This window comes from Diadema antillarum, unplaced genomic scaffold (genome assembly GCF_040938485.1).
Source record: "Diadema antillarum isolate AM-2024a unplaced genomic scaffold, OU_Dant_1.0 seq00000993_RagTag, whole genome shotgun sequence".
Taxonomy (NCBI): Eukaryota; Metazoa; Echinodermata; class Echinoidea; order Diadematoida; family Diadematidae; genus Diadema; species Diadema antillarum.
The window spans coordinates 374349-490000 of NW_027271831.1; the positions used below are offsets into that span (position 1 = coordinate 374349).

The 115652-nt window shown below is 39.2% G+C and overlaps 3 protein-coding genes across 3 annotated transcripts; 1 reads left to right on the plus strand and 2 right to left on the minus strand.

The window, feature by feature from the left end:
- Nucleotides 1-11435: 11435 nt before the first annotated feature.
- On the minus strand, nt 11436-22605 carry LOC139742271 (eukaryotic translation initiation factor 2D-like). Its single transcript, XM_071652850.1, has 14 exons — nt 22514-22605; nt 21362-21510; nt 20542-20732; nt 19806-19889; nt 19026-19224; nt 18242-18570; nt 17452-17569; nt 16708-16857; nt 15960-16127; nt 15369-15458; nt 14702-14794; nt 13431-13563; nt 12357-12531; nt 11436-11512 (listed from the first exon to the last, which is right to left on the minus strand). The coding sequence occupies exons 2-14, from the start codon at nt 21415-21417 to the stop codon at nt 11442-11444; spliced, it is 1857 nt and encodes a 618-aa protein (XP_071508951.1). The 5' UTR covers nt 21418-21510; nt 22514-22605; the 3' UTR covers nt 11436-11441.
- Nucleotides 22606-23226: 621 nt separating this feature from the next.
- Nucleotides 23227-62245, plus strand: LOC139742272 (nipped-B-like protein A). The gene is made up of 45 exons (XM_071652851.1): nt 23227-23366; nt 26558-26642; nt 27035-27203; nt 28029-28144; nt 29635-29763; nt 30080-30220; nt 31006-31130; nt 31767-32547; nt 33672-34055; nt 34537-34611; nt 35335-35427; nt 35910-36016; nt 36695-36778; nt 37062-37296; nt 37812-37966; nt 38686-38766; nt 39120-39220; nt 39734-39866; nt 40553-40638; nt 41203-41332; nt 41808-41951; nt 42545-42673; nt 43414-43682; nt 44262-44364; nt 45001-45099; nt 45527-45673; nt 46121-46255; nt 46828-46980; nt 47765-48013; nt 48556-48696; nt 49187-49280; nt 49993-50150; nt 50457-50654; nt 52805-52871; nt 53377-53431; nt 53807-53942; nt 54670-54777; nt 56213-56413; nt 57033-57179; nt 57669-57789; nt 58364-58478; nt 58980-59154; nt 59996-60091; nt 60676-60903; nt 62117-62245. The coding sequence occupies exons 2-45, from the start codon at nt 26579-26581 to the stop codon at nt 62243-62245; spliced, it is 6786 nt and encodes a 2261-aa protein (XP_071508952.1). The 5' UTR covers nt 23227-23366; nt 26558-26578.
- Nucleotides 62246-71135: 8890 nt separating this feature from the next.
- On the minus strand, nt 71136-81402 carry LOC139742279 (carbonic anhydrase 14-like). The gene is made up of 7 exons (XM_071652858.1): nt 81387-81402; nt 77322-77492; nt 76686-76831; nt 74463-74552; nt 73475-73538; nt 72126-72286; nt 71136-71276 (listed from the first exon to the last, which is right to left on the minus strand). The coding sequence occupies exons 2-7, from the start codon at nt 77470-77472 to the stop codon at nt 71136-71138; spliced, it is 753 nt and encodes a 250-aa protein (XP_071508959.1). The 5' UTR covers nt 77473-77492; nt 81387-81402.
- Between the last annotated feature and the right edge of the window lie 34250 nt (nt 81403-115652).

Genomic DNA, 115652 nt, shown 5'->3' on the forward strand with positions numbered 1-115652 from the left:
TGCATGTTTTCTTCTTTTGTTCTGCTTCCTTGAGCGCTCAGACATGCATTCTTTAATAGGTTACAGCTCGTTATTCCGAAGGTTCGTTATTCCGAAGGCTCTTTATTCCTAAGATTCGTTATTCCGAAGGTTCATTGTTCCGAATTTCATTTTCGGATTAACCGATCTTCGGAATAACGAACCTTCGGAATAACGCCACAAATTTTCGGATTAACGAACCCTTTTTCATTTTCGGATTAATGAACCTCTAGGTATAGGGAATTTGCGTGTTTCGGATTAACGACCCTTCGGAACAACGAACCTTCGGAATAGCGAACCTTCGGAATAACGAACAGCACCCCTTTAATATATGAGAAGCTAATTATGACAACATCCTTGTTCATTGTGATTTGTTATGTTCTTTATCCCAATCAATATAAATTCTGAATCTCTGTACCCATTATGATAAATGTATAGCTGATATTAAAAAATGCAAACGTCTATAAATCATCTGGAGGTCTCATTTCAAAGGTCTGCCTCATAATGATAAAAGAAATGTAAAAATGTCCACATCAGTTTGTGCATGTGCAGACCCACCAGTTAGCCGACGGTAAAACACAAACAAACAAACGAAAAATCTGCCCCTGTTTGTCATTGCTTGTATTGCCAATGAGTCAAGTATGAATAGGCTTAAATCCTATGAATCCAGATCTCAAAGATGATTTGACCACCATTTTTGACTCCCTTTATCTGGACTCCACTGCTGATTGGACGTTGGTCCATGAGAACATCGTTTTAAACACGCTACATTTACAAATACAAATCAATGCACCTTTCGGTACTTTAGAAGATGTACATTACAAAACAGAACTAAAGCTTCTTCTTTTTTTCGTCAGATATACACGAATGCCAAAATTTAGCAAACCTAGGAGATGGAACATTTCCCTCAAACATCCTCTTGGATCCTACTTAGTAGTGTTTTCTAGATCTTTCCACAGTGACCCCCCCCCCCCCATACAACAAACATCATACACGTACACGATACTTACAATGTATTTGATATTATAAGAATCACTTTCTTACCTGTATAGAGATACTAGAGATTCTACAAATATCTCAAAGCACGTCACACTGACGTCCTGGAGCATGTGTTGTGTTGTACGATTTTGAAGTTGCCAGCATGCAGAGCTACGGAATAGAAACTTAAAGGGGCATTCCGGACGATTTTCATAATTTCACATCATGTAGTACATAAATCAACAGCTTCACGTATAGATTTGTAGAATTTATTGTGGTTCTTGAGCAGAGAAACAGTACTTTCAAAAACCTTAAACAAATTACACTGAACAAAGATGATGACATAGGAGCCTCACATATCTCAGAAAAGTAGCAGTGTCATTCCATTACAATACCGCATGCTTGCAAGCTCACCTGTGTGTAATCTATGCATGCCTTCTTCTTTTGTGCTGCTTCCTTGAGCCACATCTCATGCATTCTTATGGTGAGGCTGCCATGTCATCATCCTTGTTCACTGCAATTTGTTATAAACTTCGAAAACATTCTTATTTTTCATCCCAATCATTATAAATCCTCAAACTCTGTACCCAGTATAACTAATTTATATATGTTCAAATGTAAAAATTTGAAAATCATCCGGAGGTCTCCTTTAAGGAACCAATGCCGATCATGCCGGTGGGGTAAGATAAGCCAACATGGTACACCTATAAGCAGCAGTGGCACTCGTGCTCTCCTGCAAGCTAGCTGAATCAGTCTTTTGTACGTATCTCCAGTACCAACAACAGCAGTTGAAAATAAAATTCAAAGCATGCAGGGTATTGCACGATATATTGAACAAATATACCTCGTTTAACAGTAAGCTTCCGGGTATGTTTGGTGTGTTTCTGTTTCTCTACGACACAACTCCTGACGATACATTCTATACATTGGGATTGTCAATAAGCCAATCAGTAAACCCCCATCCCATATCGGCCACTCCCTTTTAAAGGAGACCTCCGGATGGTTTTCAGACTTTTACATTCGAACAACTGTAAATTAGTTTTACTAAGTACAGAGTTTCAGAATTTATTGTGATTGGGATGAGGAATAAGAATGTTTTTAAAATTCATAACAAATTGCACTGAACAAGGATATGACATAAGCAGCCTCACCATAAGAATGCTTGAGTTGGGGCTCAAAGAAGCAGAACAAAAGAAGGAGGCATGCACAGATTCTACACAGATGAACTTGTTATTGTAATGGAATGACATTGCTACATTTCTGAAATAATACGTGAGCCTCCTATGCCATCAACATTGTTGAGTGTAATTTGAGGTTTGTCAGAGTATTGGTTTCTCTGCCCAAGGGCCACAATAAATTCTATACATTTATACATAATAGCTGTCGATTTATGTACACATGATGTGAAACTATGAAAACCATCTGGAATGCCCCTTTAATGAACTCCACCGCTGATTGGACATGGGAAAACATTGTTATGTTTGGACGCATTACATTGTTATACAAATACAAATCAACGCACTTGTGGTTTTCCCCAGTATGCATAGTATACTACTACGTGTATACAGAAAACAAAGTACATGTATGTACAAGGCATGCAATTAAACTTGTTTTTCGACAGATAGGCCCTATGCCGAAATATCATATGTGACCCTGCGGAATCACAAAACCAACAAAAAGTCTCCAGACATGGATTTTTAGTTAAGGGCAGATATTGAAAGAGCAGATTCTAAGTTTTAAAATGATGTATAACTCAATTCAAATGGACTCTCCCAACCTATTTAATTATTGGAAAGAAAGCACACACTCTGGAAAGGTGTGAACTGAGAAAAGAGGCTCTAAAGTAAAGGGTCTATTCAAGCGCTTAATCTTTCCAAACCATGCTGGCTGTGCGATGAATGGGACAAAAAACAGGATGTAAACCACTGTAGCAACAACAATGAAGGGATTATTAGATTAAGCTGAAATTAAGCATGCTGAATTAACCCATTCTGTCCATAATAAATACCAACTTTCAAAGCGGTTTGTTTGGTGTGTTTCTGTTTCTCTATACGACACAACTCCTGACGATACATTCTATACATTGGGATTGTCAATAAGCCAATTAGTAAACCCCCATCCCATATCGGCCACTCCCTTTTAAAGGAGACCTCCGGATGATTTTCAGACTTTTACATTCGAACAACTGTAAATTAGTTTTACTAAGTACAGAGTTTCAGAATTTATTGTGATTGGGATGAGGAATAAGAATGTTTTTAAAATTCATAACAAATTGCACTGAACAAGGATAATGACATAAGCAGCCTCACCATAACAATGTATGAGTTGGGGCTCAAGGAAGCAGAACAAAAGAAGAAGGCATGCACATATTCTATACAGATGAACTTTTTATTGTAATGGAATGACATTGCTACATTTCTGAAATAATATGTGAGTCTCCTATGCCATCAACATTGTTGAGTGTAATTTGAGGTTTTTCAGAGTATTGGTTTCTCTGCCCAACGGCCACAATAAATTCTATACATTAATACATATAGCTGTCGATTTATGTACACATGATGTGAAACTATGAAAATCATCTGGAATGCCCCTTTAATGAACTCCACCGCTGATTGGACATGGGAAAACATTGTTATGTTTGGACGCATTACATTGTTATACAAATACAAATCAACGCACTTGTGGTTTTCCCCAGTATGCATAGTATACTACTACGTGTATACAGAAAACAAAGTACATGTATGTACAAGGCATGCAATTAAACTTGTTTTTCGACAGATAGGCCCTATGCCGAAATATCATATGTGACCCTGAATCACAAAACCAACAAAAAGTCTCCAGACATGGATTTTTAGTTAAGGGCAGATATTGAAAGAGCAGATTCTAAGTTTTAAAATGATGTACAACTCAATTCAAATGGACTCTCCCAACCTATTTAATTATTGGAAAGAAAGCACACACTCTGGAAAGGTGTGAACTGAGAAAAGAGGCTCTAAAGTAAAGGGTCTATTCAAGCGCTTAATCTTTCCAAGCCATGCTGGCTGTGCGATGAATGGGACAAAAAACAGGATGTAAACCACTGTAGCAACAACAATGAAGGGATTATTAGATTAAGCTGAAATTAAGCATGCTGAATTAACCCATTCTGTCCATAATAAATACCAACTTTCAAAGCGGTTTGTTTGGTGTGTTTCTGTTTCTCTACAACACAACTCCTGACGATAATTGGGATTGTCAATAAGCCAATCAGTAAACCCCCATCCCATATCGGCCACTCCCTTTTAAAGGAGACCTCCGGATGATTTTCAGACTTTTACATTCGAACAACTGTAAATTAGTTTTACTAAGTACAGAGTTTCAGAATTTATTGTGATTGGGATGAGGAATAAGAATGTTTTTAAAATTCATAACAAATTGCACTGAACAAGGATAATGACATAAGCAGTCTCATCATAAGAATGCTTTAGTTGGGGCTCAAGGAAGCAGAACAAAAGAAGAAGGCATGCACAGATTCTATACAGGTGAATTTGTTGTTGTAATGGAATAACACTGCTACATTTCTGAAATAATATGTGAGCCTCCTGTGCCATCAACATTGTTGAGTGTAATTTTGTTTGAGGTTTTTCAGAGTATTGGTTTCTCTGCCCAAGGGCCACAATAAATTCTACACATTAATACATATAGCTCTCGATTTATGTACACATGATGTGAAATTATGAAAATCATCTGGAATGCCCCACCGCTGATTGGACATGGGAAAAACATTGTTATGTTTGGACGCATTACATTGTTATACAAATACAAATAAACGCACATTGGGTTTTCCCCAGTATGCATAGTATACTACTACGTGTATACAGTAAACAAAGTACATTATGTACAAGGCATGCAATAAAACTTGTTTTTCGACAGATAGGCCCTATGCCGAAAAATATACTTCTAATAAACAAATGATGTGACACTCGCTCCGACATGCTCCTGGATCCTGAATCAGATCGATAGTGGTGTTTTACACTAAAATATCTCTAGAGCAGTTTTTGGAAGTCAAGAACATCCAGCGACATCCGTTGAATACCGTGTTGACAGAGCAATCCGGAATGGTCCGTGTGGCTGCCGTGAAGGTCTGTGTGGCTGCATGATGGAACGATCGTCTAGGCGCCGTGAATATCCTTGGCAATCCGTGACTTTTTTTTTTCAACATCAAGGACCATCAGGGATCATCAAGGCATCTACACAGACCTACACGGCAGCCACACGGCAACTACACGGACCATCACGTTCAAACACGGTATTACAGGGATGAACACAGATCTACACGTAGGCGGGACGTCCCTACTGAACGAGTCGAAAGAACACTGATGAATATCCAACAGCTCGCTTCTTATGGCAGATTTTCATCTGCCGGCATGTATAATTGCCGGGTTGGTCCGGCATGGTCCGGGGAGGTCCGTGTAAGCGCCGCGATGCCGTGCTGATCCGGCCTCATCCGTGTAGCTGCCGTGTTGATATCGTGTGTACAGTCATCAACGCTCGTCGATGCTCCATCCGGGCAAAACTATCCCGGAAAGTCCCCGGATCATCGCTGGCATGATCCAGGGATCGCGGTGTAGATCCTAGTTTATGTGACCGGGCCTTTACTTTAATACTTATATACTCACTTACTTACTTAATTACTTACCTAATGACACTAGGAATTCTAGAATTTCCCTTCGTGGGACACTCTTTCCTCATGAACGAAAGTGCGAGGCGTATTTAAGACTCCAACCCCGCCAGGTTTGTGGAAACTTCGTGCGACTGAAATATGTTTATATTTGTTCAATAGTCAAGCATAATTATGTCACACTGCACGTCTAAGAAGAGCGTAATGTTCTGTTGTACGATTCTGACTGTGCACCAACGTTGCCAGAATTGGCATATGATTATGCTTTCTGACTTTTATAATACTTTGACCGCACTAACTGCTATATAGTACTATGGTGGGCATAATTTTACTGTGTTTAGCCAAATATTCTAGAATGATTAAGATGAAAACTATATAATTTCTTCACGAGCTCCAATTAATTTCTCTTCTCTTTCTCTCTTAATTCTTTTCAAAATTTCGTGCAGTTTTGTGTTTTCTTTCAGATGCCAAATGCCAGCATCTTGAAGGAAGTGGGGAATCCCACACCCGTTCGCTCGATAACGTCCAACCTGCTGCATATAGCACTCTGTTATCGCTCTCCGCTTGGCTTCCTCTCTTCGACGTTAGTTCATCATGTATAATTATGCACATATCTGTGTGGGACATGGGGCTCACGGGGGGCTCAGTCATTGTAACGACCCTTCGAATTGAATGTACAGAGTGACGTCACACGAACGATTTGATTGCTAAATAGCCACTACCAGGCGAGCGCTTCATGAAGCATTTCGTCCGACAAGTTTTCGGACCAATTTGCTCTCAGCCAATCAGATGCAAGAATTTCAATAGCTTGTAACAGTTTGTCAGAAAAATATCCGACCAAAACGCTTCATGAAATGCCCCCCATAGAGTGCCAAACCTTACAACCAACATTGTATTCTGAGCGCAGAAAAAGGTTTTTTTCTTTTTTTTTTTAATGGAAAATACAGTATTCTTAACTTTCCTTCAACGACAATTAGTGAAAACATTATTTTTCATGAAGCCTGCAATATTTTTGGTAAAAAGGTGAAAATACTGCACAAAAGAAGCAGTCGGCATTCTGCGCTACCATTTTGCTAGGAAATTTGTCGCTCCTGCAAACCAATCAATAACATTTATTTCCAATTCAGTTCAAATAAGTTTATTTCATTTTCTACTTCAACAAAACACAATACACGAAAATTGCTTGAAAATGATCTTGATTACACACACACACACATAAAAAAATGACTGTACGACCATTTAGTGAAATTAGAGGTAACACATAGTTTAAAACAAAAACTTGTTTCATTATCCATGCTCTGAGAGGGAACAAAAATGAAAGGGTCCACTGAAAACAGAGCTCGTACCGTGGACAACTCGGTTTTTATGACATTTGCTCCGCTAAAACGATCCATCGGCATTCGAAAATTGCGGCAAATGCTCCGAGAATTGCTCCGCCGACGTTTCGCTCCACGGAAACTTGCTCCGCAAACTATTGTTCCGAAGACAATTGCTCCGCAGACATAAAATGTTCCACCGACATAATGCTCCGCCGACAATTGCAAATATCGTATATTTTCCAAAAAAGAAAAACGTAAGACATCTCCTGTATTGTCATTCAACTTGTCCTCGATGACAGCGAGAGTAATGTGCAAGCTAATGCAGATGTGAAAGCAATGCGGGATATGACGCACGTCGCAGCGCCCCCCCCCCCCCCCCCGCCCTCGAGTAGCAATGAAGCTGAAAGTAAGCTGAAGCATCTGAAGAGTCAATTCAAGAATTGAAGAAGAATTAGCCCGAATTTTTTTTCCGAGCTAATTCGACAGCTGAGCATGCGCAAACAGCGTCGGGAATATACCAGTAAAGCGTGCGCTTTCGGGTCACACACGCTAGGCATGATGGGATGCATCGCGCTAATTTCCTGAGGCGTTTTCACATTATCAAATAGCGCGCTAGTTCGCAAATTATCCCGCTATGTTAGAAATTTCCCGAGTTGGACTCGAGAAATTTTCTCGATCAGAGCGATACAATTAGCATGCTAATTTGTGTTCACATTATCAAATAGCGCGCTATTTCGTGATCGGGTTAATTTCCCAAGTCAGAAAATAGCGTGCTATTTCGAAACATCGGGCTGGTGTGAAAACGCCTGTTTCCGGAAATGAAACATCCATAAATTCTAATACATTTCGAAACGGCCTAACGGTAAAAGGCAAGTCTTTATGCTAACTATCAAATGAACCTGTCCTCGGGAAAGCAGCCAGTTGACTGGCGCAGAGCGAATATTATTCTTCTATATCTAAGAATGGTTCGAAAAACGAGCAAAGTAGGCCCTAACTGCTTGAGATTGCATGGAGTCGACTTGTTAATCACAGTTTGACAGAGAATATTTTGCGCGACGGTCAGTATGGTTTCCGTTAAAAGCGGTCATGTTCGAAACATTGATAGAAGCTGTCATGTTCGACACATTGATAGAAGCTATTCACTAATTGGACAAGTGCAAACGAACTCTGGCTCTCAAATGGACATCATCTTCTTAGATTTCGCTAAGGTATTCGACAGAGTTTTCGTAAAATTTCCGCAGTCTTTTAGAAACGAAATTAAAAAGATACGGTATAATGAATAGTAAACTCCACTTTGAACATTGTTGAAATGGATCTTGAATTTTCTTGAACATAGAACATTGTGCAGAGGGTTGTGCTTAGTGGGGAACGTGCCGATTGGGTGAACGTGAAAAGTGGTCTCCCACAAGGAACTATCCTTTACGGACACATTTTGTTTTCATGTATTGATTGGGCGAATTAGGGATGATATTACATGTACATCGAATAGTTGTATTCGTCTTTATGCAGACGATTGTATTGTGTGCAGGCGTGTTAATTCACTTAAAAACTGTGATGATTTAGAAGGGTCGAGATCTTGATTCTTTGAGTAAATGATCGAAGACATGGTACATGTACCTTGATTTCAATTTTAAGAAAATACAAATTGTAGGCCTATAATGTAAGATAATGAGAATATCATGGAAAATCATTTATCAATTATGATTACACTCTTTATTGACAGAAATTGTGTCTATTGTGAACGGAGACTAAAAAGTGTAGGCATAATAATAAATAAAACATTTTATAGGAATGATCATTCAAATTATGTACGTGTTCTAATGGAGTAAAGTAATTTGGTGTTATAAAAAGATTTTGTTTTTCATTGCCCCTAACATGCTTGAAGGTATGTATAATGCATTTATTATGTCATTTACTAATCTATTACGAGTTCATTGTACACGTACAACTCGACTAGGGTCAAGGTTAAACATTAGAGTCCACTTGCTACAAATTTCCACGATTGGATGCATGTAAGTCCCAGATAAACCATGTCTACATGTAGCTCACTGTAAAAGCCTCCACACTTTTTCCCCATTCCCTCTGCAGAATTCAGTACACCAATTCTTTCACTTTATTTCTTAATATTTGGATTTCTTTCTTGTCTTCAAACACACACACACACATACAAACACACACGCACTCTCTCTCTCTGATTTTTAAAGGAAACCAAAGCACATATATAAATGTGGATTGAATGAAAGCAGCAACATTAGTAGAACACATTGGTGAAATTTCAAGGAAAATTGGACAATCGATTCAAAAGTTAAGATAGCCAAGGTGTCAAATCACAAAAACATCTTGTGACTATGACTGTGACCTCCTCCTTACCAAAAATATCTGTAAGCAAAAATGTCAACTTTTAATTTGTGATGCCATCATGTACCAAAAAAAAAAAGAGAAAAAGGAGAATTTCACATTTTATTTTTCATGAAAAGTATGCATTCCATCGATTTGTTACTAATCGATGTTAAGGGTAATATCATTCCCCCAGTGCTCTTTCACTATGGTAGAAAAGTGAAAATACAATGTACATTAAACATGTATGTCAATTTTTTTCATATTTTCCTTTATACTGTTGTCCACAAAAACGTCGTGAAGTGTGGAAGCCTCCTTATCCAGCGATGACAGTACCGAAACTTTAAATATTCACAAGTTTTGAACTGACTGTCCAATCTTCCTCAAACCCTCAGTGATGTGTTCTACTAATACAATTGTACTTATGCTTTCACTCAATCTAAATCAATTTCAGTTTCCTTTCATATTAGCAGCTGATATGATAAGCAAGAAGAGGTTAACACATGAAATAAAGATTTATAATCTTTTGGAGATTTTTTCTTATTTCTTTGATGTACATTTACATTGGAGAAATTCTGTCATAAAACAAGCACATGCACAAAGTTATTCATCAGCATCAAAGTGATGTACATGCAGCAGTGAGTGGGGCAGCAGCCAGACTCAGTCAGCAGTGGATCTACTTTGCAATCAGGCTGCATTGGCAGGGGCAGATCCAGGAATTTTGTAAACGGGGAGGTGCCTTTACAAAATTAAAGGGGAGCGCACGCCCCCCCCCCCCCCCCAATTTTTTTTATTTCTTTTAACAAAAAATAAAGAGGGGGTTGGCACCCAATGAGCCCCCCTCCAGATCCGCCACTGTTTGGTTTTAGTCCAGAGATTCTGTTAAGGAGTATTGTGCATAATCATGTAATATCCATCAGATAGGACGAGTAATAGAGACTGCTTGTGTCAAAGAGTCACAATATAAGCACCTAAAACTCCAATTGCACTTCTAACAAAATATCAGCAAAGGGTATCAACCACACACATTGTTTCATTCCAGAAGAACAGGAGGAAAAAAAGCAGTTGATAAATTGGTTGCAAATATGTTCTTCGGGGAAGATGTCAAAGTTGCATAAACATTGCAAGCAACACAAGGTATGCCACAGATTCAGTAGTATGCTGCAATGCCTCCATGGGATAGTGGAATGAAACAAACCCTTTGCACCAAGGTATGGTGGCCTGCAATAGATGCCTAGGTCAACAAAATGGTTGGAGAATGCAAGGCATGCCTGGTCAATATAATAATACTGATAATGATAATAATGATAGCTACTTTTTAAATACAGCATTTCAGACCATTTCAATGTTCTTTACAGACTATCATTACCCCAGTCACTGGATACATTATCTCAAACCAGCACTGACAGTGTTCACTCTCCACTCCCTGGGGAGCATTCCAGCCAGTCGCAGCCATTTTACAGGTGCGCACATGCTAGTCAGCCAACATAAACATTCTCATTCTACTGGGTACCCGTTTATACCCCTGGGTAGAGAGCAGCAATGCGGACAAAGTGCCTTGCTGAAGGGCAAATGTGTCTGGCCTCACAAAGGCTCAAGCCCACGAACCCATACCACGCTCATGTAATTCAGAGACGAGCGCTCCTATCCACTTGGCCACACTATCCATGCCCCTCTCCTCTGGCAGCTACTTACCCTTCACAGGTGTCCCCTTCTCCATAGCATTGTATGCATATTAATCTGAACAAGTGGACTGCAAAAGCATACATAAATAGATTCCTTAAAATTTTTTCCATAACTTTAAGCCGTCACTTTATAGGAAAGGATCAAATTTTATCTGGTAAATGTTACACTGCAAAGAGACGTTAACCACTGCGACATCTCTAGATCTTCCACATGATCTGTCAGTACGAGTTGTATTGCCTTAAATTCTACTCTAGCCAAGCTGCTGTATTTCATCTAAAATATAAGGAAGAGGATTACAAAAATAAGTCTTTCCTACAACAGCACCCGATTGTCATTTGCTACTGTTGAGACATGATCACATACAGGATCGCCGATATGACTTGAGGACTAGTGGAGACTCGCAATTAAATGATCTTTGAAGTATTCATGGCTGATGGCTGATATCATCTTTTGCCCTTGCCCTTTGGAGCTTGCTGCAGACCTTCAATATACCTTCTGGGAATCTTGTAATGACCTGAGGGACCAAATCAAATATAAAAAGCATAGACACAGGCATGTAAATTATGAGACAGATGTTGACAATGCCATGGAGGCTACTAAAATTTCTTCTGCCTCTACATGATTAACTAAAAGCTGGAAGAAAGAGATGGAATGAATAATAACAGTAGGTAGAAGCACTTAGGAAGTGCAAACTTTGGCAAAGGCTATAGGGTCACTAGTACAAAAGATCTGTGCAAGCTGTACAGATCCTGGAACCACTGTACAATTCAGATCACCACCAAAAATTACTCATCTGTTCTTTTTTACCATAATGAACCTATCTAGAAATTTCCATCAGACCCACTCAATACTTTTCCAGCAATATTGTCAACAAATAAACAAACATGAAACAAATGGTGGCAAAACATAACCGCCTTGGTGGAGTTATTAATATGACATCTGTAAAGCAAATAATCATACTAGGAGAACAAGGGAAGTTTAAGTTACACACAAATTTATACACATCAAGTAACACTTGGATGCTTTTAAAAACACCCGAGTACCACAAGTCTGGAATCTAACTTAAACTGACATAAGTCAGAGAAAGCGAAAGAAACAATACATTCTAATCGTAGGATGAATATTGTGATAACTTTAGAGGGTAAACCGGAATGAATGCGTGTGACAGATCAGGAGAATTTTGCTGGTGAAGAAAACAAATGCATCAAGTATTTGAACTGACAAACCACAGTCACATCTACCTCAATTACACACAGTCATAGCCCTGCCAGCTCCCAAACCTTGACCCTCCTTCCAAATCCCAGAAATACAAAAACAACAATGACGACCAAATATTTGTCAAAGTAATTTTCACAAACCTGTTAAGAACTTTTCAAGAAACTTGATTTGGTTGCCCTGTACAGTGACCCGTAGTCCCTCCTTGGCATTTGGACTTTCCCCTACCGAAGTGCTGGCTGCCACACTGATCTGCAGGTGGTGGGCAAAGTCCTTCGGATCCAGGTTGAACTGCTCTAGATTGTTGATTATTGTTATCTGTATTGACAAGAGAAATAGACAGATGGATAGACAGACAGACAGACAGACAGATAGATAGATAGATAGATGGATAGATAGATAGATAGATAGATACATACATACATACATACATACATACATATATAGATAGATAGATGGATAGATACATAGACAGAAGACAGACAGATATAACAAATAGACAGGACAGATATAAATTTAGATAGAAAAATACATACGTACATACACACATAGATTGGTTGATAGATTGGATAGATTGACAGATATGTGGGTAGATAGAGAGAAAGAGAGAGGTAACTGTGTGCTTCAGGTATTATTATGATTGCAAGTCAGTGGCTTTGCCTTTACATTTGGGGGGGGGGGGAATGTAACCACATAAAACCTTCTCAATTCAGCATTCATGCATCAAAATCATGAAGGTTCCTAGAACAAATTTCAAGGAGATAACCTTCATTTACTGTAAAACATGATATATTCGCGGCACAAAAATTTCGTGAATTGGAGCCGACTGCCTTTCTCGCATCATGAAATTTTCGCAAGAACTTTCGCGTGCCTTCTAATTTCGCAAATATTGCCGCTAGCAAAATTCGCGAAATTAAAATGCACGCGAACATTCCTCGTTTTACAGCAGTTTGAATCTCTGTGGGTAATTCTTGCTCCCAAACCAGGAAAGTTTCCAGATTCTTTAGATTAAGAAGAGATAAATAAGTTTCAGGAAGCCTTCTGCACAATCACAAACTCTGGTATTGCAAACACAAACTTGTTTTGATTCCATTGCATGTGAGAGTAAGCCAGCACATGAAAAGCAGGAAACATTATCAGTTTTCTAAATCAGCAATTGCTCATTGCGACATGACCATGATGGCAACAATTATCTGCTACATTCCAAGATGCCTCACCCATTTGTTGCCAGCTTTGCGCTCCACTTTCAGTTTAATGGGTTGGACCTGCCCCTTGTGGATACGGAGCTTGCTGCTGGTTGGCAGACCGGGGTAAACAATCTGGTATCCTGAGTTCATCTTGTGAAGGCATCTGCATGTAGGATGATATATGGATGCAGTTGTAACTGTCCATGTCCTAAATGACTAACCTGATTTCTTCCCCAATAAGGGTGTCTCATAATGTTGCTCACTGCACACTGTTGTTTCTTAACCCTAACTTAACCTGGGCTATTTAGCAAGCTTGAATTCTGGGGGGGATTATGGCCCCCCCTTCAGATCTCTGCCGTTGATCGCCGCAAAATTTTGCATGAACATAAAGCCGGATGTAATCTACAAGACTGTTGAGTTAAATTTTCAAAAAAATTGCATTTTCTATTTTAAATTAATTATGCAAATATATGCAAAAACATCATTTTCATCTGTACTTGCTTATAAAAGCTTATGGAATGCTGATTTTTGGTGTAAATATTCATAGTGACATTCCGAACATTTGTGCGTAGAAAAAAAAATTCAGTATCAAAATCAATGTCTTATTTTCTTTATTGTTTTATCATTTTTTATGTATTTCTTTGTTTTTTCGACTTTTTGTGTTGTTTTTTTCAGCAGAATTTGTCATACACATCTTTAGAAGCATAATTATACTAAAATGAATTTATTTCAGTCATTAAATTAAAAATATGAATCTTTATATGAATTAATCGAAAAAACACAATTTGTATTGACTTTGTACACAAAATCACGTTTTTGAGCAATTTTGGGGTTAACGAAAATTTTTTGAAGGGGCGTGGCTTCGGAACGGTATGTCCGGGCGTGACAAATTTGGTCTCAAAAGTTGCGCGAGACTTGAAAGTAAAAAGTCAGCTAGCGGCGCGGTCAAAAAATTTTGCGGGGTGGAATGGTCCCGGAATTCATCGAGGGGGGGGGGGGGGGGGAGGGCCATTATGCCTCCCCCCCCCAGGTAAGTTAGGGTAAAAAACTCGGAGAGAGACTCTTGGGAGAGATTCTTGCTCAACCATGCAAAATTTTGTCAAGTTTGCAAAAAGGATCTACGACCTACAAAGAGGCAAATTGAGCCATACGAGAGATGCTGGATATTTCAATCTCATCATTGTTACATTAAAACTCAAAGGATGCCTGCCATTAAAAGGCAATCACTTCCACTTTCTCACAGGAATTACTTTTGAGAAAGGAAAACTCACAGAAGCCAGTCAATGAAACAATGCTCTTACCTCGTGAATAACTGATCCCACTTCAGGTGAGAGACACTCCCCTCTGACTTGTTGATGACAGCATCATGGAGGATTGGATCCAGGGTGACTCGACTGGGGAGCAAGTCAAAATATGAGCATTTCACTCAAATGGCAGTACTCTTGAGATTGGTATTGGCAAAACCAGGGCACTGACAAATGATTAAGCAATATGAGAATAATTTGGGAAAGTAGATAGTCAGCTAAAGAGCTTTAACAATGGCATATTAATTACTAAAAAAGAAAACAAAATATTTGTTGAACACTGTGACTTGTCATATGATACTCATTTGTTGCTTGCATGCTCACGTACAAATTACACACTTTCCAGAAAGTATGATCACACCATCTTCTGAGACAAAGCGAAGCCCATTCCTTCACCTTACACAGTATGATTCATATCTTTCAGAGTAAAGAAGCACTAATTAAGCAAGAGACATCAAAGTAATATGATCGAGCAAGCTCTTTTGGAAGCACTCATGTGGTGAAAGTTTCCATTAGTTTCAAGAGTTCACTCTAAACCAATCTTATATGGACTACCAGGTAGCAAAAGAAGTAGTTCAGAGCAACAAAATTTAAAGTACAATTCTTTCATGTATGCAAGCAAACATATTGCTGTTTCTTACCCAACTTGACATATCCAACTAACCTATAATCCCCTTGGTCAACCAGACTTTCATTCTTGACGTAGGCCGTCACTGCATTCCGCACCTCCTCCTTGGTCATCCAAGTACCCTTCCTGGCACATCAGCCATACCAAAAGAAATATGAAGAGAAGAGATTACAGACTGCCTACTATCTTCTGGTTGCTACTACAAAGTTCTTCCTCAGAATTGCAACACATTCTTGTTGGCTTCCTGAGCTGCACACACAAACACACAACACGTATGTGGACATATGCCATATAGCCTAAATTCATTTATATGAATTGATCTAATCTCAAATCAAAGATATAATACAATTGACGTGTGACAACAAAAGTAAAAACAAAGTCTGACATTAATATCCTGTTCAGGTTTGAATAATGGTAATTATTCTGCTCACATATTACATATCATCATTTCCTCCTGTCCCCACAACACGAAAGAGAGGGGTGATGATTAATATGATAAAGACATCACTAGAACAATGTTTTGAAGTATGTGGGAAGTGAGGAAACAAAAGTCCACTTCTGAATGGGTGGTGTTTTCTTCAGAACCCACTACATGACCAGAGGCCAAAGACAGCAGTGCAGACTCACTGAAATCCACTGGACTGAAGTACAGGTGCTACGTTTGGAGTGACGCAGTAGAATGTCCGGAACTCTGGCGGTCCTTCCGGTGCCTTGCTGCCTACCGTCTGCTCCGTGGACGCCGCAGCCGCTTCTTGACTCTCATTCGAGTTGTCGGGAGGCACAAATGATCTGATACTGTTTGGAGTGATTGCAATGTTAGCAAGCCAGGGAAATTAATCCAAGTACTTGAAACATTCTTTCAATACACACAACTTGCATGACCAAATTGTTTCAGCTGAAAGACAGGAATCACTGACATACATTACATGTTGATAGCTTTGAGGATGTATCTGACTGTCACAACAAATTACTGTGCATTTGTGCAAGATGTTCAGTTCTGCATTATGACGAGCCTGCTTCTGCCACGAGGCAGGTATCCTCTTGCGTACCAAAGCTGAAGTGTTTTGAAGATTGTTTAGCGGGCAAATACAAACGTTCCTGTTTATTTACACATCGCATTTGATAGCATCAGCACATACCAGGAAGGGTTGTGACTCTAAATGGTAATAGTATGACAGTATGTAGTGTCTGCTAGCATAACTTCTCTAAGTATATAAAATAATTCCATTAAGAATAATGGTATCTTAAAATCAAAGCCAAAATAGGCAGAAGTTCATGCCACCATCAATCAAAGGCTGAGCTACCCATTTGTAAATCTGTTTCAGGTCTATTCTGCAAACATATATCTGGTGAAACAAGACACAAAGAGACTCACTCATCATGGTCTTTGTAAATGGCAGTGACGTTGTCCACACCCTTTTTGGCCTCCTTCACCTCTAGGAGTCTCCTGTCCTGCATGGCCTCGAGAAACTTGGACAGCTTCTTGTAGCTGGATTTCTTGATGTCCAGCGATTTGCCCTCTGGACTGACAGAGTTTGGAAAGAAATGGACTTTGTGAAGAATTTTTTCAAAGTGGAGACATTTTAATTCTTTTGCACAGGGCCAATTCCAGTGAACATAACTTGTTTAAAATTTCATGTATAGGAGTGTGTTTTTTTGCACATAATTTGATATTTCCAGAAATATTGAATTGTTGTTTTTTTTTTGTGACAGCCCAGTGCTGCATGAAATTTGTAAGATTCTATACAGTGAAAGGCTCATTTTACAGTAACAGTAACATCCACCACCACACAAACATTCTTCACACGCTTCCTCAAATAAAGGTTCTTTTAGGATCATCACTTCATTATAACAACAGTAATGCCCAAACAATTTTTTTCTCCTGTGTTAACAACATTTTGTCACCCTCTTGTTTTGATAGTCATATACATCTCATCAACCACATCAGCCCTGAATTTAAAATCATGTCAAAACCGTCTTTCTTTGTCTTTGCACTTAACCTACTTTTCACATTGTGACCTTTATTCATAATGCCACACATCTCCACAATCATTGATATTCACTCTCTCTAACATCATATTTATGCCATTTGTAACAAAATGAGAGGTATGCTACTCACCAGCATGGCAAGATATAGTTCCGGTAGAAAGTGCTGGTAAGCAGGGGCAAGTCTGATGGCTTCACTTTCTTCTTCAAGCTGTGTAAGAGACACTGGTATAAGAGCTGGTCCATGATGTCTGAATGTAGGTGGGTAAACAATGAAAGGGATACCAAGTCAGATAATTCACACCTCATTTATCCTGCCCAATATGCAATTTCCTACAAATGCACATGAGTAACTGTCATCTTCATTTTGTTGAGAATAGTAGGCCTAACTGCTCTAAACAGACAATCAAACAAACATACAAACAAATATACCCCAAAACGTCACGCACAAGAAGATGCTTCCACTGCTAAAGATGCTAAATGAATATGACAACATAATTGAGTGTTGGCCCTGAAAGTACAAACAACTAACATAGAGAAATTGATAATGTGAGGATTAGGAAAAAGTTAACTTACAATTGACAAAAACAAATTCATCAATACTAAACCCAAAGGACAACATTAATCATCTCCAGTTTCATCTGCCTCTGCCCCCAAGACACATGTACCACATATAAATAACATTCAACAGCACAGTGAAAAATACTGTTTAATGCTCAGCCACTTCCATGTGGTATTTATCATATTTATTTTCATATTCTGTCTCCAATGAATCGGTATGTCCCCATGGTAACACATAGTCATGTCCTGCAGAATAACAGTTGGAGAGATGCCCTCATCTGGGAGATGAGCCTAATACAGCTCAAACCTGATACAGCCTTCATTGAGTGAAACATTTGTGGATAAATTCACACACCACTCACCAGCTGGAGACAGCCCATAGTCCTCCTCCTCCTCTTCTTCCTCTCCTTGGGCCCCTTCATCATATCCTCCGACGGCTCCATCACCGGGATCTAATGACATGGAAGACATCTCCTCAGCCACGCCATCTCCGCTTTCTCCAGTCCTTGTGTTTTCTCCACAATCTGCTCCATTTTTCTCTGCATCCTCCGCCGTAATTTTCTGCTCGCTTTCTGCCTGATTGTCCCCTCCTACAGTTCTATCTGTATCACTTTCATCATTCATCTCTGCTCCGGACTGGCTGTTGACTTTTGGATCAATCTGTGGAGGTATTGACTTATTGCCAGCTTCCCTGTGGAGAGGAAATGTACATCCACAGTGTAATTTCAATCTTCTCCCCTCATAGATTTCGGAAACTAATCATCAATGAATACAGATCACCGAATTCCCCAATCAGTGGTGGATCCAGAGGGGCGCGCACAGGGCGCGTGCCCCCTTCATTTTTTTTTAAACAAAGGAAATATAAAAAAATGGAGGGGGACACGTGCCCCCCCCCCCCCCCCCCCTTTACAGAATTCCTGGATCCGCCCCTAGCTAATCCCTCTTGTGTCACTATGGCTTTCCAGTTGTACTGAGGCACATTGCTACACTGGAGTGGGTGGCTTGCTATCTCTACAACTATGTCAAGTTTGGATAGATTACTGAGTGCTGATTAAAAAGCTTGGCGAGCTAGGCATACCATGGTGGTGTCTGGGCACATACAGATTCAAAGGCAGTGAATAGTAGAGACACGACAAAGATACAGACCACAGATGATCTCCCAGGGAGTGTATTGTGAGGAGTCCTTTTCCCTTCATTGCACTTGCCACCATGTCAGAGGAGGATAGGGCTGCAGTTCCAATGGCAACCGGTGCAAGGTTACCCATCATATTCACACCACACAGCTGTGATTTTTCAACTCGTGGGAGGCCCTCTGGTGGTACGACAACTCCAGGCAGCATCAGATCTAAAGACGCAATGGGACAGTTCATGCTTGTAATATATTTGTCCTATTCACTTGATTCACAATTTGACTTACAAATATATGCACAACCCAGGTGTTTCTGGTCAAAAAGACACTTGCAGTGCATGGTATCATTTGCCTAATTTCTAAACAGAAACACATCACATACAAAATGTATTTTATGGGTTGTCCTGTCAAATAGTTTCCCCAATACTTCTTGCATATTTGCATCACTTGTATATGGTTTCATAACATTAAGAGCTCTTGTTGAGTTTCTTCTACAGTCCTCATGATACATATTTGTGCAAATGTGCTGGTCTTTTAAATCATTGCATGATACTAACAAAGAAAATGTGAACAAAGAAAATGTGATATCCAAAGAACAAGGCAAAAAGAAATGCCTAACTACACAAAAACACAATATCGCCTGTTTCTGGCGAGAAATCCCCTCCTGCTGTAACTTCACAATTTTTATAGTAATGTAGCACTCGTATCAAGAATGAAAGTCCATGAACAATTCTGGGAGCACTGGCAGCTACATCAACTACATGTATGACAGCACAAGAAGACAGTATATTAATTACCTGCTCCTCCTCTCAGTTTCTCCAAGACAGGTGGCCATGTAGTGAAGCAGGGTAAGAGATTTGGACACTTCCACAGTGTGTAGACTATCAGCAATGGGGGTAAAAAAGAAAGGAATTATGATAAAGTTTCATTTTCATTGAGTCTTCAGGTTAATATGAAATGAGGTACGAATCTGCCCATTCACAAAGGGCTGCAAAAATACACAAAGTAAAGGGAGCAAACCATAAACTGTTTCAACTTTCTTCTTCCTGTACTCTCAAAAGACTTCGTATCTGTTTATTACTGTTATCGGAGGATAACGAGGAGGAAGCTACAGATAAGAATTTGCATTTCATTTCGAGGTGACGATGTTCTCGTGATATACAGTTAATTCATTATTCTCTGTGAATTGAGGATGGAATACAGAGGTAGAATGGTAATGAACAACTTGTATAGGTAACTGAGGAACATATTATTTCACAACAAACTGGACGTAAAAGGAATATCGGTCAAGTTGATTTCATTTATTGATATAAATTCAGAGATAAAAGATATTATGCAGACTCACACGAGATGTAACCGTCATGTATTATTATGTATCGATTGATTATTTCTTTCTGTTTTACAGGGCTCTTTTCCCTGCTTCAATATTGATCAGCACTTACAAATAACACCACTGCATGATTGTAGCACCCACGACATTACTGTACTGGTGCACGATATTGCAAATCTGAATGAGTCAGAGCAGAACTTCACCTGTTGGATAGAGAAATCTCTCGCTCTCAAAGAATGCTGGGATACCTTCCACAACATACACCACCACGTGGTCTTCCCCATGAGTCTGAATCTTCATGGCTGTTACAGCTGCCTTGTTCGGGAGGACCAGCTCTACCTGCTCCGATGTGATCTCAGCAAACTGCTGCAGGACAGAGCTCTTCAGTTTTCGCCTATGTGAACCACATCAAAAGATTACATCACATTGCACTCACACATGGGTGAACCCCGATAGCACCATCTCCATGGATCAAAAACTCTGTGATCTAACATGGTCCAGGGTACAAGCATAAGAAAGGCTACCACTTTTTCCAGAACATAACCCACTGAGGACAGACTGATTTTGCTACAACACGCATTTCCCATAGACACCTGCCTAAGTATACTCGGGACTCATCCTAAATGGGTTCATCAGCTTGCAGTCTCTGAGGGTCAGATTATCATAAATCACATTTCAAGGAGTAATGATTGGAATGCACAGATTTTTGTTTTTTGTTTTTGTTTTTTACTAAGTGAGATTCAGAGAATCAACTGTTTTTATTAAGGCAAAAACCACAAATGAAAAATGTCCACTATTTGTCATCAAAAAAGATTCTAGTTGATTAAGATTCTTGGGAAGGTGGCGATTCTGATGGTCCATTTTTGTGAGATGTTTTGACGCTGGTGGGTAACACGTTCCTCAGAGAGTGACCAATAGTTGGGGGGGGGGGGGAGTGTCATTTAGATGTAGGCCTATCTAATTTGAAAGTATAATTGAACAGATTTTTTTCTTTTTTATTTGTATCTTTTTCCTTTTACTTACTTGTCAGAGTTCTTCATGGCTGTGTTAGTTTTGACATGGAAGGGCTTCTTGAACATGCTGATGCTTTTGTCAGAATGATTTCCAGATGATATAAAATTGGAGGAGACACTGTTCACACTCCACAGTCAATCAAACCTCCTGGATTCAATCTAAGATGGAGGAGAGTCAACGATACCAAATTTCAGTACATGTACAATGAGATCTCCAAAGGACTTCACATAAGAATGCATCATGAAAACAACATTTACATGAAAACAATAAAATTTCTATGTGGACAGCATATTTATGTCTTCAGCCCAGGCCATTCACATCAAGTTATTTATGATGGTTATGACATTTATACAATAGAATCTACCTCTCACATTTTTTACTTCCAAGTACTGACACTCCTAGTCCTACTGTATAAACAGTGTAGAGCCAGTGTTTAACCTATGGCGCCCCCCCCCCCCCATGAGAAAATTATAATTTTTTTCTACGAATCTCTTTGTTTTTTTAATTAACTGCAGCGTGTAGGACGTTCTTCTTTCGAGAGCTTTCATTACCCGCAGAGCAGCAGCGACCCCAGCACGTACTGAGTACTAGTATTACATTTACTGGTTACACTACAGCGCGCCGCGCCGGGGTGATTCTTTCATGAAGAAAAACGCTAATGTGAATACTAATGTTGTGGAAACATACGGGCCAAACATACTTCCTGCGCCTGCCTGCCCCCCCTTTTTTATTTTGGCCTTTTAATCTTTTTATACTGTATCTAACATTAGAACTGTGCGTGGTTGTGATTATGATGAGTTGACAGCTCGATAACTACAGTACAACCGCGCAGCATCAGCAGTTGACCGACATTCGCAAGTAGAACCACATTTCTAATAAATTCAGCGAAAAACTTCTCATTTGATTTATAATAATGACATTTGCTGGGACCAGGCTGGGTCAGTAAGCAAAAAACTGACTCAGCAAATGTCATTATTATAAATGAGAAGTTTTTCGCGAAATTAGACATACTTGTCGGTCAACATCAGCAGCAGCAGAGCAGAGCTAACTAGCTACATTACATAATATTATGTCATAAGCTAACGTTACAGCTACACTGATCCACACTCACAGTCTACAGACAGCTGACTGAAGAGCTAGCGGCCAGCGGGACGTACAGACCTTGTGAGCCGATGCCACTGGGCTGGGGCACGATAAACCAAATATCCCGTAGTAGCACTCGTGCTCTCCTGCCGGCCAGCTGTCAGTCTTTTCGCATCTCCGGCACGAACGACTGCTGTTGAAATCATTCAAAGTCAGGTAGTAGGCCCAACACGAGGTAAGCGATTAGTCTATATTTTTAGAATTTAGTTACGAATCCTGTCTGTCATTTATTCGTAGAAAGTATTTCAAGACACCTAACTACTCGTACCGCGAAAGTGAAAGCAGCAAAACTCGTGTACATATGGTGGCGGACGGACGCACGCGCGGGCGGGGCAAGAAAAGGGTACGCAAACATCGAATTGATGCCATATCACTGACGGCCGCGCGCTGAAGATATCAGAGCACCGCTCCGACGTGCGCACGTGCAAAGGCAACCGTGTAAACTTTGACCTCTATAATGAATGGCATTTGTGCAATGCATAATGGCAGACGATGCTGTCGGAAGTAGAAATGATAGACATCGCCATTTTGAATATTCCTACATACGAGGTAAAATGTAGTTACCAAAAAATATAATATGTCTGTATCTAATACAAGTACATTAATGTGGGGAGTATGTGTTTTTTGTTTCACTAATGGTTGGGATAGATAGCGTGATCCCAGTAACCCAGAATTTGATGTAAATCTGTGCTCTCGGTGTGGCGCATTACTATTGCACTGTCAGTGTCAATGATATTATCATCTGGTGATGCGGTTTTGTTGTTTTGGCGCGTCTAGTCATGACTAAATTTTCGCGAAACCGGTAGATTTATGATTCAAACACTGGCCTTTTTCATTCTTCCATGAAAACCCATGGTTCCTTGAAACATATGTAAGTTCTCTTTCCTCTGTTTATGATATTTGTGCCTTAATTTAATGTTTTAAATTTACTGTTTTTGTGCGATGCTCCATGCTAAATATTTATCGTAGCAGCGAACAGCAGCGCTTGTAATACACCTGTCTACGGACACATGATAGACGCCTGCCCCGACGTGCTGGACGAAAGGCACGTAAAGGTGATGGGCCATGCGATGAGGTGGAGATTGGAATCGGGTGGATCACATCTGTAGATTGCCCAAAGAATAACCTGATGTGGGAAAATGCACGGAGTGTAACGCCATATTGTCTCATGTGGTATTCAAGCAGTGTAGAATGTTCTTGTTACCAATTGAATTGATGTTTGTGAGTGAATGTTGCATGCAATTTTCAATTGCATTGACCATTGTGATTGGCAAATTGACATTTTGCACTGCCACCACCACTGCCAACTGGAATGATTGATGGAAGATGAATGACATGACTGTATGTGTTGGCTAGTGCTACAAATAAAATTCTAATGACTTCTCAATATTTTGTTCCCATGGCCATCAAGTGCAGGCTGCACGACACTAAAGGTTTACCCTTGCTTTTAGTTTACCACCAGTCCATTCTAACGTTACAGTCTGCAGATCTGTGTCATGTCCGTGGGCAGCAAAAATAGTGTGTAGCAGTTGAGTTAGAGCTGAGGTTCTACTTGGAGTTGTAACGTTAGAATAAAAAACCACCAGTTTTTGATGTGAGCGTTTTTTTAACGTTGGCCTTAAGCTTTTCTGCAACTAAAATAATACTTACACAATCATACAACAACAATGTGTGTTAGTCTCTAACGTTAGATTATTTATATACCCAAAGCAATGGAATCCCATTTTCTTTGCTCAATTTTCCACTAGAAACTCTCGACAGTCTAGTCTCTAATTTTAGTCTAAATTAGGCCTTACTTTCATCTCATTGTTGATTTTGTTGAATTGTTCTAAAAGTCATGGAATCTATTATCATCAGATCACAGAATTTCACGAAATCCTAATATAGAATCTAGGTCTAACGTTATGCCTTACCTTGATAATCCACCAGAATCTGTCCGGCCTGGCCAGAATTCAGCCACACACCTTCTACAAATTGCAATGTAGATGTTTATGTGCATATGCGTTCAATGTCAATACACGTAGCGTAGCTAGAAGCCCGCTGAAAAATGCGCTGCAAAATACCTTGTTAGTGCAGTGTTGCATCAGGGACATTGCAGCGCCCGCACATTGGTGTCTAATCCCAGCGAATTGGCACTTCCATTCAACTCCTGTAGAACTCTACATTATTTTTAGTCACTGCATCCGGCACGTACGGAGATATTGTTTTTATCTTTTTTTTTCTTTTCCTTTTTTTTTTTTTGGATATCATCATGCTCTGAGCTTGCAATACACTGTACGTAAAAAATCTCCCAACATAACGGCGTATTTCTCGATTTTTAGCATTTTTTTTTTTTGACAAACCTGATTCTTGGCATTGGACTATTTCTCACGCACTTTGGAAGACTTGCTCCGATTTTGCATTCTTGATGGCAAAATTTTGGATTTTGGATGGATTTTTGGTGGGGACTAAGAGGGACTTTCCTGTTGTGAACAACAGTGCCAGTATATACAAATCTGTATGTGAAAGGATGTGATAAAGCGTCCTGGTCTTACCTTCCCCTGCCAGGATGCTCGTGAAGCCCTTACTCTCAGCCCGAAATGCTCAAGAGGGGGGCTGTTCAATTTCTCATCCATCTCACATCTGATATATAAATCGTTGCAAGCTTGCATAGTGATTTGTTTGTTACACATGTTCACTCTCAATGATGAAAAGAAGAAAAAATTCTGTCAGTGCTTTTTGAGAAAATGGAGTTTTAATCAAGCGGTGTGTAGCAACCCACTGGAGCATGGGCGCCAGCAGATTTGCTCAATACAGGGCAGCTGCACCTACATGTATCAGCCTGATCCGATTCAAAATTTTCTGTGCTTCTTTTTGCGGCTCTTACCTCTTCACACCCAAATCAGCTCTATGAAACTGAAGTCTGATATCAATTTACAAATATTCATGAAGAGAAAAATAAAATCAGAACTTAATCTGATGTTGTGCATGTTCTTCAAAGTAGTATTCCACACTAATGCAGTGGAGTATGTGGGCACACAAATTTGTCAGCAAACTATTCAGTAATCACTTTGCAGGTATTACAGGTACACTTTGTTTATAAATTCTGCCATCCATCAGCCTTTGGGGGCTTTTCTTGCAATCATCTCACAACATCCAACACAGACAGCACACAAGGTGTGGGATTTTCAGAGCGAGCTTGCACATGCACAGGAGGATTCAGTACATAGCGTTTTATCTCAGGCCAGTCTCCAAGAGACTCCAGCTGGCATTGCTACAGAGTGTACATGGGGTCATAAACATATACATGTAGACCTTCAGTTGGAATAGTATTAGTAGCAAGACTTATGGCAAGACTTCCGTATGGGATTGAGATGACGTACTGCATCTCTGCGTAAGCTAAAAGGGTATGGTAGTAGTGTAAAGTGTCATGGAAAATTTAGTTTGGGGGGGGGGGGGACATGAAGATTTTTTCATGTTGCATTTTTTTCTTTTCCTTTTTTTTTTTTGGTAGATGCAGCTATTAACCCCCCCCCCCCTATGCTAAATACTGGTTAGTGATAGGGTTACAGTAAAGATTAGGGTTAGGTTTAGGGTTAGAGTACAGATTAGGGTTAGGTTTAGGGTTAGAGTTTGGGTTGGGGTTAGGATTAGGTTCAAGACTAGGGTTAGGATCAGGGGAAGGGTCAGGGGAAGGATCTGGGGTAATTGTCCAGGGGGTAATTGCCCTAGACCCAATCTGTGTTGTCACGGCACTTGATGCTATGATGTTCTGAATGTTTTATTCTGCCTTTGCTACGTCATTTCCCTTATCTTATCCTGTGCCTGAATAAAGAGGCTGTCACCTTCATTATGCAATTAATGGTCATGGCAGCTATTCTGCATCATTTGTAGTTGTGGGTGTTTTTGTGTGTGTGTGTGTGTGTGTTTTTTTTTTTTTTGATAACTCTTGCAGAATACAAGCTGGGGCGCCAGAAGTTGGTGTCTGCTAGTGTCACTGATGAGCAGCATTCGTTTATGCTGCACAAAAGTGAATGTCTGTATTTAGTTTGGTGCATTGTTGTCTTCTTTTTTGTTTCACAGCTGTAAATTTCCATCGGCAGAATGAATGGAGAAGTGCCAAGTGTTCCCATTACCACCTTAGCTGGAATAACAAGTCTCACTGACTGTAAGTACAAATTACTTTATTAATAATCATAAATAATAAAATTGCTCATGTGTTGTATGACAATTTCTCACTTGAAGCATCACATGTCATTATACCACAGAGCTTGTAGCAAATACTGGTTCAAGTTTACTTTCTATTCCTTTTTTCTTTTTTTCTTTTTTGATTGAATGGTATATAGTCTTGCAGGAAAAATGAGTATCAAGTAGTTTAACATCTATTTTAGAACCACAAATTTATAATCTTTTCCAAGTGTAGTAGATGTGTATGTTCATGACCACTTGTCATTTAGACTTTCGTGTTTTGTTTGTTTGTTGCTGTTTTTTGGGGGGAACTACGTCGATGCAAAGAATGTCACAGGCAACATGATCTTCAATATTTCCTTTATATTCCAGTGTTGACTGAGCTACCCCTGCCTTCACCCCTGCCAAGTGCACTGAACAGCAAGGGGCTCTTGTATACCCCTCACATAGCGGAAGAGGCCCAGAGACTCCTTGGACGTCAGGATGAGAACCTGATTCCACAGCTCCTGCACGTCCTCACTAAAACCAACACTGACCACATGTGAGTCTTTATGGCACAGATTATTTCTGTCCTTACAACTTCCTTAGAAATTGCAAGCAGTTCAGATTATTTGGTTCTTCAAGCATCAGTGGTAAACTTGTGAAACAAAGAGTAAATAATTGGCATGATTGTAACTGTTCCTTAGAAAGGATAATGGGATTTTCTTACACTAGTTTTAGAGATGTTTTAGAATCTATTGTTTTATGCTTTGTGTCTCTTATCTCACCTACACTAAAATGTACAAATATTGACGAAGGCAGTTGCAGATATTGCCCATTCAGTGTGAAGTTGTAACAGCCCCAAAAACATGGGGCAAAACTTACTTGTTCATACTTACCGGCGTTAAAGTTACCTTGTGTGTTTGATTTATTGCCATGCAATGATAAATTTTAAGTGTGATATCAATCATCATTGTCCAATGATACACCAACATTTTTAGCCAAGTTATATAAGAATCCACATTGTTTTATGATGTTTTGACCTTTACTCAAACTTTACCTTTGGTTTACAGTTTGTACGTTTGCTTACATAAATAAAAACTTTTATATTTGTAGTTCATAATAGGTCATATAGAACTTCATTGGTGATAAGATATATGAAGGTCACATGTTGACTCCGAACTAGTCATGAGATTAGTCCAGCAAGGAAAAAATGAATGCAAATATCTGACATCAATTGAAGTGTATTTCCAGAACCATCCCAGTGGGTACATGGTAACATCCAGTGAGCTACTGAAATAATTGCTGCCTGCTCTCTCCCAGCTGCCCCCACTACATACAAATGATAATTGATGCATCTTGTATCACACTATGATTTGTATTGCAGAGAGCTGAAGGACAAAACAACCAGCAATGAAATAGAAGGGGAGGTTCCTGCACTTCTCCAAGCCCTGCTCAACAGAAATCCAAACGTCTTCAAGTCCAGGCTTGAACAGATAAGTGGTGAGTGAGAAGCCAAGCAATGTATTGGTGTCTGTATGAAGTTCCCCTTACTAAAGTGATTTGAACTGCTGCGTAATTTGAAAGCAGACATGTAATGATAGGCCAATGACTGTGTGGAGGATTGTATGGCTCAAATTAAACTGAATGCTATGTCAGCCCTTGTCACAATCTACCTGTTTTAAAATGTTGCAAACAGTGCACTGCTGGAGATGATGCCTATGCCTGATTCTTTTTATGGAGCTTAATATCAATATTTCAAGGGCACAATGAAATTAATGCATGCCTAAACTACAAACTTCTGCCACTATCTTACCAAGATTACTTAGTTAAAAATCTTTCCCTATTTCTCCTATATAATCATCAGACATTGTTATTGGTTTTACCATTTTGTTGCATGGATGCTCAAAGTTTTTAGATTGTTACAATGTTCATGGAAATGAAATGTGTGTTTGGAGAGTGAAACAATTGGCAATGTTGTTAATTATGTTGTGGGGTAGGGTACATTGTAGTGCATTTTTTAGGGGATGCTACATCACAATAGGCACTTTTCGATTTGCACGTTGAGCCAGGCGTCACCGTGGGTTGACGCAATTTTTACGTACTGCACACGCATGAGTGTCAACCCTCGGCTCATCACCCAAATTTCAGACGCGTTCACCCCGGTTATCACTGTCCACCCAATTCACTTGCACCGCGCTCAAGCCGCCTTATCTATGATGTCACACTCCTATCGCGATAGACGAAAATCGTGCGAAAGAGCACAATGACTCTAGGGAAATCCGTGCTCAGTTCACCTGTTTTCCTATTTCTTTCGAGAGAATATTGATATTCTAATTACATGAAAGCTTTTGATCTTGGTACGTCACAGCAGCAGCGCTGACATACAAACTACAGCCTCTGGTACCTACTTTATTTGCCCGCTTTCACTGTTCCGCAATTTGCAACTGCATACCATAGTCCCACGCAGGCATTTACACGTAATGCTGTACACAATCACATCTTGTGCTTGGCCTGGTGCAGCGCATTTACCTTGTAGTCTTACCATGCATCATGTTTCAAAACCCACATAATTCATGCCAGGATACTTATTCGGCATCTAGTCAAAGACAAAATAAATATTGCAAGTAAAAAAAAAGTTACAAACTCCGCATATATACACCCAAGGCACAGGTTGCCTCCTGCACATGCCACGAGACGTGACGCCCGAAAGCGAAATGTTTTTTAGCAGCGGGTCAACGTACAGACGTGATACCTTGATGTACGCTTGCGCTCGGCGTCACAACCTTCTTGTTCACCCAATCGAAAACTCCCTAATAAGACGCAGTGAACAATAATGATAGTAACAAAGATGATAATGGTAATGAAAATGATGATTACGACGTATTTTATTTTTTATTTTTTATTTTTTTCTATTTCAATCCTGTGTGAAAATCACCATGCTTTTTTTAATGCTTTGTTTATTAACATCATCATTTCATATATTTCCTTAGCTGGAGGTGGGGCTGGACAACACAGTGCATTCTCCTCCAGAGGACCAAGCAATTCCCTTTCTCCATCAGCTGGTGGTAGTCATGGCAACCAACATCAGTTCCAGCAGCCTGGTTCTGCCTCTTCACAAGGTAACAACAATATTGGGCAATTCCTCCAGGTTGTCAGAGCATGATAACTCTATATGTCTGTGTGTACACAGACATATAGGTGTGTCATGGTGTGGATGATTGGGAGTTTAGTGGAATGATTTTCATAAATTCCTACGATTGTGATCCATGACATTTTACATAACTAGCAGAATTAACAATACCATGAGTTGGTGTTTAATAAACTTGGGCCCTTATAGTTCTCTACTGAAGATTTGTGTTTGCATTTGTTCTCTTCTGAAGATTTGTGTTTGCATCATTTATATATTTACTTATTTGTTTCCCCCCTCTCCTTCAGGTTCTGGTCAAGCCCCTCTCAATGGCTATGCAGCCAATCAGTTCTCACCTGCACCTGCCAGTAGCCCAATGTTCCCTGCCACCCCACCCTCTGTTGGGACCCCAAACTCCCAGAACAGATCCCAGAGGTCGCCTTCACGAGGTATGAGAAAAGCTTCCATTTTTGTCTCGCTGTTGACAGAGAGAATCAAGGTTTAAGTTAATGCATAACATTGTATGTTTGCTTATTCATCTAATATTAGGCAACCCTATGAATGACGAGTATATCCCTGATCTTTGTACCGTACATCCTAGAGGTATGATGTCTGTTTTTACCAGAGATTTCAAGCCTAATATGCTAGAAGTAACACCCATTTGCAAAAGCCATACAACATGATTTTGTTCTCATAAAAGTGGTATTCTTTTTATAAATGCAGGCACTATACTTGGGCCTGGTTCTTTTTTGCATAATCGTTAATCTAATGCTGTGATTTATGCATCTATTTTCCTTTGAAAGGTATAGCATCAAATAATTACTCTCCTAGTTTGCCTGTGTTTCTTCTTTTTCCATTGTACAGCGGTTTACTATTATGGTAACTTTGTTACACATGGATTCATCTTGTGATTTCACACAATGTGTATTCGTACGAAAACAGTGAGATTTTCCTGATTATCAGTTCAAACACAAAAACTGTATGCCACTATGTAGTCAAAACAGGTACATGGTGTGTATGATGTTGGGGGAAACAAAAGCTCCTCATAGCTTGATGCTCTTAACCTGTTGAGGATGTGCTGATTTTGGTATAACATGTATTTCTCATTGGCATGTGCAAGAGTATACTTGGGACTAGTCTTCAACTGGTTAATGAAAGGGATGTGTTTGCCTATTCCTCTCTGCCTTGTTCTCATTAAGTATATGGCTTCTGTTCTCATATGCATATTTCCCAGCTCCGGCCACTGCTACTCGTGAAGATGAAAGGCAGGCTCTCAACTCTAACCATCAAAACGAGAACTCGGAGAGAAGAGGGCGTTCCACCCGGTCACATTCTGGATCATCTGAAATCAATCATATGGTGAGATCTTTTGCTCGTTTCTGTTTTGTTTTAATTTTTGTTGTGTTTTGCCTTCCAGTATGGTATATATTTTTTTCTTTTCATCAAATTCTTTCTGTAAAACCATTATCTGTTTCAGTACATACAATGGAGTTTTATTTCATCCACTATATACCCTTGACCCCCTCCTTTCTGCAGTATCTGAGCTCCCTTTTTTTTTGGTACTTTGTACCATTAGATTGGAAAGAGAATGTATTATTTATTATAACTGTGCTAGTATGACTGATCCCATCACACACAAGAACTAGTATATAAGCGAGTTGTTCAAAGCCTGTCAGCTTCAATGAGAGCTTCTGCTTTTTGTGATTAGTTATTGAACAGTAAGTCTAATAGAAGTTTTATCCCACCTATGCATTCTGCTGCTGCAGCAGTCCAAGTCATTTATAAATGCAGTAATGTGATAGAATTGTTAACTACAATGTATTTTATGCCTCCGCCATGAAGTGGTGTCGGAGGCATTATTTTTTTCAGTTCTTTTGTAGGGGCAGTCATTTTATGGTGTTCACAAGAGATGAAGCATGTCATGCTGTAAATGTTATTACATGAGAGGAGTGCCATGTAGGTAACAGGTGATTGCTTTCTCTATCTCATATCTAGAATTCCAATAACCAGCCGGAGACACCTGCTGAGGCTCAAGGGGAATCATCGGGCGTACCAGAATCTGACAGTGCAGACACCTCCAGGTCCCGCCTCTCGTCAAAGCGGAAAAAGAGATCGAGACACAGGGAAGAAAAGGGAGATAAGGAGGGGTCAAAAGTAAGCTACAACATCATTCAATCACCCACTGGGCCAACACAGTCTGGATTGCCCAAACTCACCCTGAAAATTGCGCGGAAACCTGTGACTTCACCGAAGGCCAGCGAGAGTGAGCCTTCCACGAGCGGGGAGCAGTCCAAGCCTCCGAGCGTGGAGCCCTCGAAGCCTACCAGCGCCGAGCAGTCACAGCAGCAGAATGCGGACGTGAAAGTAGAAGTGCCTGACCAAAGATTACAGCCCGAACAACCAGTCAATGTGCAACAGCAAAGTGTGATACGTCACCAAAGTTCCAAGGAAACCCGAACTGAACAAAGGGTGGTGGAAACGAACAGGACACAAACAGACAAGGGGGAGGTGGCAGCGAGTCAGCAGCAAGTGGAAAAAACTGACAGTAGTGCTGCCGCACAGAGGAAGAGCGTATTAAGACTTAGGAACGATTCCCATTCTGACGTGCCGAAGACACTTGAACCAGAGAAAAGTGATATTTCAAAGCAGCAAGAGGATGCAGCCATCGCAAAAAAGGATGTGGAAAATAGTTCACAAGCAGACACTGGTGAAACCCCTATGCAAACAGAGAGTGCTCCTGTGCAGGAGCAGGATAAGAGTGAACCCATGGAAGAAGGTAGGAAGGCAGAGCTTTCACACTCCTTGCTGTAATTCTATTTAATTTTATTATTAGAATTATATTTTATTGTCTCAATTTCAGCATTTTACAGCCCCACTCATGTTGCAATGACTACTCATTAAAGTATGATATTGTAGAAGATTTATAATCACCCCCTTCAAGTTGGCTAGAAGATGCCTGCAAATGCATTTAAAAAGTAGAATCAGAAGTCTTAGAACAGTTTATTTTGTCTTTTTTTTAAGGCAGAAAGTGTGTCACTCCTAAATGCTACAAGTGCCACATTGAAATTTCATTGGAATTCCTTGGTGTGTTATGTGTCGATTGTAGTATCATAAAACTTATAATTATTCCATTGGCAAAGAAATTAGTTGGTGTTCTCCCTGGCAGAGAAGCCACAGAGCCATCTGTGAGTTTGAAGACATGAAGGGAATAGAGTGCATTATGTATCTGAGCCTTTTTATTCAGCTGAGGGGATCTATTGTATCCAGTATGGCAGTGAATATCATGATAGTTAACTCTGTGTGCCATGTTGTAAGCCCCGTGTGTGCCACATTATTATGAGACGATATTATGTGAGCAGTTTTTGAAAACATTCCTTTTTCAAAGCCATGTAATTTTTCATAGAGGCAATCATGCTAGAAATGCTGTACAGCATACTTAAAGAGAAACTTACAGCCTTTGCTGTGATATAAATTCCCTGATAAAGCTATGGCTATGACGCTTTCAATGTACTGTGGCATACCGCGAGTTATCGATCAGCTAGAACTTGGTTGTATGTTTTAGCAAAATATACCAAGTTGAAAGCTGTTAAACTGAATCAGGCATGCAAACGTGGCACACAGATTTAGAGGACCATATCATATGGATATTGGATATTGTGCAATTGTGAAAATAACTGTTATACTGAATTTTTGACAAGAGCACAACATATTCCATTCTTATCTAGTAGAGTTTATGTCTGTAAAACCTGACAGTGTCTGTATGTGTCTGAAGCTACCTAGATTATGTAATGATTAAAAGTGTTGTCTCTTGCTTTTAAGCTACAATCAAAATGAATATGATACTACAGCACAAGTTTGAATTGTTTCCTGACACTCGCAAGTGACTCGTATACCTTCTAGGTTTGGCAGAGCCCTCAGAACGAGAGCGGGCAAAAGCAGCCAAACCCCGGGTGGTTCTCACCAAACTACCATCCACATCGTTCGTGGACGACGAGCTGACGCCCATGAAGCCAGATGGAAGGGGAAGAAAGCGGGGGAGGGGGTCAGTCAACTACTGTGAGCTTTCCCCCAGCAACAGTCCCCGTCCCCAAAGCTCCACAGCCAACCACGAGAATGACTGGGCACCTGCCGCTTCATCAACCGCCACATCAGCTGGGAGGTCACCGTCGCACTCACGGATGAAGGCTCCATCCCCTGTCCCCAGCGAATCTGAGGAAGCCGCACCCATCTTCATCGAAAGAGATGATAATGAAGAAGAGGAGGACAAAAAGAAGTCTGAGGAACGTGAGTAATCGACCAGCAAACCCATCAAAATATGTCTATCTGATTTGTTGAATGCAACAAAGTCATAAGCACAGTGGATGGCCCCTGATGAAGGACATCAGAATCTGCAAATTTTTCCGATCAGTTCCTGCAAGATAGTTTTTATTTTTAAACAGTGTAGTTATCTGTGTTCAGAATCCCCCTCCAAGTGTTTAAAATATCATAGATTGATCTGATGGCTGTCATTGCTGAATAATGTGCCACTACTTCTATGCGTTCTTTGAAAAGCCAATGAAACAAAGATATGTTCTATGTTCTGCCTTGCTATAAAGAAAGCATGCAGTGTCAAGCATCAGTAAATCCACACGATACAGTGATACTGGTCATGCATGTTCTTCTTATATTCAGTTCAGCTATTATTCATTTTGTTCCATCTTCGTAGGAAAGAATATGTTGTCCTGCCTTTTAAATTAAGATTGCGCATCTGTAATTTCATTGATAGGGCCTGCCAAGAGAACTCGACGGGAGGAGAGACAAACAAAGAAGAAAAAGGGCATGTCTGATGCAGACCATGATGGTGAGTGAAAAAATCTTATAATTCTTTGTTCTTTTAATTCAAAACAGCAAACAAGCAGATGTTATGTGTTAGATTTTAGACGAGTTAGAGCTGTCTTCAGATGCTGCACACATATTATTTTTGTTGTGTGTGTGTGTGTGTGTTTCCATGTGTTTTTAGGAATAAATGCTTGTAAATTGAATACAGTTGAACCTCTCTTATCTGGCCTCCCTTTATCCGGATCTCTCTATTATACGGATGCAATCTCGCCGTGATTCTTTTTTTTAATAATTAAGGGAGGAAAGGGGGATTCCCAATTCCTTGAGAACTCCTACACAAACACACATGAATTACATATTACTTCCAACATGGTTAACATGCATCACATCAAATTTCCTTTCAAATTCTTGCAAACACGAACCTCTATTTTGGGGTCTGTTTATACTGAGTGTAACAATGAAAAGGTTGCAGTATACACATTACTACATGTGGTACTACAATGGGCTACATCAGTACATGTGTATGTATATGTACATAAAGCATTGAGTCTCCCGTATCCGGCCAAATCCCTTATCCGGATGAGCCCCGGTCCCGACTTGTCCGGAAACAAGAGGTTCAACTGTATTTTAATTAGGACAAAGTTGTGTATGTGTTCTGTTCATTCTGTTTCGCAATTTGTAATAAATAAAGATAAGGGACCCAGCAGTCATCTCCTTTCATTGATGTGGTCTTTTCCTCGTATAGAATTGATGGAGTCGGCAACATTCAAGAGATTCAACACTGCCATGGATACAGTCTTTGAGAATTCAGAAGACATGGATGTGGCTGTTGACACAGGTATGTTGTGTATGCTAAAAATTTTTAATGCAAGTTTGTCATTGAGTGTGTGTAGGTTCATGTATATGTGTGTCTGTGTCTTTATGTTGGCTTTCCCTTTCTCACAAAAAAGGTCAACTGCTGCTATTTCCATGTATGTAATACAAGATATGAGAGGTTTTTACCTGAAATGGGTACAGCATAGCATGACTAACAATTTTCTCAGGGCATAGAGATACGATAAGAAATAAGTAGATATGGAATGGACTGAAAGCCAACATAGGGAAATAGGAACTGGTCATGTTGGGAATCAGTGGAACTGGAGACACACAGAAAAACAGATTGATAAGCAAAGAAAAAGGGAGCGAGTATGGGGAATAGAAATCATGTGCAAATAAAGTGAGCATATTACAAAAGAAATTCACTTGTAGATCCATGTGACTTCTCTTATCTTACACTAGTCATGTGTTTTGTGTCGTGTGTCTGTTTTTTCTTGTATCCAGGGGATGAGGAGGAGGAGTATGCCCCGGACTCTCTCATCACCAAACCTCTCTTGGGAGACATCGTCGGTGAAGCAGCCAAATTGAAATCCATGGGTGTCATGAACCAGGTGAGCTTGAATGCAAGTTTGTCAAGTCTTTCCAACTCTGCAGGAGGCTTCCGGAAAGATTACTGTGTACGCCATATATTTGGCGAGTCTGAATTTTCGCGAATAGAGACTTCCCGGTGATTTCGCAAGTGGTTAAATTCACAATCGTGGAGTCCTTTACTGAACGGAGAAGTGTATACGTGTACATCCCATTCATATCGGGATCAGAGTCAATATTTTTGTGTATCTTTAATTTTGCAAATTGCAGCTGACTCGCAAAATTCGCGAAAATAAAAACCTCGTGAAATATTCAGCGTATACGTTAAATGTCTTTCACATCCTCCCACAAATATAGAAAAGCTGCCGTAATTTGGGAATCAATATTGCCAATTGAGATGCATGCAACATACAAGTATCTCCCTGATAGCATGTGAGATTCTCCCTGATACTGATGCTTAAATGTGGGCAGTCCTGTTGACAACATAGGAGATATCACTTGTTTTCTTTAATATTGGATGATTTCCACTATTGACCAATGGGGGGGGGGGATATCAACAAAATAAATAGGACGGTACAATAAGTACCATACTGAGGCTATGTTGTGGCTTCAAGATGTTTTTGTCAGGATCTGTTTGATTATCTTTGTTTTGTCTGTTGGGATCTGTTTGATTTTCTGTGTTTTGTCTAACTCTCCCCTAGATTAAAGTGGATAGACTGGTGAGATTGCTCAACATTTTGGAAAGGAACATCAGAGATGGAACAAAGCTGAATCCAAATGATCAGGTTAGTACGAGTCACCTCAATTGTATTTGTAATGACATACAGTGAAAATAGATAGAGCTCGTTCACTAGATAGCCAAACAAAGTGTTTTCATAGGCAGTTGAATGTCTTGTGATGTCAATGCAATACCATATATTGTGCATATTAGGAAATGTGACAACTGACATTTTGTACAACCGAGTGTATTAAAAGTACGATAATAGATGTTGTATTTGGGCGATTGTCATGTATCTTTAACATGGCTGTCATGGTTTCTGCTACCATTTCTTGCCAACCTGTCATTAGGATGAGGAGAACCCCAGAGAGCAGCGTCTCTGGCGTGAGCTGACCATAGAGCGGGTCACAAGGTCAGTGGATGCGTCCCTAGCTGCCCTGTACATCATGACATCGGAGGACATGCCGAAGGAAGTCTTCATCGAAGACGTCATCGACAGGGTGTCGCAGCTGGCCAAGTTCCAACTCACAAACACCATCTACCCCGAGTTTGACCCTGTGTACAGAGTCAACCCCAAACAGAAGGGTAGGTTTGTTGACAAAAACAAGAATATCTTTTTATTTGTTTCATTCAAAACATGCCATATTTTGTTGCCTAATGTGTGATAATGCATGATTATCTCTAGCCCGCTTCTTTGCATTCATTTTAGAGTTAGAAATGGAAGCATATTATTGGGTTTGATATTCTCGCAATCATTAATGACTTAATTCATTTGTGTTCTTGTGGTAACAATTTCTGTTTGCCTTTACCATGATTTGTATTGCGGGAGGCATCATTTTGTTGATGGGGCCACATGGATTATATGGATTGCTTTGTAAAAGCCCTGTACAAAGTATTTGGTAGCAGCTGTGCAGTGCATTCTCCTGTAAACTTTCCACAAAGAAATAGTATTTTGTGAAATCACAGCCTAGGAGCATGCAATAAGTTCACTCTCTGGAATAAAACAGGTGCATCTCACAAGAAAATAAATGTAAACATGATGGGTTGTAGAGTGCATGTGAAATAAGCTTGTGAATGTTTTTTTTTTTCCCTCAATGCAGATGCGATTGCGACGCACACCAAGCTGAAGCGTGCCCGAGCTGGTGGGGTCAAGGAGAAGTCCATACTCACCCTGTACAACAAGCTCTGTGAACTTGTCTCGAATCTTGCCCAACTCCTTGACATTCAGATGCTGACAGATTCAACAGTCCTCTTGGTAAGCAATCAGCCTGACATTTTTGACTTGATTGTGATCCTTGCTTGTTATTACTTTTCTTACCAGTTAAAAATTGAAAGTAATTGAAAAGAGAAGAGTTGGAATATTTGCCATATTGCATTTACAAAGAAATCAATTCATACACAATCCTTTATGTCTCTTAAGGTCAAATGTGCTGTATTTGAGTTTGACTAAAACTTGTAAATACTAAGTAAGTTAGATAAAGGGATGAACAGATGTGAAAAAACACTGAAAAAAATTGTTTTGGTAATGCCAGATCATTACTGTAGATGACAGAATTATGTTAATTTGTAGATTTCAAAGAGTTGTTTTGATGCAGCCATGTGTCATGCAAGATGGAGAAGGAGAAGAGAAAAATGAGAGGAGGGGGAAAGAAGGTAGCCGAGAAAGAAATAGATTAAGAAACAATAACAGGATCACATGATGGAAGTGAGAAAAAAAAAGAGTATAAAGGCTAGGCAAATGAAGTTATGCATTAGCATATACTGGCAAATGTCTTGCTAAAAAAGATTTATATGAAGGTCTAGTTCAATTTCTGTGCAGAGCTGTAATAAAGATAAAGTGGCCTTGTCGACCTTTGTATGTTTTGTGTCCTCACTGGAATAATGGTTTTTACGACCCTGCTTCATGATAGTCCAGTGCTAATGCCTCATATCAGTGCTATTTCATGAGAGAAAACAATTACTTTCCCTTTACAGATTTCATCCATGGGTACTGCACCTTTCTTTGTGGAGAACGTCAGTGAACTTCAACTGAATGCTCTGAAATTGATTGCTGCTGTAAGTAAACTGTGCTACATTTTTCATTTGTAGTATGTTGCCTTAGTATGTAGTCTTACCTTGTGTTGTTTAGAGTGAAGAAAAGTTATTTCTGTAAGATGTTAATTTGTCAGAAAATGTTTGTGTGACTGCACCATTTCCTGTTACTCTTTGATATTCAACTGATTGCTGATTTGAGAATTGAGATATGTACGACATGTGATGGATTGACTGTTATTACACTCTTTTCATATTATCACAAGTCATGATATGCATAAATTGATTTTTTGTTCTATTTTTTTTTTCACTTATGCTGTGCATTTCTTTGAAAAGTGCATTGTCAGTTCACTCGTTTCTGTTTCTTTTTCTTGCAGGTTTTCTCCCGATATGAGAAGCACAGACAACTCATTCTTGAAGACATTTTTGCATCTCTTGCCAGACTTCCATCGAGTAAAAAGAATCTCAGAAATTTCAGGTAGGTGACTACAAGAAAACATTGACCAGAATCATGAACACAATTATTCTAGTGATTAGCTGTATTGGTGTAAATCTTGCTCAGTCAGGAAGGTATGTTCTGTTTTGCTAATTTACTCTACATTTGTGCAGCTTTGGGCAAGTGATTGTGTAAACTAAAAGTAAATGTGAAAGAAGGTGAGTTGTTGCACACAATCTCTTTATTGAATTTATTCATCATGGCCTCTTTAGGTATATGGTCAGGGGTCAGTTTCATGAAGTCATTACATAAAAGTCTTAACATCAATCTCAAAATTGCTAATGTCGCTCATATGTAGCTATATCAGACATTCAAATCTATCTCATGAAGTCTCTCATAAATGATTCTTATGAGCAAAAAGTCCTAACACTTTCATGAAACCCATGGAGATTAGCATCAGAAGATTTGCTGTACTCAAACAGAGTTGGTAAATCAGTGAATTTTGAATGAAGAGCTTTTCTTTCAGTGGTCTTTCTTCGTTTGTTCCCCACCCAGGTTGAACAACAAGACAAACATTCAGATGGTGACCGCGCTCGTCTTACAACTCATCCAGGGCGTGGTCGTGCTCCCCGGCGATGATGGAGACAGAGGGAAGGAGGAGTACGACGATGTGGATGATGATTCAAAAGTAGGCTCTCAATTCAGTATTCATGTTTTTAGGAAGTTTGAAGTTACCTTACTAAGCTTTTTACCCGAGGCAGTCCAAAGGCAAAAGGCTAAAATGAATTCTGGCCCGAGTGTTTTTGACATATTTTCATTGGATTACTGTTTGTATGTACATATTTTTCTGTGATTGTTGTGTAAATTGCCCTTTGAAATTAAGTGAGATAGATATGTGTGTATTTAAGTATATATTTCAAAGGATTGGTGGGAGTCATTGTAGGATTAAAGCAGAATTCAGATCATGGCAATGCTGGGTCACGGGGATTGTCATTTTATATGAAATTAGTGAAATTGAATGAGCACATCAGTATGATTTTGAGCAAAATCTAGTAAATGTTGGTCAAAGTTTAGTGCCGCAAAGTCATTGTAAACTACCTCCTGTTAGAAAAGTTGAAGTGGCTGTGGAAGTCATACGGTGATGATGCTTGAATTCATGAATGATTTCATACACATGTAAGCATGTTCTTGATGATAGGAAGAAAATTGCTTGCTTTGTGAAAGCTTGTATAAGACCATGTTGTCTTTGATACTGTAGGACTCCTACCTGTGAAAGTTGACTTGCATTAATATGCTGTAAATATTGTTGTGACTCAGATTTTAAGTCCCCTCATTCCTTATCATTTATTGTTCTTCATTTCATTGCCTCAACAGCAAACAGACAAAGGTGTGCTAATCGTCAATGCGTATGAGACAGCGGTGAGAACAGGGCAGAACTTTCTTTCGGTGTTTCTAAAGAAGTAAGTAAAACATTATTTAGTTCTTTATGCTCCTCTCTTCATTGAAACTATCAGATAATGCACAGTAACAAATAACTATTAGGATGGAATAGGATGTTCACTCTGCATTGTGTGATTTGAGCAAAAGGAATTTCTATGATACTGGATTTAGCCTTTTGTAACAAAGAAAATCCCAACAAATCTCATTGGACTTTCATGGGAGCAATAAAGATATCGAACTATTATTTTTTGTCTGTCAAAAGTAAATTGTTCGAGAACAGTTTGTTTCATCAGTTAATTAAAGTGGATTTTGAATTTGCTATATTATTTGACCATAGCTTGGAACTGAAATGCACATGTCTGAAAAGATTGCTGTGAAGAGTATCATGTTACAGTACCTGACACACTTCTGCACTCTTCACGTATAAGTGTTTGTGCATATATCCTTCTTAACTGCCTCTCTTTTTCTCCCTCTCTCATCTCTCTGTGTCTTTTGATATGTTGATCTGTAAAGAACTGGATATACAAAGCGATAGCTGGACGGATTAACAACTTATATTTGATTCTTTACTTGTGTGTCTCCAGGTGTGTGAGCAAAGACGAGGAGGACTACAGACCCCTCTTTGAGAACTTTGTGCAGGACTTACTGTCTGCTGTCAACAAACCAGAATGGCCTGCTGCAGAACTCTTGCTCAGCCTCCTGGGAAGGTTGCTGGTTAGTAGATCTCTTCATCAGTTTCCTGCTCTGCCATGAAGTATAATCTGGTGTTGCTGAAGGGGAAATGTATTCAAGTGCTTGTATTTCCTGCAATTCTTCCTGTTCTGAATCCCAATCTGTGTGTACTAAGCTGTAATGTATCTCATCCATAATTATGTGAATGATCGGGCATTCTGAGAAATTGAGTTTTGCTTTTAAAGAAATGGTCAATAAATTAGTATAACTTAAGTTAACCAATTGTCATCCCTAAAAAAGTTTTCACATGTAACCATATGGCTTTGTTTCCTTGTGCTTCATTTCACTCAAAGTTCTATAGTTTTGTTTGTTATTTTATTTGCTCTTTATGAAAAAGAAAATGTAGTTTGCTAACAGATGAATTTTCTTCAGGCGTGGCCATTATCGTTCCTGTGATGTATCAATGTATCCAGTTCATGTAAGAAAACAATCTGTTGTTTGATCGTGTGTTGTATAGATGCATCAATTCAGCAATCGCCAGAATGAGATGTCCATGAGGGTGTCCTCTCTGGAGTACCTTGGCCAGGTGGCCAGCAGACTGAGGAAAGACGCCATCTCTAGTGTCATGGATGAGGAGAGACTTAACACCATTGTCAGAGAGGTGAGGCACCAGTCTTATTCCGTGGCTTCACCCTTTTCGTGCCAGGGACTTTGGGACGGTGTGTGAAGGCTATGGGGTTTCCTGTGCCAGTTGCCATGCAAAGCACACAAAGGGTTCATAAACATTTGCTTTATATGCACGGTTAACAGAAATGATAATAATCTGATTTTTGTCACGTACATCTTTCAGTAAAGCTAGAAACGGCTCAGACAAGTTTTCAATGGATTAGCACTTAAAACCAGGTGTCATGTTACAGTGCACTTTATGGAATGCCAGTTCTGTATGCACTTGCTACAGCCAGGTACTCTGTTCTTTTATGTCAGCTATCACTGCATTGGTGATATATCTGTTGTATTGCATCATTCTGAAAATCTGGTACAAAAATTATGGTTTATGGAAGAGCTCTGAGCTGTGAGAAATCTTGAGAGTGACTACAAACTGAGTGATGTAGTCAACCTGTGCAATCATCACAAGATCAGTGTGTGTAGAGAAAATTTACCTTGATCCTCAGGTTCTCTATTAAAACGAGGGATAATGCAAAACGTACAATGAGAGATGTAAGTTGTATGTATGTTATATTTATTTTGATGCAGATGAGAGGTGGGCGGGATTCACCTGTTGGTGATGGGAAGCCTTGCAACAGTCTGGACTATGTCATGAATCTACAACAAGCCATGGTTGATTATCTGAGCTACAACAGTCGCAATGACCCAGCTATCCTGGTAAGTCGTGGGCGATCCCAGTTAACAGTGAATATATGTGATTTCTGGTTTTTTAATCCACTCTGCCAAGTGCCCCCCCCCCCCCCCATGTTCTTTTATAAACAAGGAATAAATCAAAAGGTAGTGATTATAGGTTTCTCATATGAGCGTATGATTTATATCAGCTGCAGGAAGTTTTGTCGGTCAGCCCATAAGTAGCATTGTGGTGTCCAATATAGAATTGTTAGTACATCAGAATATGTGAGGTATTGAATGAGTTAAGCTGTGGCATTAAGGTGACTCCTTACTTAATGCTTTCTATTACACCAAGTCCCTGCAGTAATTATGTTCTGAATTCAATGCATTTCTCTTTCCTGTGAGAACTCCAGAATAAAATGCTTGATGCCTATAATGAGGTAAACACTGTGATGGATTTTTAGAGGATTTGAAAATATTAGTATTAGAGGATTTGAGACAATTGTATATCATTTTTCGTCACTACTTGTTGCCCATGTGCTGTAAGATAGACCTGGGCCCTGTTTTATGAAGAGTTAAAATTGATTATAAAGTTGATTTCAACTGTAAGTCTTTGGCAATCTGTGTGGTAAGGAAATTTAAAATTGATTTTATCTTTTGATGAAACGGGGCCCAATCATGATGTATATAATTTATCTCTCACACCCCTTGAACTGACTCCATGTGTGTGTGTGTGTGTGCCACTTTGCGTTTCATTCACCTGTCTCTCTTTGACTACCATTCAGTTTGCAAGGCAGTTCTTCCTGGCCCAGTGGTATCGGGACACCAATGCCGAGGTGGAGCAGGTGATGAAGGCCCCACAGTCCAAGAAGAAGACGACCAAGAAGGACAGCGACGACGAGGACAGCGAAGAGGAAGACGACAGCGAGGAGGAGGAAGAGGAGAAGGAGAAGGACACGGATGCCAAGACGGCGGAGATCCTCCGGGCGGCAGAGAGGAGGAAAGGTTTCCTCCTCAAGACGGTCAGGGTGAGAAGACCAGCAGGTGCTATACGGTGAGTCTGAGAATGCACTTTCCCATGTGTACCATCTGTCTTGTTTGTGCATGTTTGCAGATTGGAATACCTTCTTATCTGTCAGACCTATTTATGGAAAGGTACTAACTTCTGAAGATTAAACAAGATAATAAAAAATTTATTTGATAGATACCCATGAGAATTTGTAGTCCCCATTTCTGTCTGCTTATGTATCCATGAATGAAATAAAAACCACAAATAAACAACACCTTTGTATTGCAGATTACCTGTTATTTGGTTCTGTGCTTTTGGATGCCCTCATTGTGGAAAATTGTAGTTGCTAACCATATGTATATGAATTTATCTCATAATTGCTTTCTGCTTGAATATGATGTACCACAGGAGAAAGATTAAATCTGTCGAAAGATTAAAATAATTTCGTTCACTATTGTAATGATATTGGAGCATCCTTGTGAAGCATTGTTCAATGATCTCTTGATCGTAAATCTAAAATCTTAAAGAGGAGCGTGATTTCTATCAGGAAGACATTATGCATATTTACTGTAGTGCATAAGTTTAACTTCTCACTTTTTGCCTGCTTCCTCTTTCCTCCTACAGGAAAGGCAAGAACATCATGACGTATGAGAGTGCTGCCTTTGTTGTTAGGTATCTAGCATCAAGAAGACCTTTCTCCCAGAGCTTCGATATCTACCTTACACAGGTACGTGATTCTCAGTCAGTCTTTCTTGCTCTTCTGCGACTTCAGTGGCAAGGTTGTAAATGTATTTGTTCAGAGCAAAATGAAGTTGTATTTACCATCAAAGCAACTTGACCACTGTGAAATACAGGAAAGGAATACATTATTGCTCTATAGATTTTACGTGTGGGGACATTTAAACATCTGAATACCTGCAAGAGTGGATATATGAATTTGTGTAAATGTTTTCCTTGAGTATTCAACAACCAGAGTAGGGTGTGGTGGCTGTGCCACCATATGCAAGTATAGATTTCAGATTCAAGGCCCACTGGATTCACTCTTCCTAGGTTGAAGGTCAATCCCCAATGCAGCAGTGATAGCAGTGAAACAAATGTGTGATGTGAAAATGTGGCAAACTATTGTAGATGGGAGGTGGAATGTCTTCAATTGGAAGACTTATCTGAGATGTCTTGGTTCATTGCACTGTTCCAATCTGTTAAATCGATTGTTTTACCCCACATTTTGCCAAAAGTAGTTCATTTTTTTTATCATTATTATTCAGTTATGTAATTGGCTTAGCTTAGGATGATGCTATTTCATCACGTTGCGTAGTATTCATGGAAATGACATTTTAATTCCAATTCATGTCTTCATTTTCAGATACTAAGGGTTTTGAATGAAACTGCCGTAGCAGTAAGAACGAGAGCTATGAAGTGCCTGTCACAAGTTGTCGCAGCAGATCCAAATGTACTTGCAAGGGTAAGTTTGTCATGCACCATTTCTCATTTTAGCCGATAGTTGTATCCTTTGAGTGATGATTAATGCAGAAAGTGTATGTCTTTGCTTTTCATTTCAGAGATCACTTAATTAGAATGGGTCCCAACACAATCGGGGACTGTTAGTGTAATATGTTGTATGTGAAAATGCCTTGCCCATTTCCTTATTTGGGAGTTTCTAGTTATTTGGCATTTTCTTTCCTTTTGTTACAGCTTCTTTCTGTTTCCAGCAATTCTCCAAAGTCAATATGTGAAGCATTTTTAACATCTCTCACTTGATCAATGTCCAGAGAATCGTTTACATGTTTATGATTTCAAAAAGTAGTTAATGGTAGTGTATACAGTGTTATCATCAAAGTAGTGCTCTCTTTGTGTTGACATTGCATTTTTGTTCTTTGTTTCTAACACAGAGTGATGTTCAGAAGACAGTGCACTGTCGTTTCATGGACCAGTCGACTAGTGTGAGGGAGGCAGCGGTGGAGCTGGTGGGAAGATTTGTCTTGATGCAGCCAGAGCTCACAGATCAGTACTATGACATGCTCATCGAGAGAATACTGGTGAGTAGGAGTCTGCTGTCACATGGTCCCTTTACAGAAATAGAGAGTTTGTTAGTATTGTATACCTCATGCCAGAAAAGGAAGTTATCCTTGAAAGTGGTTTTGATGCTACTGCCATTTCTGTTTTACAAGTCGTTGGTCCAATATTAAACATGTACATAGCCTCCTGCAGTAGTGAGATATGTGTAGGGTTGTTGTTTTGTTTTGTTTTTACCCTTCTAGACAGAGGGCCCCTCTTTCACATGCTTTTGAAAATAAAACTTTCTGAAGTCCATTGCTGACGTTTTTCAAGTAGGATTCTATTTTATTACAGCTTAGAACCCCTTCATTTGTGAAAAAAATAAAGATTTCTTGTACTTGTACATATCTGGCATTATCTGCAAACGTAATGTTCAGTCTGATGTTATTGCTATATTTGATTTTCTGGTGGTGCTTGCCTTCCTTCAGGACACGGGAATCAGCGTGCGGAAACGGGTGATCAAGACTCTCAGGGATATTTGCATCGATCAACCCGAGTTCTCCAAGATTCCTGAAATCTGCGTGAAGATCATCAGGCGAGTCAACGATGAGGAAGGAATCAAGGTAAAAAGCATTCCACTAAGGGGCTTTACATTTCCTCAGTGTCGACTTGGATACCTGGATGTATTTTATGTGATGTATGTCAACATTTCTTGAAGGCAGATGTACAACACTCATCCTTGGTGCCTTTTACTGAGGAAAAAAGAGGGTTATATACAAGCTGTACTTACCTATATGCCAGACAATTTACCCTGAAATGTACAAAATCATTTCTAGAACTTCAGTTATACTGCTTCTTTTGTATGTACTATTATCTGTAGTTATGTACAGTAACTTCTCGGTTACTTGTAGATTCTATTTCCTCACAGAGTTTACCTCATCATGCTCAGCACTGTTTCCCATTGACTCCAGGAGATAACTTGAGTACGTCTCTTAATGTGATTTGAGTAGAATAATGACATTTGTATCCAATGAGACATAAAAGTATTAAAAGCACATCGCTAGATTGTCAAATATTGAGTAGTACGGTTGATTCTTTTTTTGAAACACTTGAAACCCATTCCCATATTTTTCACCCCTCAAAGCTTGGTCAATCCTCAAAACTTTGGACTGTGTTCCTTTCTCTTTCAATACAGAAACTAGTGAATGAAACCTTTCAGAAAATGTGGTTTACCCCGCTGCCAACGAACAACACCAATCTCCTCCTGAAGAGGGCACTAAACATCATTGAAGTGGTAACAGCAAGCAAAGACACAGGCTATGACTGGCTGGAACAGCTTCTTACCAATGTGAGTATTTACTTCAATAATAGAGTATGTTGATATGTAAGATTAAATAAAGAAAGTACATTTTTGTCAGAGATAAAGTCTATGTCATTTCTGTGATGTAGAGATTTCCTTGGTAAGGTGGAGTACTTGAGGAAGGTAAGCTTTGTAGTAATCGTGTCAGAATTACCAGTGGCTGATTGCCTTCAAATTGAAGACAAACCTCACAGTGACAGCCTGAGATGTTAGGGTAACTGAATTCAACTTTGTTGATGCATCCTAATGACCATAAGTCGTAGAGAGGGGGAGGGCAGAATTCTTCCTGAATGCAACATGGAATCAGTGAAATCGACTCATGACAAATTACCCTACATTAAACAAAAAAACCTCAATAGTTCAGTGTTTTTTTGTAGTAGTCATGACAAATTTATGTGTACGCAGCACAATTTATCAATCAATCGCAATAAAAACAACTCCACGTAAGAATCATTGATTTGAATAAATGTTGTACCCGCTGCTGTAAGGGATTAAATTATCACTGGCTATCGGGCTGAAGCTCTGTAGTCAAGTGGATATGATGCATGTCTTGCAATCAGGAGGTCTCTGGTTCAAGTTCAACTAGAGTATGTATGCCCATGATTTTTCTATCATAGCTGCCTTAAAAAATACTAATTAATCAGTGTTTATTTATGGCAGTTTGTCAGTCAGTTGCAATAAAAAAACAACCCAACACAAGAATCCATTATTTGAACAAGTGAAATCAGCTATAATGCCATGTCCAACCTGTTCTCTCCTAACCCGTGTGCAGCTGCTAAAGGGGGAGGAGTCGGCGGCCTACAAGCCAGTGCAGAAGGCGTGTGTCCAGGTGACGGACTGCCTGGTGGAGCATGTACTGAGGCTGGAGAAGAGCGCCGCCGATGGCTCCGAGGAGGGCAAGGCCAACAGCAAGCGGCTTGTCTCCTGCCTCCAGACCCTCTATCTCTTCAGCAAGGTCAAGCCCATGCTGATGGTGGCCCATGCCACCACCCTCCAACCCTACCTCAGCACCAAATGTGCAGTGAGTACTCTACTACGCCTTGCTCATCAACTCATGTACCAGTCAGTCTAATTATTGCAAATGCAACTTAGTGGTATCAAAATGATTCATGTAATGTCTACTATCTTATTTCATTAACTATCAAATAAATTTATATGCCAATTGATACTGGCATTTCTAAGCACATTGATGCAAAACTGAACAATTGAATTGAAATGCAAGAAATGATTATAAACTGAAAAGTTGAATAGAATCTCAAACATTGTGATGTGTGTATAACACAGAGAACAAATTGTGATTGATTGAATAAGTAAGATTTGAGCATTGATTTTAAATTGTCTACACTTTGAGCATCTTGAATCTAAGAGAGGAGCTTGTTTCAAAGAATTGGAGCACTAAATATCATACCACAGTAATTCTAATACCACATTAATATCATACTGTTGTCAACAGCATACTGCAGTATACCTAATTTCTGTGTGTAAGACTCAGAAGTAAATGAAGGTGTCTTTTATCATTACCACCATCACTGACACCAATTCCCTCTATCATCAATGCGGCAGACCCAAGGCGACTACATGGTGATTTACAATGTGGCCAGGATCTTAGAGATGACGGTACCCTTGATGGATCACCCCAGTGAGGTCTTTCTGGCCAGCCTGGAGGAAGATATGATGAGGCTCATCCTCAAACACGGGCAGATGGTGAGGCAGCAAAGTCAAACATCCTTGATTTCATTTGAGAGGACTTGACATGACTTGACATGAGCTGACACAACTTCACTGGTCTTGACTAAGGATGATTTGACTCTATTTGACTGGATATTACTTTTTACTTGATTTGACACAACTTGTCTCAATGCAATTCTCAAGACATGATAGAAATGAATATGAAAATGTGAACCTAAAGGTCTGACAAGCTCTTGTAACCAAGTGAGGAGTGATGTTATAGAAAAAGGCTGAGGTAATGAGGAAAGCTTTATAATGCATATTTGCCATGCTGAAGTTATATTTATGAAAATAATAGTAACCAGTTGCCACAAGCAATTATTTATACTTCCAAGATTTGTAATCACTTTCTCATGTCACTCTGCCATCATGTGTTTGTATTTCATAGGTGAAAGAATAGTTTGACTGCCATGCCCATGTAATAATCATCAGTATTTGTGTTCTTGTAATGACCTTTTCTTATCAGGTGCTTCAAAGTTGTGTGAGCTGTCTAGGGGCCATTGTCAACAAGGTCACGCACAACTACAGACTAGTCAGAGATTGCTTTCAGAAGTACTTTTGTGAGTAGCAGATAAAATTTTTTATTAGCTCCACTGCTTTTCTGCATGAGAATAATTTGATATATGCTAAGGTGGGAGAGTATTCAGCAAATACATTATTTTTTTTCTTTTTGAAAGTACATCATTGCTATCATGTTACTTCAAAATGCAAGGGATTGTGACAGCTAAAAAAGAATGTAAGCTGTACTGGAAAATGGATCCTCACAATTTCACACTCGGCAGCTGTTCTCATTGTACGTAAATAGTCCAGTCTTTGTAGGGGGGAAAATGCACAGCTTTATGTTCTTATTTTGGTGAAATGATGAAGTACAAGAGATTTAGACAGATCCCTACTTTTGCAAAGTTTACTGCCATTTGTCCAATTTCATTAAGCTTCAAGTTTAGCAGCTTCCCCATTGTCAATGAATATTGTTAATTGATTCCTTTAGTGTATTGAGTATTTTGATTAGTATAAGAATGTAGTTGTTAATAGGTTGTCATAGTTGTCAAATATAGAGATTCAGCACAGAAGTTACTGTCAGGATTTTCTTTTAGGGGTATGTTTGATGGAAAAGTTCCCAGCTGGTCATGTGAGATAATGAGTTGGCATATTCGAGCTCTGATTGCTTTCAGTGTGACTTCATTTTTGTATTCACACTTGAGATATTTACTAGTCCATGGTCCCAGACCTTCTGAAGAAAATTTTACTTTACCCATCCATTCCCCCCTGCAGCAATCCTGGCTAAGATGAAGGCAGAACAGGACCCCCACACAGACAGTCCCATCAGCAAGAACAAGCCGGTCCTCCTCCGGTCTCTCTTCACCGTCGGCCTCTTCTGCAAGCACTTTGACTTCGATGCCGGTAGCAAGCATGGGAAATCCTCCCCCAAGGTGTGTGCATTTTTGTTGTTGTGTTGTTGTTGCTGCTGTTGCTGTTGCTGTTGCTGTTGTTGTTGTTGGTGGTGGTGGTGGTGGCGTTGTCGTCGTCGTCATCGTCGTGGTTGTTGTTGATGTTTTTAACTAAGGTGTTGCCTTAGTGAAACAGTTCCTTACTTTTGAGGACTGATTGATGCCCAAAATTGTCCCTAAGTTAAGTTGATTTGAACTTATGATTGATTTTAATTCTCAATGAAACGACCCCAATGAGTTCATTCTAAGCTGACATTCCATCATATTTTCTTCTCTTGCCCCCTACAGGTCCCTGTGAGAGACAGGGTGTTTGATGTCTTGCTCTACTTCTGCAACCGAGATGATGAGGACATCAAGTTGAAAGCGCTGAGCGGCCTGGGCTTTCTGTGCAATCGCCACGCCAGCTTCATGCTGACCCCGGAGGTCAAGGACCTCTACTGGCATACTCTGCAGGAGCCGACCATTTCTACCAAGCAGCTCTGTTTGGTATGTTTTAGAAGATAAATCTTTCTCCACAGATTGACTCTTCACCAAGTGAAATGTGCGAAGAAAACAAAAAAAGTGAATAAATAAATGAAAATAGAAATAAAGAATCTATATATCATAAACATTTACCCAGTGCTTTCAGGTTTATCTGTTCATAAAATGAATTTTATTGTTTTAACCATTTTCATGTCAGACTGCTGCAGTCATAGAGACCATCAAGCAATACTAGTAGGTTTCTTGATATCTGTAAGAAGTAGAGTTCATTTCATTTCATTTATTTGGCAAAATATAAAACAATATACAACTTGCAGGTCATTGAGTAGGTCTTTTCATGACCTGACACGTAATGGCTGCTGTTTGTCTGGTACTTGGTGGTGTGCTGGAACTAGACATCATGAATAGAGCACATGCAATTCGTAGCGATAGAATGGTGGGGCTAATCAACTGGTAAGTGGTATAGTACGAGCCAGTCCATGTTACGATGCAAGTAGCCAACGTGTAAAGTCAACATGTAGGACTAATAATGATAATAAACTATTTTTATACAGCGCAAATTACATTCAAGTCTCTAAGTGCTTTTAGAAATGAAAAAAGACAGATACATGACAGTATAAGAACACACTAAAGAAGAAAATTACATATATATCAACCTAAAACACATCATTAACCAATTTACAGAACAATAACAGTTACTTTACAAACAAATGAGACTTCAATAAAGACTTGAACTGATCTAATGAGGAACATTCTCTGGTATTACTGGGGAACTGATTCCAAAGTTGAGGTATTGAAAATTGAAAAGATCTTTGACCATAATGACTTAGTTACTACATTGAACGGTTTTAACAATTGTTTGGTGCTTGAGCGAAGTTGTCTGGAAGGTTGATATTCCTGGAGGAGGTGTTGCAAATAATGAGGAGCTAACTGGTGTTGACATTTATATGCAAGAATAAGTAACTTATAAACTAACCTATCTTTGACTGACAACCAGTGCAACGTGTGTAATGTTGAAGAAATAGAGTCATATGTGTGAGTTCGGGTAACCAATCTTGCAGCTGAATTTTGAATTCGCTGCAGTCTACCTAACATTGAATCTGACAAACCATATAAGGCAGAAGTATTCATCATCAACATAGTCACCTCAATATTTGAGATCCTTGGCGACTCCATTCAGCAGCAAACTCGATATTAGTTCTTCATTCTCTAAGTTGCGCTGCGCCAGACGGTCAAGAGTAGACTGCCTCCTGATGTCAACAGTCCTCCAAGAGCTGATATTTGGTCTAATTTTTTACCTCCGGCATCCAACTAGTTACGTTGGGCAAATAGCGCCCTCAGATCTTGTTTGGGACTTGTTTGTCGTTTAGCGTTGATGTCACAGTAGGATCAAACGAAAAAGCTCTATGGACGGGGCTGGACATCACAGGAATCTCATCTGTCTTTGAAGTTGCGGAAACTGATCTTCTGCTGGTTTCAGATTCCTTGTCTACTACAAAGAGACTCTTCTTGCACTTGACAACGGGAGGAACTTGGACTTGTTTGTCGTTTAGCGTTGATGTCACAGTAGGATCAAAAGGAACAGATCCATGGACGGGGCTGGACATCACAGGAATCTCATCTGTCTTTGAAGTTGTGGAAAGTGATCTTCTGCTGGTTTCAGATTCCTTGTCTACTACAAAGAGACTCTTCTTGCACTTGACAACAGGAGGAACTGGGACTTGTTTGTCGTTTAGCGTTGATGTCACAGTAGGATCAAAAGAAACAGATCCATGGCCAGGGCTGGACATCACAGGAATCTCTTCTGTCTTTGAAGTTGTGGAAAGTGATCTTCTGCTGGTTTCAGATTCCTTGTCTACTACAAAGAGACTCTTCTTGCACTTGACAACAGGAGGAACTGGGACTTGTTTGTCGTTTGGTGTTGATGTCACAGTAGGATCAAAAGAAACAGATCCATGAAAAATGTATGGAATGTGTTATTCTCAATTACTGAAGAAATGATTAGTGGTTAACAATGCATCAGTCAGATTGTTGTTATAAATCCCCATTGATATTTTGTGACATTTGGGAAATGTGCTTCAAATTACCAAATCAAATTTATTTGGTGAGTAATTTTTGAAATTATTTTCTCTGTCTTTCTTTGCCTTTTTTGGCAGGTGCTGAGAAATCTCCACTTATACCTTGTAGAAGAGGATGAGAGAATGAGGCAAGCTGATGCAGAATGTAAGTATGCCAGGGTTTCCTCACTTAATTACAAGTAAAGGCTGTAAATGACTATCCAGAATTTCAGTATTAAATCAGTTTGAGTGTAACTGACCAATATTTGCAAGTGTCCTTACTTCCTTGGCTGGAATCTGCTGGGAAGAGAACAAGGCCACCTTTACTACACAGGCAAAGAAACAAGAGCACACCTTTCAAATCCTGTACACTAGTGTTCTCTGTGCAATTGTACCCCTGGAAGATGAGTCTCTGAAGTCAAAACACTTCTGAGGATTTTTTTTGTTCGTTTGTTTTAATTGGATTTCCTTTTCAAGACTTTTGCAAAAGGAAGAACCATTCCTTTGCTTGGATGCTCAGTGGCTGTCTGAGTTGTTTTCCTGTGGAGAGTCTTGAGAATAATTGCTCTTTGATTCAATCTGCTTTCATATGTTTCAGGTTGAGAAAACTCCATCAGTTTTTCAAGCCATGAATTCTTACCATTGTATGTATACTTTCTTTTTCTGTATAGGGAAGGCACATGCAAAGGAAGAGGACCTCAAAGAAATGGGAGATGTACAGTCAGGGTAAGAAATCTGGTGGTGTGTTTGATATTTGAAGAGAAACTAGCAAGACTTTAGTAAGCATATATGAATGAGATGAGTAAACTGGACACAAGACATTATTCCAAGAGTTCTAGCAGAGTACTTCTTCTTCTTAAAACATAATGCTCTCTTCGGGCTTTTTGGTAAAAAAAGAAAAACAGTCATGATAATGATAGTAATATTTTAGACAGTTGGGAAGTCTTTAATGCAGTATTAACTGCAGTTTACAAGAAAAAAATTTATCCATCTTATGGTCAAGCTATCAAGATTCCTACTATCTGGCAGAGTAAGGCATAACAAAAAGCTTCAGTAATGTATGCTTTACCACCTTCCTCCTGCCCTCCTCCTCGTTCACAGGATGAGCAGCTCTGTGATGCAGATGTACCTGAAGCAGACCATGGAGTGTATGATGCACAAGTCATCCATGGTGCGGATGACGGCGCTACAGGTCATCACCCTCACTCTGGGCCAGGGTCTCGTCCATCCGGTGCAGGTAGGCTGGCTCCTTCTTTTCCCTCCGTTGACTATGCCTCTCAGCTCATTTCCCTCGCTCTCTTTGGGATGGAGCTTAATACCCAGAAGGCTTCTCAAGATTTGCACATTTCTTCTGATTGAGTTACATTTGTTTGTGTTTTGATTGTCGTTTATGTGAGAACTTCATCATACTTGCAGATTATATTTCATCAGTATTTATGTCGTTCCAAATCATTATTCAGCTGAAAAACCTTTGCTGTGAATTTAACACTTGCATATCATGGATTGGAAGTTACTAAAAATTTTCAGGTAAACTTTCCACATCTCACGTAAAATATAAATCTGTATTATTTTGATCTTATCATATTGCAATATTTATGTGATGGTAAGTCACAGAGCTTTAAACAGTTGAGAAATGAGATACAAAGAACCAACACTCTGTATGTTGATATTGTTGTATTTGTTTCCAATTTAAAAGTTGCTCATGTATTTACATGTATAGACATATAATATTTGTCCTGTACAACAGCATCTGCAACTTTTGTCATAGATTAGGTTCTGGGGGGGGGGGGGGGGGAATAGAGAGAGAGAGAGAAAAGAAAACCGAGAACATGGCAAGAACAAACAAAAAAAGAAAAGAAAAAAAGCCAGAAGATATTCACACAGCCTACATCTTGGTTGCTGAGAAACATTTCCAGTGTATGAGCCATTTAGTTCATGGTGCACCTTCCTTTGTGTGATCACAGTGTGTGCCGTACCTAGTGGCCATGGGCAGTGACTCGGAGTCAGCCATCAGGGTGAAAGCAGACCAGCAGCTGACGGATATTGAGAGCAGGTATCCTGGCTTCATTCAGGTGAGTACTCCATTCCCTTCTCTCATAGAGAGCTGCCTGAAACTTGTAACTACAGTCCAACCAGGAGAGCTGCCATGTCTCCTTGTAACTAAAGTCAAACCTGTCTATTGCAGCCACCAAAGGGAGATGAAAAAAAGCCATTATAGACAGGTGGAGGCTCCTGACAAGGCCTTCAACATGGCTTGGGGGGAATTATTTGTTTTCTCTTGAGGGGAAATTATTTGTAGTGGCTGTATGAGGCAGGTGGCCACTAGACAGGTGGCCCCTAAGGCAGGTTTGACTGTATTTTGTCACATGCTGACAAAATGAGATGTGTGTAACACACAAGTATCTCGCGGATAGCTTTGTAGAATCTTCCTGATTTGATGTCTGAATTTTGGCTGGCTTGCTAATAACACTTCACTTCATAATACAGTACAAATACATGCCATAACGTAACAGTAGAAGAGAGAGAGAAAAAAAAAGAAGAAGGGGGGGTCGATATGGACATGATTTATTTATGACTTTGTATGATTTATTCCTGCTATCAAACAAAATGAGATATCAAATAAGTAATTCATTTCATGGCATTTTTTCTTAATGGGTGTCTTGTCCTTGGTAGAAATGAGCTGCCATTTTCAATTCACCTACCTGCAAGAAGTTCTCTGGTATCATTGTGTGATGCATGGTGGCAAGGTTGTTTTACAGGAACCCAGCAACAAGCCACTCTTATATATGTATTATTGAATGGTCATCAAGGCTGTCTTGTGGGGGCGCTGTGGCATAGTGGATAAGACTCCCGACTCCTAATTGGAGTACCCGAGTTCGATTCCCGCCCAGTGCTTATATCCTTTGACAAGATGTTGTTACCCACTATGTCCCTCTTGACCCAGGTGTGTAAGTGGGTACCTAGCAACGCTGGGGTAATAATAATGGCAGGGCCCTCTGGTAGAGCAGTGGCAACACTGAAGAGGCTACCCTGGATAAATAAGACATTATTATTATTATTATTATATTGTCAGGGATGATTGGGACTTTTCAATTACCAGTAAAGTGGAAATTTTCATGCAAAAATTATTTTTCAAGCGCAGCTATCAAAGATAAAATCATTGGAAGTAACGCCTATCCTTGTGTAGCTTTAAACTCAGAAGCTAAAAAGAAATAATTGTTGCATTATTTATTTCACTCTTTTTTTCCCCCCACTTTGAAGTGGATTTGATTCGAAACCAGATGTATGGAGCAGAATAATAAGACAAACCCACACCGTGTGTCTGGTAGTAAGCAATAGCAGCAAGTTTGAGGCTAATAAAGCAGAATGGTCATGTCACTCCCACTCCCACTCTAAGGGAGACAGCATATGTTTTGAAAAAAAGAAATGATCAAGAAATGGTTGTGCATGTTGAGATGAATTTTTGACAGTTGACGACTTCCATTTCTTGTCAACGGTTTAACGTAGATGAAGGCTCTGGCGGGCATCAAGATGGCTTTCAGGCTGCAGCTACTGCTGAAAGAGGAGCAGGTCTTTATCCGGGGGATGAGGGAGCGGGACAACCACCACTACGCCCTCTGTAGTCACCTCTACTCCATGATCCGCTCCAACCGGGCCCAGCGGAGGGGCTTCCTCATCAGCCTCCTCAATTTGTTTGATGAGCACACGGTAAGTCCAGCAGAAAGTCATAAAAAATAAAGCACCCACACAAAAAAATTACACACACACACACACACACACATGCAAACATAGATGCACATACAAAACAGAGAAGATGATTATTTCCTGCTGTGGTAATGTCACTTTCAAATTGCATACAGCACTATACAAAGGCTAGGCTTCAATGTGTACACACATTAGCTTGCAAAAATTTTCAATTTTACTGTTACTCTCCGTGAACAAGATCATGAGCACAATCTGTATAATGATACAGATCAGGCTGTTTGAATAGAATGGGTAACTCATTAAATGATTTGCTTGCAGCGTATGTGAAGGAGCATTTCTCATATTCATTCTAGCAAGAATTACCAGCGGCAAAAGTGGTCTGAAATTGGTACTCGAGCGGATGCAAGCATCCACACGAAAGGGAGCATAGAAGTGAAATACGGATCACTCGTCTTTTTAATGCCTCTGCCCTGAAGGGTGCCAGAGGCAGTACTTAGATTTGAATGCAACTCTGGCTCTGTGTACTCATAATGTGCAGTTGTGTAAATACATAGTTCACCCTTGAATAGTCTACAGCATAATGCCTTTCTAATGTTCTCCACCCTGACTGTCTTTCTTGCAGAAGAGTGACCTTAACCTGCTGGTGTTCATCGCCGACAACCTGTCAGCGTTTCCCTACCAAGTACAGGACGAGGCGCTCTTCATCATGCACCACATAGAAATCACTGTCTCTGTATCAGGGGCAAATCTACTACAGTCTTTCAAAGAGGTTAGTGGTCACATTTCTCTCTTGTACATCTGAAGCGTGTCGTTTGTGGGTTTTGTTCTCACAAACACATTATTTTTCTCTGGATGTGTATATGGATGGGGGCGCTGTGGCATAGTGGATAAGACTTCCGACTCCCGAACGGAGGACCGTGAGTTCGAATCCCGCCCAGTGCTTACATCCTTGGACAAGATGTTTTTACCCACAATGTCCCTCTCGACCCAGTTGTATAAATAGGTACCTGGCGACGCTAGGGTAATAATAATAATAGCAGGGCCCTCTGGTAGAGCAGTGGCAACACTGAAGAGGCTACCCTGGGTAAATAAGACCTTATTATTATTATTATTATTATTATTGCCGTGTTCCACAATCCCAGAAATATAGAACTGTGGTATTTTACATGTGTGTGTATATGAGCAGATTCCTGGAATAGAAAGCAAATCCTTGACACAAAATGTTGATATTTTACCCCCTCTTTTTTTTTCTTCCCAGAGTTTTATCCCTAAGCATTCCTCCAGACCTCCCTCGAGGGACTCGGAGAGTTCGGACGCAAAGCGGCCGACAGCATCCTACTTTGACGAAGACGACGAAGAGGATGCTGAAAGCCTCATTGGTGAGTGGAACCTAATGTTAACCTCTCACTAGGAGCCTGTGAACATTTTGGTCCTGTGTTATCAACATTCTGCTGGAGATTGAACAATGATAGTTTCTGCCTTTGTGTCGTAAATCATTGACTCTAACATCAGGGGGGCATTTCATGAAGTGTTTTGTCAGATATTTCTTCTGACAAACTGTTCATAAGCTTCTGAAATCCTTGCATCTGATTGGCTGAGAGCAAATTTGTCAGAAAAATAGATGATGTTTCTATGAACACCTGCAGTTGTCAATCTATTTCTGCAACTCCTCAATTTTAGCAACCCTTGATCATTCATGAGTTCTCCCTTTAATGTTTGAGTCAATGCACGAAGCAGGAACTTTAATAGTTTATTGACAAAAAAAAAAACCAACAACAGCAACCCAAAACGATCTGACATGTATGTGAGATCTAAGAATAACAATTCAACATTTACTTGAAGACTCAGGTGCTTTAGTATTTAACAGTTAAAGTGCTTATTCACAGAGGTAAGAGAAGTCTTGTAAGCCAAGGTTTTCAATGTGGTATCCCACTACCTGTCTCACCCCTCCAGCGAGGATCCCAGAAGAACCAACCCAGCTACTTCACTGCTGCGTAGCATCTCAGGCCTGCATCATGCTCCTGGTACTCAAGCAACACCTCAAGGACCTCTACGGATTCAGGGACAAGTAAGTTTATTTAGGGGAATGGAGGCATACAAGTCAGGTGGTAAACTTAGGAGTGATGGGATATGACATGAAGTAACAAATGGAAAATTCAAAACCCTGGAGCAAATTGATGGCAGTGTGCCGAAACAGTCAAATTAATGATCTTGATTGACGAGTGCATGTCTTCATCATTGCTTGTCATTAGAAGAATTGTTCAATAGTCACTTTGATTTTTTTTTTTTCGTGACTCTGAAGTCAGACAGTAAATTTGAGGATGATAGGATATGACATGAAGTGGCAAATGGTAAATTCAGTATACAGGAGCAAATTGATGGCAGTGTGTATACAATGCAGTCAAATTAATAATCTTGATTGACGTTTACATGTCTTCATCATTGCTTGTCATTAGAAGAATTGTTCCATAGTCACTTTGATTTTTTTTTTTTTTTTCATGTAAGTCAGGCAGTAAATTTAAGGATGATTTGACCTTCCTGACTCTTTGTGATTTGTGTTTGCCAACAGCACGATCCACAGATACTCACCCCAGGAAGCAGCCAAGGTGTATGACAAGTCTGTCAACAGGAAGTCCCTGGTCCATTTCAACCCTGCAAGAGCCCTGGACCTCCTGAAAACAGGCCAGCCCAAGCCACCACTCAATGAGCAAGAGAAGAAAGACATCGTGGATGAGTACTTAGATGTAAGTGTGTGTGTATGTGTGTTCATTGGGGGGGGGGGGGGGAGGGGGAGGGGGAGGGGGAGGGGGGAGGGGGAGGGGGAGGGGGAGGGGGGAGGGGGAGGGGGGAGGGGGAGGGGGGAGGGGGAGGGGGGAGGGGGAGGGGGGAGGGGGTAGAGTACGGAAGTGATGATGTCACAGTCTTTTGCTATGTCCTAGTTTGGAGCCAGGTGCATGCATAAACACTCGGGCCTGGTGAGGATGTTTAGAACAAGCTACCATGGTGATGAATGGCTATGACATCACACATTGGTGTTGAAGCAATGCTGTCAGTATTGGTAGTAACTGTTTACAAGCCCCCTAGAGTGCTGTTTCTCTTTGAAACATATTGAGAAGTGTAGGAGTCAGGACTTGGTTTGCATAGGGCGACAGAGAGGAGATATGCAGTTGCTGCGATGAGTGTAACCCATGTCCACTTAAACATCGATAAGTTTCATTTGCATCCAGTTGCCTGGCTTAACACTTACAAAATTGTGCATTCTAAATATCAAAAAGAAAAATACAATAAATTGAGGATAGGTATTATGGCGGATATCTATAGAAAGCAGATGCTTGTTACAAAGGTTTCTTAATGTCACATTATACTATTTCAAGCTCAGTCTTCTAAAAGCCATCTTCAGATTTCTCATTTAGAACATGGAGGTGACTATCAAAGGATAAATTCAGGATATGGGAATGTAAATTATGACTTTTCAATGACAGCAGTTGATTATCTTGAAAATTCATTTTGTAAAGCTGTGAATTGCAAAGGACTGCCTGTTGGGTGATCATTGTGTAACTCTATTGCATTGTGTATCACATTTAGTTCAAGCAGCTGATGGAGTTGATGGACGATGACGATGAAGAGGAGGAAGGGGAGGCTGGCAAGCAGAAGTCTGGACCAAACACTCCAGCAAAACAGGTAAAATCATATTTCACTGATTCGTCAGAAAATTTATTTTATGAAATAAGAGTATATTTGATGTGAATCAAAGTTTGGAGCAGATGGTGAGTTCATGCTTTTTCTTATAATGACACCCTTTGCGGTCATGTGGTGAAAATGCAAAGGAAAGGAACGGAAATGAAAGTCAATGATATACCCAATTATCATAAAGTTGAATTATTTTGATTAATAAGAGGTGAAATTGATTTAATTTACTCTATACACAAAGGTAAATATTCTAATCGGGCTTTCGCAGTATTCACTGTAAGCCAGGAATGTTTGCATGCATTCATATTTCGCGAATTTTGCGAGAGCCAAGATTTACAAAATTAAAATGCAGGCAAAAGTTCTTGTCTCCACTATATGCATTGAATGCCAGTGACAATTCACAAAAATTTCATCGCGCATGAAAGGCCGTCGGCTCCAATTTGTAAAAATTGAATGCCAAGAATATTTCTTGCTTTACAGTAGTTTACCTAGTGTGTTCAGCTGTCGGAATACTAGCTGGAAAGTGCAAGTCCCTTGTATTGATGGATGTAATGTTTGATGTCTCTGTGTGATAGGACGGTGAGACAAAGGAAGAGGAGGAGAAGGAAGGAGCAAACCATACAGGAGGAGGAGGAGGTGGTGGAGCTGGAGGAGGTGGATCGAGTCCAGCCGCAGCGAGAAAGACTCCCGAGCCGCCGGTATCATCAGGTAGAGGCAGACCATCCAGGAAGCAGTCCGTCGTCGAGGAGGAATCTTCAGACGAGGACAGCTCACCAGCTCCATCGCCTGCCCCAGTCGCAAAGGTGAGTTCCTCAACTCTAAACATTAAAGCCCCGGTAGCATGGGGGAAACGAGGCTAGTGAGATTGAATTCGCTGCCCACCACGGGCATTTGAAAACCACAAGTGGCACCCATTAGCCATATATCAGCGAATATGTGCGTCAAAGCACACGCTCATCAGTAACAGTCAACACAAGTGGAGATTCTTCAGCTGTGTGTGTACTTACATAGAGATCAGTGATAAAACTGTACAAGATTCGTTATGGGGATTCTTGAATATATCCGAACGAGGCCCACCCTCCCATTCCATGAATCCAGACGCTATGGGGTCTTAAAGAACTGCAATGGGATATTTTCTACAGGATTGCCCTGTTACTTTCCAGCCTGCTTTAATCTATCTATCTCAACAGTTTCTTGGTATCACTTCTCTACACTATTCACCCATCCCAGCAGTTTGCAGGGACAAGTAGGGTATGTGAGAACTTGTTCAACTTAGTGGCAAGATTTTCTGAAGTGATGCATGTGTTTGTTTGAAAATACTGGTGCAATACTGCAACAGCATTGGGTTAATGGTATCTTGAATATGAAAGAATTCTTGATGATTTAACCCTAACTAGGCTGGCTATTAGGTAGATGATAGGGGGTGGGGGGGGGGGGATGGGGGGTGGGGGGGGGGCGGGCCTCCAGATCTCGGCCGTCGACCGACTTTCAGCGATCGTGACGAAAATTGGCACATACATTGCCTATGATGTAATCTAAAGTACCATGAAGTTAATTTTTTCAAAAATTCTCATTTACACTAAATTATGCTAATTTATGGATAATGATGCAATGAAATCAGACAATTTGGTATAAATCACTAAAATAAAGCTCAAAACAGGCACATTTTTTGTGTAAATATTCTTTTTAGTGTCCTTAGCAAATGTAAGAGAAAATAATTGCGCAATCAGAAAGAATTTCCTAAGTATTTTATTGTTTTGTGAATTTCTAATGTATTTCCTTGTTTTTTCGACTTTATGTTTTTCTTTTTTTTTTCGATGAAATTTGCCTCGGAGGGCCCCCCCCCCACCTCCCCCCCCCCCCCCCCCCCCCCGGCCTAGTTAGGGTAAAGGTCAATGATTCGGATAAGATTCACAATAGGTATTTCCAGAATTGTTTTTGAATCCTGGTTACCAGTACCTGTACATACCACCACTACTAGTCTTTACTCATCTACTGTGATGTTTTCACCTCCAGTCAAGAGGCAGACCAGCCAGGACGCCTGCAAGGAGTCGGAGTCGGCAGGGCAGGGGTGGCGGTAGCGGCAGCAAACGAGGGCGACCACAGAAGAAGCGGCGGAAGAAGATATCCTTTACCAGCTTTTAGCTTGCTACATACACCCAAACTTGGTAGTGCAGTCTCCCCTGACTCATCCATCTCCACCTAATGCTGAAAACAAACATAGTGGCTTGTGCCATGTATGAAACTGGCATACACAAACCCATGACCTGTGTATGTCTTTGAGGTTAGAATTTGATTATAGATGAATTTGGAACCTGCCTCTACTCTTTTCCCCACATTTGGTGCTTTCATCTATGGGCTAAGCATTCAGTATGCTCAGAAGAGAATGATGTTTTAATCTGTGGGCTAACCATGTGCCTAGTATGCTCAAAAGAGGATGAATTCAAACTGTGATTCGATTTTGGGGCACTGATCGTTTTTAGCTCTTGATGAAATTAACTATGGTCGTCAAAGCATATAATTCAACCAGAGAATGTCACGAAAGTGTGACATTCAGCACGACTATAAATTTCTCTCTCCACAAATGCTACAGTAATTGACACACCAGAAGAACTGTGTACATATTGACTGTCTCGCTACACAACAGCATGAAGTAAAAGGCAAAAATAAAATGAACCAAGAAAAAATTCATGATTTTGTCAAACAATGCTCTCTACCCTCCTTCATACAAAATCCAAAAGTCTCTCAAGTCACTCCATTTCCCAGTTTTTAGCATTTGTTTTTGTTTTGGGGTTTTTTCTGTTAGTTTTTTTTTTATTGCTTGTATATGATTTGTCAGTAAAGAGCAGTATGTCTTAATATTTGTTGCATCAACTACAACATGACGTCCAAGTTTCCTCCACCTATTCTAGATCCAGATGCACAGACATGAAAAACTGTAAGCCTAACTGCACTTTAGCAAACTGATATTATTCAGACGAATTATGGAACTAGCTGCTTATTCTCTTCATCATGTCATGTACAAGCGCTATTATTGGGATGTTTTCATCCGTCGTGGTTTTTTTTTTGTCGTTTAGTATGCATTTATGAAAATTCTAGATACAAAACAAAACAAAAGTGAATATGATGAAAGGATTGCTAAAGTATTTCCCATGGGATGTCCGAAAGGAGAGGTTGCATGCAAGAAAAAAAGAAGAAGAAAGAAATGAATAAAAAGATGGATAAATGCTTTGTTAATCATAGATGGTAAAGAGAGCTGTTATCAAGAATCCCATAGCATTTCCTTGACTCCCCAGCACTATGTCTCCTCTAGTGAGGATGAAGACGACAACGAGGAAGAAGATTCAGAAGACCCCGACTGGTAGGCGATGGTGACCTGGTGGTCTCTCCAGCGATCACCTGCCTTTTCCCCAGAGGACATCCCACCATTGACACTCCCTCATGGAGAGGGAGGAGAGACGGGAACAAGCGCGATGATGGTTTGAAGTCAGAGGTGTCCATTCTTGTCGGCAGGTGGAGATGAGGATGACGCCTCCAGGGGCTGAGAGGTGACGCGGTGGAGGGGGACAAATTGCTAAACAATGCAAGAGCAGCTGCAGCTATGTCCCTCACCTTGTGTGGCAAGTGGAAACGCAAGCCTATCTCGGGTCTGATGCGACTTGCTCGGAGATTCACATCCCGTCACCCGTATATCTTTGAGGTCTAGACCAAAGAGGTAACATCTCGTGGGAGAGGGGGGTTGGATGAGAAGTGTTTGTCTGAGCTGCGAAATGGGTTTCAACAAAACAAGAACCAGTCATTCAGGACAGGACTGGATGTTATCTCTTTTGTGGCAAGACAGTAAGAGGAATGCCGAAATGGATTCTGTAACTTAGTTACAGGCTCTTTCCCCAGATGTACTGAGCAGTGCTGTAAAGCCAGACTACTTTGATATGCTATCAAGATGCTTACTGCCCACTCAAGCTTCAATCCCATGTGACACCATAAAAGGTGAAAATGAAGTCTTAAGGTTGTTTCATTTTGTTATTTCTAACTTTCTGTATTATGATTTTCTCTGTGCTCTGTTCCTGTCTCTTATTTGCATATTTTATGAGAAAGCAAATATGCCCCAAGCAATAAAGAGTTTTGTAGGGTCTCCACAAAAATATTGCTTGAAGTATTACAGGGAGAGAGAAAAAAAAGACACCTTTCACTTTGTTTTGTATGCCTGATGAACACACTGTGTAGTTTTCCATTTGACCACTTTTGCACTTCATGATATGTGCCTGTGTAGAAGATGCTGTGTAGTTTTCCGAGTTCAAATTCACACAAAAAAAAGTCAAAACAATTAAGATTGTTTTATTTGCATCTGTAGTAAAAAGGAAATGTGTGAACCCAATGGAAAAATTCTGTTGTAATGTTTGCTTATTTGTATTTATGGTTGTGTGTCACACTTGCAAACTGTGGTAAGGCGTAAGCAGAGAGTGAATTTAGTCATTCTCTTTTGAAGTGGTCTGCCAGGAATTGAAAGTGCGTAGATAGTACTAATGATATTACAAAATCAGTTGATTTTTCCTCCATTGAAATCTAAAGGATTAATGAAACGTGAATACCAACATCTTGCAGTTTACCTCGTCAGTGGGGTGACCTGCAATTGCTGGTGTTAATGTAGAGATACATGATGTGTAGTATTGATGGTACATCTCAACAAGCCACGTCTTGCCCGATTTCATTGGTGTGGCCCATCATCATGCACCAGGTCTGCTGGTTTAGTGTTCTTAGAGAGAGAGACCAAGAAAATACAGACTGATTCTTTTGTCGGTCGTATATTTAGCATATGCTTTATCTCATTGTTCCCTGTTAAGTCCTGGAAGTTGGAACACTGAGCCAGATGTCAAAATACACCTACACTGGCCAGAGGTAGCAACTAAGTTATTTGTGTGCAAATTTCAGTATTTCAGTCGACATTTTAGGCATAGCCAACAACATATCACCGATCTGTCGGTGTATTTTGTAGCTTCAGGCCATTTCACCAGTGCCTTGTTGCACACCGATGTTACCAACAATATTGTTTGCCTTTTGCTGATTATTTTTCCGTCAATTTCTTGTTGAAGCCACAAAGTTTGCGCAGAGAAAATGTTAACTTGCTGTATGTGCACGAAGATTGTGTGTGCTGCAAACAGAAATTTAAGATCTCAGTCCAGTTTTGTCCTGCCCCATTGTGGTCCATTTAGCTAAAAGATGTTCATTAACATTTCCCCAGCTGTGGCATAGACTGATAAAATATGGGATAATTTCTAGGAAGATCTTTTTTATTTGCCAAGGTTTAGAGGTCATGTGACACAAACATAACATTATATAATAGAAGTGGAATGATTGTCATTCTGTTTTTGGTATGGGTAAATCGTGAATTTGCAGTTTTTCTATGGTAAATGAAAAAGGACCACATGCAGAAGAACACGTATGCTAGTCATCCCTTCATCTGACACAAATTGGTATACACATTTACCGAGTAAAATTTTGCTAGAGAAAATGTCCACCTTGATTATTGTAAGCTTTATCCTCTCACAGCAAGTGTGGAGGGAAAAGAGAACATGTCCTGTTGGAAACCCACAATAACCATCCTGATGGTCTTATTTTTTGCTCTTTACCCATTGATTAATATGGTTTGACATGTCTGATTCATGAACTGAGAGTCATTAAGAATGAAATTCCTGTAATTTGTTCCCATCACCCTCTTTTTGTAATTTTCTACACTATGTTGCAGTTGTAAAGTGGTTCTAGCTTCCAGTAATGTGATTATGATAATATCTGTCTCAAGGAGTTTATTGCCCTGACACGAAGCGATGTAGAGGTATCAGCATGTGTTTCATAGTTTTAAGCATTTACAAGAAATTCAATTTATTTATTACGTTTATTATGCTGTCATTTTGATTACATGGTGCTTTCCAATTTGCTCAGAACATTCCTGATATTCTCCCATAGACCAATTGTAGAATTATCGTCTTTACTTTTTGCCCTTGTTCTTTAGAAAGCACTAGTGCTGTATCGATCAAAAGCGTGCACTGCGCACCTATTCTTTTCTCGTAGCTCTGTGATTAAAAGCTTTTTGCAGATATTGAAGTGTCATTTTCACTCATTTGACCAGGCAGCCTCCAACACTGAAGTAGGTACAAATGGCCGTTTATGTCTATTCCCTGGTGAATACAGGAGTTTTGTAGGACAATCAGGAATTGCGAGTACTATTATACTGTTGAAGTTGAAGTCATGAAAGGGTTGTGATGGTTAATACATGTATATGATTTCCTTTTTGTTTGGCAATTTTACTTGCACTTTTCAATTGTAAGTGCATATTGGTCACTAGTTGAAAAACAGCTTATCGAGTGCACGTTGACAGCTGCCACTACATCCACAATTAATCTAGCTGCAAAGGCAGTTGGTGCAATGATTTTGGTATCTGTTGCAGTCGAGCAACTGGATTTAACAGGCATTAGTTTCAACTTCTGCTGACATTAATTGTCACAATGGTTGGTGAAGCTATGTTACAAATGAGAACTGTACATTTGGGAAGTAATGCTGCTCGCTGTAGGCAGATATGGTGCATTAATAGAAGCGGCAGAAGATGCTGAGATTGTGTGTTGTACAGATGGACGTACATAACTGTATTGGTCGGAGGACAGCTGTCAAGAACTAAATATTTATATCCATCTTCATCCAAACTGGAAACAAAAATGCTGGGAATGTGTTAGGTGAAGGCAGGCTTTGTTTCTTTTCTTTTTTTCTTTCATTGGTGTGGTAACACAGAAGCCATTATTCACATTTTGTGCTTATGGCGCGAAAGTTTTTTCAAAAACAGATTGCACTCTCTTCAATATCCAAGCCAAGGTGGTGTCTTCGTACATTTATCTATGTCTGGATTATGGTTAATTCTGTAGTTTAGACCCTGTCTTTTTCTTTTTCTTTTCTATTTCCCCCCTTTTGTGGTTGGTAATCTGCTGTAGGATGGTAGCAGTGATTGTGTTACATTCCAGTGTACTAACAGTGTAGTTTACCCTCCTTTGCAAACCCCTCCGATTTCTTTAAATCTTGTCTGAAGATGGCGACCTAAGCAGAGGTTTATGATGGATAACCTTCCAGTGGTTGAATAAGTAAGAAATGAGAAGAATTGTTGTGATCATAGTATATGGTTCTCCCCAAACTTCATATGTGTTGAAGCAACCTCAAACTTTCACACAAATGCACATACTAGTAACATTGCTAGACAAAGAATCATCTTCATTTTGGATGGCAAGTTTGATGAGGTTCAGTTCCCTTTGTTTTATCCTTTTATAAAATGCATTGCTAAAAGCTTGTTGAAGAGTTTGTAATTTACTAGTGACTCCAGGGTCATGTGCATATGCACTTCAGAACTAATGGCCTGTGTGTTACACGAACAGGTCGTCTTGCTGATGAGCACATAGTACTACTCTTAACCCAACATTTATTGCGAGCTTCTCAAATTCACTTCACATGCCAGGCTCAAAGAAGGGAGAAAGAGCCGATTGAATAATGATGATAACTATCACATGGTGCTTTCAAGAAACACCTTGATGGTCTGTTTCTCTCTGCTGGTTGTCAGTTCCTAGCAACTTAGCACGGTTTGTGCAGAGTGACAGAAAATAGTATCAGTAGCTTGCCTTCAGCACGTAACATACAGGTTGAATGCTTTGCAAAGCTTTCCCCCATTAATCTTCACGGACCTTTGTCTATCCATTATGCTTACCTATTTGCTTTTGTTTTGTTGTGGGTTTTTTTTTTTTGGGGGGGGGGGGGGGGTGGTGGTGGAGGTGGGGGGTTTTAGAGGAGGGGTCTAGCGAGTACCAACTGTTGGTGAATGTGTTCATCTTGGAAAGTTTACATCAAGAAGCCTGTCCTTTCCCTGAATGACGGTAAAGACAAATTCAGTTTAAGTCAATAGGGAGAGATGGCAGCAGTGGTCTTTGTGCATTCTTCGAGAAGTCCATCGGCATAAAAAAAATAAAACACTCTGCCAAACCAATCTTTTGATAGGCCGTTGATATATGTTGATGAGTGTTAACTTTGTAACATACGTGTAAAGACACCTTGTAAAAAGGAGAGTTAAAATTGTACAAATTGGGATCTATTTGTGACTGAAGTTAAAATCTATGTGCTATCCATTAAAAATAAAAGTTTGATTTCTTTTTTATCAACTGTGCCAAGTTTGGGGTATTTATTGGAGAACACATGATTTTTTAACATGTCAATTCTGAATCTTTGCTCTGTAAATACATATAAATGCTGTACATAACACTACTGAAAGTTTTGTAGTACTTCCAAGTTAATAATTTTGTTCTTTTTTCACTGTCTGTAATAAAAAAAAATGTTTAAAAAGTTAATTTTGTTGTAGTTACACTGAAGAGGGAGAATTCAGTCAAATGTTATTAAAAAAGCATGTTATTTACGTGTTACTAAAATACCACATATACCATGTTCCCTTCACTTTATTGCTGTGGTGAGAGTTGTATAGAGGTTGTCAATGTAACTTTATACAAAAGAGCTCTGTGGATGGATTCTTTAAGGGCCCTGCTGCTGGAAACTATGTGGAAACATTTTTGTTTTTGTTTTTGTTTTTTGTTTTGTTTTTATTTTGTTTTTATTTTGTTTTTGTTTTTGTTTTTGTTTTTGTTTTTTTTTTGGGGGGGGGATCAAATGCAGGTCCCCTATATAAATCATACGGAAGTTTTCCTTTAGTCTTAACTCAAGTTTCTTGCAACAGGGCTGACATCAATACACAGACACACTACATTACATCTGTATCCATTTACATGTATGTATGTGTATATGTATAATGTATATGTATACGTATACGTATACATATACATATATGTATACGTATACGTATACGTATACATATATGTATATGTATGTGTATACTAGTATATGTATATGTATATGTGTATATATATGTATGTATATGTACATATATATATACTAGTATATGTATATGTATATGTATATGTATATGTATATGTATATGTGTATATATATGTATGTATATGTACATGTATATATACCTGTGTAGGGATACAGTGTATATGTAAATAGTAAATACACATGTACAGTCAGTAGATGGATAGATATGATATTACGCACACACATATGCACACACACACACATCTGGAATGATGCTTTTTCAAAGTGCAGAGAAAGAAATGTATTGTATGAAATGCTTCAATCACTCACAGATGAACTACGATCAATCTCACAGAGCAGGTAGGAGCATTTCAGTTGACGAGGATTAATGTCTTGCTGTAAACACATTTTTAACAAAGACAATTTATTGAATTCAAACAATGTGCAGTCACATGATCAACTGAAACTAACTCTAAGCAACCTCATGAATTAGTAATATATTGAAGGAAAGTTATTTTTCTCAGCTTATCTTGTGCTGAAATGTTTAAGTTTAGGACACAAATATGTTAATTTTGTAAGTGTAGCGTAGCATAAGACACTGATAGGGGAATGAAACTCAGTTATATGTGTGGATTGAGTGAATGCGGCAATATTATCTGACTATATCAGTGAAAGTTTGACGAAAAATGAGACAATCCATTCCAAAAGTTATGCATTCTCAAAGTTTTGGTGCAGCCATCGTTGCATGGGAAAGCTACTGCAACTGTTCGTGACGTCACACATTTAAAATGACAAACTAGTAAAGGAAACATTCAAGACTTTCGCAAAATTACATTTTTTTTTAAAATGAAATTTGCACATTCCTTTAACTTGTGACTGACATATGCCAAGGCTGATATTATTCCCATTGCTTTGTAAAAGAGGTATAGTTAGGTGCTCTTTCATTATGCTAGAAAAGTGAAAATACATCTGCATATTGAATTATCTGTATTCAAATGCATTTTTTTTTTTATTACCGTCAGTAAATGACGTCACAAAATGTTGCATTCTCATGCAGCGATGGTAGCACCGAAACTTTGAAAATCAGTCATTTTGTGAAGGAATTGTCCTATTTCCCTCAAACTTCACTAATTATGCTCTACTAATGTTGCTGCATTCACTCAATCCACATAATAAGAGTTTCTTTCTCCAAGCACATGTTACGAGTTGCGCATGCAAGTGATACGGTGAATTTCTGGATTGTATGTATGCTTCTTTCTTTCTTTTCATTCTCCACAGGGTTAAATAAGAGACTCCTAAAGCTTGTCTGAGGTTTACTGGAGGCTTCCCCAACATAGCAATGTCCTTTGCATTTCAAAGTAAATTTCCACCAAAGAAAAAACAAACCGAACATGGCGCGCTAGATAAACGTCTTGATGTGGATTAAAAATTATCCATGAATTTTAAGACAACAGAAAAACTGGTGGTCTGCTTCGTGATAACCGATGAAGCGTCTAACTTCGTTAGTGCAATTTAATTTCCGCTGAAAATCATCCTAGAGGGTCAATATTCCAGGCAAACTGTTCCAAATGTAGTGAAATAGATTTGTCTCTTTTCCCGTCGATTGTGGTCAGCGTTGTCTTATATCGGTATACATATTCCTCCCTTGGGACTCTGGTAACAGTTTCTCTCAGCGCTATAACAAGGCTGTCTGATTCGATTGGATGGGTGCAGTCCAGTGGCTGTCAAAGGTTCAAGGAACTTTCCTGTTTTTGTTTTTGTTTTTCTTCTCGATGGAGGCGAAGAGAATTGACACGTCCAGCGAATATTGACCTGCATAACTTCCATTTTCAACCTCCTTTTTACACTTGATCTCAAGTGATGTCTGGGTATATCAAGACTTGATAAAGCGCATCTTCATTCATCAATTTGAATAAAGCGCATCTTTGTTGTGACAAATCGCATCGTCCGAATGAGATCGGCGCAGTTAATTATTTAGTGTGCCCGCCCATGTAGAAAGTTCCATCATTTTGTGTATATATCTTTGATGCAGATTCTTGCTGGGTCAGGAGCCGCAAGTCTTGTCCAGTAACATTGCGCCAGTCACGAAGGGAGGTAACCCATTTTTCCCGCGATTCACAATGCCGGGAATAACGGAGGCGCATCAAAATCCGTTCCTGTACACGCGGCGACCATTGAGCTGCTGCGGCGGTCTGAAGTTGTCACTGAGAGGCCGGGGTCTCTGGCGTCTGTTGTACAGATAGGAAGGACGGGTTGTCTCATACAGACGACGAAGTGCCGATAACTATAAAGGAAAGTTGGGGGGGGGGGGGGCAGGGTGAAAAAATAGAAACACAAATATAGGACTACGTGATGGAATATGTATTTATGCATGCATGCATGATTATATGAACTTGAAATTTAGGCCCATATACTTCTTTTCTTGCAGGCCCTTCATTATAGGCCTGTATCAAAATCCTCCGAGGACAGCTTTTGTGATGATAAAACCAGGGAAGTGTCACCTCCCTGATAAAACCAAACTTAAGCTGCTTTGGTGCAGTGGATAAAACCACGGGCACTCAACTGTGACATCCCTGATTCGAATATCTGTCTGCAGTGACTGTGCATGCCCCTAAGCAATTGCTGTAGTCCTTAGGAGGGGACTTCGTGAGATCATTCGGTCCGGTGGTTGTTTCACAGGTATTCAGGGTGATGTTCGTTATTCCTTAGATTCGTTAATCCGAAAATGACATGAGGTTCGTCATTCCGAGATATACCCCGACAATTGAAATGTGTAGATGTTCGTTAATCCGAAAATGTAATGGGGTTCATTAATCCGAACATTTTGTGGCATTATTCCAAAGGTTCGCTCATCCGAAAATGAAACAAAGTTCGTTAATCCTTATTTCGTTTTCAGATTAGCAAACCTTCGGAATAACTAACCTTTCTTCATCTTCGGATCAACGGATCTTTGGAATAACGAACCTTATTTTATTTTCAGATTCAAATTAACATACCTTTAGAATAATGAACCTTATTTCATTTTCGGAATGACGCATTTACGGGATAACGATGCTCACTGTGTCTTCCAGTAAATTTCACACGCGAGATTTTACTCTACTTCTCGTCTAAGTGTATCTTACTATAAATGTACCTGGTTTCGGGATATGGTGATTGGTTCTTGAAAGACAGTCCACGTGACCACTTCGTTACAAGGGGGTGTGGTCAGAGATCCGGCGTAGCGGTAGAACCTGTCGGTATTTCTCGGCAGCAGATCGGCAACCGAAATGGGTTGGCTCATAGGAGTCGCCTCATCTGCGCCAAGATCAAGATCAAGATAGCACATAAAGTAAAATAACTTATTACAGAGCATATCTCTTATCAATTGCTTATGCATTGTATGGTGACTGATAGATCATAAAGATAACACTGAATGTCCTTGGCAAGCCGCTGTGAGAAGGCAAGCAAAACAGGAGAGGCCAAAAATAATTGGGTTATTCATTAGTCGTGTTGCCAAACTCTGGCAGAGTTACAATCCCTATCGTCCCCTTCTCTTACCTGGCAAGATGCACCCCCCCCCCCGTGTTTTTCTTTTGAGACATACCTGGAGCGCTCGGGTTTGTTGGTTATAATATATCGTTGGCACAATACTCTCGGGTCAGGACAATGCACGGAAGACCATTGTTTCTCGCCGGTAAAGACAGGTAACTTCTCTAAGTACCAGATTTGTTGAAGTTCTCATACTCATCAATACAATAGTATGACATACAGCTTGCATAATTTATAGTACACATAAAAACAGAAAACTTCAAAGAAAATGACTAGAAAAAGAAAACATGAATAACTTGATAATTGGAACAGCAGAGGCTGTGGCTTATTCTTCGCTTACAAATTAAGAACGATGACTCAACCCTAATCTAATTATTACAGTGGGACTTCTTATGTGTTTTATTGATAATTTATGATCACTATATTGAGAGGACATCATCCAGTCTAAATGAAACATGGGTGACTTTTGATTCTTCAGGGCTTTTTGGACATAGGAAACCTGCAATTCATGTTGTATCTGGAACATTATAAGAATAATACCAAAGGTCATTTTTCTGTTCTGGTTTCACCTAACGTTCCTCTTCCTCTTCTCTCTAATCCCTTCTTCTACTCCTCATTCATATTTCAGTCCAGTAAAGTACTGTATATCCATTTGCCTATCAATTAGGGTTCAAATTTGAAATGCAAATTTTTGATCGAATTAGTCCCTTCAACCAGTGGTTGGTATAGTCATGATTCATGGGATTCGTAAGCTATCTAGAAATCATAACGCCGTCTACATGACGACCCGAGATCGTCATGTTCGATATGTATATCGTTTAAAATCGGTGCACGTGGATTCTATTGCTATGTTAAACTCTGTGTTATTTTTCCACTGGCACTATCATCTAATTATAGCTTTGATAGAAAGAGTGTATGATATTTTTTTTCCACAATTCGGGTGGTATGCCAAACCTTTGAACTGTACATCCGGTAAGCGATTGACGATCTCGTCGAATGCTTTGTTCTGTTCTCCAATCTAGAAAAGAACAAAACGAACAGCGAATCTTAAGCATAGCATTTATTTATTTTTATTACTTTTTTTTTGGGGGGGGGGGTGGGTGGGGGTGGGGGAGGGGGAGGGTTACAACTTCACGTACAACATAATATGCAGTTCTTATGTTCCAGTGGGTGTATGGTAAGACCTAATCAAGAATGTCTACAACAGATTGTACAAACATAGCTACCTTGTTTATTTGTTTATTCTATTCTTTTGTATGATAAATTATTCATAAAAAAAATCAGGGTGTCTCCAAACTTAGATGAATTATGTTGTGAAGGAGATCCGTTATATTTTGTTATGCTTTCAAGTATATTCATCTGTATCCCTGCCCCCTCTCTCTCCCAGTGAGTGTGTATGTGTGTGTGTCTGTGTATGTATGTATGTATGTATGTATGTATGTATTTATGGTATATTTGGATAATTGTGTTATGTTATATGTGTTAGCATTGTGTATCATATATATATATATATATATATATATATATATATATATAAATATATATATATGTATATGTATGTATATATATATATATATATATATATATATATATATAACAGTAGGTCAATATAAACTCCGTTGGAGACGTAAATTTGACGAATTTTTTAAAATTTGTCAAATTTACGTCTGCAACGGAGTTTATATTGACCTACTGTTGTGAATCTATACTTTCTTAGGACTCCGAGCAGAAACTATTTATTGCTGTTATTCATATATGTATATATATATATATATATATATATATATATATATATATATATGGTGCGAGAGCAACGTCCGCCTCAAGTCTAATTTCTTTCACTATGAATATAGATTTATTATTATTATTTTTTTTAACGATTACACTGAATAGACTGATGACACTTTTTACCGTTGTGACCATGGTGGAGCTTAATTCTTACCTCCATGAGAACAGCGAGTACGGCCAGCCCGCCCGGGGTGTGAATGGTTCTATCCCTCGACATGGACACGTCGTGGTGTACAATATGCATCTATCAAGGATCATTCAAAAGCACAGTTTGATTTGATTAGCAATAAGTCAGTCAAAAATCTTATTGGTTTTTTTTTCGTTAGTATGCTTGATGTGTTTATTTTATTTCTTCTCGACCCTTATCAGCTTTCTTGTGAGCGCACTCATGCTTTGATTTTCAATTTGTATTCATTTATCAAAATAATGTTCTCTTTGTTATTAGTTCAATTGCTTATTTTTTTATTTATTATCAACCGTTCATTTCAGAGTTCATTCATAGAACTTTTTTATGTCCATTGATATGTCCCTGGATTCTTTTTATTACAAATTCATCAATTTATGTATTAATTTCACGCCTCTTTTCCTCCCCTTTTGCAATGCGAGAGGCCAATCCTAGCGCTGACTTTTCTCTCCCTCTCTCTCTCCCTCTCTCTCTCTCTCTTGGTCTGTTTATTCCATGGTAGCAATAACGAAGTAACAAATATAACAGGCTCAGACATATGTGTCAGATGGATTTCGCTAAGGAATGAATAGGGACGATAGTATGCATTCAATCAAGTTGATATGTGTACATAACCCAAAACCATAGGTCTAAGTCGTTTCTACGAATACAGAGTAGACAGTGGGAAAAAAAACACCCAAACAAACTCTGTAACGAACTTGCAGTGCGGTATCTAAAAGCGTCATTCTTGTTGGCGAACGTATGATATAACGTACACCCAGAAAGTGTACGTGCAATTAAATCGCTCCACTCTTTCCCCTGCTCTTTTTTTAAATTTGAAGTGAACATGTGTTTATCGTTTTTCTTTCTCTGCCTTCTTGTACCCCAAGTTGCCATGAACCAGAGATACTCGTGATGTCACAATGGAGGACAAATTTGTTCGGAATGCGGCGTGCAAACCGTGAAGCTCCACTGCTAGTCACGTTTTCCCGACGTACGACGCCATCAACCTTTCACAAAATGTTGACACAGCGGGAATATGACATTGTGCAGTAGCCTTCTTCCTACTCTTCGAACATACACACACACACACACACACACACACACTCTCTCTCTCTCTCTCTCTCCACTTTTCTTCTCTCTCCCTGCCATTTCCTTTATCTCTTCATTGTTTTCAATCGATCTTTATGCTTTCATCTTCTTATTAGTGTATATAATCGATCCAACTCTTACGCCGTGCAAGTCGTTACGTGTAATTACTCAATGATTAACACACGAGAAGACCGCAGAAGGAAAATTTTAGAAGTATTGGGGATTAAAGAGGGCAGATCAACACTGTGATCGTTTTTACTCCTTTGATATTAATATTGACTTAAAAGGTGGGAAAATGCTTTTGACCCGGTCTAATAGATTGCAAGTGTGCAATCCTTAGAGGAGGGGTACGGTTAAAAAAAAAACAAAAACAAAAACAAAAAAAAACATAAAACATATATACCAGTCTAGTTTATGCCTACTTGCAATTTGCATTCGCAGAAGGAAGGTCTATTGGATACAAATATTTTCTCACTTTGATTTTTTTTCGATTGTTTGGCTAATATTTCTTCGCTTGCTTTAAATAGGGAGAACCATGCATGAAGACTATTTTACGGTGCCCTGTTAATTTCCATAGAAGAACTTGTCATTGTTTGAGTAAACCAACGAGCAAAATAATCTAACCCCCTTTAGAAAATATACGGAGGGAAAATCTAACGCGATCTCGGCAGTAAGATAGATGGTTGTTTGTATTTCCATAGCATCATCACTCAGTGACTATCACAGGCACGAGTGTCTGTGATGTTATTTATCTATTCTTTCAAGTACTTTCAACTCAGATTATTTTTGAAACATACTTCCTATTTGATTATCTACTTATCTAAAGATGTATTCAAGGAGTTATTCATTCAGACAGAGATCTGGCTGTGCGTTGATTAATCAAAATCCATTAATATTTGCGCTTTATATTAGTGACTACCTGTGTACACGTCAAACATGAAATTCAATTTAAAAAAAATATGAAATGATTTTCGAATCGTAACGGAAGAAGTTAGATAAAGTGTTTCTGTTCACATGTAACATTTTTCACGGTCTGTCTTACACAAATCAAATGGCGCCCTTCTCACTTAAGAAAGAAGAAAAAAAATCCTCCTTATTTACAGTGCCCGCCGAAGAACTAACCTCTGCCGGATATTTCCTGCGGTCGAGTACATGTTCAGAACCCCGGCTGTCAGAGCGCCCCCAGTGGAAATGAATTTGATCGGCGACGTACACACTCGGTAAACCGCCGCCGTGCAGCGTGTAGTTTCCTTCCAGCAATAGTCCCACTGATATTTGAATGACAATAGATATTAACGTCACGCTCACAATATCACCACGTATAGATATAGTACAAGAGTTTGAATGCAAAGACAGATAAATGCGGTGTTCACAAAATAGAGAAAACTAAATCTTTTCGTGAATACTGCACTCGTATAACAAGAAACATTTTTGAAGATTACATGTACACTGTATTCCATTATTTTTCAGCAGCTCCAGTCCCAAACTTTGACATTCTGCTTGTTTTGCACATACTTATATAACAGTAACATACATTAAACATTGATTCAAGACGTTCAGGTCTCAGTATAAACGCACGTATATCACACGTATATAATCACAAAGGAAAATATTCTTCTCTGAATAACGAAATAGCGTAAATGATTACCGTCCGGGGAGTCAATAACTCAAAAGCATATTCAAACGATCAATATTCATAGCATATTACTATGTACAACATCATTATTCTTGCATCCCAGGATTCCCAGACGCACTCACCCGTGTGTCCAATGTTAGCGAGGGTCATTTTCCTTCCCGCCCTTTCGCTGTACCCAGCGAGTTGCAGCATTCCCAATTCTTGTCTCTCTGTCGCTGTAGTCTGGATGCTGATGGGCGACTGGTGCGTTCCCGCGCATTGGTAGGGGAACATCGACGCCCATTTTGCTGGACCTATCAATATACACCAAAAACGCCGATATCACTCGTAATGTACGATTGCATGCAGGGTTCGACATTTATTAGTGATGCCCCCCGGTGGCCTGGGACCGTTAAAAATAATATGTCGGGCCACCAGATTTTTAGGTGATCCGAGTATCCTCTCGGATCACCTTCTGTATCTGTACGGATTCTTTCTTCTTCTTCTTTCTTTATTTCTCCCCAAAAGTTGTGCAGAGGTTAGCTCAGAAAGTGCTATGCCTATCAAGTCCAAACTTAAACCATGTATGTATCGTGTCCCAAAGACGACAGATCTAGTAAAATCATAGTGATCAGTCGACCGTGACGTCACTATGACGTCATTATATGAAAACACATTCTCAATCATATCTCATTAATGGAATGAAATTTTTCAATGAAATTTACGTCACATATATTTCAAGTCAAGCGCATTCTACTCATATTCTCAAAATTCAGCTATACCTTAAAACGTGCGCGTACGCGCGCGTTGAAATATTTGTATGCTCCAATCGAGCTCAAAATTTTTTTTGCACACGTTTCAGACCATTTGGAGCATTTTTTGAAAAATTGAAAAATCGGACGGACGCGTACGCGCGCGCGCATATACGCACGCACAACTCATATGCAATAGAAATTTCCCGTTATTTTACACTTATCGGATGCCTGAAATGTCAAGGCATATTTCTACCAAGTTTCAAGTCAATCCGACTCAATATGACGTCATGCGGGCCCGTCAAAGTTGAAATTCCGCGCGCGCGTCAATGGCGATATACAGTGCAACTATGCCAAAAAACCGCCAATTTTACTCGTCAGGATGGACGGTGACCCCCCATTGTCTTTACATATTCTGAAAGCTGATGAGTTGTACATGTAATTTCATGGGTTGGCGATGCTGAAAAAATGATGAAAAGATATCAAATTTCTTAACAAAGTAAAAAAAGTAAATTTTCAAAATGACGTCATCAAATTTCAAGTTCATTCGAGCGTATCTCACTAATCCTTCGCCAATTTTCACCGAGATTTCAGTATGTTGTAGCTTATTCAATGTTCTTTCAAAAATGTATAACAAAATGTTGATTGGATGACGTCATTACCTCGTAAAAATGGATTAAAAGTCATCTTGTCAAATTTGACCAGTTTACGTGTTATCTCTATGGGAGTGCAGTTTTTCTGGAAATGTAAATTGACATGACTATCTTTATCGAGCACTAGCTCACTTACACTGCGGTGAATTTCTCCCAGATCTTAATATGTCGTAGCTGAGACTTTAGGCTATCGTAAGTGTGTCCTCCATTTTTTCATACGATGTCGGGATCACGTTAAAAAACTTGGTTGAAATTAAAGCTTATCTTCGATGTATTGAGATGTTTCTTTCTTTCTGCAACTTTCTTTGCAATAACTCAAGAAAAATAGCCTCTATCACCCCCAAATTTTGCACATGTTTAGTTAATGTCACGTACATTATTTCATAAAATAACAACTACTTGATCGGACACCATCTTGGGTATGTAAATTAGGGTCAAAGGTCATAAATGTTTCATCCTGTATCTTAGTGAATACATGTCCTATCTCTCCCATATTTTGCACACGCAAATACCATGTTACAAGAATCATTTTACAAAAGAACCACTTTTTACTCAGATGCCATCATGTCTGTGCAAAGTGGGGTCAAAGGTCATATGTACTTCTTCCTGTATCTTCGTTTTGACGTGTTATCTCTATGGGAGTGCAGTTTTTCTGCAAATGAAAATTGACATGACTATCTTTTTCGAGCACTAGCTCACTTATGCTTCGGTGAATTTCTCCCAAATTTCAATATGTTGTAGCTGAGACTTTGGGCTATCGTTGTGTACCCCTCGTTTTTCATACGATGTCGGGATCACGTTAGAAAACTTGGTTGAATTTAAAGCTTATCTTCAATGTATTGAGATGTTTCTTTCTTTCTGCAACTTTCTTTGCAATAACTCAAGAAAAACAGCCTCTATCACCCTCAAATTTTGCACATGTTTAGTTCATGTCACGTACATCATTTCATAAAATAACAACTTCTTGATCAGACCATCTTGGGTATGTAAATTAGGGTCAAAGGTCATAAATGTTTCATCCTGTATCTTAGTGAATACATGTCCTATCTTTCCCATATTTTGCACACGTATAGACGATGTCGCAAGAATCATTTCACAAAATAACCACTTTTTACTCAGATGCCAACTTGGGAGTGTAAAGGTCATATGTATTTGTTGCTGTATCTTCGTTATCTAATGTATACAGAATTTGGTACCAAAGATGGCAGATATGACTCCCTTTTCTAAATGAGAATCCAAACATCACACGGCCAATGTCTCTAAACACAGATGAAACCTGTATGGTCATGCGTATTGCGATCAGGACTCGAATCATTGATTAAAAAAAAATCGGATCACCTTAATTTGTCAGTGATGACAAATTACAATCTCTAGTTCTTTTTGTTGCCCGATCGGGCAGCTAAAGTCCAAAATGAATGTTTATATTTTTGCTATTATTTCGGCCCACCACATTTCTTTTTTGGGCCATCAACATTTCATATTCAAAGATTTTAGTGCCCGAACGGGCTACAAGAAAAAAAAAATGTTAGTGTTGTCGAGTCATGAATGAATGTATGCATGTATGTATGTATGTCTTAATATTTCTGTGAGTCTGTATCATATATATGTGTGTGTGTGTGTTTATGTATAGATACACAAACACATAGTTATACATGTATAACACACACACACACACACACACACACATATATATATATATATATATATATATATATATATACATATGTATTTATATGTATATATCTATGTGTGTGTGTGTTTGTGTATGTTTATGTATAAATACACAAACACATACAGGTATAACACACACATACACACGCACACACACACACATATATATATATAATGTATACATACATTTTCTACGAATTATCTCACTAGAATGAAAATCCACATGTTCAAATTAATAATGGATAGAAAAAACAACACCGCAGTGAACCGCGAACATTTCTGTAAAATGAGACAAGGACTAAGAAGGTTGTGAAATGCTGTAAATTCCTCTATTTTTTCCCCTCATAGGTCTAGTCACATATGCAAATAAGATGACGCCATATCAAGTCACGTGACCCCCTTAACATGCACACAAGCATCATTTCATTTTGACGTGTCAGAAAGTACACTCTCCATAATATCATTATCCTGTTCTAGATCTGTATGATAGCAGAAACGTTGCAAAGACGACGGCGTTACAGTTATTGACACAAATGTCAAAAAATTGCAACATTTTACCGACAAGCCAATATGAACCATATGAGGTCAAATTTGTTGTGACCGATATCACCGCCTTCCCCAAAACATGTTACACTGATTTAAATAATTTCATAACTCCTTTTGATTTTTTTTTTTTTTTGGTATGAAAATTAACGAATCAGGGAGTGTCTTACTTATTTGACCTGACCTTTTTTTTTTCTTGAAGTCAGATTGAAGAAAATCACTTCACACGTGTTTAGTGTCTCGAGAAATTGTGTTCGAGATTCCCATTAACAGTCATATGGTCACGCATGCAGTGAACTATCCATTGACTCCAATCATGCCAATGGTGCAAAAAAAAAAAAAAAAAACGTCTGAAGAGTATCATGACTACATTTTGATAGTCAATATGAGTCTATGCATTAGTGAATCTTCTTACTAGTTGATTCAGAATAATATGAACCACATAGAAATAATAGATAAAAGAAATTAACGATAAGATACTAATGACGTCATCTAATGACAGACACCCAGAGATTTTATCTGCCAAACAAAATCTTCTAACAATCGTGCAATTGGTCTACAGTGAGAAGGAAGAAAAAATTTGTCATACCCTTATCTGCTCCGTAGTTCCAGAGAACATCGCTTGCGGGTGGTAAGGGAACTGAAATTAAAAAAATACAACAAATTGAATTCATATTGTTACATCTGGAATTTCAATTTCTGCCATTTTCTCCTCTAATATTGTTACCTCTGTTATTCCTGCCTCTGAAAATTTTCATTTCGCACCGATCTGCCATTTGACTAGATCTGCATGCAAGATTACATGAATGGAAGGACCTCAATAGACCTTGATAACGATTTCATAATCAGCAATATTCTCCTAACCCCCCCCCCCCCACAAATCCACACACACATTCACACGCCCTGACAAGCGGACAGGATGCACAAGTAAATTGACTGACATGGGCGGCATGTTTGGACGTGAATATGATATTACATGTACTGTGAAAGTCGATATGCTTTCAGATCCCTTGGTAGAAATTAAAATGCAAAGGAATTTTCACACCATCTCACCTGAGGTTGCTCTCACCTCCACTTGGACGTGACATTTATCATTGTTAGCAGACAAGTAATATATATACCATTAGTATGAAATTTTAGGTATAGAAAAGTTTTAAGTCTTGAGTGTGAGAATTGTGAATGGTGTAATTGTAGTAGTAAACTTGAAATTTCATAATGCAAGAAATCTCAGTTTGATACTTTTCAAGCATATTTTGGACGAGAGACAGACAAATAGATTCCTTCATGAACTCATTATATAATTGTCATTACATTTTGTACTGAATAAAAAGGTTAAAGGAAAGTTTTAAAGAAAATAAGATCATTTGAATATAACTGTTGGAATCTGCAGAGTTATTACTTTTTTTTGGGGGGGGGTCAGCAATTTTTTCATTTCGACATTCAACGAAGAAATTCAAAAACATTCCTATTTGAACGTGGAAACTTGTAGAATTCAAATATCAGGATTTCACGTATTGTTTTTATACTATCTTTCAGTGCTTATCAATGTAAAATGCAATTGTGCTGAAATCCATCATCAGACAAAAAAAAAAAGAATAATAAATTGGATGATATTCTCCTAATGCAATAGCGATAATATCATTGGACATAAATCATGAGTCCCCAGATGTTGAGATCCTAAAACTCAACCTCAAACGTCAATGTATCCAAGAAATGAAGTCCAATGATCGTGATTTTTTTTTGGTTCCTCGTACGTACGGCATAAGGAGTATAATTGACGTTTATGAGTTGTTGGGTTTTTTATGTGATACACCTGTCACATTGTGTATGGCGATGTGGAACCATTGTGGAAGGATGGAGAGCTCCCTGGTTGTTCGAGGGGGAGATCCTTACACTGCATATCCTCATTGTTTGATTCCTGTGCTAATTTGCCTAAACCCTTACGTAGAATCAGCTAGCATCCATGCATTCGTCGAGTAGCAGCAGTTGCTATGGCAACGCTTCATCATTAACCGTCTGCTCTCAGTTGGTTAAAACGTGATGGAGAGTGGTGGTGGGTACAACATGGGATCAAATGAATATACCATGGGGGGGGGGGGGGGGGGTAAAGATTCCATGATTATACATTCTAACACACTTCGCGTCTGCACAATGGGTACAGCCTATTTATGCAAAATGGATTTCTCATAGAATCAGGCGGAAATGGCTGCGGCGTCCTCGGTCTGGTAAACTTTGCGCGCGAAAGGCAAGCAAATTCTGACGAAGTGAGATTATATAGGATATATTAACAAAAAAAAAAAAAGGAGCGGTGGCGGCGATGCATCGCGATGGAATCACATAATGAGAAATTGTAGTCATTCATTGATTTGAAATCAAAGTACAATTGCATGTGAAAACGTGGCGCAGTCTAGCGAAAGTGAATTATTCAATTCTTGGAAAAATGAATTAACTTTGATTAGGGTTTTAGCTTCATTCTTAACTTTTCTATTTTTCTCCCAACACCCCCCCCCCCCCCCACACACCGAAACTTAATTTCCTGTAGCTCTATACATTTGCGCGAAAATCCACCAGACAGAATTTGAGAGATGATTTTGCCATGAAATTTCTTCAGACCTTGAACAACTCGCTCGATTGATTATTATCTGCAGTACACATCTTGGTATTGAATCCATTTGTCGACACCCCTGAGTCATCAACTCAGCATGTTGACATTAATTTACGATATCTATCTTTAGTGTTTAGTGTGCAAAGTTCAGTAAGACCCTAAATTCTATTCTATCCTATCTACACGACATCTACCGACTCTCAATCATTGCGATCTTGTCAGATCTAATTTATCATTCGGGGTTCTGTGGTTTTATGATTTTTGTTTTGTTTTCTTTAAAGAAAATACATGCTTTGGATATTGATTCTCTATAATCACTGTTATGTTAGTGATTCTAATTGATTGTTAGTTATTTTTGCGAGACATATAAAAATGAATCAAGACAACTTAGATGTGCAGTGGCATTTTACTCGTAATTTATATCATACTTTATAATACTTTTTACAGATATAATCATGTTATGATCTTTAATAATGTGCCGGTTACATTATTCTATTCAAGTGTGAAATGTATAAAAATCTAAATTTCAAAACGTGAAATCTGAATAATGTAATAAAGTGGAAGTAAGCTCCACCAGCCTCCAATGTAATGGACAGCTATCCCGCAATTTGGTTCTTCATTCTATTTCATTTTTCACATTCGCATCCTTGTATATCTTCATTATAATCAACATAGTGCTCCTCTCATACGAATTATTTTACCAAAATATAGATTCAAGTGGCTTTTTCCCCCCTCCCCCCCCAAAAAAATAGTATCTTTAAAGAGATGAGTTGAATGACCCAAGTATGCTTTTAGGTACGTTCTGAAACGTAACACTATTTGCTGGTTGCCGGATAAAGATCGTAAAACTCCTCAAAAAAGTTCTGCAAGTCCAATTTGACGTATCATATCAAAACTATATAATTTCATTCAAATGTGACATCATAAGAAAGCCTGATAATTTATCTTTAAAATGACACCTCACTTGCTATGATTGGATATTCTTGGAATGCGCAGTATGACTGAGTATGAGGAAAGGCCAAATGTGAAATGTTGCAAAATAGAGCAAACAAGTTATGTCAAACAGTGTAATTCCCATTTGCTTTGTCGTTTCAGGGAAGGAACGTGGATGAAAAGAATGCATTGTGAGATTATCATTAGATTCCAGGCTTCATCCATGAATTAGAAAAATGCAGTAGTATCTGCAGATTAAAATTAAACATAAAGATTGGCCAAACAGTCATCTAATGTCTAGGAAATGGGAGTTTTTGAAAGTGCTGTCATTTCAGCATTACTTATTCCAGTGGCCTTTTTTCATCAAAACTGTACATTATCAATAGCAGAATTGCTGCGACTTTTCACTTTTGATCTGTCCCCATACTCAGCTGTTTTGCACATTCCAAGAACACCCAATCATAGCAAGTGAGGTGTCATTTTAAAGATAAGTAATCAGGCTTTCTTATGATGTCATATTTGAATGAAATGATATAGTTTTGAGAGAAATATGATACGTCAAACTGGACTTGCAGAACTTTTTTTGAGGCGTTTATATCACGCACATTTGTGTTTTCTATTCGAAAGGTGTACATTGATGACATCAGTTGAAACTTTCGTTTAAACATTGTTATTTCATAAACTCTGTGTGTGTGTGTGTCTGTGTGTGCGTGTGTGTGTGTGTGTGTGTGTGTGTTTTGCTTACACTTCTTTTCAATATTTTGAATACATAGGAATACATTGATTCGACAGGCCAATGGTCTATTATCAAAGCGACAAGTATATAAAGTTACATAATGGAAGGATTTTTAGCCACGGCTTCTGTCGACAAGTCTTTTGAGTCCTTTCCATCCTATCATTCAAATCCATCTTTTGACTATGATGACGTCATCCAATGAACACGGATTTTCTTCTCGATAAACAGTTGCTCCAATGACTCGTTCCATGGTTCGTTTGTGTGCTTGTTTTTAGGCACAGCAATCCTCAAGTTTTACACTTTGGGAGTGGTCTGGGAATTAGATACAGCTGGAATACTAATCCAGAATCTGTCTCAGTCACTTCGAAAACTCAATGATGTTCAGCATAGCCAATGAAATAGAAATCTGATGGGTGTACTATCAAGGAGCTTCAAGAAGTTCCTTGGTTCTATACATACACTGTTGTACATGTTTGTACTGTTGTAATGCTCAAGAGCAACAGCTGTTATATACTTATATTTGTGTGTGTGTGTGTTAGCTATACTTATTCGCTTCGTGTATTCATTCTTTTAGTCACTCATGTCGAGTATTCATTTTTCTAGATATCCATTTCATGAACTAGTATCCATTTTAAAGCTGTTTATTCATTCACCCACCTTTGATAAATTAATAAATAATTACTTTAATTCATTACCTTTAAACTATACTGGCGATCTAATACACATAATATAATGATACAAATGGGAAGAAAATATCACACTAAGCTACAAAGGCTTGATAAAATCACTGAGAGAAGAACCAAGAAAGTGCATAACGGAGATGCGACGATTGTGAAATGTATATGGAACAGGTGGTATAGCAACCAATTAAGGAAGAACAGAAAGAAATCAAAACGGTGAGTTGTCAAGGATCAAGTGAATTACAGGGATTTCCCATACACAGCAGTAGAACAGTCAATGGTAATTTAACGCTGGCTTAGTATCCATGTTAGAAATTCAAGATGCATGTAAGCGTATGTTGTATTGTGATGTGATATAGTATGAAAGTATTTACTATGAGAATTATAGCAGGACATTAAGAAATTTAAATTATTGTGCTTCTGTGTATATCTATACTGGGAGGGGTGTCCTCAAAAATATCGCAGGAGTTTACGTGCGCTATGACTGCAATACAACATACGTGCATGTCGATGATTTGTGATTTCTTATAATATCTTTCCAACAGTGCTCAGCCTAAATTGAAATCCTGTTGGATTACTGAAAAGGGGGCTGCTGAAAGGAGAAACCGGAAATTGGTTTGGACGGTATCAGGCTTATCGATGGGTGAGAGTAAAACGAGATGTGGGTAGATTTAATCATTCCATTCGCGCCATAGAATAAAATTAGAGCGAGAAAATGGAACGGGGTTCTATCTCGTAATTCGACTCCCATATATTTCACGATGCCCATTTTGACCCCTGTGACATTTTACAAAATGAATGAACTTGGTCTCCCCTCGAAAGGCATTTGATTTCAAATCACTATCACCATCGATATTTGCCGAAGTTCACAGGGACCGACTAGATTCTATATAGTCTATTGTTTGGTCAGACTTAGTTTGGATTTAAATCAATTAAATCATTGTTTCACAAACGATTTACTGAACCATCCATGAACTACATTTCATGACATATGCTACGCCTCCCTTGTGAATCTCAAAATTTCTCTGGTTTAAACAGTGGTTTATAGCCGGATCGAGTGACTCTTTGTGAAATTGGGCCAATGTGTTTAAAGGGGACCTCCGGATGATTTTCAGACTTTTACATTTGAACAACTATATATAAATCAAACTGAGTACAGAGTTGCAGAATTTATAGTGATTGGATAAGGAATGAGAATGTTTTCAAAATTCATAACAAATTGCAATGAACAAGGATGATGACATGACAGCCTCACCATAAGAATGCATGAGTTGGGGCTCAAGGAAGCAGAACAAAAGAAGAAGGCATGCATAGATTTTTCACAGGTGAACTTGTCGAGCAAGCGGTATTGTAATGCAATTACACTGTTACATTTCTGAAATATATGAGGCTCTGATGTCATTAGCACTGTTCAGTGTAATTTGTTCAATATTTTCAATTTATTGGTTTCTCCTCTCAAGGACCACAATAAATTCCACGAATCTGTACATGGACCTATTGATTTATGTACTACATAATGTGAAATTATGAAAATCATCCGGAATGCCCCTTTAAGGTGACATGAACGTGATGAAGTTAACTCATCAACGGCAATATGCTGTTTGAGGTGTATGATAGTGATATATGTCATGCAGCGTTTTACTGCGGGTGGATGCTTCGCTGACGTTGACAGGAATCGCGCATTGTTTCAAACCTTTCCCAAGCCAATATCTCAAGGAACATACCCTTCTGTGAAGGGAAAAAATCACTGTATGTGATGCATTATAATAATATTCCTTCTCACCTGTAGGCAGTACAAACATACACACACAAACAAGCACGCAGACATGTTTCCCCCTTTCATTTTGAGAATCCATTATATTCGTTCTTTAAACAGTTGTGTGACCTTAAAAGTTTGCAGACAGTGACAATGCTGGCTGTAAAATTGGGATTGTGCTGCGACACAATGTGAGTGTTTGACCTTAAAACGAGGATCGAGCTATCAGAATGCCCGCGGCCTCTGATCGAGTGCGAAATTTTAATCAAAAGGGGGCGAGAAAATGGAGAGGGAACTCAACGCAGTATTCACAGTTTTATATAGCTGTGGTGTGTCAATATCTATTTGCTAGCTATGCTAATGTCATCGAATCTGATGTTACATTATTGAGGGATTGTTTAAGTGTGCAGGAAGTCTACTGCACATATTATCTCAATCAATTATCTATTAAAGGCCGTCACCGATCTTGTTCATTATCGAGAATGTTTATTCATGAAGCGAAATCATCGAAGGAAACTGGTAGCCAATCAGGTATTCAGGAAAACAATTGTCCGCTGACGTCAGCGAGTAAACTGCGAGTCACATGCCCTTGGCCGATAAGAATGAGAACGAAATGTTCGCAGTGTTGAGAAAGTTTGCAGCACTATTACTTTTGAGATCAACTTAGCTTTGATGAGTTGATTGTTTGATAGCAAAGATTAAGACGTGGCACCAAACTCATTCTTATTTACACATGTACATAATTTATATATTAGTGTAAAGATAATGAATTAACTGACTAGTATGCAGTGAAGATCATTTGGCTGTAAAGCTACATTGGATAGGTTATTGAGTGCATTTTACTTAATTTCAACATTTTTTTTGTACAAATAAGTGATGGATGCAAGCAACATGCAATATATACGTTGGCATTCATCACGGCAAAATTCTGCATCTTGAGAATTCATTCTAATCGACGTTTTGTACAACTATGATTGCTGACACGTCATTTCCGGTGAAGGCATTCTCGACGACGATTCTTGCGGAATTTTACAGCGATTCATCAGCTGATTTTGAACTTTGATATAAAGTTCGTGTGGGTTAATCCGCCTGATCGCAAATTAATGAATAGCGTCATGCTATGAAGTACACGTCAGTGTGGTGTCCCTTATCTCTTTTGGCTTTGCAAATCAAGCATACCTAAGCTAAAGAAACTTTTTTTGAACGCAACACAGTGCAGGCAATTTATTTTTACGCATGACACAATACAATGAACAAACCTTTCCATGCTTTTTAGCGTTCTTTCTGAACATGTATTCTTCAACGAGATTAACTATGAACATTAAAGATGGTTATGTGAAAATTTTCATCTTTTGGAGAAGGACACGAACAGTACGAGTCCAAAAACTTCAGTTTTGAAAACAGAAAAATTTGCCGTCTTGATATATATTTACAATAGCTTAAATCTACACAGTAAAAAGTGTGTCCTCTATAACTATCAGCAATCTCTTCCACCTACTCTATAGCACAATTTGTATTCTCTGTGGATTAAGTGTCGGCACTTCGTCTTGTTTTCCTTTATTTCATATTTTCACGGCACATTTCTCCGGGATCATGTTTCAAATGTTTGAAATCTATTAATTTCACCGTGTTATTATCAGACATTGCAGCTAGCCACTATAGATACCTTGCAAATCTCTAAACATAATCATTAAAAAAAGAGAGAATTTAACCAGTATGATGTAGAAGCTTACTTATCAAAGTAGAGATCGAATTGTGTAAAACTCAATGAAAATACGGACATGAAAAATAAAACAAAACAAAAAACAATCACATACCCCAGGTTCCTTCTGCGCTGTCATCATCGGAATCTCTGCGGAATCTTGGTGTGGACCAAACTCGATGCGAGTTCGCAATGAAGAGAATTATGATCACCAAGTAATCCATCGATTGAACCATTTGCGATCATCCACGCGCCAGCTGACGACAAATGCGTACACGACTACATCAGGTTCGCCTCTATCGATTCTTCGCCTCATCGATAATTTGCCATCGTGACAGGAGTAGTAAAGAATATTGTACACTCAATATACAACTAAGGAATATTTAATGAGGTAGATACTTCGCAGCCTTCGAGAAAGATTGGGCACCTGCGCTGAAGCACGTGTAGGCAAGGGGGAGAGTCAAGAAATCACCGAAGTCAATGATATATGATGGGAAATTTGGTATTAATTACTTCCTAACGCGGAGGAACCGACAAGAGGTCTATCATCACTTATTGATTCTCAAGTATAGCTTTAGCGAACGGCTTCGTCAGACTGGGGGCTCTTCGAGGAAATCCCCCTAACCGACTCCTTCCACGGAAGTTTACGTTGACACGAGTACAGTCTCGGTGGATTTTGAAGTCCCCCTCGTCAAACGACATGAACCGTCTAAGACAATTTCATTCGGGACGCTTTTTTGCTCAACAATTCCCCTTCCTTCCAAGTTTGGCTGTATGACAAACTGAAGCTAGTACACTTTGGCGTTCCCCCTATAGCTGACTCACATGAAAACAATGCCCTCTGAAAACGAATAGCTCTATTGACTATTTTCAAGCAGCAAGTGATTCAAACCGTGCCAGCTGTCTTCGCGATATCATAAGTAACCTATGACGTCATGACTGGGAAGAGAACGGATTTACGGTGAGGCCTCCATTTGGATTTTTCTCCTTTTTTTTCAGGCAGTCTGTTTTGCAGGAAAGAAAAAAAAAATGTCATCGAAGGCTGACATATTATCATGTTCTCTTCAATCCTAACAAAGAAATTGAGATGAAGCAAGACGGCAAATCCTGAAATCAATCAAAGATAATTAAGTTACCTATAGGAATTCGTATAGCACAGTTTGCTTTCTGCTGGCAATCTTAAGTCATATTAAAGCACTGTTTCATAATATTTCCATTTTGAAATACTAGTGTGGTTTTTATTCTGTTCTACAAGCATGCTGTCATTGAGAGTCTCTGATATTGTGTGAAGTGAAGCTAGGAAAAGAAAATCAAGGCTTGTAAAATAAACTTCAAATGCTTCAAAAAGTGAAGTCTGTGAGGCAGAGGCGGATCTAGTTTTTTTGCTAAGGGGGAGGGGGGGTGGGGGAGAGAGAGGGGTTGACCCAATGACGATGGGTCATGACAAGCAAAAAAGGGGGGAAAAAAGTCTTCACATTTTTATGCCAAATTTGCCCTCAGCCAATCAGATGCAAGGATTTCAGTAGCCTATAACAGTTTGTCAGAAAAAAAAATATGTGACAAAATGTTTCATGAAATGCCCCCTGATTTAAACACTCGGTATTTCCCAGACAGTTAAGAATAATCCAATGAATGGGCGACATAATAACATCGTGATATTTGTGCACTATCTCTTGATAGTGCACGTAGCATGGCGCTCTCAAAACTTTTGTGCCAACTTTTGTACAGCATGCATTTGAAATATCGTCGTATACAGCTATACATCTGCGAAAGTTCTAAAATATCTTGAAGGCAGATGATAATTGGCGAAACGTCGCAACAAGCGAGTTTAGTTCCAGTTTCTTGATTCAACTAATCATTGACCTTTCTTGGAGGAATTTCATCAAGCCTTTTGTCAATTTTTTATTTTCTGACAAACTGTTTCATGCTTCTGAAATCCTTGCATCTGATTGGCTGATATCAAATTTGTCGGAAAAAATATCTTACCAAACGCTTGATGAAATGCCCCCCCCCCCCCCCCATATTAAACCACACTGCTGAACAGTGTTTTTCACACAAAGTAAGCGCGAATGCCCCTGTGATGGTGTCCTTGTCCCCGCAGGGAGTGGGGGGGGGGGGGGGGGGGAGGAAGAGGGGGTAGGAAGGATTATATGAAATAGGTCAATGCCTTCCCACACGACAAGTGTTTTGTCACTGATGCTACGATAACTATTCGGTATCAGCCATTGGCTGTTTGTTTTTTTGCTTTTGTTTTTCATGGAGTCCTAGTAGTTATTGACACAGGTTTTCTACACGTCTGCTTCCTCCAGTAAACAGTTATCACGTAATTCAACAAAGCAATAGATTTAAGATACCTAAATCGAAAAAAAAATGCACATTGACATGGACAGGCCTACTAAATAGTAAAAAAGGACCAGCATAGCAATTGCCATCCTGGTAGTAATGAACCTCAAATGATTTTTTTCAAGTCCGTATTGACGATATCTCTTGCAATACAGTATTGGTGTAATTATAATGGCAGAGCAATCTGGTGGACAACAGTAGATTAGACGCTATCCACGTTTAAAAATGTTGGTAAATGCTGTTATTATCAGTAAACTGTATTCTTATTCGATTGTATGTATGTATGAATGTACGTAAATGTGTGTGTGCGTGTGCGTGTGTGTGTGTGTGTGTTTAAGAGCAGACTATCTCGGTTCTATACCGCCTTTATGTCGTATGTGGTGACACCGTAATGGCCTCAGCATGACACCACTTTTGTTTTATTCTTTGCAGTGTGTTAATATTCACGCAATCATTTTTTATATTAATACTTTACATTATCGTTTTTCATATCCATGCGTTATATTCATGCAATCCATGTATTTTGCAGAAGTACTCGATTGTAAAGATTATCACCTAAAATGCCTAGTAGGCATTTTGTAAGAAAAACAAACAAACAAACAAACAACAAGCAGACACAAAAGTAACAAACACGAATACATACACTTTCTTTCCCCTGTTCAACAATGGTTCAATCCCAACGCTTTGACACGTCATCACCCATTCATTAAGATATCTATTTAGAAAAGTTATCTGAGTTGCCTCATTGGTTGTTGTTGTTTGTTTTTCCTGTGAGAATTAATGATGTACCCAAAGGTATCTTATACTGGCATTATTCCATGCTGGAAACAATAATCAAAGAGGGATTGAATGAAAGCGCAAAGACAAACTGTTCTGGCAAATTCACAATTGAGGAAAGGTCTATGTAGCATTACCTTAAAAAAGGGGGTAAATTCCAGCCATTAATCGGCAACATATTATTTTTGTATGGATAGAACGCAGCATGTCATGCACAAAAACTTGAGACGGACAGTGGCAGTTTCTTCAACTTACTATAGTTATTGTTGTCACTGAATAAGGAAATTTATTCAATCATGTTTACGAGCCTATGATATAATACTTGCAAAGAAGTGATACTCAGACTCCATGCAATCAAACTTTAGTTATTGCCAACTGCAGCAACAGACTAAAAAAGATTATATGAACAAGAAAAACATTCATTTAAAAAAAGAATCTACTCCATGTTCAAGGGGAATTTGAGGAAATCAATTCGATGCTGTTTGCGCGCCCACGAAGGGATCAATGAATAAAACTCAATAAAACCTAACTATTGCGATCTGCAGCAGATGGAAAATGCAGAATTTTACATGAAAGAGAAGACATTCATAAATCTCCAAAAATGCAGAATTTTACATGAAAGAGAAGACATTCATAAATCTCCACTGATTATTATTTTTTTCACACAGAAGGGTGAAAGTTTTAATTTAAGCCAGTCGATAAAAGGGAAGCCATACGGAAATATAAAGACTAGTTTCCGACATTTTCGTGCACTTGGGATAACAGTCGCAATTATCAATCTCTATTTTTTCTTCATTGCATACTGCATCCACACCTGCAACTGCAATGCACCCATCTGATCACTTCATTTCCTCCAAGAGAGTTTTGTCGCCCGATATTCTTTTTATGAGGCCCCATTCATTTCCAGCTTAACCGCTCACGATGGTGGTATCCTTCTTTCAATGATTTGTTATTTACTGAAAAATACTATATATCTTATTGCATGTTTTTGTATATGTACATACTGCTCAGTACAATAGCTTAATATGCTTATCTATTTGTGTAACATTATATTATCATTTTAAAAGCACTGCACTTGTTATTCTTTGTCCTTGTGCTTTTGAAATTTGCATTCAATTTGTATTTGATTGAATGCGGAAATAAATCAAATCAAATCAAATCACAATTTTGCAATTAAGGCGAATGAAGGCCTCATCGCCTTACTCTAGTACCTGGCATGATCAAACATACATAAAATCTGTAATGAAGTCAGTAATTTAGCAACTTAGTCTTCTTGAACGAACAAAAATAAAATCAAACGAAATAAAAAAAAACATGAATCCTAGTGAAATCGATAAATATTTGAAATAGCTTGTTGCAAGGGATACTTTTTTTTCCCCGGTTGAATTTCTTCAAACAAGAACATCCGGTGAAGATGTTTTCATACAAAGGCCAGTGGGGTCTAGTAGAGCAATGATATCATTACCTCCACTTATGTACTTAGGCTCTATATCACTGCTTCTTTAAGACTTTAAAAAGGACAATATATAAGTAAGACTCCATAACTTTCTTTCGCTTTGCCATTTAATGAGAAAATCATGAACTGTTCCACTTGTTTGAGTTTTCTCTAGTAGTAGTGATTTTACTGGAGTAGTATATTTACTTTCAGTTATCAGTTTACATGCGACACGTCATAAATAACAATAATAAGAATAGGTGCTTATTATTCAATGACGCTGCCTGATACGTACACAAATTTATAGTATGTCAAACGAACTGCTTGTGTTAAAGGTGTATCGGTGATTGGTCATACCGGTAGAAATCTTAATCACGAAAATAGAACTACAATCACAATAATTGCAGTTCCCATCATTTCCTCATACTGAAAAATGTACAAATAACAACAAAAAAGGACAGACCATGATGGGAAATGGTTACCATGACAACGTGCACACGCCAAATGAAATCTCCCACCGAGTTATGTTTTGCAGTATACGCATTACTTCATCTATCTGTGACTGGCAACGGAATTTAAGTATTGGTAATGCAAAAGGCGTGTCGTGTTGGTCGTTGAGATTCTTGCGACGTACTTTTGACTCGTTGAATAACCGGCTCTTTGTTTTTCGGGGTTTTTTTAATTCAGCCTGTAGGCAATCGATAAGACTTGACAATCAGCTGAAATGAAACAATCTCAACTCTCCATACACAACACGTGACAACCAAAATATTTTATTACTCTCTTTGTCTCCGCAACAGATGTGGATCACGTTTTCATTTCTTTTTTTATATTTGCCGATGTGAAGTCAAGAACCTCCGGAAAGATGCATTGAAAGTTCCGCGGGAAACAAAATCACAGTATTCACATAATCAGTAAATAGTATTAAAGAAATGCTATAAAAGTTTTATTTTTCCGGCCATACAAAGCAGAAACTGAAGGTCTCTGTCGTCAAGTGTGTGGAGGAAAGCAGGTTTCAAGATTGAGACGTCTTTCTCTCTCATATTACGATTAGGAAACCACCTTTACGGCCATCAAATCATCACCTTCAGCTGTGTTCCTCTCTCCGCTTTCTTAATATTATGGAGTTTTCTTGGCCTGCTTCGATATGATTTTGATTCTAATCTTTGCGTCTTTGATTTATGAGAGATTTTGTAACCCACTTTTGTTTCAATGAGCTTAGCATGAATACAATAATCATTTTCAGAAGGCCTCACTCCATTTTTTTTTTCCTGGCCGACGAATAGCTGCCGTCCTCTCCAAGTCCCCCCCCCCCCTCCCATTTTACTAGACATTTCTAAGATTTAGAGTTTCTATCTGATGCTATGCTTTGAAGAATAGAAATTGGAAAGGCGATTGTAGTGCGGCTGATGAATGATCCCTCTTGTCTTGGATCCAATGCATAAAAAATAACGATATTCAAGCTATTCCATGATTCACATCTTTTATCTTTTTAGGTTTTATCTAAAGGTACGTTAACATCGTCTTTGTCCTGATTGACACCATGTATCGGTGGAAGTCGATTGCACGAGAATGTAACTCTCCTGCTATCGACACACGGTCGATTCTGATACAGTCTGTCTGCCAGAACTTTTACGTCAATGGCAGAAATTGGCGGTGGGGGACGTTCTTCGATCTTCTTCCGCGATACTATCGGTGGTAGATGCGTGGCGAGGCGACACTGTGGATTCCAATCAAACTGGGCTTGTCCTTTCGGGCGCGGTGTGAACGCATCCTCGCTGACGTTCGCTTGATTTCGAATCCATTGACGATGTGTCATGGTGTGATCGAACCCAGGGATGACGTCGGTGGGTGACCGCGTCATCAGAAAGCTGGCCCTTTGTCGACATTCACTGGCAATGACCTTTGACCTTGAGCCGACCTTTGACTTTGAACCAAAATACGGTTGCCTAGCAATGCCCTTCTCCGAGAACCTGCCGAATCTTTTCGCGGAAGCGTGTCTTTTTCGTCGACGGCGCATGTCGGAGGTCTTACGATGTCGGGAACGACCTCGCGAGTTTTGAAAGCTTTGAATCTGAAAATAGCAAATAAAAGTGGGTGTACAATTGATGTGTTTGACTGGTCATCTAACTCCCGGTTCGTTATTAATGACCGATAAACATCAGCAAATCAAGGTACACGTGATAACATTGCAGCAGTGCCGACATACGTAACGAGCTGCGTAAAATGTCTTCCAACAGACCGAGTAACTCGCAGTTCTACCTCCTGTCATTTTAATGCGTGATTTTTGTGAATGCATAAATGAGATCGCTGGGACCAACGTCAGAATGTTTTTGAGCGCCCTCTTCGTCAGTTTATGATATTTCTGTGACTCCACGTCATGATGAAAAAAGAAGAAGAAAAAGAAATCGATAGTTTGTTTGTTATTCTATTTCAACCAAACAAGTCCAAGTCAAATTAGCTTCATTTAAATATTACACGAATATATGAATGACGATGTTTCTCATGTGGTGGTTTGTACACTCCAACTCAAAGATGCTAACATTATAAGTAACGTAATATATACAATGTATGTTCAAGTGGAAAATTCAAATTGTGTACCTCATGAGAGAGTTCAAAAACTTTTTTTCTCGTCTTTATTTTTTTCTGTTTTTTGAGAGAATTATGTTTATTGTCTGCAAACACAAAATGGTCAGTACTCAAGATAGGTGTACTTTCTTCCTGATATCAAGAATCCTTAACTTACCATAAATTTCCAAAGCGCAAAGAGCGTTTCATTTTTCCTGACAGTGCCTGATGGTGCAGATATTTATTATGATCAATAATCGCTTCCTTTTGTTTGTGCCAGTGTCGAGTTACCTGACAGTTTTTCATGATTTATCAATTGGTAATGAGAAAAACCACAGAAAAATGTAATGGATAAAAAAATAAACTCAAATCAAAGACCGAGGTGTCACCTCGTGATTGCTGTCGTCGTCGTCCTCGCGATCTCCTCCAGTAGCTTTGAACTCGATTTCGATGTCGTCAAGATCAGCTTCGCGTCCATTCTTCCGACTTACTGACGATTGCTGGCGCCCTTTAGACGACTAAATCAACAAGAATGCAAGAGGGAAAGGAGCTGTAATACTAAACACTGTTCTTCGCATCTCAGCTGTTGCCCTTAGAAAATTATCCCCATCAATATTGTCCGCATAGTTGCTTTTTGGCCATTTTTCCTGGATCGTTCCCTCGATTTGATGGTCATTGTAAGCAAATAGGCATACTAGTGCTGTTAGTCTATCGTTAGGGGATTTTTTTTTTCAGGCTTCGTGGATTGTCCTGAAAGGGCGAGTGTCCAGAGACCAATTTCTAAAGTGGTTATAGTTGTCTGGTATGAACAATGGAATCGCTGAATTCTTATGATACCATGGATAAGATCATATCTACCTACGGTATACCTTCGTCAGTGTAAGAATCAATCTTCGGCAAGGAGTTGTAGCAAAACCCATTACGTGATATTTTAGATAAAAATGATATACAATGTACTAAGTATTCTTTACTCTTTCGTAATTACACCTGAACACACATATTTCGACAGTTTACACTGCATTATCTATGTCTTCGCTGAAATGTTCCTTACCGCTCTGTTGGTGATTCTCGAGTTCTCCGTTCTGTTCAAAGAGGCCGACAAGCGGGAAGTCGAGAACGAATTCTCGGATGTCTCATGCTCGACGTCGTGTGTCAGTTTGAGGTCGTGTTTGATCGCTCGAGACTCGTCTTCGGTATCGCCTTGACTAGTCTTTACCGGAGATGTGCTTGGAATTTGTTTATTGCTTGGAGCTGCAGAAACGAAGGAGGCATTTGGAATGAGCCAAGTTTAACAAACAAACGAATAAATCAAGGAGAGGAAAAAAAGATACAGCAACGTACGCATGATAGCACGTATATGTAAGTGTGTGTCACTGTGTGTGTGTGTGTGTGTGTGTGTGTGTGTGTGTATGCTTGTTTACAGAGAAAGAGAGAGTTACAGGATATACATTTACGCATTACTAGCTTGGGTAAATTTGTTGTCTTGGATGACGGTGGTGAAAATATTATCTGTTGAGAATTCATTGATGATGTGAATGTCTAAACATAAATTTGCATGTATTATTATTATCACCTTTCACTATCCCTCCAGCCGATGAAGCATGCTCATGTCGTTGGCGTTCGCCGGGCGGGTCGTCGAGGTTCTTTTCGCCTTCCCGTCTCTGAATTGTCTCATTGTACTCCTGTAAGCTTTCCTCCTGCACATCTTGCCTCGTTTTCTTCTCCTTTCCCCGCCGCTTCCCCCGCCGCTTTCCTCGCCTGGCGGATTTCTTATCCTTGCCAACGCCCAATTCAGTCTGAAATGGGCACAAAACGCAGAAGCAGGTATATTAGTAAAGGTGCAAAGTTGAACCTATAGACCGATCCTACCAGGGCCCTGTTTCATACAGCTGTTCGTAAAGTTACGAACAACTTACGAGCGACTAGTGATCAGTTCTGATGTGCTATACTCATAGATCAGAATTTCCATAATTCAGCACAAGAACTGATCAACAGTCGCTCGTAAGTCGTTCGTGACTTTACGAACAGCTTTATGAAACACCGCCCTGGGAGCAAAATCCGCCATTACTGCAGTGTCCGATGCGCGGGCGCATGTGAGAATTTATGATAATTCATTGCGCCGGTCTCGCGCCCGCCGCATTCAGCATACGCGTGCGAATTGAATGGCGGGTGTTTTGACAAGTCGGATCGGTGTATCTATATAAGAACATCAGGATTTGGGAGAGACAGACACCTTCCACTCGCCATCCATCATGTCACAGACTTCCATGTTGACACAGAAAGGATTGAGAGATGATACTTTAATAGAGTGGAATGGTATGGATGTGAATGTCAGATGCACAGGCCAATTAACGTAGAAGTGTTCTTGTATTTCACCAACCTATTTCTCACCGTCGCTGATACTTCAGGTTTAAAGTATTGTTGCGTCTGGACACAACTTTCAGGGGATACCAGCTAGGGAACGCAGGTTAAGAATGTCCAGATATCTTTCGTCATGTATAAAGTTAAACTAATGTAATTTGCCTTCATAAACTCGCACAGTAATTGAGGGAAAAAACAGAAGAAAAACTAACATGATTATTTTCTATAACGTTGAACACATTTGAAATAAGTAGGGCCTATTATCGTAACCATGTGGCGGACATAAGCCCTACACTTTACTTCATTGAATGAGTTTCTGTTGACTACGACTTTATTGGATGATAGTGTCTGTTGACGATGACTTCAGTGCTGTCAATGAGGCAGCTGTAACTCTCATGTTAATCATCAGTCGGATTTCAAATTGAAGCTACTTCATTTGGCGTTTGCCAGGTTTATGTTGTTAGTTTTTTTTTCTTTCGACACATCAATTCCTATGGTACTTTGCTGCACTGAGAAACTAGCTATCATCTTGTCATCAGTAAGTTAGCCCATACACTATCGGTACATAATCACTTTTGGTGAAAGATTACGGGAACTGGTGAAATTCAATAAATCCAAACAAAATCAGAAATTATACGCATATACACACACAAACACAAACACACACACACACACACACACACGACTCAATTTGAGATAAAAGAAATTACCCAAATGTATGGCCAAGTTATTATAAATTTAGCGATCAAGAAGCATTTACAACTAGTCATGAAAAAAAAAAACAAAGGTCGCTGAAGAAGAGAATACGATTTTACTTTATGAAACACAAACAGCGTATAAGTATTAAGGTGGTATTGCATGGGGTTGGATGAAATAATGAATAGAAAACGCTTGAATGAAGGCTGGCTCAGTATTCCGAATTATCTCTTTCACTTAAAGCAGACAGAACAAAGAAAGCGCTGCAGTATAAGATAACTTGTCATTGGCAGCTTAAAACAAGCATTGGTAATTGACTTACCATTTGAAATGTATGACACTATATATCTTCTTTCGTGATGGTCCGCACAATACAAATTTTCAACCGGCTATAATAATTAATCTCTTTCGAGCTGTTCACCCATGGTCTTATCATAATCATATTTACTGCGCAGAAGGCCTATACAGTTTCACCATCAGACGATTGAGTAGTGTAATTTTGAGGGCCATGGTATCTATGACCGCGATCTCTATGGTTTCGATGTGTAACAGGTGGCCCAAGCGCATAAACGACACAAAGAGAACACGCCCTTGTACGCGCATATTATGACAGCGCCAGTGCCGTATATTCATACGGCACTGGACAGCGCATGACCACACCTAGTAGATATGACGTACAATGCACGGCATAAACGCCACAAAGAGAATACGCGCGGGTACGCGCATGTGACGGCGTAACATACCACAACTTGCAATTATGACGTAACAGTGGACTTCTTCCATAATAATACGCAATGTGAAAACAAAATAATGAATATATTTACTGAGTACACGTTGTACACATTGTCATTCCACGTATCATGGCTTTCAGCTGTCTTATGCCACACAGTCAGCTGCGCATTTCATAATTTCAGCATTTTGACATTTCCTTGACATCGGTTGCTAAGCACACTGGCTTAGCGTCTATGCACTTACATGGAACTAAGATACATTGCCTGAAAATTCGCATCCTTTACAAAGACATTCAACAGTTCAAGTCGTCGATCACAATATTGATATCTTTTGTAATCATTCAAAGCAGCCTTGTCTGCAAACTTTTGTTCAGGTAGAAGTACAGCAATTGTAATCCATTCTTCAGTTAGCATCATCATGCACAAATCAATATTAATATACAAGCGAGGTGTTACACAGTCTGGAAAAGTTTCGACAAGTGTAGAAGACACTGACAAATCAAGTCTCCAAACTTATCCGAATTGTGCAGTTATACTGAATAGGCCTACACGTTAACAGAAAGTGTACGCCATGTTAATTTCCAGTTGAAAGCCACGAGTTACGTATAACTTGCTTTTCATATCCTTGCTCCGTTCGGTTAGGACCGACGCGAGGGAACGAAGGAATGACAGACTGTTGATTAATTGGGGAAAAAAATGGGAAGAAGGGGAGTCCATAATTTTCACATGCCCAGGGGTCAATCACCAACTCTCCTTGATAGAGCGGACAGTTTAACAGGTTGTAGACACCAGTAAGCGTCATACCTGCCGTAAATCGCTCGTTTTTATCTGCCTGCTTACACCTTCGTCACAGATGGTCATTGAATTATGATTACTCTCTTTACGGCTGGTAGCAAAGACGCCAAGGCACCTGTAAACGGCGCACGTGCCTGTGGGTCACATGGAAGTTTATGCACGTTGTCTAACGGTGTTGGTTGCGCTGCAGTAAATCTTTACGGCCACAGAGCATCGGCTCTTTTCTCCCAGAAACAGCATAGTTGAGTAGGCAGGAGCAGGCAAAAAGTGCAATATCTTTACGTTATCGGTATTTTTATTAAGTCTGATTTATGCCTTTTTGGGTGCATTCTGGATTCACCGTCATCAACGATTTAACTGTCTTTAATCGCACTGCACTGTAAGACATAGAAATTACGAATTAAGGCTTTCTTAATGACCACAGAGCTGTACATTTACCTTTGTATAAACGAAGTCGCATCTTTCATGAATTCTTTTTCTTCTCCCTCAGGAGCATTTAGTGTCATCCAATAAAATTTTCATTGTTAATAGTGATGATTATCATTTGGTATGTGGAAAGGCCTGAATTTCGCCAAGCAGTACGGATGCTAAATGAACTTCAAGCCTTGGAATAGAATTATGAGAGAGCAACATATAGGTCGAATAATTCTAGACAATCTACGTTTTTATTTTGATCATGATATTTAAGTATTCAGTCATTTGTGTATATATATCATATATATATATATATATATATATATATATATATATCTTCTTTTTTTTTTGGCATTCAGGATCAGGTAAAGAACACGCCGCAAAAAAAAAGAAAAGAAAGATAAGGTGTATAATCAAACAGAATCACTGAGCTAGGAAATGATGAAATAGTGTGTTTTAGATGGTTAAGAAGAGATGGAGAGGTGTTGAAAGACAGAAGGTATAGACAGAAAGACAAATATAGAGATATATCAGAATAGAGTGAGAGAGAAGAGAAAATAGATTCGCGTGCCTGTGTTTAGAGGTAAGTGCGTTGAAGAAGAAAGATGAGTGCACGATGTGATTAATCCCCGGACCACTGTCTCAATTCTTATTGTCACTGTGGACAAACGTCCGTCCCTTTGCCTGGTACAATAGGAAAGATTACAGAGGAAGAGAGAATACACACTAAAAGAGAGATGTGATTGGCACAAAGTGAAGTATAGAACGAATACATGAGTGCGATATTTATAATCGAGGACTAATAAACTTTGGTGACACTTAATCAGGTATAATATCTGGTATAACCTTTACATCAAATGTGCTTACAAATTACCAACTATATTGGGTTTTTTTCTTTTTTTCATTCCATGCAACCTGTTCAGGCAGAATACTCCTCTCCTCAGACACCTTATCGCTGTTTCCCTTGCAGTCGAATGTGGAGTTCTTGCTGTGGCAACCCGTACGAGCACCAACCTTGAATATGAACAAGTCCTTAGCAGCATTGGATTGCTGAATATTGTCGATGATTTCTGGCTGGAAAATCAATAATGCTGAACATTTCGCCTCCCTGCCTCATATTACCCGTTCTCGACTCCCCTAACCTTACTTATCTCTTCTTTCAATAATATATTGAACAGGATATTGCAACGAGATCTTTCAAGACACGCATCTTAACGCCTCATCTGCCAGCCTCTTTGAAATTAACGATTGGTTATTAATAATTGTCGAGCTAATCAATTCCGCCTTACTAACTTCAAAAGAGTCTGCATGCACGTGTGCGTTTGTGTGATAAGTAGAGGGAAAGAGGGATGTTTAAAAGAAGATGTGATTGTCGTGATTTCGTTTCTCACAATATGCATTTTCAAGCACACCTGGTTGACTACAAACTCACAAACTTCGTAAGAATGCTACATCTACCCAGGTGATATCATGAACGTTTGGTGCTCAGGGATGTACCGATCGATTTTCGTTGACCTTACATGATTGTAATTACACTTGATAAACTTCCAACGTCAATTCGTGCAGTTCGTGCCGTTCGTGCCTTTCGTTTTCTTGTGGAATAATAGGCGAGCTGGTTATTACAGCTAATTTTCAAGGACATTCAATCTTTCCGATGGAAATTCAAAATCTAGTGGGGTTTTTTTATGGCTAGAAGGATCTTCTCGAAGTTGATTACCTTTTTGGATTGAAGTTTATCTCGTGAATTTTAGAATGATTTCACGTTCAAGTTGACCATAATAGGTACAGAAAAACATGAACAAACATAGTTCAGATGGCTAAAATCAGCAGCATTATCGCCCAATATCGATTTATATTTGTTTGTTACGCGGTTTTGCTCAATGTTACTGATTTGTGGAAACAAAAATTCTTGTTGCTTCTTCTTCGACTTCTTCTTCTTCTTCTTCTTCTTCTTCTTCTTCTCCTCCTCCTCCTCCTTCTTCTTTTTTCTTCTTCCAGTAAAGTGCCGAGCTTCAGACCTGAAGATTACATACAGTGATACGTGCATGTATGTGCTCGGCCAGACATACAAAGTATAAGCGCGATAATTGCCAAGTTGCTTGATACTTTTGTATAAAGTCCAATGTGATGACTGGCAAAACCCGCCACGAAATACATTACGTATAAGTCTTAATTTGTTTACTTATCGTCATTCAACTCTCAACCACTGAAAAGAAGCAAAAATGATAAGAAGTGTGATGGTAAAAGTTGGATAGATGGGCATAGATGTAAAAAATGATGTTTAAAAAAAAGTAAAACTCAATGTTTGCATGGTCTTTATACTCTCGCCGTGATAATTCCACCTAGAACATTATATTGTGATGTATACAATGGACTTAATTGATGAATAGTTCGCTTTATGTCCCATGGAATGAGACATTAGTAAACAATCATTATCGATGGCACGACACACACGCAGTTTATACGCAGGACAATATATCATTCAATATTAATATACATGTACTCAATATGATTTGGGGCGCTCGTCAAATTCACAAAGTAGGGCACCTTGTCGTGCCGTGCACCACCAGATAGGAGCAGCATGCAGATATGTCGTTAGATATGCTTTCTCGCCACATAAACCCGACTTTGTTGAACTTAAAGAGCAATTCCATTTCTCGAGTTGAAGTTAACTTTGAAAATTTAAACGAGCAGAAAAGTGACTGTATTTATGAGAGTAGGATAAGACCACGGAAGTCAAAGAAATCTACTGTTTCACGGGTGATATTCGTTATTTCGAAGGTTCGTTAGTCCGAAAATGAACGAAGGTTCGTTATCTGAAGATTCGTTATTCCGAAATACACAGATTTCGTATACCTACCCTCTAAAAAAAAATAATAAAATCGAGTGAAAATGTTCACTCTTGAAAGAGTGAATAACAGAAAAGAGTGAATTTATAGAGTGAAATTGGAGTGAATTTTGAGTGAAAATGTTCATTTTCACTCATTTTAGAGTGACCTCAGGGATCACTCGAAGATTTTGGAGTGATCCCTGAGTGAAAATGAACATTTCACTCCAAATTCACTCTAAATTCACTCTTTTCAAAATTCACTCCTTCAAGAGTGAATATTTCACTCGATTTCTTTTAGAGAGTATAGATGTTTGTTAATCCGAATATGAAATAGGCTTTGCTAATCCGAACGTTGAAGTTTTGTGGTGTCATTTCCGAGACTCGTTAACCTGAAAATGGTACCATAAAAGATGCATAAGAAACCTTCTGAAACTTCGTAACATTTGTATTTGATTTTCAAAAATACAAACCTTCGGAATAACGAACTGTGACTGTTTCATGTGACTTCCCGACGTTATGATGTCGGTTACAGTTACAAACTAGAAAAGCACTCTGAGAGCGCAGACCTCCGCCAAGCAGCTAATTTCCACCGATGTCTTCCCAAAGAGATTTTCTCCTCTCCACCACTGGGGAAAAGCTCTTTGACCCCTTCCATAGAGATCAGCGAATTCCACCCATAGGTACAGTATACTTGCTGAAAAATCGCCCGATTTCCCAATACAGAAGCCTTTGTTACGTCATAAACCCTCTCAGTTGCACGGCGGCCTCGTCCCGTCCTAGCAGAAACTAGAGCACGCACTTTAGTGCGCGTATGCAAACCTCAAATACGCGCAGCCTAAACTCCCAAGTTCATTGACCCTACCTGCCAAAATATAAAAAATCCTTCATGAATTCCCCAAAAATTCTCGGATCACTACCAAAAGTTTATCGTTTGTTACTTATGTCATTCTCAACCTTTCCTGCAAGTTTCATCCCAATCCGCTTACTACTTTTTGAGTTATTTTGCACACGTCGACAAACTAACCAACAAACGAACAAACGAACAAACGAACAAACGAACAAACAAACAAACAAACTAACGGTAACGAAAACATAATCTGCTCCCTTGGCGGAGGTAATTTGGAACATAACAGTGCATAACAGTAACCATGGTAACGAGGTGTAAGGTCAAGGCCTCACAAGTCTTTCATTCGCTCGAGCACAAATCTTCATAACATTTATTTTCTCTCTTAAAAAAAAAAAAAAAAAAAAAATATATATATATATATATATATATATATATATATATATATATATCCCTCAGCATTAAACTGTTCTCTAACATTGTGTGGATTTAGCAATGGTGACTTTGTACAAGAAGGTAGTAATAGTACCCGAACCAGTAAAGATAGGAAAAATGTTGCGTGCGCTTGTGACTATTACTACAATATCCTGAAAACTTCAAACTTCCTTGCAGTTATTTTTTTCTGATGGATATTTCTGAGTATTTCTGATGGATATAATACTTGTGTGGTTTTTCGAATTTGTTTGGTTTTTCTCTTAATTTGTCAAAGTCATCACACGCATGGAGGGGATTTTTACTTTAAACATATCACGTGACATGAGACGCGTTCGAAGAGTGCGAGGTTGTTCCTTTAATGAGCCGAAGAGGAAACTACATTGTATTTTATATTCCTAGCTCCCTTGGTCTCGATCAGAATTAATTTGTCGTAGCATGGCAACATTAAAACGTGGCACGATTGAACATGATATATAGGTCGTGGAAAGATTTGGGAGGGGGTGTGATGAAAGGGAGAGAGAGAATGTATCAACTGGGAGTACATTTTAGCTTAATTGGTTTAGCCTTGTCATTTCTGTCACATGTGTCACCACATGTATAATCAATGATATTCGTAATGGATGTAAATCTCTCTCAAAAATCACCCCCCCAGAAAAAAAAAGCAAGAGAAAAATAAAATATAAATATATGGGTATATCTATCATTATATAGCATATATGCAGAGTATCCACACTGGTGGTTTTTGGAATCTACTCTTTCTGGATGTGTGCATGGTAAATGCTAGGATGAATATGTCAGGGTCGTCTTCAAGAACAGTTCGTAAGACTGTCCTCTTATAATTTTATACGAAGATTTTATAGTTATTATAACCTGAGGTACTGTGATTCTATTCTTCTGATAGTTTATTTCCAGTCTTGAAATGCATGCTCTTCGAGGACTTAAATATCTGCTCAATTTTGCCTTTTATTTTGGGAAGGGATTCCACCTCTACGTATGTCAACATGAATTTTCCACGTTTATAACGTTTTCAAATATATTAATATACATACTCCCTACCCTCTCCATAACAAGTTTTCCAGCAAATCTGATCCCCCAAAAAGTATTGTTCATTTGTAGGAATCCACTGCTTGTTCACAGATTGTAATTATGTCAGACAGGTCTTTGATATGATTTCTGCAAATTAGGAACAACCACTATTGGTAGGGCAAGCAAATATTGTATTCTATTCCAGTAAACATATCTATTGCGATGAAAATTCAAATAAACCAACTTCACCTTATCTTCGGTAACTGGAAGAAAAGACGTTCCTAAAACGTTTGACTGGAACCAAATCTTCAGAGTTTGTCAGCTGTTTGTGAGACGGCATCGTGGTCGTCAAAACAAACTTCAGTCTCTTTTCATCTCTCAGTGTAGGTTCGTTGTTGTTGTTTATTTGTTTGTTTGTTTCATTTTTTTTTTCATCTGAGAAGATGGCTTGATAGCCCATGTTCAGCTGCAGTAGCTGGTCTTCCATGGGATCTACTTGGATGTGAGCACGTGACCACTTCACCGTGTTCTGCACTCTGCTCTTTTCGATGAATGAATGAATGAAGCGGGGTCGTTTACATGCATGAGTTGTGACTCTATTACACGGGACAGTTCATATAATGTCCTATCCAAGGGACAGAGTGTTCTTCCTCTTAGGAGAGGGGACGGCCATGATTGCACACAACAAAATGACAACATTGCTCAGATCAGGGAGGTGGAATCACCTCCCTGCTCAGAGAGACTCGGGAATCGAACCCGGGCCCTTTGGATCTATAGGTAGACGCGTTACCGACTGAGCCAAATCACCGCATCATTCTTGACATCCACAATTACCAAACACCAGAGGTATTATCCATCAGAACGAAACCTTGTGGCGAGATTTATGAGTGCAGGACGGTAAACTAAATGAAATCATGTGAAACACATGTATAAAAACACATCACAGGAAAAGCTTTTCGTGAGGCATGAATGTTTAATAAAGCATTATCTTTGAATAATGATAAAAACAAGTCGGCTCTTCACGATGCGAAATGACTTGAACACGTCTATGCACACATCACATTGTCCTTTCATGGTTGAGCAAGCTACTCACAAACCTTCATAATGATAGATATAGAAAGTTATGGCGTTATGTCAGTGCCGGATCGCACACTGAGCGAAGCATGGCTAATTTACTCCATTCACGCTGATTAGCCACTCTTTTCATCGGAAAATGACGTACTGGTCAAATGATTACACATGAATTAGCAAGCTGTCAATAATTAATGTTCCTCGTTTGATTAGTCGGAGTTTGAGGCGCCATTGTAAACAGTTCGTTGTGTCCGTTTGAATGGCCACCGATATGAGGACTAGAATGTCCATTATCTATCAAATCCCTTTCAACAGGTCAATCGGGCTACTAACGTGTGCTAAATCATACCCTTGAGTTTCTGCAGAAATTTACAGTGCATAATCATACCTTTTATCTCTATCTTTCATTCAATTTATATTCATTTTAGGGATAATTTACCGAGCTAGTATGATCAGCGACGATATATCACAAGGGCAAGGTCATGAGGTCACAACTTGTACGACACGGTCCGAAATTTTCCATATTATCTTCACTATTGACGATATTACTATGGACGCAGAAATAAAATGTGGATTAACGCGAGAATATAATGGGAATGTGCGGGATTATTCATTTAAAGCAACACTGGTCAACTGGTAGCTTTTGTAAGATACATTCTACCTTGAAAGGACATTATGTGCTCATCAGTTTATATTACAGTGTAATTTACTTACCAACAGTTATGGCGATCATCGACACGCAGTCGAGGTTGCATGGCTCTCTCTTTTTTTTTTCTTTTTCTTTTTTGGCAACCCTACAAGCCCCTCTAGCAATTTTTTGTTTGTGTTTGTATGTGTTTGTGTGTGTGTGTGTGTGTGTGTGTGTGCTGGTTTGTGTGTATCTGTTTGGGGATATATATGGGATGGCCGGGGTACACATGCATGGGATAAGGGTTGTAAGGGGAGCAGTGGGAGGTAAGATGTAGAGGGACAGGGTAAGAAGGGGAGGTTTTAGTGTTTATTGTTACTTTGTATGATATATTTCAGCCAATGTTTCGCTTTCATGTGTTGCATATTCATCACTTCCATTGAATTGTTCATTATGATTCCTGTAAAACGATGAACATGGAACATCTGTTCAATTTTTTGTTGTGAATACTCATATAAAAAAACCAACTCTCATCTATTTTGTATGATTGCATTATACAAGTCATGCAAGTAGGATGAATAAAACAAAATTGAGTATTTCATTGGAAAAATGTTTGTGTGTGTGTGTTTATACGTTCAAGATGAATGTTTTTGTTATGTGAAATTACAGAGGTCAAATAAAGATTACTGAAAAACAAAAAGGTGTGTGTGCGTGTGTGTGTGTGTGTGTTTGTGTGTAGTGTGTGTGTGTGCGTAGTGTGTGTGTAGAGATGATTGGCAGTATAAGTTAATAAATGGAATTGTCTGAATGGCATTTGTACTGTTTTATGTTCATGTTACACCCAGAATGGGTTGATTTATTAATGATTTGAATGAAATTAATAAAATAATTATCATTGAAAAAAAAAAAGTAGTGTGTATGTGCGTGTGTGTGTGTGTGAACACGATTCTAGTCTACTGCCACTCTGTTTATAGGTTGTCTGGATATCGTGCATTCTGCATTTACTGATGTATAGTATACGTATGACGGCAAGTCTAATTTTTCTCATGCTTCACTGTAAAAACATCGGTGTTAGATTTAACACCACGGGTGTTAAATCTAACACCGATCAAACTTCAATAAAGGACCACACCCACAGGTGTTAAAAATGCACTGTGATGGTGTTGAAAAGTGTTCACCTGACACTTCGTGGTGTTAATTTGACACTGTATCTGGTGTTATTTTGACACTGTACTGGTGTTAATTTAAAAATGACACCACATGGTGTTGATTTGATATTTGTTGGTGTTAATATCAATGGTTTGACACCCGTCCAGCTTCAATAAGAGACCACACCAGCTGGTGTTACTTTGGTGTAAATTTATTTTCACATTTTTTTCAAAAATCTAATATTTTAATGTAAAATTCTTGACCGTCTTGTCTAAATTAAAAATCAACAAGACGTGCAGTTACTAAGAAACTCTTCAAAAAACAGTTTAAAATTTGGAAATAACACCCGGAGGTGTTAATTTAACACCATAAATGAGCACCGAAAATCTAACACCAGCTCGGTGTTCACTATTTAACACCGGACTTTTTGCAGTGTTTCATCCGGCTGCAGTGCGATTCAGACCTGCTAAAACCTAAAAGTGAAAAAGTGATCGCACGACCTCCCCCACAACATCTTCTTCACTTTTCCCTTCCTACTGATGGTCATGTAAAACCGTACAAAACCAATATGTTTTTCTCTCTCCCATCTCTTTGCTTCGTTTGCAATGAGTATATATCTGTTTCAATCTCTGTAATCCTCTTGAAATGCTTAATCTGAGAAGGGTGACTACTCTTACGTCAGGCGAACCATCACGAACGACAACTGAAAGAGGAATTACAGGTAATAATAACTTCTGGACCTCATTACCTTTTCCCCGTGACCATGAATGTTGTATCGGACGTTCGAGCGCAAAAACCGAGATGAACCGAGAAGGTGAGAGAGATAAATATTAAAATGCCGTGATATCTAGCCAGCTTTATTGTAACAAACAGGGAGAGAGCTGGAGAGAGCAAGAGATGAAGAGATAATCTTATACCTCTCTTTCTCTCACTCATTCCCTTTACCTCCATACTTCTTTTCTTTCATCTCATCTATATCTGTTCGGTTTTTTTAATAGATTCTGTTTACGCAGATATAATTATTTCGTAGTCACATGTGTTCCAAAAAAGAGTAAATGTATGCTGTTACACGTCTATTAAGAATTATGCGTCGTAGCTTTTGCATGTGTGTATCATGGCATGCATAATATATCATGGCAGCGTTGTTTGAGAGATACAAAAATAAAATCAGAACGAAAATCAAATAACTTTATTTACATTTAGATACATACATGCATCTACACGGTATGTTTTTATTATGTATGTATGGAAGTATATTATAATAACTGATAGACAAAGTGTCCCCATCAATGTAAAGCCCCTTTTACACTTTCACGGATCGCATCACGGATGACCACGGTTCGTCGATCCGGGATCATCCTTAGTGTTTCCGGCATTACCGTGTTGACTCCGTGAAGTCATCTGGCACTATCCTTGATCATCCGGCATGTCCGCGGAAAAAAATTGTATGTATAAGCTTGCTTAATTTTTCATCCCGGACATCACGGATGAAAATCAGTACGAACTCTTCCTTGTTGACACCGTCTACTCCGCGTTTCCTACGTATATCCTTGTAGGCACCGGCTACTCTGTGTTGCTTCCGTACTCATTCCGGGACAATCCGTGAAGACATCGGGACGTCCGTATTAGCATGGGCTTCATCCGGGATGAAAAATTCGTGTATTTTGCCAATACAAGCTCATAAAGTCCATGAAATTTGCTCACATATTCCCCCATCAGTAAAGCCATCAACCCCTCATAGTGTTCGTATAGTGGTCGTCTGAGAAGCTTAAGTGACCCACACACACCTACTTGCTGTTTTTTGTGTTTTGATTATGTGTTTTGTTTTGCTTTGTTTATGTTATAATTTTCCAGAAAAACTGAGAGTTTGCAACAAAGAGATTTGCCTCTATGTTGTCGACAAGCAGAGAAGTATGTAGGCTGCTGCAGATTTTCTGGTGTGCTTGTTATACTTAGCTCTGAAGGCATGTCGCCCGAGAATGATAAAGTATCAAGAGCAAAAGCAAAAGTCATCTGTCAACATTTTGGAGATATCTGTGTAAGGACCGCGAAGGGACCCAGTTGCATCCGTACTCTTTCTTGATATCCGTGTTAGCGCCGTATCGTTTCCGCTGTGGTCCGCATTCATTCCTTGTTTGTCCGTGTAGGCTATACGTACTTGCCCGTGTAGCCTTCGTACTTGCCCGTGTAGACACCCAGTTGGGATCGTATTCACACCGGCATTAAGAGGAAAATCGATATTTTGTATGCCGGCACACCACGGATGACGATCCGTGGTCATCCGTGTAGCAATCCTTGAAAGTGTAAAAGGGGCTTAAGGTATACAAATTAGAGGCGAATGGGGGGGGGGGGGCCACCGGCACCCCCTTTATTTTTGGTTAAAACAAAAGAAATAAAAAGAAAAAATGGGGGATGGGTGTGTGCGCCCCCCTTTAATTTTGTAAAGGCACCCCCTCTTTATGGAATTCCTGGATCCGCTCCTACACGTGTTTGCAAACCCTACTGTTTGGAGACGGTGACAAACTGTACTTTCATTATCTTCAAAGGTTCCATCGTATCATCTCCTATAGGTTTGGTCAATTTGATTTCTTACTTATCTGTTTCATATAAGCATAGCCGAAAACTCTAAAATCAATGGTTTTTGTTTGTACTAAATCCTAATTATAACAAGTTGTTTGTAATTCATCGTGGAGGGTGAGCAATATTCAATGTGCCTTTAAGTTGTTAAGGAAGGAAATTCCCCATTGATACATTAAAGCTCAGTCCTGAGAACGTTGTATGTAGATACAATGTCAATGGAAATGTCAGATTGTAGTTTAGAATTTCATTTCATTTATTTCCATCATTCCACAAGGATAAAAAACACATGACATATACAAATCAAAACAACGTTAACACAAGGTATTGTTACATTCATATGCTATACACATCAGCACAAAGTACACAACTGTAATGATGAAAAATGGAATGCACATGAGAAAGCCTTTGAATGGCTTGTAAGACTGTGCATACCTAATAATGTATAGAAACAGATTTGAACTGAGAAAACAAACAAGCAAACAATACAGAAACAAACAAACAAACAAATTGACATGGTCAAGATACACAAGGATATCACCCAAAATCTAAAACCGATACTTTCACATGGAACTTCAGTATAAACTCAGACGAAACATAGATAACATCAACAACAGAAATGTCTTGGTCAGTCCGGCGTTTTGTGGATGTATATAAAAAAGAGTTCAGTAGCCGTTTGAAGAGTGCATGGCGAAGTATATCGATAGTAACTGATGGTTCATGGTACGTGTGGATGAAACCCAGCCCAAGAATTATGGCGTCCTCGGAGGAGGTAAAGTGGCTCTGGTGAGCAAAGTTGTTTGACCAAGGAGCTCCTCAAAGCGATCCCGAATGACCCTTAAAACCGGCCTGCGCCCACGAGCATAAATCAAATCCCGTAACTACAGCCAAAAATGGTGGACATTTCCGAGTATAGATAGGCTAAAAATATACCAGATGATCATAGGATGAAGGGCATTATCGTGAATGAACATAAAGAACGCAAATTGCAAGAAGGTTAAGAGAATACTTAGTGAAATTGGGCTGTCTTGCGTGCCCCCCCCCCTTTAGAACGCACACACACACACACACACACACACACACACACGCACATACGCACACACACACATACACACACACAATTGTATATTTTAACATACAGGAGCCACAGGATTGTAAGAATTATATCATTTCAGTAGTTCGTTCATGAAGAAGGAATCCTTTTATTTCCTGCTGCTAGATTTGGGTTTGTTTGTTTGTTTGTTTGTTTTTTTTTGCGTACATGGAGAGCAAAATGTTAAAGGGGGTGGCTAGTAACTGATCAGTGGGAATCAGTGGGAATGCTGGGAGATGATTGTTCCAATTCTAATGCACTCTTAAATGAATCCCACAAGGATTGGAACAATCATCCCCCGCATTCCCACTGATTCCCACTGATCAGTTACTAGCCATCTACTGCACCAAGGAGATACCTATAGGCGAGTCTAGCAGGCACTACCCTCCATCTCTATCATGCATGCATTATTGCACGTATAGTGTAGAAACACATCTCCTTTCATTTCGCTCGCGTTTGTTTCGCACATGGATGATGTGACAACAGCTGAAAAGATTAATACACGAATTTCAAAAAGCTATTAATGTCATTCATTTCGCACATAGTGCATGAAAAGGTATGAATAGGTAATTCAATTTTGTGGACAGGGCAGCCAATATCGTCAATCGTCATTCAATAACCAGAACGAATCCAAAAATCGCGACTCGGCATTCAGTTTGCTTTGCGACAACCATGTTTGCCAATCGCCATATGAATTCATCCATATAGTGCAACCAACTTTGCTCGTGAAGCCCCCTCGAGCTATAAAGTGAAAGCATTCAATTTCACCAAAAGGCAATCAATAATGCAATTTGTGCAGTCGATCTAGGAAGTGTTAATTTGTGTTCTCCGTTTCTTTTTTTAAAAGCTCTCTTATGGTTGTTATATTATCAGGAATCATAGTTACTTCGACAACGATTTAAAACCTCGCAGCTGATTAGTGGTTGTTCTACTGTTGTCATGGTAACTGCAGTTGCTGTTGTTATTTTCTGAAACGAATCTTTCCCCCTGAGAAGGAACAGACAAAAAATACAACACTTTGAAAATTCCACGAATGCGTCTGTAATTGATACATAAATTTGGAATCTACTGTTTCTTTCTCACCATCTTTCATTATCGCTATCCCCTTCTCCTTTGTTTTTCTTTCTTCGCATCACCTGTGTACATCAGGCCAGGGGCCGCGGAACCGGGGAGGGGGGTGGGGGCTGCAGCCCCCTCCCCCACACTTTTGATTCGTGAAAAAGAAAGAAAGAAAAAAATAAAGGGGGAAATCGGGGAAAAAATCACATCCATGAATTTGAATTTGTAGAGATTCCGCCCTTACATAAAGTTCCCGTCTAAGCACCGACGCGACGTAGCAAAAGGGGGGAGGGGGCGATGGGGGCGGTCGCCCCCCCTAAGATTCTGAATAATTCTGAGTGCATAAGACTTATCTCTTACATTCCGAAAAATCAATAGTTCTCTCAGGTTTAAGGGGAATATCCCCTTTTAATCAACCCTTTCCTCTCTCAGTTCCCCGATCATTTTTTTTTTTTTTTGGTTAATTTCCCAAATATTCCATCAAATATGCGTATACGAGATATCTCAATTTCAACTTTAAAAAGGCAAAAGCTCCCTCGTACGGGAAGGGTGGGAATAGTACTCTCCCACGCTTTCACGCTTTCTCCTTGTTTGCGCCCCCCCCCCCCCGTGCATACAAGTAGACTATTATGGCTACACTTTGAGATTTCCAAATATATGCCACAAAATGAGTGCACCAAAACGTTTAACTGCGATCAGAAAATACAGAATCTCCCTCATGTAGGAGGGGATCCCCTCCCACATCATCCTGCTACGTCTCCTTCCACAGACTTGCACTTCTCTGATTGACAAATTTCCAGATATTCCACCAGAAGTGTGCGCCAGATTGTTGAATTTTAGTTTTAAAAATGAAAACAAAAAGCTCCCTCGAATACTGGGTATGGGAGGGGTATCTTGCCACCCTCCCATTGATTGGTCCCCTCTATAGACTTAGTACACTTTGGGGAATGACAATTTCCGAATTTCGCACAAAAAGTGTGCTTCAGATCGCTTTATTTCAATTTTTAAAACGCAAAAGCTCCGTCGAGCGGGAGGGAGCATCCCCCTCCCAGACCATCCCCCTCTATCTCGTTAGACTTTGTATATACACACAGATGATGCACATGAGGAATAAGAGCTGAATGTCGTGATTTTGCTATTAACACTTCCCTAAAAAAAAAAACCCTAATTATTTTCATCATTTTTTTTTTTTTTGGGAGGGGAGGGGGGGGGGGGGCTAGAAAAATTCCAAGTATTGCACCAAAAGTTTGCACCAGATCGCTGAATTTCAGGTCTGAAAACGTAAAATCACCTTCGTGTGGGAGGAGAAATATCCCTTATGTATACCCTCGTGTGCATGCCTTTTCTGTTTGATTTCTTAACAGACAGCAGCGTTCATGAAATTCATTGTAAGAATTAATGCAAGACGTTTATTCAAGTGCTACCACTTCATAGGCAAATTGTTCAATGATAATCCACATCAAAATATCCTGCTACCTTAAACAAGTGGGTCGTTTCAAGTCGATAAAACATGCATCAAATTGCACCATTTACAACATAAAAATGCAAAGAGTTCTCACCCTGAGAGGGGGGACACCCCCTCCCAAACCCTCCCCCTCTCGCTCACTCCGC

Coding starts and splice junctions, on each gene's coding strand:
- LOC139742271 (XM_071652850.1), bottom strand. CDS start 21,417: ATGTTCAAGAAGCCCTTCCATGTCAAAACTAACACAGCCATGAAGAAC. Junction 19,890..20,541: donor GAGATTTCTCTATCCAACAG/GTGAAGTTCTGC, acceptor CATTGCTGATAG/TCTACACACTGTGGAAGTGT. Junction 15,459..15,959: donor CTTCAGTCCAGTGGATTTCA/GTGAGTCTGCAC, acceptor CTGATGTGCCAG/GAAGGGTACTTGGATGACCA.
- LOC139742272 (XM_071652851.1), top strand. CDS start 26,579: ATGAATGGAGAAGTGCCAAGTGTTCCCATTACCACCTTAGCTGGAATA. Junction 46,256..46,827: donor ACGATGAGGAAGGAATCAAG/GTAAAAAGCATT, acceptor CTTTCAATACAG/AAACTAGTGAATGAAACCTT. Junction 56,414..57,032: donor ATTTGTTTGATGAGCACACG/GTAAGTCCAGCA, acceptor TCTTTCTTGCAG/AAGAGTGACCTTAACCTGCT.
- LOC139742279 (XM_071652858.1), bottom strand. CDS start 77,472: ATGTTCCCCTACCAATGCGCGGGAACGCACCAGTCGCCCATCAGCATC. Junction 74,553..76,685: donor GCAGGAAATATCCGGCAGAG/GTTAGTTCTTCG, acceptor GATCCTTGATAG/ATGCATATTGTACACCACGA. Junction 73,539..74,462: donor TACTCGCTGTTCTCATGGAG/GTAAGAATTAAG, acceptor GTTCTTTTCTAG/ATTGGAGAACAGAACAAAGC.